Genomic DNA, 144,179 nt, shown 5'->3' on the forward strand with positions numbered 1-144,179 from the left:
GGGGGTTGGGGGTGTCCCACCCCCCAGGAAAATAACTTAAAACCATCACAGGACCAGTAGGTATAATCCCTGAAGAGTAGAGCCCAATCGGTTCAGCGGTTACTGAGATCTTAAGCTTCAGACGGACAGACAGACGGACAGACGGACAGACGGACAGACGGACAGACGGTCAGACGGACAGACATCAAGCTACTTTGTATTATAGATGTAAGAAAAGCTTAAGTTTAAAATTTGAAGTCTCTAAGTCAAAAATTGAGGCCACAGGAGCCTTTTAAAGATTTCTGGAGACCTGGAGGATCAGGACCTGCAGGATCATACCTGGAACCTGAAATTGACTTGAACACCTGTATTTCATATAAGGATCTACTACTTGAGGATATTTTAGTATTTTGGCAAGATAAAATACTTTGTTTAAGTCAAAAAAATATTTTTGCTCTTTACCTGGATGACCCTGCCAGGTTTGCTGGCATCCTGTGCCCGCCAGGATGGAGATATTCAAAAAATTCCAACTCTCAGTTATGTGTCATACCCAAACTTAAAAAGTCACGCAGTTTGGGCTCTTTATCTTTCACACACAGAAAATGAGATAGAAAAAACCGGATGGGGGGGGGCGTTCAACGCCCCCCCCCCCCCGACCGTTAAGGGTTAATTTGGTCTTGGTGTAAATATCAGGTAGATTTTATGATCACTTTGATAAATGCCACAAAGGCAAAATTAAAATTTCGCAATCCTTTACAAAATGCTAGCTGCTACGCCTCAAGCATCTAGGGGTTATGTATTTCAAGGGGCAGAGAGGGGCTAAACGATAGCTTAAAACCATCCCAGACTTAAAATAGACTAAAACCATCAATGAACCTATGTGAAACTTACCTAAGATGGAGAACATAATCAGTTCAGTAGATATTGAGATCCCTTAAAACTTTATACTATAGGATAATTGTTCTAAGATACAAATAGGAAAATTTAATAATTATGTTACCTATTTTGTTGTTTAATCACATAATCACCTTTATTTTCTGAATTCATAAGGTTATGGCTGATAAATGAGCTAGCTTTTTAGAAATACACGTTGTTAATATTATATTACAGATAGTTTCATGTTATTAGCGTTGATACTCTATGTTTTATTTCTGTCTGTATTTCCATATGGCAAAAAAATAAGTATTGATGATAGACAAAAAAGGTTGTCAAGGGGTTTAATATTTTACTGTCAAAGCTAAATATTTGTCTCTTTTTATCTATCTATCTATGACAACAACCATAAAAGCGAAGCTCTTAAATGGAAGGACAAACGAACATTAACACTTTTGAGTGTCAGAACTGAATAAACTTAATATTAATGGATAAGTTTATATGTCTAAAATTGTAAGTAAATTTGTTGCAAAACTGATGAAATACATGATACTGTTTTAGGACATACTGACGTTTTTAGGGCTTAATTATAGAGATGCTTCGCTTATCACATTGTACCTTGTTGTAATAGGAATTAGTATTTAAAGAATCAGATGAATAGGATAATTTTAACATACAAAAAATTTTTGTCAAAAAAGAAAAAAAATCAGCTTGTTTTAAATGGACGGATTTTCTGGTAGCAATTATAGAGTTGCTGCGCTTTCTAAGTCGTACCTTACTGTTACATGAATCAATAGGACAATTCCAACCTGTTTAAATGAACGAAAATAGCTAACTGTAACGGACGAACGGACCGACCCTAATGATAGAAAAGCTTCGCTTTTAAAAAGCATATATGTATTTGGTCTCTATTTGTCAAACGCCATTCTAATTCTCAGCAGGGGGTTATGTGAAATATTGGGGTGGGGGGTGAGTAACTTATTTTGGTCATTTTTTTAGAAGCGCATCTTATCCAAAAATGATAGAGTTTAACTTAAAGTCGAGAAGATAAAACATTATGATAACCAGTTCTACCCCATCCATTATTCTCTTCCCCACTTTCAGATTGTAAGGGTGACGCAAATTTCAGACCCAAGATTTGGCGATTTGAGAAAAATTTATCTTCCTTTTATAGCGATTTAGATATTCTAGCAGGCATCGCTTTTATCTTATAGAGAAAAATAGTAAATCAAACGGCGAAAACTGAGATCTGAAATTTGCCAATATGACGCAAGACGCATGACCGCTACGACCGTGGCATTATTTTAAACCCAATCCCAAAAATAGGGTAAATATTGAATAATGTCCGTACTTCTGTCCATCTAGTTACACTTTAAATTTTCCTGAATAAAATACATAAATTACTTTTTTAAATGAATGTATTTAACTTTACTGTTCTTTTCATATATAATTATTTACGGGACTACTTTTGATACTAGTTATCCTTATACAGAATAATTCATGAAAAATTGGTGGGGTAGGAAAAGTTACTAATATCTGATCATTTTTTAGAATTAAGTAAAACAGCTACTATATTTATATCAGCAATTTCGAGTATTGTATGTGATATCTCTTAAGCTAGGGGGTACCTGAAAGCACCAAATAAACATTATTATTATTATTATTACTATACATATACATACAGGTACGTACGTCCGACTGTTCAGTAACGTCTCTCCTAAGGGTATTCTACGCTAAACTTGCTTTTGCTTTCTCAAAACTAGTGGTTTAGTTTTCCTCCATCATCTAGAGTATTTTAAGATAGCTTAAGATTTTCCAAACCCATTTCAGTTGAATCTTTTCTCTCCCCTTTTCTTTGGGATGTCAAATGGTCGTTTAAATAGTCAATTTTTCATTCAATACTTCAGTGACGAAGCTACTCTAAACTTTTGGATTAGTTGGTTTGTCAGTAAGGATTACAATGAATATAATGGATGCACGGCAATTCACCAGAAGGGCGTTAAACCATTTTGGGGTAAAAAAAGGGTAAGGCGGGCCTCCCAAATTCCAAGTTTAAGGAGGGTGTTGACACCCACCTTACTACCAAGATTGTGCAGACGTCCAAACAGATGATTATAGAGAAGCACTTCTACTTTTAAAAAAATTTCGAGCTAAAGGGATACATTTTCTTTATAAAAATGATAAACCAATCAAACATCCATATATTGATCAAGTAAATGAAGGTCCTCTATAAATATAGCAATTTAGGAGCGCCTGCCTCAAATTTTAGGCATTAGTTCCCAGTATTTATATATCACGCTTGGTTTTTTATTAAATGAATAAGTTAGGGTACAATGTTTGGCACTTTCGATATAAGTAAATGATAATAAAAAACCCATAGAATGCGATAATAACTTCAGAAAAATCGAAGAAAATAGTTTTAATACTTAATTAACGTTTTTAAGTTTTTCTTCAAAAAGTTTAGATAAGATGCCTTTAAAAGTCGTCTATGATTTTGTCAGGGATAAAAATGTAACTTTAAAATAAGAATTACAACATATTTTTTCAATTAGTACAAAGTAAAATTTTGAACATTTTATTGATCAGTATATTTTTTAAAATGTGAAGTAGAAACCTGAATATTTTATAATGAAAATTGTGTTATGATTTGATTGTCTGCTAGATTACAAGAAAAAAGATACTGACAGTACTTGTTGGTTCTTTAAAAATAATTAGGTAGATTACTTTCAGAACCCCTCTTTTTGCAACGTTATTTCAATAGAACAGAGCCGTAGTCTTAGTGTACTCAATATCTATACAGCCAACCATTGTTTTAGAATTGTTCAATTTTTTTAACTTCTGATAAAAACAGAATTAATGGTATTTTTGTAAATATTATACCTCCAAGAAATGGCTATACTTCCCAATCATATGTTGTGTGATATTTAAGAGGAATTATTTTGATATAATGTCATTAAAATATTCGTTAAAAAAAGTGCTATTCTAGCTTATACTTTACATTTTAATGTGTATGATAATTCAAATAAAAGATAATGAAGATTTATATTATATTTAATTGTTATAATTATAAAGAAAAACCTGGAAACAGTAAAAAACTGACTTTATTTTATTGACGTAGGGAAAATTTTGTCAAATATTTGAATAAAAAAACAATATGAAACAAAATAAATTATTTTTAATATAGTCACAAAAAGGCTTAATGAGTTTAGGAAATATTTCATTCACTAATCATGTCATTTAAACTCTATTAAACAGAATACAGTGTAAAAAGATGTTCTCGTTTTAATTTTAAGTAATTTGAAATGCATTTTAATACCTTTTAATGATTTATTTTTTAAAACATCTTTTTATAAAATGTTATTGATTTTTGAAGTTATATGTTAAAATGTTTTTAAATTTTGTTAACATTTTGTTTTAAATGTAGAAAATTGGTAATTCTAAACATTCAAAAAATGATTTTATTAAATTTTCATCACTTAAATTGCATGTTTGATGAAATTTTCAACTGATAATTCAAGAAAAATCGTTTAAGTTTTATTATATTTTACTTTGAAATGTTAAAAAAATATAATTATTGTCAAAAATGTGGAAGTTATACTTTCCTCAAAAAAAGACCTAAAACATGCAAATTAACACGTGTAATGAGATTTTTTTTCTTTCAGGTTTAATTTTAAGTAATTATTGATATTTTTTGTAAAAAGGATTTTATATAAAAAGTTTTAAAACTCGAGTTATGTAGTGGTTCTAAAAAAGGTTGTGAATTTATGCAATTTTCTTGCAAAAAAAATTTTCTAGGATTTTAAAAATAGCAAAGGGTGTTATTAGACGTACTTACAGATACAATTGCAAAGTCATTTTGGCCAAACACTAAAATAAAGTTTTGACATCTGAGGGTCCAACCGTGATATGCCTAGAGATACATTGCAGTCCTAAGGATAAAATAAAATTTAGAGGATTTTTCAAGATTAAGATGGACCATTTTTCGCCCCACCAGGAGAAATAGTATTGAAAAGTCTTTTCTAAAAATAAGAGTATGTCCCTTTTCTGTAAGAGTTATTGTTCATTTGTACTTTCTTCTGATTGTAATGCTTCGCTTTTATGAATGTTGTCATCCTTGTTTACTTATATTCATTCCCCTTTCTTCTGGGAGTCTTTAGAATTAAGATTAGCCTGACTTAAATATCAAATAAGAACCACTGAAGATAAAAAATGCTTAAATACATCTTAGAAGCAACATAGATTTATCCTAAAATGAAACCCTTCATTAGAGAAATCATATCTCATCCAGCAATTTAAGATAGACTAACGTACATACAATATTAGTTATAGAGTAGCTTTGTTATAAAAAAACAATTCAGAAAGTCAGAAAAAAAACATTTGCAGACAAAAAACTCTATAGGTACATTTTCAGGGTCAATTTAAAACAAGCGGAAACTGCCTTGAGTCAAGTTTGCATAAATGATTGCCCTTCAACACAGAAACAAAGAATTAAACAAGGATTAAAATGTACAAGGTAAGGTAAACCATCACAATAAAGTTCAATTATTTTGAGTTAATTACTCCAAATAGTCTTATTTTGATGCAATTTAAGTTAATTATTTCCATTGCAATGAACGCTTCACGATCAAATAATAACAATCAGTCGTACGATTCTTATTTAAGTCTGACTGATAATAAATATGCTGGTTTATTGGCCAAGGCATGCCCCGTACACTTTCTACAATAGCAGTGCACCTGACATAGCAACAGTTGAAACATTTTTTATTTAAAAATGAATTTGAAAATAAATTAAAGAGTAGCTTTAAAACATGAAATTACTATATCAACTCGTATGGTTTTAAAAATGATCATTATTCTAAGATTACTTTGATGGATTAAATTGCTAGCAGGCGAAAACTATTTAAAATTTTAAAACAAGGATGCGTTTTTATAGGACTTGGACTAGGTATCTTTGATTTTTAAAAGTGTATTTTTGTTATATTTTTTTAAATTGAAAATAAGGATATTTGTAAGAAATGCGCCAAGTTTGCAGACAAATTTTATTATCACTTTATCTCTCTCTCTTTCTCTCTTTTTCTCTCTTTCTCTCTTTCTCTCTCTCTCTCTCTCTCTCTCTCTCTCTCTCTCTCTCTCTCTCTAGCAATCCCTCTCTTTCTTCCTCTCATTCTCTTTCTTTATCTCTCTCTTAGCTGAGAATTTCAATTAACTTTGAAGTTCGCAAACGTCGGACGAAATCATCCTAGGTAATTCTTAATCTTCTTTAATATTCATTTTGTTTATTTAAAATGAGTAAATCCTTTCTTTGAATAATCATAAGTCTGTTAAATAAATAAGTGAGTACTTAACCAGGAATAGAGGGATAGGTCGAAGGATTAAAAATATTTTGGTAGAGAATAGTGCAAAAGTAAAGGGGTTAAAACTTAAAGAGGAGAATAAAGAAAATTGAAATAATATTCTCCCACATCCCCCCCTTTATCTCCCCACATCGCAAAGGTTTCATATTGGTTCTAAACAGGCTGTAGGCCATTTTGTCGTACCTTGTGAGATAAAAATTATCCATATATTGCTTCCAAATTAAAAATACACAGGTTCTCAACCTCTGGATAGAAACCATATGGAATTTTTAAAATCCTTCTGATAATAATCTATTTTGCCTCCAATTTTTGTGCTTTTCAAAACGTTCACTTTGACATACATTTCACAATCATATTTTGTAATCATCTCTGGAAATATTTTACTTTTTTCGACATAAAAGTAAGAGGCAAAATAGTTTCCAAAATATGCTTAATCCCGAACACAGTAAAAGTGTCGGACTGATTATGACGTAAAAAAAATTAGCCAATGAGAGGCCATTATTGACAAATGGTAAAATTTATAGTGGCCTCTCATTGGCTAATTTTTTTTACGTCATAATCAGTCCGACACTTTTACTGTGTTCTTAATCCCTGATATAAAACCACAGTGCTCTAATACTATATGTAAACAATTTCTTGTTTAACCCCTCTCCTTGTCATAACCTATTGATTTTATTCAGGGATCGGAAGCCTCACGTAAGCCGCGCATAAGCCTCAGTTTTAAACCTGCTTGTGAGCAGAAATAAAAATTTAAGAAAGAAGGATTGTCTGCTAAAGAGCCGTTTTATACATCCAGCTGAATTTTATAGTGATAAAATCACGATTTCACTGAGGCTTACACGCGGCTTACGTGAGGCTTCCGATCCCTGATTTTATTTTTTAAACATCATTCAGAGGTATGGTCGTTCTTAAGTGTAAAGGGCTATGAATGCTCTAAGGTTTTGGGCTTTTTTCACATTACTAAAGAATAAATTTTCCTTTCTTGCCTTCTTATTTGATATAGGCAATTAAGAATTAGTATTTTTAAGTTACCACGTTGAAAGACTAGATTTAATATTTTATTGTTAAAATTAATAAAATCATTTATGGAAATACTTATCTCAAAACATTGTGAAAAAGGATTAAGCAATAAAAAGATTATTTTCTATTATTGTGCGGGGACGATTGAATAAAAACATTAACATATTTTTATTGATTTTTTAATGTAATAACAATTTGTGGATCAAAATATACAAAGTTGTTCGAATGGAAGAAATAGGGACGATAAATAAACAAATCATTTAAAGAATTAATTCATGCATGTAATTCCATTATAACTGGATCAATTATGTCTAATAGAAGCGTAGAAATATAATAATACTAGCGGTTACGCCCCTAGAGGCCTCCAGGGGGCCCTTGAGGAGTGAGGAAGTCGACCTCCCCCCCCCCATTCTTAAATGTATTATAAAAAGAAAAAGTTAATAAAAACTGTGAGGGGTCTTTTTTGTCTAGGGTCGATTTCTCTTGGGAGGGTGATGGTACCCTCCCCAAAAATAGTTTTAAATCTACCCTGTAAAGAAGAGCCATATCGATCCAGTGGTTAACGAGATCCTTTGGTAAAAACAGAAAGACAGACAGAGATCCTGTTACTTTTATATATGGTTAATGGGAATGTACCCCAAATATTTTGATTTTAAAAAAGCTAGTTTGTGGAATCTAAGCATTATAGACAAAAAACACACATTGATTAAAAAATTAATCCTTTAAGCAATGATTTAAGTTTCCTTCTTAACCATAACGGAAGTGGATCAAAATAATAAAAAATTAACCCTTCTATAAGCTTATTATTAGGTTAATATTTAGTATTCATACAAATTAACAGGAAAGTTCTTAGTGATTTTTTTTATAAAAACCTATAAATTTCATGATCACATTATTAACTCTTTTTTTGCATAAGAGTTATTTTTCATATTTCTTTTATAGAGTAAACCAAGATACCCTTCTTCTTTACAAATTATTTCCTCTTAAATTCACTTTAGGACTTATGATATACACGAATTTTCGCATGTTTTAAAGATCTTAAAACACAAACAAACACACAAGCCATCTTCTTTAAAATTGAAAATAAATTTGCAATTTACAGATTTCAAACAAAAATGATTACTCCAGTAGTATAGTCCTTTTGAAATGATAAACTAATTGTTAGGGTATACATTAGGCTCGCTACTTAAATTCTATATGCTAAGTATAGGAAATTTCTTGTTTTGTATTCAAACCAAGCAATCAGCCTCTTTGTCGCAATATAAGGATGTACTGACACGCGAACACAAAGTAACCACAGTCTATATTTAATAGATTTTCATTACATTAGATTGCAGCTAACAACTAGTGATTCTGATAAATTATTTCGATTATATAAAGAATTTATAAAAACTATTCAATATAATTATTTTTCGGACAAACCCTAATTATGTAAGAGTTACTATAAATATCTGAAATGTTAGGTGTCATTTTAACAATTTGAAGTATTAATGTAAAGATAATCCGATGAAAAATGTATTTAAAATTTTGCCGTTTCACCTCAAAGTGCCTTGTTGAACACAGAAACCCTCATAATTTTTAAAAATTGAAGATAAGGGGGGGGGGGTAGATTTTGGCTTGTTTGTTTATAACTTTAGGTTAGGTTAGGGTAAGTTATATTGGCTACTGGTTGCCTTACAAGGTTAGGGCACCACAGATGTAGTCCCAGCAGGTTTAGGGCCCCCTGCCTTTGGAAATCACCACATTTTTTTATGCGTTTGAATTTTGTCTGTTCGATTATTGTTTTCTATTATAATGTAAATATATATAATAATTCTTCTAATCTATTTAGCTCTTTAAAACATTAAAGACTATAAAGAAATCAATGAAAAAACAAGAAACAGTCTGTTCAAAAGAAGGAGTGTATTATTAATCTATTTAGCAAATCTAGAAAGGAAGGGGATATTGAAATGTAATAAGACATTTTCTCATTCACCGGCTCAAAAAGTTTGGGTACTTTTATTGAAACTTTGTTGGTTGATTCAAACTAGCTTTGTCCAAACTTTTCAACCAATAACTTTAATCTGAAGATACAGTAATTTGACAATTTAACTGTGCGTAAATGAATGTACACCAATTTTGATTAGTAATAGACTAAGAAGGAATAATAGATTTATTATTATATGGATGTTACACGAGATTTTCATGTTCTATAATAAAGTGAAACAAACAGCGAGCTAAAATAACGACTCCCCCATCATCCTCCTTGACCCATATCCCCTCCTCTCCCACTGGATAAATGAACTGATCAATAAATTAGTTTTATTTTAGCAACTTAAATTGACGACAATTTTTCTTCTGTCATAATATCCATGCATATTTTTTATCCATTGAAGGAATTAAATAATTTCTTTTGTCCAATTGTCTTAATTCATTTGTTTTTCTAAAGATAACATTTGTTTACAAATAATGATTTTAAATTGTTTTTTATTTGTCACTCTATAACTCACATTGTCCGTCTGATTAGGCATATATTACATGATATGAGTTCACCTAATTAATTAAATTAGCATCTACTCAATTTGTTCTTCTGATTGTTTGGCTGTTATTGACATTTAAATCTCATATATTTGTTTTCTGTGCATTGCTACATTAGGATGTTATCATTCTTGTTTTAATAATAATAATTTTTCTATTAATTATTTTGTTGTTAAGATAATTCATTGTCTAAGGTTAAGTATTACATTGATTTTTAATAAAATAGGAAAGATTTGAAAAGAAAAATATTACAATAGAACAAAAAAAATTAAACAGAACATGGTAGACACAAATAATGTTTTGGATTTATCTAATGTTTAAAAATAGGCCTTATAGCAAATACCTTAATATCTAAAAAAAAATGCTAACTAAAATGAAACAAAAGTTGGCTTAAAAAATTTTTGAGTTCCCTTATTAAATTTTGATTGGTCATCATTGAGGAAGTAAATCTATTTGTCGTCCATTGTCTTACACCTTAAGATCTCTGTACAAAATATACATTATGGTGAAAACTAAGTTTGATGTAGCCTTAAATACCATTCAGGATAGAAAAAAAATGAATGTTGGAAAAAGGATATGCTGTTATTTTGAAAGAAAAATTGCGTTTTACTATTAATTGGCTAATTAGTAGATTATTAGCTGATTTATTACTTGTATTTCCTCAAATTATATATAATTTTATATTTTTTACTCTCCTTTTTTTTCATTCTCTAGATAACATAAATCCTTATTTTTATTTTTGAAAAAAACGTGTTTTTTGCGGTTGAACCCTGCCCTAACCACTTTCCTTTGTGGAATACTTAATCCATACCTAACGTAACGTAAGTTATATGATTGAGGCTGCGCCTCCAGCCGCTTAGGTGTGGCTGTGGCGAAGGCTGTCAAAGTTGCTCATAGTGTGCAGTGGCTGGTCGAATCATAGTTTTTTTCAGATTGTTTTTTTCTTCCTCTAAGCAGCAGGACTGTGGTGGTTTATGAAATCTATGGTCGAGCGGCGGAAAACTGTTGCGGTGAGGGCTGTTGAGCCTTGAACCTTTCTAAAGATAATCTAAACATATTTTTTTCTCTCAAAAAAGTTAATTGTTATACATTTTTGGTGTTAAAGTGTAATTGAAAGAAAACATTCTTTTCGATATTTCTTTTTTTTATTTTAATCTAAATTTGTCTACTTTCTATCTCTTTTTTCTTTTTTCTTTGTTTTGCTCTCTCCTTTTTACTCTTTTGGTAAAAACAGAGGACAATTTTATATTTAAGGAAAATTTATTAATTTAGGAATCCTTGAAAGTCAATAGTGTGAGTTACTCTGAAATGACTAATTTAAGTTAAGAAAAGTAATTAATTAGATGTAATTAAACACTAATGAAAATAAAAGGAAGTGATTATAGTAAAGCAAGGACGAAAACATGCGAATTGCAAAATGCGAAAACACAAATTGATAAGATATAAAGATGAATTTAAAATTATGAAATTTGATTGATTATTAAATGTGATAGATAAAATAAAACTAGGAAAAATATGAGAATTATTAAAATATCAAGGGAAATGAAATCTTATAGAGTTGTTATTGAAAAAATTTAAGAGGGGAGAAGAACACTTAAAGAGAGGTGATTATTCTGAGAGATTAAAATTAGAGCTAAACAATTAACAGTAATTGCTGTTAAAATAATTAATAAATTTTTTTCGTAGATTTTTTTGGGAATAGAGTATTTGAAAAAAATAAGAGAGCGAAAATGAAACATTAAAAACATTATGATTTAAAAAAATTTTATTACCATAATTTAAAGTAAAGTACAATTATCTATACTTAACTTTCAAGAAAAATACAAAACTTTAAAGGGGAAAACGATATTTTTATTGTATATTTAGAGCTTAATATGTTTTTTTTTGTAGAATGTCTTATGCTCATGTACAAGAGTACGACAGAAGCTAAAACTGCAGTATAAATTATATCTTTCTTTAACATATTATTATAAATATTTTTTGAATTCAAGATAAACTATTAAGTGACTTTGATTTTACACATTTATCTAATGAGATTTTCACTTATACCCATTATTTGCAGTAGCACACAGACAACGGAGGCGAGCAGACGTCTTCATGTGTTTCCTGTGAAGATTGATTTTTTTTCAATCTTACCCTTACAGTCAGCTTAGTGCAAACATGGGTTGAAAATGTATGGGTACCCAAACCAATTCGTGTGTTGTGAACATTTACCATCAAACAAAAAAAAATCTGCAATATACAACAAAAACAGTGAAGCCACCTTTTTTTGTCCTGCAAAAAAAATTCCTTCAAATAAAGCTTGTTTGTAAGATGATATTATTATCATCCCCCTGCCTCCTTTCATCCCCAAGATACAAGGTGACCCAAGCTAACCGCTGCGCTGTACAACACCCCAAACATTCACAATGGGAATTTCTAGGAACTAAACAAATTATGCTGAGGATACAGATTTGTTGGATGCTACTCATTATTTATCCTCTGGCTACTACTCAGGCTATTGGTGTCTGCCATTAATTAAAATGAGTAAAAGGCATCCTTTATTGGATGTATTGCGTCGGGCTGCAGACGACATGTTATCGTTTCTGGCATCTTCAATTTAAATTTTCCGCCAAAATAGTATGACAGATGAAAACAGCATTGTACAAACTGTAAATAGAAACAATAGCAAAGCAATGGTTTATACATCTTCAATCAATGTTTCAATTTAGTGACAATTTATCTAAGATATCGAGTAGAAACTGTAACAAACTGCAAAGTATAGAGATATCTGTGTATCTAATTATTATCAATCTATGTAACACTCCTAACTGAATATTATTGATGTTTTATCATTATTGTTGTGTTTATATTATTCACCTGTTTCTAACTATTTGCATTATATGTGCTATCATGTTTTTAACTATATTATAACATTGTGTCCACAGTTTTGTCCACTGTGAGTATCTATATATAGACAATGAGAACGTTATTAATTGACATATATCATTAACTTTTAACACGTATGTATAACTTCTCGGCGTTACTAACCCCTTAGCTATTTAATATTTGGTGTTGTATTAAATAGCTATTAATTATTGCACAGTAATTTTATGTTTATGTAGAATGTTCATGATTTTTATTTTAATATGTATGATATTTTTTCCAAAAGTTGAAATATATCATTTTAAAACAAAACAACCCATTATTTGCTTACAACATTTTTCGAGTATAGTTCCTTTCGTGACATCGCTTCTTATGGGGCGATTTGTCGTATTTTTCACAGTAGCTTTTCTCCTATTTCTAGCCCCTGCAGGGGGGCTCTAACCCTGCGGGGCCAATTACCTAACCCTGTGGGGCAATCACCTAACCCAATATAACCTAACCTAACCTAAAATAACCTCTAAAAAGCCATTTAAAAATACGTCGAATCTCCCCATATGGGGCGATGTTACGAAAGGGACTATTCTCCATTTTTCTTATCAGTCATAGAACATTTTCAAACTATTAATTGTCAGTTATCTTTGATACAAGAATGAGAGTGTTTGCATTCGTTTTTCTCCTTACCATGGCATTTCACTTGGCTTTATCAGGAATAAAAGAAATTTTGTTCTAGCTGAAATGGCACTGAGCATAATATTTTAGATATTAAAAGATGCTAACTTTGACTCGTCATAATTTTTAGAAGTTAAAAGATTATGTAAGGTATTAACTTATTATGATTATAATATCTGAAGCAAAAGTTCTTCCAAACTGTTGGCCGTGATGGTCCGAAGGCCCGGGCCAACTAAACTGTTATTGAATTTTATAATAAAATACATGATTTTTCAATATGGTTAAGATCCGGTTCTAATCCAGCAGATATTAATCCGTTTTGATAAAGCCATACTGGAAAGTTAAGTTAATTTCACATCTTAAAAATAATCTTTCCAGTATGGTTTCAAAACCAATTAATATCCGCTGGATCAGAACCGGTTCTCAGCCATATTAAAAATTATGTGTAGCATTGTATTACTGACAATTTTCCACGAATTTTAAACTAAAAATCCTAAAATTAATACCAGTTTTGCTAGACCCAAGAGGCCGAATCTTATGTTATTTTCTTTTAATAACCGCGGAAAGATGTCCAAAATACAATGCGATAAATAACTATTCCAAATTCTTTAAACAAAATTTCTTCTATCCTTATTACGTACAGTCAAACTTGGGCCCTCTGATGCTGATTGTCCTATTCTGTGTCCAGGTGGGTGTTGTCCAGAGGAAGGCTGGTTCTGTTGTCCTGATGCCCCATTTGCTTCCTGTGCTCCAACTGAGGGGCAATGTCCATAAAAAAATTTAAGTTTGAAAGAACACTTAGTAGATATGTAAAATATGGATTCAATTATGTTAATGAGTTATATGTATTGATAAATATAATATTTTTTGTAAAGTTTTTGTTAAATGTTCATAGAAGTAAAACTAATTTATGATGCAATTTGTCAGTAGATCGGTGAGAACTTATGATTACTATAAGTAATTAAACCAATAATTTTAGGTACATATTCTCCTTGTTAAATAAAGCTAAAAAAAAGCAGCAGGGTGTCTGTCTGTTTGTACCGTAAGATCTAGCCATCCCATTCACAAATTTGTCTTGCCTTGAAGGTAAAGTTTTAAATGAACATTTAAATCCATTTTAGGAGTACTTTGCCCCCCCCCCCCCCTGAACAACTTTTTTTCTTTAAAAAACACAAATTAATTTGAGTTGGTGGAGTTGGTTCGGACCACCAACCTTCTTGAGAAAATTTTGCTTAAAAAAAAGACAATTTTAAAGATATTCTGTTGTAAGCAATTAAAATATCTTCTTTGTTTTATATCCCTTCAATTTAATGGTTACCTAGAGAGCCCCTTCAATCTAGGAACATGGACAATTTTTCAGTAATTTGTTTCATTTAGGTGTATTATTAGTTCTACTGCAGTTAGAATTGATATAAATATTGCTGGGAAAGAACCTTACCCAAAATTAATATATGTTCCGGCCTCTAGCTGCCAAACGGTTGAACATGCTATGTTTGCAGAGCGTTACAACCTTTCCTTGAGTGCCTGACTAGAGAAATGTATAGTCATTTAAGATGTCATAATAAAAAAAGAACAGCAGTAACTTTGATATTAGTTTCAGAACGACCATAATGCTCAAAAGTTCCACAGGAGTATCCAGTTATAGAGAAGTTTGGCTAAATAAAAACAATTTCAAAAAGTGTAAAAATAACCATTTTTTGTCTTACTATTGTCTGTTTCTTTATCTCATAAAAATACATAAGTCTTATATTACTAAAACATATCTCTATATCCCTGTAAAGTAATGAATATAAGTTTTATCTTACAACTCTAAAAACTTTTTTAATCTTTGGTATTCTATCCCAAGTAGGCTTGGAGCAGTTTTTTTTGTTTCAAAGGGGTTTTTTATCTGTTTGCTTTTCTCTAAATTATTTACTTTTCGTAAAAAAATTTAAGCTCCTAGCTAGATGATAAGGGCGGAGCAGCTGCTTGACTCCAAAGGTAGGAATAATATTTAAAAAAGCAAAAAAACTGAGGTATATTTCATCTTAATAAAAAAAGTTTTAACATTCATTATAAGTTTATATTCTTTGCCTAGAAGACAGTCAAATACAAGCATGTAGGGTGTATTCAAAATTTGCATTCTTTAAATAAAAAAAAATCCTATTACAAATTTCGAATATCCGCAACAGGTCATACATAAGAAAAAATAGAAAAAAGATAGAAAACATCAAGTTTTCTTTTATCTGATGACTGTTGAGTCCTCAGAGTTCATACAAAGTAGTAGGACAATAAGCAGGCAAGCGAAGCTATTATATAACTTACTTTGTTTGGTCGTTATTCCGACAGTCAGTCAGTCCATTATACTATGGTGAAAAAGTGGGATCTTAAGGAAAGCGATAATGGACGATAAATTGATATACATCCCCAATGGTGTTACACAAATGATCCTTTCTATATATAAAAAATATGGTTAAAGTTTGCATACTACTAGTTAAAATCTATCCAATTAAATTGAAGAAGGTGCTTTCCGTTCTCAAGAAAACGAATATTGTGGTTCTAAAACTTAATTTGGGTACTAGTGTAACTTACAGTCCAATGTGCCCTCCATCCTTAATGAAAAGAATTAAACACTTACTTGTAGTATTTCTTGTGTAATTTAATGGTCATAACTCACATCAATATGTAACGACCACATATTTATTTTGTATGATTCTGATTTTAAAATACAAAAAATATTCTATTTGTAATTTATTTCACTGTTTGTTTGTGTGAACATTTGATTGTCTAAACTGTCTGCAAAACTTTGCATTATCCTGTGCAGATTCAAAAAGAGCCACCTTTAGCTCTATAAGAACTTCAGTCCGTCTGTTCGTCCGTTTGTCCGACCGTCTGTTCGGATGAAGCTAGTAAAGTCTTTTTTGTCTGAAGCTAAAGGTTTTATAAAATGCTGGTCCCAATTGGATGTATTTTCTAGTAAAGATGTATAGATGTCTTGGGATGGCTTTGAACTATTTTGTTTACCTCTCACACCTTCTCCTAGAGACTGAGATCAAAAAACTATTCGCAATAAAAACTTTAATACAGATTAACTTTTCTGGTCACAGGAAGGTTTTAATCTATTTTCATGTAGAAATCCTTCTGGAATTTTTTATAAACATACATAGACAGAGGCTTTAAAAAATGTAGACTTATACTAAATCTTATCTTTGTCACCAATAGTCTTATTCTAAAATTGGGATAATTTTGTTTATCGCAATTAGGATGCGCATCAATTCCTTGTTTCACCCCTTGAAATCACTGGACTTACTGGTCCAATCTCTAAATTGGTTGTTTTATTTACAATTTTAGGTGGGCCGGGGAGGGGTTGAGGGACATCTTACCCCGTCTGGATTGTTGGCAAAACTTTTGTGATTACATTCACTTACAAAAGATTCAACAAACTAATGTAAATAAAGAACAGAGATAAATATGAAAGAGGATAAAAGTAATAGACAAGCGAAATTGGTAATGTTACGTTAAGAAGGGCAAATAGTAAATATTATAGAACATTCTTAATTATTATTATTAAAACCAAAACGGTCATTACACGAAAAGGTGCAATGGAATGTAAATAGAGGCAGCAAAAAACAAGTAGAAAGTAATTATACATAATACATATACATACATACTTTTTTTTATCAAACTTATCTATCATACACATAAATTTTGATTTCATATATAAAGATAGAAAGGGTTAGTTTCAAACAAGGATAACATCCAAAGCCCTATAAAATACTTCAAAACATTTTAACTCATAGGAGGAATTAGTAATAAATCACTAGTTGTAAAAAAATCATTAGTAATTTAATTTAGATAACATCTCTATTAAATAGTAGTTGCGATAAGTTTATGTTTGGATATCTTTCAATTGTTATTTGCGATTTATTTATGGGTCATTAACACCATTTAGATATATAGATATATGCAATATACAGATGGATAGTTAGATATATAGTGTCATATATTTAAGTTGTGATGTCATATATTTAAGTTTGCAGACATGTTTTAGTTGTTACTCTCAATTACTCTTCAATTGCTCTCAGAAAGAATAAAGAGAAAATGTATTAAAAACAGTTGATATTGAGAGTCCTAACACAGAACATTATCTGGTTTGGGTTCGAGTCTTATTAAGACCAATTCAGCTATTTACAGACATCCTATTACTTTAGCTAGTTTGCACAGGCAGATATTCTACCCCTTCAAAGTGCATAGTTAATTAATACATTGTATTAATTAAACAGACAGTCATCCTGTTGCTTGGTGTCCTGATATACAGACAGACATCCTGCTACTTCAGAACTTTCCAGCTTGAATAATCAGTAGTTTTGAATTATTAATATATTTAACCATTTCTAAATAAAGTATATATATTTAATCTTATTTACTCAAAAACTGCATTTAATCCAATATAATAAATACTTGAAAAACTGTTTGTATTTTGAATTAAATATTAAGTCTACTCTATCATTAACTTATGAAAGTCTGTCTATATCTCATTATATCTCAATAGATAAATAGATGGATAGATAGATATATATATAGAACGATAGATATATTAGTTTATGGACCATTACCTCTGTAAAAGACTTTAGTTCACTTGATCTATTCTCTCTCTCCTCTCATTCATTACGGTTTAAGCATTTTAAGGGAACTTCCAATATTTTAGCTTATATTTTTTAATATTGCCTTAACTTAATAGTTTCATATAAAGTTATCGATTTTCTCGCTATTTAATAAGAAAATAATAAGTAAATTGTTAAAAGTGTTGATAAGAATGAAAAATGAATAGTAGAGAAAAGAATTGGGAAACAAGCATACTATTTGAAGTAGTTAGATTTTTTGTCTGAAACTTATGATTTTATTAACTACCGAATTGTTCTTCTTAATAGGTCCCGTGATGGTTTTAAGCAATTTTAATATTAAATTAAGCCTTTCGAGTTACAGGCTATTTCTCCACCCTTTTCTCACCCCTTTAAATACAGAATCTCTATATGCGCAGCAACTAGTATTATAAAAAGAATTGAAAAATCAAAAAATATAATTATAAAAATAAATAAATCAAATATGAGAATATCCCTTTATTCTATTGATAAAAACAAAGGTTATTTATACCATAAGCATAATAAGAACACAATGCTATTCAGAGTAAATAATATTGCAAAAAATATATGAAGATTACAATGTGTATTTATTTATAACTTAATATTTTAACATGTTGTGTTTCTTTTTTAAAAGAAAATCATTTACTTTAAAGTCTAAAATATACAAGTTTTGTTTAGGTTTAATTAAAAAAAATACCCCCCCCCCCCCAAGTTCTAACAGTTTTATGCCTTAATTTAAAGAAAAAAACAGGTTATTTTTATATTATACACCTAAATTTGTGTTTTTAACCCCCTAAAAGAATTTAAGGGTAGGGATAATTACATTCAAACTTTAAAATAATTTGTTTTTTATTCTTTAGAATACTTAAACCTCTTCTATCTTGGTAGAAGAAAACGTTAGTACAATATTTTTGCAACGCCAAATGGAAACTAGAACGAATCATGCTTAAACAAGCGAAACAGCAAAAACCTGATGTACTTTTACTCTATGTTGATTGATTGGTACAAAGTACAACAATTTATTTCCTTGCATCGTATCCCTACAGCTTAGATTTTTACACAAAGTCCTCATAAGTCCACACCAAGGTGCCATTCGTATATTTAATACATTTTGTTTCTCAACCTTTGTCTGTATGTCTCAGTAAAGTATTGCTTTTTTTGGACAAAACATTCTTCCTATATTTTCAAATAATGATGCTCATGAATCAGTTTACTTCAATTACTTGGTAAATTTTAGGTAGACAGAAAGACATCCTGTAACATTTATATATTTGGATAATGCGAATTTAACGAAGAGCTTTGCTCTATAAAAGGTTCTAAAAGTCATTTGTTCAACACCTCTCTTTCTCTCTTATCTTAACACAAGAATACAATTACATAGAATGCTTATAGAGGTAACAATGGTCAAAAGTTAATACACTCCTTTCTTTCTAATCTGAATACAAGAGTTCAATTACATAGATTCATTGAAAATTAATCAGGTTATAAAATATCAATGTAATAGCATATTTTCAGGGATCTTAAGGGATAAGAAAATAGGGGATAAATTGATGTAATTAATACTTGAAAAAGAAAGATATCCCTTACTCTAATGCATTATTATCTTGTGTTATCTTAAACTTTTTGGCACTTTACTTTCCAAGAACTTTAACCGTTTCACAGATTTTTTAAAGTTGCGTGGCTTCTCTATAATTAGCTGTAACTATAAGTTATATGTAACTATATGTATGTATGTTGAAAATATTATTCTTGCTACTTTAAAATATGTAAGCATTTCTAAAATAAATTAAAAAAAGGACGGGGGGAGGGAGCTTTTTCTTATACCTAACCCCTGAGGGTGGCCCTAACCCTGTGGGGTCCGTCCCGGCCATCAATCCTGTGTGGGGCTACTAAGCACCAAATTTAATCCAAACGTAAATCTAACCTACCCCCCCCCCCTCTTAGTTTTAAATTTATTCCAAGATAAATGTGAGGTGTCACTAGTGCCCACTAGGGTTTTCGTGAAAACGCCGAATGCGTAACTCTTAATATTTTTTAAAAAAATCATAATAATCTTTTTTGTTATTTTTCATCCTTGTTATTTTATAATATTTTTGCAGCGAAAAAACTGGCGAAACATATTTATTAAGAAAACTGGCAAATGGCCGCGCCTTTATCATGTAAAAGGTTCAGTTTTAAAACAAAATTATTAGATTTCTACTCTTGTATTGTGAGCATATTCATGAAGATCTCGAAAACCATGTAACTAATCGGACCACAGTTTTAATGGAAGTATAGTATTTGTTCTTCGCCGCAGAAAGCTTCCGTTTTCTTTATAACTATCCCCTGCCAGCGCCTTAATACAGCAAGGCCTAAACCTGCGGTGACACAACCTAACCCAGGATAAATGAGTACTTTTTTCGAAAAACTAACCCACATTCCTATTTTAAATTCATTTAAAATATAAGGGGAGGGGGGTTTTGTGATCGCTGTGCACTTTTGAGGGATAAATATTAATTGTACTCCCGCCAAAAGAGTAAAAAAGGTAAAGATAACCTTTAAGACTGTTCTCCTAGGGTATACAATGTTTTAAAGTCACGCCTGTATTAAAATATAAAAATAAAACAGTTTTCTCCAATTTTAGGACCTACTAAGAAAATTTACTATTATTACTTAAAATTTTTATTTCATTTCATTTTATGTCTAAAATATTCAGTAAATTATTTGACTTGAGAACCCGTTTTTAGATAGTTAAATGGTTCGGATCTCAGTCCAAACTGCAACATATCAAAACAAGTACAAAAAAGTTACTTATAGTTAGTTTGTCGAATACACAATTTTGGCAGCAAGAGTAGGGTGTATGCCTTAACCCATTACTTAATAACATTTATTTTAGTTTAACTAATGCAGTTTTCAAAATTCCATTAAAATTATCAAAATTAAACAAATCAAAAATTTTCTTTCATGTATCTCTTCCTGCTAAATTACACTTGTTTTAATAATGGTCGTTAAATAAAGTGTTTCATAAATATCTATCTTTAATACTCAAAGTTCAGGGGACGAACTCGTTGATGAAAAATTTCTTTTAATCTAGGATTTTTATAATCATTTGTAGCGCACATGTTTTAGAGAGATTAGCTTCCTTTTTTGTCTAAAATTTTATGGATCCTAAAACATAGTATTTGATAGTTTTTGAATAAAATATTAGTAAAAAATTTCTTAATTACTTGAGAATAGGGATTTAAGATAGTAGACGACCTTGCCAGTCAAACAGACAGAATATAACAAATGTGGACATTCATTAGGTGTCAGCTTCGTTAATGAAGAATCCTATGATTATTTCAATCAAAAAGTTCCATATACAGGTGGTTATAGGTGTATAAACCAGGGAAGGAGGGAACATTGGGCAGTTTATCACACTAGTCCCCAAAGTTTAATAATAACGATTTTCTATTTGTTTGCTTAGCAACTTTGGGGACTTTTATAAAATTTAGATAGATTGATTCACTAAGTTGAGTGTTTAAACGTTGCAACCACTAATTGTAACATACAAAAGGGTAATTTTGTGTATCGTCATTGAGGATGTACATCAATTTCTTAGCCATTGTCTTGTCCCTTTAGTTCCTTGGTTTTAAACTATAACTGCCTTTTTTTATAAGATAGGCGAAACTAAGCTACTCTTTCACAAATTTTTCTTTAAATACTCAACCACCCTACATGTTAATAAAACTACTCAGATATATAGACAGATAAACAAACGATTTGATTTTAATTTGATTTGACTTACAAACAAACAGCAAGACAGTCAGACATTAGTTAAATATCTTCCATGGAAAGATATACTTTCACTGGATATTTTTGTTCAAGTTTGATAAAATAGTGTAAAACAGTTTTGCTCAAAAGGTGCCAATTTATAATGTTTAAAAAATCTATTTTTTTCGCAGCACAGCTTCTCTGTAACCAGAGTATGTCCGTTTTTACACTTTCTTATCACTTGACTAGATGTATACAAAGCTGCCCCCCCCCCCTCCTCCCCCCCAAAAAACTCCAGTCATTTCAGGCCCCACTTTTGCTCCACATAAACGTTTGTTTTAGACGGCTGCGCTCCTGATGCAAAATAAGAGTCTACCTATATCATACAATGGATATAATCGTCCTTGTTTTGTGAATTAGTTTATAGTAATTTTTATCTATTACTGAAGGCTTTTTTAGTTTAATATATTCAATTTCAACAATTACTCTCTTTTAATTGACTTTTATTGAATTTAAGCTCTTTTTTTAACTTTTCGCCCTGATTTTAAATATCTTTATTATTTTTCTTTTGACCAAATCATTTTTATATTTTTTTTTATCTTTTTTCGCCATTTAACTGGAATTCTTCTCCTTTTATTTCTCAGCCTTTTAACCAATGATGTCTGTTTTTACACCCCATCGCAAAATCTATTTAATATTCAATTTTTAACCATTTCGTAACAAAAAAGAATATTGTAGAAAAGAATAAAGCTGAAATTTGGTTCTGTTAATTTTTCTACCATATTCCCTTTTATAACTTGATTTTAACACGCGACTTTATATAATCATATCAAGTAATGAGTTTGAGACTCGGCGTCTTAACATATGATATTTAAATGATACATTAAGCTGCTAGGCCAAACGCATGATAAAGTAGTCATTAATATGATTGTGAGCTACTTTTTCTTGTTTAATAACTTATCCCTAACACCATGGAAATGACCTTTTGAACGGTATGCATAAGCTAATGGGTTAAAAAGATTTATTGGGTAAAACACTTAACCTTTTCTATTATACACCAATTCACATACAGATAGAAATCAATAAGTACCAATATACCATGTCTAACTTTGTTGCTGTTATTATATCAACATAAGACGTTATTTATAATATGCTAATTAGTGAAGTATTGAAGATACGTGTTTTTAGCAGTAATCAAAGAAAGAGTTTGAGGAGTATTTGTAGATTTAGTGTAAAATCTCTTATATTAAAAAAAAGAGTCATATTCATTTTAAACTTGGAGTTACTTTCATACAGGAAGTAATTTGGGATGAGGGAATGGTGATCTTAATCTTTATAGAACAATCTTTGCGTTTTTTAATAAAAAAAACTTTGAATCTAGTAAAAAATTAATATATTAGTAATCATATAGCTGGTATAATCACGAATTTTAACAAAAATGAGGTATTGTATCGCAGCTGCGAAGACATTTTCGGCAAAATAATGAAAAAAATTATTAAATAAAATTTTAAAAATCTACCAAAGAAGGGCTTTATTATGCCTATAAAAAATTACGACATACAATACAAATTACCAATGATAGGCCAATACGTAGTCCAGTATACATTTTAGTTGACCAATGGTAGGCCAGTATGACGTCATTTTTTCAGGTACCATAATAGCTTCTCTACCAAAGCCAAAAAAGAAAGAAAAATTGATTAATTTCTCTTACTGGCTAATATTATTTCTATTATTTCGAGCAAGAATGATCTATTCTATAGTTTACTTTTCTTTCAGGAGAATTCTTTATACAAAATTTGACTTTATGACCTAATTTTTGGCTTAGTTTATTTTATGTAGAAAATATGTTTAAAAGTGTTTGCAAATTCGATACTTTTACACATCTTGTAAAACATTCACCAATATCCTATAAAGATAATTAGGATTCTTTTTAACCACCCCCTTGTCTACAGGTCCATTTTTGTCTTTACATAAAAATGGTAGGGTATCTGTCTGTACTAAAAATATCGCTAACCAATTTTCCATTTTAAAAATCGATTGGGGAAAAGGGGGGGCCGGGGGGGTGGTGGAATGACTCAAATATATGTAGATTTAAATTAACATAAGATTAGGGTATAAAAATTGTCAAAAAATAGAGAAATAGTATTTTTTAAAGATATAAGATCAGAAAGGAATTCAAATGTGAAGTATAAGAAAAAAAGTTCCTTTTAATGTGAAAAAGAATAGTTTAACTTTTTTCCAGTGTAGCTTCGAAACAGATCCAAAATCCACTGGATTAGAAGCAGTTCTCAGCAATACTAAAAAATCATGTATAGCATCATATTACAGACAATTTTCCACAAATATCAAAATGAAAATAATGAAATTGATACCAGTTTTGTTTTGGGCCGAAGGTATTAATCTTACAATTTTTCATTTTAATAACCGCGGAAAGCTCTCTATATATAATACGATGTGGTAAATAACTATTCCGTGGTGTACAAAACTTGACTTTAACTTTGAGTACAAAATATTCTGTTTAAAAAGATTTTGGTTATTTAGAATGTATATCCGCCCAAAAAAATAAAATTAGCAAAATTACTTGACGGTTAAAGTTGAAACATAAAATCTATCTAGTTTGTTTACACATTTGAGACAAACAATAAACAATATAATAGAAAGGTTCGTTACAAATTTTGTTAAAAAAAAAAAATTTGGTGTTCATGATATTGATATATGTTCATGCTGCCTAACAGACTTACACAGACAAGTTACATACAGACATATAGGGAAGCTACTGACAGATAGACAGACATATAGGCAAGCTACAGACAGATAGCCAGACATATAGGGAAGCTACAGACAGATAGACAGACATAGAGGGAAGCTATAGACAGATAGACAGACATATAGGCAAGCTTCAGACAGATAGACAGACATATAGGCAAGCTACAGACAGATAGACAGAAATCCAGAAAAATCACTTTAAAAAACAAAAAAGCTATGTCTGTGTGTTTGTCTGTAAACACTTTTTACTGAAGAAAGGAAAACTAAGGAAATCATACTTACAGGTGGATTTTTTAATCATCTGCTCAATATATATAGAGTTTTATTTTTTTCAGTAATTCTCTTTGTCACTCGTTGTGTGATTAAAAATAGAATTTATGATTGGTGAATTGAATCTTTATTTGTATTGCTGTCTCTAGTGACTACTTTAATCAGGCGAAATGTGATAATAAAGGCACCAAATCATTTAAATTGTCTAAAATTTATTTTATTCTCTTTAAATTGACCTATTTCTTTTAAAAATCTTTTCAGGTAATGTCTTTAAACCTGTGTATTATTCAACTTTTTGTTAAAACTGCTTGATTAAAACAAAGTGTACAATCAAGTAGATAGAGTTTGCTAAAAACTATCAAATTTCAATTCTTTTCTGCTTTTTACTTGATTTGTATCAGGGAGTCAGAGATAGGTCATGGACACGGACAATAAACTTTCTCCATCCTGGCCCCCTTAAAATACTGGGAGTGGTAATTTTTTCTAGGTGTGATTTATCTTGGAAGTGTGGTGGTACCCTTTCCTAAAATAGATATAAACCTTTCCAGAAGCTAAATTGGACAAACCCAAACTGTCCAGTTTTATGCAAGACAATTCCTGTGACGTCATATAAAAAGAGAAGGGGGGGAGAAAATCTCTTCCCTTTTTTCCCATCTCTTTTCAAGAGATTTTCTTCTCCCCTTCCCTTTTTCTTTCCCGAAACGTATATGACGTAACTGGAATCGTCTTGCTCAAAACTGGACAGTTTGGGGTTTGTCCTAAATTGTAATCGAGAAACATATCTATTAGCGAGATCCTTAGTTACAAACACACACACACACACAGATAGACATCTTGTTACTTTTACATAAGGATATGAAGTGAAGAAAATAAAAATGGTAAAGGGTCGCGTCTAAAGGTGAAAGCGTTTAGAATTAAAAGTTGATACTTTTTTGATTGTTTTAGGATTATAGGATTAGAACCCTTATGGAAATATCCTCTATAAATATTCTTTTCCTCATATTTTCATTCCAATGTTGAATATATATGTAGTCAGTTCTTAAAACTGTCAAGCCTACAATATACTAGTAATCTTTGCTTCGTTAATTGTCAGGATTTGATTAAATTTATAAATAAAAAGTCAACTTTTATAAATAAAAAAATAAAATAAAGTAAACTCATATGACTCCTAAAACTTTTTACTTTAAGAGTGAATTTTTGAATTATCAAAGTTTGAATAAACTACATAATCACTATACCGGATATTTACCCAAGACAAAAGATTTTTTTTTTGAGCGGGACAATAATCCATGAAAAAATATTTGATATATTTGATGGTATGTTTAGAAAACAAACGAATCTAGACCTCGCAAACAAAGGTTAGACGATCAAAGGGAGTCAAATGGGGTAAATCATAAACGAAAGCGCATAAATTTTTTAAAGGAAAAGGTTCTTAAAAGTTAAAAAAAGTTAAACATCCAATTTAGCTAAAAGTGCATTGTACCAAATGGAGCCCTTAGACCTGCATGAATATCTCTAAAAAATCACAACTCAATCAGCTTGGCCATTTGAAAACTCTTTTGTTACAGACAGCATACAATTAGATATTCTGCTCAATATGAATATGCTTAAAATTATCATTGAAAAAGCTTTCACTTTTGAAAATTACTTTGAAAATCTTATTTGAGTGAAACTACTTTTTGACTCTTTCATGAGGCTAAAACTTATTTTAAGTTTAGTTGTTAAATGGTTGTGTCTACTAAGATCTAACCAACGGCAAAGCTTTCAAGCCTGGTAGCGTAATACCAACATTATTTTTTAAAGATTAAGTCCATAAAATAACCTTCCATATAATTATTTGTTTTCTTTCTAAATTATTTGAACTTTTTGAAATCTAGTTGTTTTTTTAAACCGACACAAATTATCAAAACTTGTCACATCCCCTTCTGGCATGCTTCCTTCAAAAACTATTTGTATTAATAAATAAAACAATTATAAGATAATCTCAACTTCTCAAGTCGATGTCAAAAAGTTGCATTGTATATGCTAATATTAATATTAAAGTATAAGAATAGAGGGAACAAGAGTTATATAATTGTGGCGACTTTAAATTGGGTTGTTGAATATCAGCCAATAGCGTCGGTAATATTAACACAGCCATGTCACTTCAAAAGAGAAGAAAGCAATTTGCTAGCAGACGAAAAAATCCACTCATATGAAACCAGGTAGTTGTCTGGGTTATACAGCTCTACTATACATTTGTTGTAACAATTATAAAGACCATTCATCATTCTGAAAAATTGCTGAATTAAATGAACTCATGGTTGAATACTATTGTATAAAATGGCACGGCTAATTATGACTTCTTTATGCTAGTCTAGCTCAAAAATATCATTAGAGTGTCCCAAATATCCAAAGTCTTTCTATGAAATTGGAGTTTGTCTTAAATATCTTTTAAATACTAAATTGCATTAACATTTATATCTTTTATATATTTTATTACTATAAAAATCTTGAAATCTATTTTCTTAATGTTAGGCTACTCAAAAAATTGTAGATAGAATTAATAAAAAGTTTTTTAAACAATTATATTACTCAATATTTTTATAAGATTAGAAATATAAAAAACATACCATTAAAATGGTATTTAAAACAGTATATTTGAAGAAAGATTTATTTTGCAATGCATATAAAATTTTGTCTGCAATTTAACAAGGAAAATAAAACAAAATATGTCTGGGTAGATTCTTAAGAAATGAGACCTCAAATACTTGAGAAATTCCATATCATTGAGTACACACATACTGATATACATCATCCTGCTATATACCAAAATTTCAAAATATATAATAGCTATGTATTGTATCGTATTAGAGAGAGCCTTCAGCGGATATTAAAATGAAAAAATATAAGATTAAAACCAGTTTTGTTTTGATTTTATTATTTGTGGAAAATTATCTAAAATATGATGTTATATATGATTTTTCAGTATGGCTGAGAACTGGTTCTAATCCGGGAGATATTAATCAGTTTCAAAACCATATCTTAAGATAAGAATTTTAGGACAGTTTTGTGGAAACATGATATCTCATATCTTTTTTTAATATTTGCATTGAAATCTGACCATTTTTTTTCTTATCAGCATACACTAGGTAAAATCAGTTTTGGACATTCCGTTTATTTTGAAAACAGAACTAAGTTTTTTATACCTTTTGTTATTTGATGAATTTCCTTATTTCAATGGATATAGAAAATATGTGGATATCATGACAGAGAAAATAATGTCGTCAATTTAAGTTAAAAATATGGATATCACTTATTGGCAACCAGCAGGAGTGGAGGGGGTGTGGTAAATGAAATGGATGGAGAATCTTTATTTTAGCCAGCTACAAGTTTCACTTTATACAATACACATGATAATCTGATGTAAGATACAATAAATAATAAATCCATTCTTTTTTCATACATTATATTGGGATTTTTATGGGAAAATTGTTGATGCAAAATTTGACAAAAATAATATTCGACCCACCCTAATGTGACCTTTAAAAATAGGCATGTATAATACACATTGTAGAATGTACATTGCTAACTTAAGTACATTGTACATAGTCATACCCATGCAGGGATATTTCATCTCAAGAAAAATTATTTGCCTCCAATATCACAGTCAAAATGATAAAAAAATTCCAATATTGGTTGGAAACCGATCAACATCCCCTAGATTAGGTCAGGATCTTGGTCACACTGAAAAATCATGTATCGTATTGTAGAATATCATACAAAACTGACATTAATCTTATATTTTTTTCATTTTAATATCCGTGGAAAGCTGTCTAATATACGATGCATTCAACAACTATTCTTCCTTTAAACATACACCTTCTGTGAACATGAACAAACCATTCTTTCTACATATTTAAACAGAAATAACCAGCGAATTTCTAAAGAATTCTCATACAATGCACGGATCTAAAGGGATTAAGACAAAGGCCGATAAAATTATGTACATTCCCAATGACAATGCACAAATTCACCCTAAAAATCGATTAAAATTAACTGTTGAAACGTTTGAACACTAAACTTAATGAACGAACCAATCAAAACTATCTGAAGTTCCCAAAGTAGTTAAGCCGACGAATAAGAAAACTTTATTATCAAATTTTAAGGACTAGTGTAATAAACAGAACATTATCCCCTCTCTCTCTCTCTCTGATACCATGGCTCTTCAGATATAAAGATGATTAATAGAGCATTAATATCCACAGACAATGAACCTTTCAATTCCATGTCTTTTAAAAGTTTATAACTGTTTATGGGCCAAGGCATTTCCTTTATCTCAAGTCAGGATATCACATAGTAGGGGATCTTGGACAAAGTAGCTTCGGACAAAGTAGCTTCCGGACAAAGTAGCTTCAGGACAAAGTAGCTTCAGGACAAAGTAGCTTCCGGACAAAGTAGCTTCCTAAGAAAAGTAGCCTCCACTGTTAATAAAGGTCTTGGCCGCAGCGCTCGGCCCCCTGGCCTGCCTAGCCGCGGGCGCTCGGCTCCCAAAAAATTGTAAAAACATTATCAAAACTTATAAAAAAAAAAATTTAAAATTGTAAAAATCTATCAACCACTTTTTGCAAAATCCACGAAATTCTAAACCACCTATGTATTATCAGTTAATGATATTTTTCTTAAATAAATGTTCTGAGGCTAACATAGGTTAGGTTAGGTTATAGGCTAGGGAGCCGAGCGCTCGCGGCTAGGCAGGCCAGGGGGCCGAGCGCTGCGGCCATAACCTTTATTAATATTAGAAGCTACTTTTCTTAAGTAAATGTCCTGAAGCTACTTTGTCCGGAAGCTACTTTGTCCTGAAGCTACTTTGTCCGAAGCTACTTTGTCCAAGATCCATAGTAGGTATTATGTCTTAATTATTACTATTATTATTATTATTATTCAACCTTTATTGAATGACTTTTGTTTTTTACCTTTATTGTGTAGTAATACGTTATACCTTTTAATTTAATTGGGCCAAGGCATTTCCCCTATTTCATACGACTTATATAGCAACAGCATATTTAATTTTCGGGTTAGTTTTAAATCAGCTACACAGCTACAATGGGCTGTTTATTTACTTATACCCGAAGTTTTATAATATCGTTGACTTTACAACAATTTTGATTGGTCCGTTCATTAAGTTGAGCGTTCAAACATTGCAACAACTAATCTTCAGTAGGGGTAATTTTGTGTATCATCATTAAGGTTGAACATCAATTTATCGGTCATTGTCTTATCCCTTTAGATCCCAGGTTTTGAATGGCTAAATTGTGTATCATGGGTTAGTTTATAGCTGCAAGTGTAAAAGTTTACAAGGCTTATTGTAAAATAAATGTTTTACATTCAAACATAAAACTCATTAAAGACCTATTCATATGTATTATTATGCCTAGCTAGGTAGGTATTAGAGTTAATATTCTAGATTGATTATTATTCAAAATATTGTTTCTAAATTTCCTCATATAGCATATAGCTTTTTAAAGGTTAGGTTAGGCTAGGTTAAAGAATACTCCCGCAGAGGTAAGATTTTTTTTTACTTCTATTTGAAATAAAGAAATAGGATCTGGGTTCCAAAATAGTTTTAAGTGAAAGCACTAAAAGAAAGGATAAAAAGGGTGAATCTGTTTCTTTTATTATATTTCTATTAGGCCACCTACAAGGCTTATAAAGTTCATTTGTAAATAGGCCTTTTCATTAATACTTACATATACATAGTCAATTGTAGCAAAGCATCTCAATAATTAAGCTTTATGTGTAGGTATTTTTAGGCATGTCTCTATACTGTGCACTCCTCTGATCTAATGTTGTAATGTGCTTCTCCGCTAGAGGCTAGGAGCGAAGATTTGTAGAAATCTATAGAGATCTTAAAGGATAGGACAATTGACAAAAAAATTAAGTACATCAATTATGAAATCAAAAAGTTAATCCCTCTATAGATTAAAAATAATGGTTGGAAAGTTTTAACCCTGCTTGTTTGTACCAATCAATAAGCAATTTATAAAAGGCTTTCCTGAATTGTCTAACAGACAGTAATCCTATTATGTATTATGATATCAGAACATATATATGTAGACAATCATTTTGGTAGTACAATTTCAAAACCATTATATTTCTAAAAAGGATAAGAACATCAAATTGTTCATATGATATGCCCACTTTAGACAGGTTCTAAAGATTGTTTTCTCCTTGATATTACAGTATTTTTTTTTACTATTGGGTTTTGTAGCTCGAAGCAACTAAATAACTAAAAAACAAGGATGACAACATCCATAAAAGCGAAGCTCTGAAACGGTAGGACAAACGGACATAAACACTTGTATAATGTCAGAACTGAATAATCAGAATGCGATTGTATAAGAGTCAAAGCAAAATTGTAAGTAAATTTGTTGAAAAACTGCTTGATACAGGATAATGATTATGGACATACTTACATTTTTTAAACTTGATTATAGAGTTGCTTCGCTTATAATATTGTACTTTGTTGCCCCAGGAATCAGTATACCAAAAATCAGACCAATCGAATAATTAGGTCACATACAAATTTGTTGTTAAAAATGTAAAAAAAAATCAACATGTTTAAAATGGACGTACGGACATTCTGGTAATGATTATAGAGTTGCTACGCTTTCTAACTCGTACCTAACTATTACAGGAATCACCATGCAAAATTTGAAATCGATAGGACAATTCTAACATGGCTAAATTAACGAAAAAAGCTATTTAAAAAAGTAAAAAAACAACATGTTAAAAATGGACGTACGGACATTTTGGTAATGATTATAGAGTTGCTCCGCTTTCTAAATCGTACCTAACTACTAAAGGAATCACCATACAAAATTTGAAATCGATAGGACAATTCTAACATGTCTAAATTAACGAAAAAAGCTATCCGTGACGGATGGACGGACGTACGGACGGACGGACCGACCCTAATTATAGAAAAGCTTCGCTTTTAAAAATAAAACTCAGAGAGGAAGTGGCCATTTGATGGTAAATTTTACTAAATATCTTGTCCACAAAAAAAACACATTCTCTCATTCAGAGGCTTAAAAACTATGGATACTTTTCTAAAATCATCATTATATACGAACTTTTCCACCATTCCTTTTAATCTACAGAAAGGGAAATTGTGTTTATCATCCATTGCGTTATCCCTTAAAATAAAATACAAATATTGAAGTTCAATAACAAAGTCTTGAAGCTCTATTTTTAAACATTCCTTGTTTATTTGGGTAATTTAGTTTTTTTTTCTCCTCCGATTTTTTTCTTCACACCTAGAGGCCTCTAGGTGTCACTTTTTTCTAGAGGTTATTTATCTTATGATAGTAGTGATACCTTCCCCCAAAATAGTTATAAACCTTCCCAGAACCAAAGAGAAGCCTTCCTGTATAGGATAACCACATCAGTTCAGGGGTTAGCGACATCCTTCGGTACAAACAAACAAACAGACAGACACACAAATCCTGTTACTTTATTATAGGGATGAGTAAAAGCTATGATTTTGAGTTTAAATATAGAAAATTTCCTTAGAACCAACTCTTGGTAACAGTGAGAAGGGGAGACAGACCAGTAAGCCGGAAAAAATTCTTGACAAGGATGATTTGAGTTCATTGGATGCAGCCAAAATAATTAAATAGCTATCAGTTAACAAGAACGGTTAGGTATATCAAAGGAATGGTATAATTAGTACATTCAAGATAAGAAAAGAAAAAAAACTTATACAGTATTTAGTTATTGTAATAATTTTGCATGTGTAAATCTAAAATGGTAGGCATTTTATTAATTATAGAAATTAAACATTAAAAGGTCGGACAGTTATATATATGACCTTGCAGACAAACAAAAATGGTTAGAATGTATTTGCTTTCTTTTAAACAACTTTTTTAGCTGTATTTTTATAGCACTTAGCAAGAAGCATAAAAAATCTACATAGAGAGATGATCCTATCTTAAAACAGGTTTTAAAAAATCATCAGGCTTAGGTTAGGTTACTAAAACAATACTTTTATAACTTCTAGAATATAGGGATAGCTAGGATACAGGGAGAGTTGATTTCAAAATTAATTATAATAGAGATAAATATGATTCTATCTTCTAAAATATGTTTAGGTTTGGATTACTAAAACTGTGAATCAACACTTTTTTATAAATGGGATTTGGACAAAGCCCAAATTGTGTTAAAATTGTGTCAAAAATGATCCATATGACGTAATAAAAATGAGGGATAATCCATCTCTTTTTTAGGGGTTTTATTTCCCACTTCGCCTCTCAACTCCCTCATTTTATTACGTCATATGGATCATTTTTGATACAATTTTAACAAAATTTGTGCATTGTCTGGGATTTGGGGTTAAGCTAGAATCAGTTAATTTCTACTACTTTTTTTTCCTGGAAAAATAACATATCCCTTTTCCCTTAACTCAACAAGTATTGTATTTAGATAAAAAAAGATTGTTTTTAAGGAAAAGGTTAGGTAATGGTAAATTTGGAAGTTTTAAAAAAATTTAATTTTTCTTTCTTTGTCAGAATATATTTCTTCTTCATCTCATTTTCTATTCTTAACCAAAAAAGCATAGGACAATAGTAGTAATATATCATTTCTTCATATACTATACCCCTGTCATTGAAAAGTAGAAAAAATTGTGTAAAAGTTAAAGAATAGGTAATTGTTAAATAAAACCACTGTTTAAAGATGCCATTATCCTATCTTTACGGTGAAATCATTGCATTTTTAACATTTTTACTTAGCTTCTAAAATCAATGTATGTTTCTTAAATGTTGTTCAGATTTTTGTTGGTCTATACAGCTTGGTATCCAGGGATTTAAAGGGATAAAACAATGACCGATTAATTGATGTATATGCCCAATGATGATGTACAAAATTACACCTTCTGTAGATTAAAATTAGGGGTTGAAACGTTAGAACACTCAAATTAATGAACGAAACAATCAAAATTCACTAAAGTACCTAAAGTTGTTTAGCCAATGAATAAAAAAACGTTATTATAAAACTTTGGGGTCTAGTGTAATAAACAGCCATTACGGCTTATTGTTTGGTTAAATTTGAAAGTCAGCAAAAAGTATATCCTGAATTTTTGATCAATCCGTTATCTCTTTGTAAAATAACTTTTTGACTTTCCCAATCTGTACATAGATACTTACATGAGTTATAGAGTAGCTACACTATACGTGATGTTAGTACATTATTCATGTACTTTAAATTGCATGTTAAAACCTATCAACTATTCATGAAAAATATACAATGTTTAAAGTACATAAAAAAGTAGTTTTTTAAAGATAAAAATCAATACTTTTGAGTTTTTATTATATTCATTAAAGATTAGGATACAAATTCCTAGAAATTGAGTAATAATGAGCTTTAAGGAAAGCTTTGTAGCTCCAATAATATTTTGAAATTTTGAAAGTTTTCCAGGATACCAGGATGTATTATTTTTATACAAAGACTTGGAATGATTTTAGGCTATATTTCTACCATCTTCTTCCCTCTTCATATAAAGAGTTATTTGATGCTAGGAGTGCAGCCGCTGGTATAGAATAAAATATAAGCCTTAGTTCAGTGCACTGTCTTATCTATTGGAAGGACCTAATCCTTCTTAAAAAGCCACTGACTTTGTCCCCTATAACAGTAGATTTAATTTCATAGATGCCTGATAAAGGAAAGAAGGGTTGACATGTCCATGAAATAAACTTTCGTTTTGGTATTTCTTAAAACTGGAATTTAGTGATTTAGGTTAAAAAACGCCATAAGACAATACAATCTTTGATTGCACGACCTTTGTCAGTATGTATAAACCTTCCCTCTCAATTCATTCACGAAACTTTTTTTTGTACAGAGACAGATATTCTGTTACATTGATAAAGATTGTCATTGTTTGTTTAGTTCTCATAGGTCTAGAGTTATTATTTTCTGGTAAAAAAGGTAACATCAACCTTTCCACTTTATCAGGTCATCTCATCTGTCAATTTTTACCGGTTAAGACATTTTTTACTGCCATTCATAGATTTGGATAAATAGTTTGAAATTTGAAACATAAGCGTGAAATGTCATATTTAAGTTTACTCTGATAGTTACGGGTTCGAATCTTGTCATACAACGCATTCTATTATATAAGATTAAGTATTCAATAACTACTAGACTGGGTTTTCTACTTTTCTGCTGACTTATTTGAGTACAGAGCCTTTTAATTCTGGGAGCGAAGCCGCTAGTATTAGAAATGCTATATCAAACGCGTGATATTGATATTAAGATTTGGCTGATATTATCTTTGCTATAACCTAATAAATTATTAGGACGTAAAGAACATCGAACAAAAATACGAAAATAAAAAAAATGTAGAAATAGGATGAATGCCTTTTTAATTAAAAGGTTTATTTCAATGGTCAAATAAGAAAAAAAATATACCATAAGAGTATCAACCATCAATTTAGAAATTGGTCAGATATAAAAAGTTTTGTATTTATTAATGTTAATTCTTTAAAATGTTCTAAAATGCTTATTATTTTGAAGATTCCTTATTCCTATTCCAGAAAGACATAGGTAGGAGATAGATAGAAAGTCAAAGGAGAAATATGAGTAGGTATACATAATAGAGTAATTGTAGAGTAGTTTTTCTCATGCTTTGTTCATTTTGGAAAATGCATATTAGGGTTGGGCCGGATATCCGGTGTGGCCGGATATCCGGCCATTTTCAATATCCGGCCGGATACCGGATATTGAAACTATCCGGCCGGATACCGGATATTGAAACTATCCGGCCGGATATCCGGCTCTAAAATTTTTTATACTTTACACCAAAAATCTCTGCTTTTTAAAATCTTAAATGGCTATAATTTTCTTATTATTGAAGCTAGAAGAACATTTTTTCTGAATAAGTTTAACTTTATGTAAATTTATATAAGATTTATGAAGAAATTTTTTTTTTACTACTTTAATATCTGGTAATTTGGCTGGTTATCCGGCCGGATATCCGGTAATTTGGCCGGATAACCGGATATTTGCCGGATATCCGGCGTTGGCCGGATATCCGGCCGGTTACCGGATATCCGGCATTTGAAATCAGTCGGATATCCGGTATCCGGTATCCGGCCAAAAAAGTATCCGGCCCAACCCTAATGCATATAAGGGATTATCTCTCTTTAAATTAAATTACACAGCATTAAATAAAGAGATTCTATATAAACAATCCCATTTGATCAATAGTAATACAGTGTAAGAACAATCCAACTACATTATGAATCAGAAAATATACACATTTTGGTCAAAAAGGGCAGTTTTTTTAAATTTAATATTTAGATTGAATCCTATATGGATGTTTACATCAAAAATTAACTAAATGTACACAGAAATCTTTTTAAACAGCCTTTTCCCAAAAAGTAATGCCTAAATCTGTCTAAAATTAGTCTACACAATATTACTCTATTATTGTAAGGCTATAAATGGGGTTATCTATCAACTGTACTGGTTTTCAAAACTTTATAGATGCTTTTTAGACAAAATCTGATCGGTTTTAAAACTGCCAGTTTTAGCTAGGAGATATCTATTTTGCCGAAATAAAAAGGGATAGATAAAAAATGATAGAACTTATCTCGAGCGATAGCATATTTTTTGTAATTTCTCGTCCTATGATAAAACTTTTTTTGACGTTTAGGGGTAAAGCCAAATTGATCATTTGAAATTATTTTGCTCAAATATGGAATCACCTTTTTGTTTAAAGATTTAGATTGTATTTTATATAGTGTTTCCATAGACGAAATAGGTCGTTTATTTTGTCCTAGTGAGGGATCAGTTCCTTTTTTATCTATGAAAACAATATTCCTATCCTTAATCCATGCAAAAGGAGAATTATCAATGTTTTTAACTAGATGAAGTTGATTTAGAGCTCGTGTCATGAAATTAGGCAATAAATCAAACAAGTATTGAAATAAAATTTTTGGTTCAGAGGACAACCCAGGAGAACTATTATTACTCATAGATTTGATAACATCCTTATATTCATTGACAGTACAAATAGGGGAAGTTAGATTATAGATCTGAGGATAAATTTGATCAATTGACAGGTGAAATTTCTGTAAGAAACTATCTAAATCATAGTTAAGTATAGAATTGGGTGAAACTGTTTTTGATTACATTCAATCCCATAATTTAGACAGCCAACTTATCAGCTTTGACATTCAGCGTGCATTTGATCGTATTATACCCGAAGTGTTACATAAAATAATTAAACATATATTTCCTAATGGAAATTTTGCTCAGACATGGATAAACCTTACTTCTAAAGGCCGTTTTAGAGCTAAAGTAGAAAATTGCTATTCTGAATTTATTAACATTATCCTTGGAACACCACAAGGAGGCCCAAGCGCCGCTACTCTATTTAATATTTTACATCATATATTTCCTTCTGTACTTGATTCTATAGTTTTTCATCATATCTCTTTGAAAATAAGTAAAAAAAATTTAAAATCTTTAGCATTCGCTGACGATACTTGGAGGTTTTATTGTATTCGATTCTCGAGGGATATTGAAAAACTATATTGCATGCTAAATGAATTAGAAAATAGTACTGGTTTAAAAATAAACTTCTCTAAAACTAAAATTCTCGTCCATGGTACAATCCCACCAAATCTTAGCAAAATAGGAACTATTCAATCTAGCCTTAAACATTTGGGTATCCATTTATCATTTGATATGAAAAATGCTGCCCAAATCACTTATGATGAATTATTGAATAATTTGAACAAAAAAGCAAAGTTTCTTCCCCTTAGAAATAGTTACAATATCTTCAAACGACGTAATCTTTGCATGTCTTTACTTAATTCAATGTGTTTCCATATTTTTCGTGTTTACTGTCCTAATATTGAACAAATAAAAAAACTATGGAATATCATTTCTAAATTCTTGTGGTCTAATAAATCTATGGATGGTATATCACATCGTTTCAAAGTCTCAGAAAAAAGAATTGAACTTGATGTTGTCAATGGAGGATTAAAATTTTTAAAACCAGAAAATCAAAGTTTATCTATTTTTATTCCCAGTTTACTTAACACTCTACATCATGCTTTTATTTATCCAAATTCAATTCTAGGAATTATTTTTCGTCACAAACATGTAGATTTAAATAACCTTTTAAGTAACTTTGGTTACTCTACTTTTCTTCAAAATAAGAACTCCATTAAATCGATATACCCTAACTGTAATGATAGATATTTTAATCAAATTATATCATTTTTAAAAGATTTGGAAACTAATAAAAACACTTGTTTAAAAATTTCATTAACCTCTACTTCTATGCTTAAACACAAATTATCATCAAATGAAATTTCCCTTCTTAAACAAAATAATATCATTACAGTTGCAAATATTTTTGACCACAGAATAATTGGAGATAGAATTATCATACTTCCTACTCTACATACTAAAATAACAAATAACCCTGCATGTACTACTCTAGTTAATAAATTAAATGTTTTGAAATCTATTGCATCCCACTTTCCAGTAGTCACCAAAAAAGAGTTTATGAATTTAGGAAAACCCCTCATTAACCTAAACAATTTTAATCCACAAATATTTTCTCTACACTTCAAAATCATGTTAAGAAATAAATTCAAAAAACAACATCCTGCAATAAAAACTCGTTTGAGAGATGGTCTATTTTTCCCTGACACTGAGTCTTTTGAATTGAGTTTCAATAAATTATTCTCTCTTCCTCTACCCCTATATTTTAAAAGTTTCTTTTTTGAACAAATATGCCGCACTCTTGTATCAAAACGAAAACTAGGTCTTTTTGGTCATAGTGACTCTACCAAATGTAATCTATGTAATGTAGAAAGTAGTATAGAACATTCATTATTTTTTTGCCTTTACCCAAAATTCTTTATAAATGCACTTGCTTTATATTTAGACTATTATTTTAATAATGATACCCCTGAATTCATTTATCTCAAAGAAAATTTTTATCTTTTTAATGTTTGGTACCCTATATTTGCTAAAAATGAAATATTTTTTCAACTATCATTGCTAATTCTAATTGCCAAAGATCGCTCATTAAAAATTAGTAAAGATGAATGTTTATCAAGATGGACCATTCTAAACTGTTTCTCTCAATCATTGTTTGTTGTAAAATCTGCTTTATCAATTTTAAATAATATGGGTCTAAATTCTGATTTTCTTAATGATTTTCTTGAGTTTCTATTAAAACAAAAAAATAATATCTCATACTTCAAATGTACATGATTTATATTCCGTAATTCGTAATTTATCTATTATAAACATTTAAAAATACATAAATTCATAGTTTGTTTCATGTTTAACTCGAAATAAATTATATAAAAACAACAATGATAAAACTTTTAAAGAATTCCAAGGCATGCACAATTTAGGTATGATTTCAATACATATATTCAATGATTGCTTATATCCTTGTCTCAAATAGCTCATGTATCCGTCAACTACTTAAAGTGCTCAAAAAATAAAAATCCTCTAAAATACATACATAGGAAATTTTATGTTTTTAAATATTTTTTTGTGGGTTGGTTTTATAATTTGCCCCATTCCCTTTGATAAAATCTAATATAGTATATACAACTTTATCTTAATTCAAAGGTAATATATACTTGTATCTTCTGTATTTGTATTTCAATACATGCCAAGGGTGGACATATATGACCATAATTAAATTTGTTTAACAAGAATATGAAATCATCCATAATAATCGAAGAAGGACTTTTTGATTTATGAAATTGGCTGAATGAGGAAAAATCTTATTATTTGAAGTTTTTTTCCTTTCTTTTTCCTCGTCTAGTGTAAATTTAACGCAAAGTCCTTTGTCTGAAAGTCCTATATCTGAAATTCACTCCATATCAAGCAGTAGGTCTTTAGTTATGACACTGTTGAGGACAATTAACGGTGAAGTCACTCGACTCATTAGAATTGAAATAAACAGGATGTTCGTACAGACGTTTTAAACTATAATGTAGCGTCTCTACAAACTAATAATAACCACGACTTGAAATAATTTTTAAAGAAGTTTTTTCATTTATTTTCTTTTGAATCGTCCCCCCCCCCCCTTTCACCCGACAACATTCAGATTGGAAGAAATAAAAGATATATTGTAATGATTCCTTGCGGGGGATTAGTTAAGTATGGTGTGGAAGAGCCCCGCAGGGCTAGTCCTCCCCAAGATTATAACTCCATGTAGACATAGAAAAAGTGGTTGTTAGGGGGAGGGGGGGGGGGGTGAACAACCTACTGACGAAATATGAGATATTTGAAAGGAATGTATAACTTCCAAATTTGTGTGTGTGAGATAAGCCAAATAATGATGGATTGGGCGTGTAGCAACTTTTAAAAGGCAGGGAGGGGACAATGGAAGTTGAATCTTACGACATAATGAAGGTAAAATTACGTAATTATCCTAGGAGAGGGGGGGGGGGGGATAGAATGTTTTTATTCTTTCTTAAACCCCATAATAAATTTTAAATGGGATAATATTCAACGAATTAATTTGGACAATTTTTTTTTTAAATGTTAATCAATTTTAAAATCATTAAAATAAACTTAACACACTTTTTTGTGGAAAGAAAGGTATTTTTATATTCTACTTTTATTGGCTTTAGATATCATTGGCTTGGATCTAAACAAACAAACAAGATTTGCCAAATGATGCCCAAAAAGATTCTAAACATTGACCAAATCTTAAATAAAATGTTTTTACAAAGTAACAAAGTAAGTTTATACAAATTTTATAACCGCTAAAAATTATAAGGTGCACCTTTACAGTGTAGCTTCTCATAGGTCCTGGAAAGGTATTAAGCTCTCTAGGCCTCTCATCAATAATATTACATTGTTATTGGTAAAAAGTATTTTATAAATAGAATGAAATCAACATCTTTGTGTGTAAATAACAAAAAATTTCAAGGATTAGATTTTCCAAAAAGGTTTAGATAAAATAGTTTTTCTACTGGAGAAATTTTTTGTCATTGATGGTAAAGATTTCTTTAATTTTATGAAGGCCACTGAGAATTATTTGCTTTTTTGTGAGGATTACAGTATAGAGACTACATAAACTGCATAGCTTTGAAAATTCCTAAAATGGTATTTGTCCTGGCATTTTAAATTCCTTAGTCAACCATACACACAGACATTATATTACTTTATACTTGTGTATTTGGTTTTGGACCACCATAAACACAATTCTAAATTAAGTTTATGTTAAAATTTCATACAAATGGAAGAAAGAAAATAAACCAGGATGACAACATCCAATAAAGCAAATAAAATCTACTAAAAAGCAAAGCAACATCATCTATAAAACATGCATTTCTATTATAGGATGGTTTTAAATAAATAGAAAGAGCCTACTGTTAATTAATTGTCTATGAAAACTATAATATACGGACGTACAGACAGATTTAAACACCCAAAATGTATGAACTTCCAGGTATAAGACAATGGCCGATAAAATGACGTACATCTCCAATAATGATACACAAAATTACTCCTTCAGTAGATTCAAATTAGCGGTTTAAATGTTTGGACACCAAACTAAATAAACTAACCAATCAAACCAAAGTTGTTAACCCAACGATTAAGAAATCGCTATAATAAAACTTTGGGGACTAGCGTAATAAACAGCCCAATGTCCCCTCCCTCCCTTATGAACTTCACCTCCTAAATTGGATTAAATATTGCATGACTTAATATTTATCTTGAAATTAGTGACTATTGTATTCGGAGACTGGTCAAACATCATTTTTAATTAATTAACCATATCAGAACAACAATAACAATATCCATATAACAAGCTAACTTAATTTTGTTAGGAAAAAAGAACAGTAAACTGTGTTATTGAATAAGTTTTGAAATATTGAGTAAAATATGTAACAAAATATGAAAATGCGAATCCTTATGAGTCCGTCTAAATGATTTTAATAAAGAAAAAATATATTGTCATAAATAATATGATAACTTTTTGAACAGACGGTAACTTCTAGGGTAAAATAGGTTTCTTGAGTAGAAATTATCTAAAGAATAGCTTTGCATCCAAGACAGAACTTCTAAAAAAAAACTACTTTTTCGCCTTGTGACAAAATTGAGAATTATATAATTGAATTGTGGTACTCAAATATAAATTTTAGGTGTTTCCACAAATCAAATAATTTTTGTGACATCACTGTGAGTGGCTTGGACGTAAGTAGATAGACAACCGTTCGAATCTCAGTCAAATCCTCGGCTTATCTAATTCTAAAGTAGAGAATTAAAAAATTGCCAATAAACTAATTTGAGTAAGATTAAGCGGAATGCCTAGGCTAAACACAGTAAGAATAAAAAATAAGAACAGCCCGACAAAGACCATTCAATCAATCGAAATTCTTACTGGAAATTCTTTTTATTTTTCACCAATTTTATATCTAAATTTTAGCTACTTTGTATGAATGCAAGTATTGAGACAGAAAGGGCCTCTAAAACGGCCTACTCTTAAACAAGATCTTTGAAAAATTGATCAACTTTTGTATGGAGGAGATAATCTTCTCTGTAGATCACTTTGTATGTCTGTACAATGACATTGTCAATATAAAGTATTCTCTGAAATTGTATTTGTTAAAATATTTTAACAAGAGTTAGGATAAGGAACGTACTCAATTATGCCTAATTGTAAAATGTTTATGCAAAACCTCAAATTTGATTGGTGTACTGTAACTATTAAAGCTTTTTGTTTTCTCCATTTCTCCACCGTCAAATTAAAACCAAATGTTTATTTTTTCAGGAATTTACGATTTACATAGATTTTCTTAATCTTAATTTTTTTGAAGATAACAGTTTTTTTAGGTATAACTCAAAGAGAATGAAATAATTCCGCCATTAAGAAACTCAAGCTAGTAAAACAAATTACAAATCTTTATAAATCTTTAAAAGAAAATTATCCTTGTATATTCTATGGTCAAATAAAGTCTAACTAACATACTTTTATACAATTTATTGCTGTTAAGATTGAAAGAATTAAATTAGGTTTGATAAAAATCAGCGAATTATTTGGATTTGAATTGATTTTTATAGCTCAAGTCTTTTTTAAAAATTATTAACAGACTTCAAATTTATACCTCTACCATTTCTTTTTAAGGAAATTAATGAATAGTTAAGTGTTTTTTTTCCTTTCTCTTATCATCATTTTTTCACCATCTTTTCTAGTCTTTTAATCACCTTTTAGACATCCTTTTTTTGCTCTGGGCTTTTTAATACTTTTTTTCTTATTTATTCATTTTTTAACTCATTGTTTTTTTTTAATTTATTGAACTGTAGGTATTGGACAATGAATAATTTAATGATCTTCTTTCGAAGCCCAAGTCCTTTAGTTGCTAGTTAATATTGGGGACAAGAAAAGAGCGTAGATTAATTTAGTTACCAATGTCTTCTCCCTCCCAGATAGTATTGAGGACACCTAAATTGAAGGCTCATATGTATCTATTGAATCAAATTTACATATCTAAAGTAAAATCATATCTCAAAAGGCAAATGGAGAGAAAGATTCACTAAAATGAATTACTTGGGAAGCTCCTTAAAATTCGTATAAAAAATACAATACAAATGACCAATGATAGGTTAATATGCAGATTAAATGGTAGGCCAGTATGACATTTTTTATAGGCACTATAAGAACTTCTTGGTTTGACATAATCTTATTTAGAATTGAAAAAAAAACTTTGACCTAATCATCCCTGTAATCTGTTTCGAATATGGACAATAATTAAATAATTTTGTCTGCTTATTTCACGACTTTCTCATCTCATTACCATACACAGTTATGTCTTCTCAGACAAAGAAGACGAAGAAAGTCGCTCAAAAAATCAGCATGTGACGTCATAAAATGAGGGATTATCCATCTCTTTTTGGGGATTTTTTACCACTCCTCCTCTCCTCATCTCTCATTTTTATGATGTCAGAATTTTCTTTGATCGACTTTTTTCGTCTTCCAGACAAAGAGTTGGTTGTCTGTTTGATGTTATCCTGGGTTGTTGGACCTGTAGTTTGAGTATCAAGGACAGCATCCCAACCAACCCGTATTAGGTAATTAATGAGGTAATTTACGACTTTCTTTGTTTGAGAATAGTTATCCCTGTCTGTTGGAGAAAACCAAAAGTCACACAATAATTTCGCCTTTGGTGGAACAATTTTATTTTCAAGAAATAGATAACATTAGAATAAACAACTTTTTTATGAATCGTTAAATAAACCAGTCAATTAATGTCCCTGGATAGTATTTTATACAATTACTTCCTTGAAATATGGAAGGGCAAATTCATATGTAAAAGTAACAAAATGTCTGTGAGTTTGTCTGTCCGTGTGTCTGTCTGTTGGTACCTAGGGATCTCGCTAACAACTTATATGGTCCTCCTTTAGCTTCTCTTAGGTTCTGGGAAGTTTAATAACTATTTTCGGAGAGGGTACTAAAAAATTTGTGTAAGATAGCTTTGTGAGTAAGTTTATTAGAACAATTTGTTTAAAACTAAATACAAGTTTTATTTAATATTTTTTATGTTTTTATAGATAATATATTTTGATTATTCAATATTCCTAAAATAACAACAGCAAAGACAAATAAGTACTCTATTTCAAAAACTCCTTTATTCAGACCAAGATTTCGCTTTGTTTTAAAGTATTTTTTATTCATAATCAATTCATAAACAACGAGCTGTCTGTTTGTAAGTCCAGTGGAATAGATGAACATATCATATAAAAACTTTGTTTAACTTGTTCACATCAATAGGAGGGAAGAGGGGGGGGGGTGGGCATGTTCCTCTGGCAAAAAAAAGGAATTTAATCTTTATTTCAATTAAATGTCTCATTCCTTATATGGAACTAGATTCACCCCTTGCCTCTTCGGGAGTTCGACGGAGGTCAGGCATATAGTCTAAGCCACTCCATGACATAAAGTTTCCTTGAACATTACACCATTTTCAGACCAGTTTTTTCTAAGATCTTTAGCTTAAAACAAAAACCCTACCACTTTAATGGTAGAATAGACAGAATGTGTGGTTAACTGCCTCTTAAGGCCTCTTGGAGCATATCTGATAAATGTGTAGAAAAGTGAGGGTAGTGAAACTTTTATTGATTGACAAATACTTGTACTATTTTCCCTGAATCAGAGTAGCAAAATGAATTCAATTTGCGGTAAAGATTTAATGATATCTACAGATTAGTTTTATTCAAAGATAAAAAATACTTTTTAAAATGAAAAATTAAATTAATCTTGAGAAAGAGGTTGCCTGTTTGTCTGTGTGTACTGATTGACGTCATTTTCCCTTTTAATTACGTCAATCGGAACAGACAGTTCGTCCAAACAGAGTAACTTTGGTTTGTTTTTTAAGAGGCACTATTTCCAAACGATAGAGAGATAGATTAAGGGAGAGAGAAAGTGAGAAAATGAAAGAAGGAAGGAAGAATGATGACGAGAAAAACATTTAAAGGAGAAAATAATACTCAGTTTAAGAAGTTTACTTTAAATGATTCAAGGAAAAATGACTCTTACTAACTTAGCATTGTTTACAATGAAACCCAGGGAGGAAAGGACATTAGCTTACATTAATTTACACAACTTTCTCCCCCCCCCCCTCCTACTTTGATAATTTTAAGATATCAAAGGCTAAAAATTCGGACGTAAAAACTGAGAGGAAAATATATTCATTGATGTCCTATTCCTTATGCCTTGACAGTGGATATAGAATATACGTGGATATTATGACAAGGGGAAAATTGTCGTTAATTTGGGCTTCTAACATGGATATCACTTATTAATCTATTTCATTCAGTAGGGGGGGGGGGGGGGACATGGTGTATAGAGGTTGGATGGAGGGAGGGATCGTATTTTAACTAGCTACAAGTTTACCTTAATTAGAGTACATGATAATCTGGTTTAAGATCCAAGTAACTATAAATCCATTGCCTTATGAAACCTAAACAGGAAAGTGACTTTATAAAGTTAAAAGAATAGAAAAGAACATAAATAGATTTAAAGTGTACAATGTACATTCATTTAGTTATGAAGGTTAAAGATTAAACAAGGATGATCATTGAACACATGCATAATCTCAGAAAAAAAACATTTGTAAAGTTTTAGTCTTTTGTGGCTTAATTTATGTGTTGCTACAGTAAATAACTCGTAATCCTATTATATAAAGTATTTAGGTTTTTTTGTCTGACAACAAACATTTAAATAATAACCTAACCGATTGAGTTCTCCATTTCAGGGAAGCTACACATATATCCCGTGATGGCATTACGCTATTTTATTATTAAGATTTAAGTCTTTAAGTTATTTGCTAGTCACTTACTACTCCTTAAAATATAGAGCAATAGAGGCTGGGGTGCAGTCGTTAGTTCTTTTTAAAAATGTCAGACTTGAAGATATGCCTATAGTGTTACTAAGGCTTGAATAAGAATTTTATTTTTTTTCAAAATTTTCTTTTGAATCAAAAGGACAACTTTAACATACTAAATTTTATTTCGAATTCTAACAATAACCATCTATTCTTCATTTATTTTTGAAATTCATGATGCTTTAAAAAAATATGTTCTTGTTATTTTGCATAAAAAATGCATTGGTGAGTTCCTGGAAAAAAATCTAACGTATATGCACAATTAGACAAAATGGTTTTTCTAACAAACCAATAGATTTTATAGTTCTGAATGCAGCATTTTCTATCATTCTCGTTTTTTTTATTGATTTTAAAAATTTATGTAGGGTGTGGGATTTGAACTACCCCCTCCAGTCCCTTAAAGCTTGGACGTCTTTTTCTGAAGGCTTCATATAGGTCTGTTGTTTGGAAAACTAAATTAAATATCATATCTTTAAAAAGTTTAAGAATTATGAAAAAACAAGTAATAATAATAATAATAATAATAAGAACTTTTATTCAATAACTCTTTCAACCCTGTTATGAGACAATCACATAGACATTTTAATTATTACATTATAACATGGCGATTATATTAATATATCAATATATTCATATTTATCTAATAATTATACAGTTTTAATTATTACGGGTGAACATTGCTGATTAATTTGGATTAACTAGGTGATTTCTCTTTGGCGGCCCAGGTAATGCAGTTTTTAACAGGGAAACGTTAATCGTGAATAATTGAATCATCCCTCCATATATAAAATTAGTAATTGTTGGTTATTTTATTTTCCTGTATGCCCCCTCTCTTCCTGAGTTTTTATGTTGCATATAAAACAAAATTGAATTAGAAATACTTGTCATTGTCAAATTAAGAAATCTTGATATTAGCATAGCTCCTCTTTAATTCACTTTGTCTGTCCGTCCTTAACGCTATGGGGGAAACAATATTTTTGAATTTTATCTTATTAGATGGATATATAGGAAGCTAGTAAATTAATTAATAGATAAACAGGCGGTAAAAATAGATAGAAACAAGATAGATAGATTGAAAATTTTCTAAAATTCTATTATCAACGAAGTTACTGTTATATGGTTATCTAGATAGAAAGAGAGGAATAATGAAGATAGATATTAAACAGATAGATAGATAGAAAGGTAGCTAGTGAACTAATAGTCTAATAGTGAGGGAGTTACTTGTTCTGATGGGTTATTAAGATCTCATAAAGATTAGGTAAGACAATTTTCTGATTTACTTCATGATACCTACTCACACAGACTAGGAGATAAAGAAAGAGAAAGGGATAGAGAGAGAAAGAGAGTGAGAGAGAGAAAGAAAGGAAGGGAGAGAAAATAAGATAAGAGAGAGAGTCAACCATTATTACTAGGTGAAGATTGTTTGGGACAAAGCAAAATTATCATTTAAAGTTTCTAGGGGTTATTTCTTTTAGAATGGTTGACTAAACCACCCATAAAAAATATATAAATCAGATCAGAATACCTACCAAGCTTCCCCATAAAGGTCTTTAGGTAGAGATAGACAGGCACAAATTCTATCTCTTTTATATTAGGGTACTTGCCTCTATCTTTCATGTTATATCAAATGGCGTGCATGTGGTTTTGCCAGGGGGGTGTATTACTTGAATGGAGGAGGGAAGGCATTCCCTATTTAAGTTTTAAAAGAGGTGTTGACACTCCCCTTTTGCGCACTTATGAACTAGTTATTACAATTTGCTGAACAACTTTGAACATGCTAATTTGCTGAAAAATCCAAAAATTTTGGCTTTTTATATCTACAAAGTCAATTATAAGTTTATGTAGCCTATATATTTTTTACAAGTATAGAACCCAATATATCTGTCCCATACGCTCATTTTATATTTGGGTGCTTTATTCACGTAATTTTACTTTCCATCTCTTAATAGTTGGACTAGTAGACAATCTTAGAAATTCTATCCCTACATTAGCGGTCAGAAATTCTGGCTCACTTGAAGGAGGTTATAACCGATGCTGTACGTATTGGTGCAAAAAATGGGGACAAATTTCAAATTGTTTTGGCGTGTGACGTCATACCCCCATCTTTTTTCTAGGGGGTTTCTTTCCTCCTTCCCTTTTCTTTCCCCTCACTTGTGACGTAATTAAACAGCCCCGTCAAATCAATTTAAAAATTGTCCCCATTTTTTGCACCAATACGTACAGCATCGTTATAACCTCGAGGGAACCCCCTTTTAACCTACACCATTTGAGGTTGGAGTATATCATCCTTCAAAAATTTAATATGTAAACGAATATTCGTTATTATATTTATTCGAATTAGACAGAAATTCCTATTTGGGGGTAACTTTCTTCAAATCAAGACATTTAACGATGGCTTTCTTCATAGTGGATTTAAAAGTTAGCCTTCTTCGTGTAAGCTCAAGGATGATTCCATGTTAATTTAAAAGTCGTCCGATTTGATTATAGGAATATAGATTCCTAGTACCAGTATGCATAATGTTTTAAACAAAGCATCTCTATATTAAAGTCTTCAAAATGTATGCAAGTATGTCGGTATTAAACATACTGTGTTTCAGTAATTTTGGGATAGATTTTCTTAACATTGCATTGCATTGGCTGGTAGAAAAATTGAAATAGAAATATTTTTCTCGTATTCATTCGAATCCGGTGGATAGGAACCGGTTCTCATCTATACGAAAAAACTATGTCTAGCATCGTATTATATCCAGCTTTCTACGAATATATAAATGTATAATCATAAGCCCTTCGGCACCTCGGGGCTAAAAAAACCTAGTTTTAATCTTATAATTGTACATTCTATATCCGCGGAAAGCGGTTTATAATACAATGAAAGAAATAACTATTCTTGGGTTAATAAAATTAAAATACATAGCCAAGAAGAAAACATAAAACCTATTACTTTGAATCTTTAAATATCCTAATAACAAATATCTTTAATTTAACAAGGATGACAACATCCATAAGTAGCGAAGCACAAAAAATATTTATAAGAATTTAAAGATTAGTTAAGTCAAAAACATGTATATTAGGAAAAAATCACAAAACCTTTTCAACATTTGCTTTTAATTTCTTAATATTTATATTTCAGTACTATGACTAACAGACTGATGGTCAAAGTAAATTAAATATAGGATGCTCAAAACAATGGGAAATTTAATTTGATATCTTTAACTACAAAAATTTTAAAAATCGGACCATAAACACCAAAGTTATGGAGAAAAATGTGAAAAATACAAAAATAGCCTAAAACCTGATTAAAGGCAGTCTGACCGTCATAGTTGTTTTCTTGAAACGACAAGAAATTTAATTTTGATACTATAACTGAAAAAATTTTGGAAATCGGACCATTAACACCAAAGATATTGAGAAAAATGTGAAAAATACAAAAAATAGCCTAAAACCTGCTAAAAAGGGGTCCTATCGCCATTGATGTATTACAGTTAATTGTGCTCCTTTACAATGGGAATGTTGTCAAAAAATTTCAAAAAATATCTTTTATAGGAGCCGAGAAAATCACGTTTCCCTCAAACTAAGACATACGGACATACGGACATTTCAAATTATAGAGTAGCTTCGCTACTAAAAAAAATAATTTAAATTGTATTCGAAAATACTTAAACCATTGAAGTATACGTGCAGTAAAAATTTGTATCAAAGTACATTTGTAGTATATTATTAACTAGCGGCTACGCCCCTAGAGGCCTCTAGTGGCACTTTAATGTTTTTGTTTGTTAAAGTTAATTTTTTATGTACGATACCACCTTATTTGACGTTGAAATCTCCCAGATTTTAAGAAAATTTTCAATTTTTTTGTCATTTCTTTTGGGAGGGTGGTAGTACCCTCCCCCAAAATAGTTAAAAACCTTCCCAGGAAATATGAGAATCTACCCTGTTAAGGAGAACCCGATCGGTTTATCGGTTAGCGAGATCCTTCGGTACACACAGACAGACACACAGACAGACAAACATCCTGTTACTTTAGTATAAGGATTTCAAAACAAGAAAAAAGGGCTTAGCCAAGTCGTAGCCACGTCATGTCTTTTTTGCACAATAACAAAATTCCGTCCGTTTGCTTAGCTTGCCTTGTTTCGCAAAAGTTAGCAACAACATAAAATTAAATACCCTTCCCCGTTTTGTAATGTGGAGGAGAAAGATTGAAATTAACGGGAATTCAGAGCACAAAATGCCGGCCTCATGCGCTGAAAGCGCAACGCACTTGTGTGTGTGTGAGTGCGAATATATGTATTCTACACATAGAGAGAAATCCGTGAAAACACGACACCCGTATGTGATGTGTGGGTGTGCTTCCGTACTTCTCTCTCTCTTTCTTCCGTGTGCATGTGTGTGTGTGTGTGGGGACGACGGGTGGAACGCACCGCGTAAACCGGTTGAAAACAGTTACATAACAAACCGGTGTTGGTTCTACGCGGGCGCTAGAATCTTTCTCTCAGAATGGGGAAGGTTTCTCTCAGAATATAGAAGGCAGCTTTCGTAGAGGTTCTACGCAAATGAGATCTTTACCTGCCCCCCTCTTTGAATCCCCAAAAATAACAAGTAGGCCTTTTCTTCTTTCTTTCTTTCTCTCTCTCTCTCTCTCGGTCTATTTTTCTTTCTTTCTCTCTCTCTCTCTCTCTCTCTCTCTCTCTCTCTCTCTCTCTCTCTTATGGTACACACGAGGAAAAGGAGAAAAGAGAGAGAAACGGACGGATTTTATGATCGTGCGGACATTTCAGTCGATTTAAGTACACCTTGGGCCCTGTACGGTAGAGAGTGTACATTATTGTTCAAGTACATGTGTGATTAATTAATAAACATTGTATTTGTGAGAAATTAAAATAAATATTAGTGAATAAAGAAACGATAAATAAGAAGAAATTGTAAAAAATAAGTGACTTTTAAAATAGTGAAAAATCAACATCAGAAAAAAGGTTAATAATATGCATTGATGGAAAAAATACACTTTTAACAAGTGTTTTTTTATGAAGTAGAAAAGAGAGTCGGTATTTTTCTTTTAATCCTTTTTATATTAAAATTGATTTTATCATATCAGCTTTTATGCTTTTATAATGAAAACAATTGTCATATATTTCGATAAAATATTATATTAGGTATTTTTTTTATAAAAAAGAGGTAAACCTATAATTTAAAAAATATTCGAAAATGAAAGTTCCAAGTATTAAATTAAAAATTACAGTTTTTAAATGGAATAAGCTTATTACGCTTGTTATATGACGTTGGAAATAATACTAAAAAATCTGTTAAATTATCGTAAATTGGATATTATTCACGCAACCTATCACCGAAATTTTTTAAAAAAGTTTTTACTAAACGATTAATAGTTGTTTATTTCATAATAACTACTATTCTAGGATTTAGGATGTTATTTTTTTACGTAATTGATTTTATTAATATTAAAAAAGTATTCCAGCCTTCTTAAATAACTTATATTCAGACGATTCACCCAATGGAGTAGTTCCAACGAAAACGTTATGATTTTATTTCATTGGAAATTATTAAAAAAATGCTTTGATTACCTATCAACTTCATTGAAGTAACAATTTACCTTTATTAGATTAAAGTTGTACACATTTGATCTTTTAACAAATTATATTCGTGGAACTACCCCCTTACTGATCTAAAAGGTTGATTTTCATCTCCATAATAATTAAACCTACCCGGCCTCTACATTTTGCAAATAAATTGTCACTTTCTATTAAACCATTTTCATGTAATTATTGCTTTTAGATTTAGAGTTATTTCAAGGCTCTTAAAATAAGGTAAATGACAAATTTGAAATTCAATTCATTGAACTACCCCCCATGTAAGTTAAAGGCGTACAAAATTGCTTATAAGCTTCCTCGCAGCTTTAGGGGGTTTATCTTGATTTAAAATAAATTAAATGTGTCATTAATTTTGACTATGTACGTAAATTAAAATTATATGGGATAAATATTAGGAAAAATTAGTTTTATGGGAGATAAAGGTTTCCAGTAGTAGTGGTTGGTGGAAAAATTACCACGTAGATTTCAGGCAGTTTATCTTTTAAAACAACTTGTTAATGATACAAAGTTTGGTTTTATTTATATTACATGCTGAAATAAAGATTCCTGGTACAACCAAGCATATATTATTTTAACTTCAAAGTTCTAAACTTTATTCATAAATGAGAATCTAAATTTCATTTTAAATAGCAATTTATGTCTTTATGTTAAACTTTACAACAAATCCTTATAATGGGGATGAAACTTAGGAAGCAGGGATAAGACAATAGATGACAATTTTTTAATTATTTTTATTTTAAAATTCTGATTTTAGTAGCTCATAGTTTGTGGGGGGAGAGGGGGGGGGGAAAGGGGATGTAGAGTAATTTAAGCCCAACTTACCTTTTTCTCACCTTTAAAAAATTCAGTGAGGTAGGTGGCATTAAGCTGTTTATTACAATAGTCCCAAAGTTTTATGATAACGTTTTCTTAATTGTTGGCTTAACAACTTTGGGAACTTATTGAATTCACTGAGTTTGGGGACCAAACGTTTCAACCACAAATTATGATCTTCATCAGGGGTTGTTTTGTATAACGTCAATGGGGATGTACATCAATTAATCGACCATTGTCTTATCCCTCTAGATCCCTGTCAAAAATGTCTCGTAGACAAATCCTTATAATGTTTAAAACTAAAAGGAAAGAGTTATTAAAGTATTTAGAAGGCTAGGTATGTTTTGGAAAACTTAAAATAAAGGGGTATTTCATTAATTTAAAGTCATAGAATTGTATTTTCATGCAAAGAATTACCAATTTTTATCATGTAGTCTAAAAAAATTAGACTTTTATTCGAAATTTACCTATTTATAATTTTGATTAACAAACGAGTGTAAAGATACATCTTTTATTAGTTCTACTTATTCGATTTTATTATTAGCCGTACCCTTAAAATCACCTTTTTGGAAGATATTCCCTTTAAACAAAAATACCTTAAATATTAAAAATTATTTAGTCAACGTACCTTACGAATTATTTTATTCGAATATGAAAGAAATGAAATATCCACAAGCTACCTATCATCACACGAACATTATAAAAATATAAATTATAATAAATCCAGGAAGGTTCTTAGAGTAAATCTTTTTAATGTGGGTACACATTTATTAACTACTTAACACTAATCCTGCTCACACACCAACTTTTTGGCCAGCAGATAGGAGATTATTTATAATGGATAAAATATTTTGTTAAGTATTTCAACTCTTACATATTTTGATTAAATACTTAATAAACATAAATATCTCGATTTTATGGTTTTTAGGTTTTGAAACCTCATTGGTAGAAAGTTATGATTCTATCGAGTTTAAGAAAAAAATATTGCAATCAATCATTTTTATGGAACTATCCTTAGTTTTATTTATATTAAATGTTTCATCCATATTTTTACATCTGTTGTCAACCCTTTACATCGAGGATTACTGCTTCCCTTACATTGAGGATTACAGTTTCACACATTTTTAACTCTCACTTATGCCATCAGGGATAAAGGGTCATGAGATTATATTTTTAATATTTTTTTTACAAGAAAGGTATATTTCATATAAATAGGTCTAATGTTTACCTGAATGTATTAACGATCTATCCGTTTAAAAGGCAGACAGACGGACGTTTAACAACCTTTAAATAGTAGCTGCGCTGTTAAAAACGAGCATTACATTGATAATATTTAAGGAATTTTTCATAGATAATTTTTTTTCTCACAAAAATTGTAAGAATAACATCCTCACAGTTAGGGGGATTCTGTACTTACATAACTGTTACTGATGCTAATATTTTCGGAATTTTAAATACCAAAATCATTAATTTCCGACTATAAAATGTGATTTTTTTTAAATTTCAAAGTTTCTTGTAAAACACAAGGAGATGGAGATAACATTCAAAATTATTTTTGTTATACATTTAAGAATAATATATACCTAGATTGCTATTTTAAAAATATGAAAAGTCTTAATTAATCTATATTTTATTTATAAATGCAATTTAAGTTATATAACTTAAATTTGTATAATATGATATTTACAACTTTCCCTAAAGTGGGGGTTGAGTCAAATTTTGCGCGCCATTATTTTCAGTGTTTTTGCGGAGTCACGCGTTTGCAAAAATCAAGATTAGCAAATTTTTTAGATTTAATTTCTAAAAAACTATTTAGAATTTCTAAAGGGCAATCACATATATATAAACTTGATAGTTCATAACATAAAATTAACCAATCGCGCGTTTTGCGTGAACACCGTATTTAAAATATTGATAAAAATAAACAGTTTTATTTAATTTTGTCCTTGTGATTTTATATCAAGTTACAATTCTACTTAATATTAAAATAACAGAGTTTCTTAGAGTTGTGAAATTCAAATTTTTTAGTCCCTGATTCACTTTCATTTTATCTCTTTTAATAAAACAAAATGTATTGCTTTTTGGGGGCAAAATATTTTCTTCAGAGTAAATAACCTTCCCTGGATGTCTTTACATGGATATTTTTAACCCATGTTTAGCACTCTTATTGTCGTAAAATCTATTGTATTCCAGCTTAATATCTGATTTCAATTGATATCAAGTATATTTTATTTATTTAACTTTAAATCAAAATATATTTATTTATATAGAAAATTTAATATTTAAAAATTAATTTCGTTTTTTTTGTTAGGTATTTAAATTATATATTAGGGTTTTATTTTAATATATGGTATCTTAAAAATACTAGGGACCACTACGAGCTTTTCATAAGAAGAGGTAGATAGGGGTCATTTAAAATGTTTAAAGACTTCTACAAAACTTTCCCCAAAATTGCATTACCTACCCTTTTGGACAAGAATTTTTCGGATTTTTTTTACAACGGTATTTTATAGGATACATTTAAGATCAATCAAAATGTTTTTGAAGTTACACCTTTTAAGTTATGTAAAAATTAAAATTCCAACGGAAGTATAATTCACTTTTGAAATGAAATTGGGGCCAAACTATCAATTATTGTTTAATTTATGAAGATTTAAAGTGAATTGTGTAATAGTCTGGGATCTTAAGGGATAAGACAATGGACGATTGATTGCTGACCAAATAAACCAATCTGTGGAAAAGTTTGAACATTTCTGGATTGTATTTCGATTTTCCTTAAAGTCTCCAAAGTTTTTGAGCCAAAAAATAAGAGATCATGATTTAAAAACTTGGGTACAAGTATAATTTTCAGTGAAGTGTCCCCTCGGTCCCTGACAATTGGAGATAATAAATAATCCATAATTGAAGCCAAAATGTCTCGTCTTACCCTAATTGCTTGCGATTTAAACAAAAGGGGTCAGTTTTAAATTTATTTTCATCCACATTTGAAATTCAATATTGAGTTTTCTGAATTATATGATATTATCGTTATTTAACCAAGAAAATGTTATATCTAAAAGAGACTTCATTTTCATTGGTGGAATAGTAAGAATTATATGCTCCTTTACCTTTTATTATGTACTTTAAAAACCGAACACAATATAATATATCAAGTTTAGAATTTCAAATTGCAATAAAATGTGTTATATTGCTTTTTTTTAGCAAAGGTGCAAATTTTAATATTTAAAGGAATGGAACTGCTTTTCCATTAAAATATCTTCTAACATTAAAGAAATCCTCAATTTTTTTCTCTCACTATTTTTACATAAAACCAACCTATTAATTTTGGTGCAGACAATCTATTGCATTTTCAAAAAGCATTGATATTTCTTGACTAATAACAATTCAAAATTAACATTTATGGAATATCTTACAAGATTTTATACATTATTACCAAATAACAGTTTACTGTTATTCATTGTGTTTTTAAGATTGTCGCCTTTGAGCTGTTATGGACATAACTATCCCTTTTTTACTTATAAATCTTTTATGGCACTCGACCTGTGCTTTTTTACCATAAAACATTTCCTTGTGAAATATTGATGAAATATCATATTTCTTACTTCTTTTATTTCAACCTTTTAATGATAGTTTTATTGACTGTTATAGAACATTAATAGAGAAGTATAAATTACGTTTCAACTTTTAATTAAAATAACTATTATTTCCAAAAGTACTACTGACATATTAGACAATTGGAAACGTTATATTGAAAAAGTTTCTTCGATTTACATATCATTTGTTTTAAAAAGCATTACGGACAAACTAACCGAAAGTGTAGTTGCAATGAGTAGAGTAAATATGCTACCAAAAACTTTTTTATTTAATTTGAACACATTTTAAACTAGAAATGCCCAAAGATTATTTGGTGAGCCATCACTGCCGCGCTACAAATTGTCAGCTTTAAAGCACAGCAAATATCGAATTGTAGGAATTTGACACAATCGCAGAAACTCTTTAAACAACGTCTTTTTGCGTAGGCGATGAAACACCCAGAAGATTACTCAACAAAGAAAACATTATTTTTTTTTGCAAAAATCTAAAAATCTGTTTCTTGTAAAATGATTTATCTTTTACAACTTATGATATCAAAAACGACGTACGTCGTCTGGATTCAATTATAATTCTCTGGGAGCGCAGCTGCTCTATAATACACTATGAAATAGGGAACAGTTAGACCTGTGTTTATAGATATGTGCATTTTTTTTGATGGATTTAAATGTTTTTACCCAATGTATGTTGCTGTTTTCAGTATTTGGAATTTTGTAACATATTTTGTTCAAATTGTTTCTGTTATTTTTATTTTTTATGTATGGAAATTAAAGATTATAGAATCATTAAACAGTATGAAGTTTTATATCAATAGAATATTTAAAGCAAACCGTTAGTTTTTTAAGCTATAAAATCATTTAACCCATCAACAAATTATCCAAATAAATACTTTAACACTTGCTCTTTTAGATAAATAAATATTTGATAAAAAAACAATAAGTTTTTAATTCTTCTGTTTTTGTTTAAAATCTAGCTTTATAGCAGATGTATGAATTAATATTGTATAAGATTTTGTCTTTTAGGAATATTTGCATTAGTTTTATGTCTACTTAACAGAATAAAGTATATAAATTGTTAATATATTTTAAACAGAAACCTTTCCCCTGATAGTCATTGGCTACCAAAGTCACAATTTGACACATTTGAATTAGGATAGGAGTATTTATATGTTGGCCATTGCCCTGCCCCTGTTTCTCTTACTGATAGTGTTGAATAAAATATTGAGTTAATTGGGTGTTTGGCCCACATTTTAAATGTCCTTCCAAATTGCCAAATATATCAGTTTTCAATATTAAGTGGCGCTTTTTTTAGTTTCGATAACATAACAAGGATGACGGAATTTGCTTGTGGGGCAACAATTGTATTTGGAATCCGTATTTCAATCCAAACTCAAAACGAAATAGCATTTAAAGAGTATTTAACGTAAACTAAACTTAGGTATATCCCTTTAAAAGGGTTAACTTTTTTGATGTACTGAAAGCTGCATAGATATTTTATAAGAATGTTATATTTTGAAAAATAAGTGGTATAAATTAAAAACCTTTTAAATCACAATTTAGGAAGGTACTTATTGAGGCATAGATAGAGTAGCTGCGCTACTAGCAAAACTGATAAAAATCTGAAATCAGACTTCTAATTTTTTCCCCAGTCGAGTCGAGGATGCTTCAATCTTTGACCCCCAACGAACTAACAAAAAGTGTTCATGCAAACTATGTTGGGGTATTAAAAAACAGCATTTTTTTAAAGTAGCTAAATTTATAGTTTCATTCAAAGTATTGATTATGTATATGACTTATCTTGAATCAACTAGCATTAGTAGGAGCAGGATTTTACGTTGCTATACAGTTGATAATACCCTTTAAAGCTATCCTTTTTTGGGGAACACTGTCAGATAGTAGTGTTTTCAATCAATAATAGATTTATAAAAAAAATATCTAATTTATTATTGGCTCAGACAAATGATGGATATTTTATCATAAGAACTGTTTGGCCTCCAACTTTTTCACAGGTCCAGTTTAATATCTGTTTTTAAATCAAACATACTAGAGGGACCATGAAACTAAGTTAGTATCCTAATAGTAAAATTGATACTCTAATGTTAGATTGCTCTATTACCAAATGATCAATTTTGCTTTGCCCCCGAAACATTTGAATTACAACTGAATTATATCAATATATATAGATAGGTCCAATACAAAATTTAAATTTCTCATTATTTTTTTATTGCGCCTATTATTCTTTTTTCTTTCATTTCCTTATTGATCAGAAAGGCATTTTTTGGGTCGTTGTGCTATTCTGTAAGTAGATTAGTCGGTACGTTCGTCTGCTAAAGTTATGTAAGTCATCACTAAATTGGGTCCCTCAATTGCTCATAGTTGTTTTGATAATCTAATTGGTGTATTACAGTTTGTTGTCTTCTTTTTATATGTTTTAGATAAGTATTTCTGACATATATGGACTTCATTGTATTTTACTTATTAACTTTATAATATTGCTAAATTTTAGCTAATAATTTATGATTCTAAAATCTAATTTAAATTTCAGAAGCTTATAATACTACGTGTACATATTAGGCATTATTTTTAATCTTAAATCTATTTAAATCAATACAAGTAATTATCTAGGAAAGGATAAAATATTCTTAAGATATAAGACACCATAAAGCTTTGATGGGAAGTTAAAGGTTTCCAAAATTTTTTTTTAATGTTGAACATTTATAAAATAAGGGGGGGGGGGTTTAATGCGACCATCTCGTAATCAGTGAGCAAATGGCACTTAGAATTCGAATTTCCATCTGAAATTGTGCATGAGTAATCCTTGGTAGGTCTTTTTTCCTTAAATCGAACAAAAAGTTGGAAAAGTAACGGCTAACGGCTGGCGGCTCAGCAGTTTTGCCATTTTTTGGATATCTATAGTACAAATTATTCACGAAACCTATCTCCACCTTTTCTCGTTGCCACTCCAAAACGCTATCAAACGGTTCTAGACGGTAGTTGTTGGTACTAGAAGTTTCAAAAATGGTTATTGCTATCATTTAACATGAATTAAACCAAAAATATGTTTTAAATAGTTGATTCCTTAAAATAGGCAAAAAACGGCTGAACGGCTGAGCCGCCAGCCGTTACTTTTCCAACTTTTTGTTCGATTTAGGGTAAAAAGACCTACCAAGGATTACTCATGCAAAGGTTTAGATCGAAATTCGAATTCTAAGTGCCATTTGCTTACTGATTACGAGATGGTTGCATTAAACCCCCCCCCCCCCCCCTTACACAATCTTAATTATAAGTCAGCACTGACTAAACTATCCATTAGCTTAAAGTCTTAACATTTTGATGTTTTTAAGAATATTTTCTCTTATCCATGAAAACCTGCAAGGTGAACCAATTTTTCTGACAATTAAGCTTCCCCCCTAATTTGACAAGTAGCGGTTTCTTTCACTATTTGTTTGTTAGTGTAACATTGCAAATTTACACTTTGCAAACTGTAACTTTACTGTGATTTAGAGAATATCTAAATGGGCTAAAATGTTGCCTTTATGAACTTTGAAAGGGATATAGCTACTGAAGAAATATATATGCAACTCATAGATTATTTTTGCAGGGAGGATTTTTTTATGCCTTTGTAATCAATGAAGTTTCTTTTTGCTAGTTGGATAAAAAATATTTTTTTTTTTACAGGTGTAACTGTTTTGATTTTACAGTGTATTTTTTTACGTGAAAATAAAAGTATAAATATACCTAATTTAAAAGACTACCTATATGGAGTAATATAATTAAAATTAAAGCATACCAACACTTATTTTTTCTTCCTAGACTAATTTTAGATTAATTTTGTGTTTGTTGGTTTGTATGTGTGTGTGCTGGCGGGTGTGTATGTGTGTGTGAGTGACGTGTGTGTGTGTGAAAAGAGGGCTTTGGGCAATCAGTCAAAGATAATCTAGAAATCATCTGTAGCAGTTCTCAAAGTCCCAACATACATTATTAATACAGCATTATTTCTGCCTTTAATAACCTGACACTGTGATGTAATACTACTGCAAACCAATGACTACAAGAGTCATATGTATCTCATCTAATTTTAGATATATGACCAAACCAGGCCTATCTTCAGAAATAAGATGATATGTGAATAATCTAAACTTGTTGGCCGGACCATCAGTCGGACGTACGGACATAACATAACCAATGACCATATAAAAGTTGTGCTTAAAAAAGAAATTATTTTTGATTTTCATAAATTTTTCTTTACCTATTAGTTAGGTACCTATTACTTATTTTAAAATGTTTCTAAGCCAGAAAAAAAAGGAATTAGGTGTCAGGCCTTAGATGTTGCTTTAAAACAACCAAAATGCTTTTTTCATAAATTATTATTTAAATTTTAGATAGGTACCTGATTAGATTTAAAAAAACATTTTGATAAGTAAAGTATCTTACCTAAACATTTTATGAATAATATATCTAGTTCGATAAATTCACAGTATTTTTAGGACATTTTATGGACAGAAGGTGGTCTGAAAGAGGTCTAGAAAAAAAGGCCCAAAAACGTGTTGTGCCATAGATCGATTATTTCATTTATCGGTTATTTTTTTCCTTGTTTTTTTGTTGGCCTGCCTGCCCATGTTATTTAATTATGGGATTTACTAAGTTGTAGTAAGCGTTACATTTTCTAGATATTCCATAAGACTTTCTTCATATTATACTACTACATAACAGTTTACTGTTATTTTACACAGATACAAAATGATATAAGTGTACTTATTATGTGAATGATTTGCACATTAAAGACTAGAGTTGGCTCGATATAATTATCTCCCTATTGGCTAGTTTTCTATATGCATATCTATTTCTCAATAAATCTATTTTCCTCACCCGGCATTACTATCTAAAAGAAAGTAAATATTTAATAATTTAAATGATTTTAAAAAGATTTTTTAAATTATATTTTTTTCTTTACATTACCATCACTAAAGGGTTAATGATGCTTATTACAATTTTAGTTTAATATTTGACCACACAAAATGTCGCCACAATCGAATTCTTTTAAAACAGAGTTTTCTTAAATTTATTATATTATAAATTTAAATTTTCTCTTTTATGATTAGAAATTAAATACATCAATATAAGGTAAATAGCTACATGAAATAAAAAAAAGGAATTTATTTTTAATAAAGTAAAATAATGAGTCTTATCGTTCTGGGCAATGAGAGTTTATTATGGATTATTGGAGCACTATGAGTTTTAGTCATATATTCCTTGGAAAACTTGAGCTCGTTTATAGACATTTATTTCCTATATAGATCTGACATGGATCTTGAAGCAAGTAAGCAGGCCGTTTTGTACATGTTAAAAATTGGAAGATTTCATTAAATAAAAGTTATCGCAAATATACTTAGTAAATAATTTCTCTCTCTGTGGTGAAAAAATCTATTAACTTTTAGATCAAAGATTAATTTTCTACCCGCCATGAAATTAATTTTTTTTCGTCCATATGATGTTATATAAAGAATTAATACTTTTATTTTCCTTAAAAACTTAGGTAATGAATTCTTTTTTAAACTAGTGGAAATTATCCATTTTTAGCTATGATATAGCAAAGGTTTTAGAGATCTAAAGTATCGTAAAGACACACGTTCAACTGCTTTGATTTATGGATGTTATATGTATAGGTCCGAAACTTTGAAATATCAATTTAATTTAATCTGAGCAAACCAGCTCAAGTATGTAGATATGCCTAAATCAAAAAAAGGACTGAAACCCTGTTTTTTTTGCTATTCAGTAGTGGATCTATTCCAAAACTAAGGTACCACGTTTGAGTAAGTTGAAATATAATGCTTAATTTTTTCTTCATTAAAGGACTTTGAAAATGTCATATTCTCTGATTTACTGACAAAATTTGACTTTACTTTTCTTATTAAATGAAAAAAATGTTCTAATATGAATATGATTAATAAGACAAAAATAGCATCTCAATTCTATTAGACAATCATAGATGGAAAAAATCTGGATTAAAATTATGGACACAGAAAAAGAATCTTAGAAATTACGTTGGAAAATTGCAAAGAATGACTTAGGCACTTAAAAAAAAGCATATTTACGTCTTTAGGGATTTTCTATATAAAACCATACAAGACAAGGTTTTTTTTCATCAGAGTTTAGAACCGGTTTGTATCCAATGGAAATAAATTAATTGCACTATTGATCCATGTCACTGGGCAGACAAAGATTGCGTGATGTTAGTTGATAACATCTCTTATTGAGCCATAAATAAACCCTCTAATGGAATTTTTATTCTCCGCCTTATTACAATGCTTCATACTAGAGTCGGATTAAGGGGCGCATCTACTCCATAATCTAAGACTGACGCCAATTCGTGATCAAAGACAATAAAAGGAATTGTTAATACTCCTTCCCTGGTCCTATAAGAAGCTTCACTGTAAATGAGAACAACATCTGTTCAGCTGTTAGCAAGAGCTTGACAATACATACATCATGTTTCTTTAAAATAGGGATATCAACTTGTGTTAGAATATATTATTTCCTGAGTTGGATCTTTAAATCATTTTAGTGGTGAGCCAAATTGGGGTGAGCCAACTTTCCACCAATGAGAGCACAGTATTTTATGAAATGCCGCGCTGTGATTGGCTGAAATGCAGCTCACCCTGATCTGGCTCACCACTAAAATGATTTAAAGATCCAGCTCTGTATTTTTAATATTATTTCACAGCTGCGCTATTTCCCGACTTAATTGTCCTTGTACTTTTCTGAGTTAAGGCCCAAAGCCTGCCTGATTATTAATGCCTAGTCGCATGATTTGCCTGTTTTTTTTCATGCCTATTCACATTTAAAACCCTGCTTTACATGATAAAATGACATTTAGAATGTTGTTTTTTTGTTGATTCATTTTTAGAACTAATATTATTATTAGTCGGACAATTTTACAATCATTGTTCACTTATCACATGCTTGATATAGTAGCATTAGGTACTTTTTCGCATTTCTTTTGTTGGATAATATCATTCTTGTTCAGTTTTTGTGAAAGTAAAATATTATTTGAGCCACATAATAAACCAAATCAATCATAACTAATGTATTACATTTTCAATGGCACAAAAAGACACCTACTTTTATGCTTATTTGCTTTGAATTTTCTTTTTAAATTTATTTGTAACCCAATAGAGGACCCCTTTAGCAGGGCAAAAAGGACAACCAAGTTCATTCAGCCCTAAAAAGACCTCTCATAAACGAAAGAGAAGTTTAATATGCTACATTTTTGATCACATGTTGACCCTTATATAAGATAACTTTAGAGGTCCAAAAATCATCAATTTTGGAAGGAAGATATATAAACAAAATAATAGTTTTCTGACAAAAAAATAAATTTAAATAATAGCAAATATTAATTTACAACTTAGGAACTATTTAGATATCCCATAAAACGAAATGTTGAAAACATTAAGTAACATACTAGAAAGCTCAAAATTCAGATATAGCTTGAGCTTTCAATAAACATTAAACATGCCTTATTTTTAGTTAGGACATTTTTTTCGTGCCGCTTTGTTAAAACGCACACTAGCAGACAAGTGTTTTACCTCATTCGTTGAATAAATACAAGAAATTGCTAAATCACCTCTTGTTATTATCCAAATATGTCTTTCTACACAGCTTTTTATTGAAAATATAACAAGGACATTCATGACCATAAATGGAGCTTGTTTAGAAATTTTAAAACAAGGATGACAACATCCATAAAAGCGAAGCACTGAAACAGTAGGACAAACGGACATTAAAGTTTGTATAGTGACAGAACTGAATAATCAGAATATAAATGTATAAGAGTTGAACCAAAATAGTAAGTAAATTTGTTGAAAAACTGCTTGATCCAGGATAATGTTTATGGACATACTTACATTTTTAGGACTTGATTATAGAGTTGCTTCGCTTATAACATTATACTTTATTGTCCCAGGAATTAATGTACCAAAAATCAGATTAATCGGATGATTGGATCACATGAATATTTGTTGTTGAAAAAGTAAAAAAATCGACATGTTTAAAATGGACGTACGGACTTACTGGTAATGATTATAGAGTTGCTACGCTTTCTAAATCGTACCTAACTACTACAGGAATCACCATGCAAAGTTTGAAATCGATAGGACAATTCTAACATGCCTAAATTAACGAATAAAAGCTATCTATCTCGGACGTACGTACGGACGGACGTTCGGACGGACGGACGGACGGACGGACGGACGGACGGACGTACGTACGTACGGACGGACCGACCCTAATTATAGAAAAGCTTCGCTTTTAAAAATGGATACTCCAATAAGTTAATTCAGTGAATTCTGAGATCTTTAGTTTTCGACAAAAAAACTTAATTGTATAATAAAAGTATAAAAGCATAATCATAAGATTATAGGTATTATAGAATGATAGATGCCCTTTTCATGAAACTATCTCTTAGTTCAAATCTTAGTTCTTAGGTAAAATGAATTATTCCCTATTTTAAAGAAAGCTTTTTTAATGTAAGCGATTAATTACTATAGCTTTTAAATTAAGTATACTATTATTAGAGTAATTTGAACCTAATAAGTAGTCTAATTGTATATTAAGGAAATACAAAGATCAAGGTATAGGTAAATTTGTGAAAAAAAAGTTTAGAATAAAGATACAAAAAGTGGAAATGTCAGCAAAATGTTATGTACTTTCAACTTAAAGGGGGGGGGGCGAAAGTGACACTTTTTGAAACCAAAACTAAGAGTCAACAAAGGAACTCGACTAAAAAAAGGGTTACAGGTCTGAGATTTTGCATGGCAGTTGCTTTATAGGGGTACAATATGGAACTGTGAAGAAACGGCGGCGCAACCGCCAAAACCGCCGTTTCCCGCCGTAATTTTTGTTGCCTTTTCTCGGCGGTTTTCGGCGGTTGCGCCGCCATTTCTTCACAGTTCCATATTGTACCCCTATAAAGCAACTGCCATGGAAAATGTCAGACCTGTAACTCTTTTTTTAGTTGAGTTCCTTTGACTTTTAGTTTTGGTTTCAAAAAGTGTCACTTTCGCCCCCCCCCCTTTATAATTTTTGTTGTCAATAAGAAAAAGAATAAAACATTGTTCTTAAAATAATGGATTTAACCCTGAATTTAAAGCTTTCATATTTTTTCATATTCTACCTCCCTGTAAAGTAGAGGAAATAAAAAATTTGAAAACATCCAATTAGACTCTTAAGACAGAACAATTTTAATTGAACTAGAAAAATATTTAACACACGGTAACGGTGGACATTCACATCCCTAGATTTATCACAGTAACAAATAGTTTGAACTCAGAGAGGGAGAGGGGACAATAGGCTGTTTAATATACTAGTCCCCAAAGTTTTATATTAACTTTTTCTTATTGAATTGAGTGTTTTATCGTTTTAACCACTAATTTTAATCTAAATAAGGTGTAGTTTTGTGCATTTTCATTGGATATGTACATTAATTTATTGGACATTGTCTTATCCCGTTAGATCCCTGATTTAAATTGCATATCATTACAACAGCATAAACTGTCCTTATCCCTTTTTCTACCGCTTCATAAGACATCTCTCTTATTTATTGGTTATTACGTATGATCTGTTTACGAATATGAAATACTTTACGCAGTCGTCAAGTGGAAGTGATGTGACACCCACGGTAACAAAAGGAAATTAAGTTAAATTAGAATCGTAAATATTGAGCAATAGAGCTAATAATTTAAGTATTAAATATTAAAACAATTTTAGTACAAGACTATTCATCTTTATTTTTCTATTTCTTTCTTTTTATCCTTAATAACATTCTGTTATGGTTATTACCACAAAGAATTATTTAATAAAGATAAAAGACAAGCAAATATACTTATATCTAAACTCCTGAATTATTGAGGAAGAAAATTGTAATTTTAGATTAAAATACTTTTGATTCTTAACACTAGGAAAAAATAAATTGCTTTTCTTATATTCAAAAGCGAGGCTGTAATACAATTTGTGTATTATGCATTCTTATTTATAAACAAGTTTATAAAACACGTAATGCAAGTTAAAAATAGGTACTATAAGGAGCTTTTTTTCTAGGCGTGAGATCAAAAAGTTTTTTTTTTCATGCATATTTTATAATTAAAAATCTAATCAATAATAATTATAAGCTTTCGTCATTATAATGAAATATTTCCTTTTCAAAATTTATATCACGCCTTAATTCCCCCCCCCCCCCCCATCTACCTTGTTAACAAAAGGTTTTTTGTTATATCAACATGAAACTTTAGTTATACTTTCATTATTAGAATAGCATTACATACTAAATACTAATTTCTGGTTGTTCCTTAGGCCTTTGTCAATTATAATTACAACTTTCTTTGTATGATTATTTGTCCTTAAAATCATACAATATGGGTTTTTAAAAAATCTGCATGAAACTTAAACTCAAAATTGATCTTTTAACCTCCAATTTGGCACAATATTTTTTTTGGGAAAATTTTTGATTGACCAAAATTGTTAAATTACAGTTATTGTATGATTTGAAAACTATTGAGATGCTTAGGGCCTGCCAAAATTGTATTAAATTGTGTGTATTAGGGCCAGCCAAAACTGCAATTTTAATGCCAAGAAAACGCCCTTTTCACTTTTGGTTTGTCTGTGAGTGTGTTTTTGCATTCTGTCTGAAAATAAAGTAACAATATTTAAAAAGTCCAAGAAAGGTTTTTAACTGGCGAAAAACTTGATTGCAAATAATTTTTGTTCAACAAGAATTATTTGTATCTTTTGCAAAGAAAAACAGAATTTTTGTAACATTATATGAATGTTTTTTTAGGACTTTAAAAACCAAAAGGGAAGTGTGTGTTATTTTTGGCGGATGAGATTGTATTAATTTTCAGGGTTTTTTTTTGGGTGTGAACATTGGAAAAGGGGGATTTTATTTGTAACCACTGGGGGGGGGAGGGGAGGGGATTTTGTTGTAGGCCTTTTAAATCACCGCGTGACAGCATTATGGGGTTTTAATCAAGGACTTGTTACTTCATAGTCAGAAATGTGGTTTCGTGATGGGGGGGGGGGGGGGGTTGATTAGTAGTCGACCAATTTGACAAAAAATAAATGTTTGATTTAGTAGGTATTACTTTTACCTATTAAATATAACCAGCTTGTATTATAACCAATTTTAATAGGTATTTACAATTGAAGTAAAAATTACTTAATAAAGAAAAACATCCTCCTTTAAAGATTAAAGAAATGTCCTATTTTACCAACCTTTAAAACAATATCCGTTGGTTTTAAACCACTTTTTAGAACAGAATTTTAAGCACTTTATAATTGATGAAAATTGCATTTTTAAGCTAGGCATTGTTTTTATAAACATTCTTTCACATTTTAAATGCTTAGAATTGTTTTAAGGCTGGTATTTTAATGAAATTAACTATTAATGATCCTTGCTATTTAAATAAAACTTTTAATACAATCTTTTCCACTTTTGCTAATAAAATGTTGACAACAATTTTTGATTGGCGGAATAGTTGGAGGTAAGATAGTTTAAATCTTGATTAAATATCCCTACTGTCTTAAAGGGAACAGGAAAATGTAATAGTATCTACCATTCTTCAAGTGATGTTTTATTTCTATTTTAGCAATGTGTTTTATTGTTTGTAAAAATGTTGCAAATAATGATGACCCTTGCAAAAATCTGCTTCTTATTCCATTTCTTACATTACTTAGTTAGTGTACCTACTCGATTCGTTTATGTATAAAATAGTTCGATTCTTAAAGAATTTAAACTTTTATAGCTGAAAAAGGGTTAAAGCATGTATCGTTGCATGTAAAGCAATTTTAGTCCAAAGAAAATGTAGCTCCAATCTTCAAGTTGTGATTATAAGAGTATTTTTTTCCTGTTTTAGTTTAAAAACTTAATTTTTGTATTCAAATTCTCTTCATAAAAATCTTTAAGTAAAACATTTTAAGGATTGGGTTGTCTGCGGGCGTGGCGCATACTGGTACTAGAGATTCCGCAATGAAAAACGCCCACCATAATTTTTAAGGAGTGGGAACATAATTTTTTCTTTTCCTACATTTTTAAAATAAAGGATTATACCTTGAAAAAAGAATGGTAAAATAAATTTCTTTTTGTAGAAAACTAAAAATTACTGAATTCCTAATTCTATATTTGCAGTTTAAGTAGATTTGTGTATAAAAATCAATTTTGCTTGTACCTTTTTCTTGAATCTTTTTGCTCTTTAATTAAAGTAATAAATTCATAAAAAATGCTATGTTGAAAAGTAAATAAATTATGTTGGAAAAATTTAAATAATTCAATTAAAAGAAATTTCGTACCATTTGTGCTATAAAAGTAACATATTTTGTTTTGTCTCTCAAATTTCTTATCATGGCTAACTAATCGTCATATCTTAAGTGTCTTTTTTTTCTCCAACATTAGACATGGTTTAGATTGTTCATGATTTTTTAAAACAAGCCCACATGCTAATAGATTTATTCTAGATCAGTATTACTAGAATGATTCGTAGAGAGCCGACAATTCTACAGCTAATTGGTTAAATTCACATAGAAGATAGCTCTATACTGTAACTCTATTTATCTATCTATTACTGCCACTTTAAGTCACGTAGCAGATGATAGAAACCATTAATTTTAATTCTAATTTAGTCGCAAGGACGATACAAGAATCAATATTTCCAAAGGTCCACAGGAAATAAGATTAAAATTTTGAATTTAAAGTGTAACTTATCTGTCTAGGGCTATGAAAATGTGTATTTTTTTTTGTAGAAATAAAGATAGATGTATTAATGATTATACGAGTAAAGCAAAAAAAGAGCGGGGAGGGGGGTTTATTGGTTAACATAAATATTGTTGTATAGTGAGAGAAAGATACACATATAGAGACGCAACTTATTTTTTAAATAAATGTATTGTAAAAAGAGATTCATGAATGTGTATAATAGTGGCTGCTGATATAGTGATATGCAAAATATAAAAGATTAATTAAAATTTATGCTAGGCCATGCTAAAGTAAGATAAAAAAAGAAGAATAGTTAATTAAATTGAGATATATTATAGATTAGGGACACAGAAATTGGTTCCCTAAATTAAACTAAGAGATAAAGGACTCTTTTTTTGAAATTTACCCCCTTCCCTATCATTTTTGGGTTTTATTACCTAACCTAAACAACAACAATTTATTATTATTTTCTTAACTCTGGGATTTGTGGTCCATTCGCTTTGGAGGGATATTGCCAGCTTGTAATATGTAAATGTATCCTGTCCTTCTGTTGTACAAGCCAAGTTGTCAAATTTGAGGCAAATTAATTCAATAATCTCACACACACACACCACTCCACTTTAATCTTATTTAATACGTGAATAATAGCTGAGTCAAAACAGCTAAAAGTGTTTAAATACTTTTGACCTGGGGGCTTTATCGCAAAGTGTAACTCATCCACTAAATTGGTACTGGGAGGATGAAGTTACAATAATATTTAAAAAGTAAAAAAGTACCCTATGCTACTTATTAGGCGTTGGAAACCAATGATAAGGGTATAATTGTTACTTTTTAAGATACAGGTAAAAGTCATCTAATCAATGAGGTAGTTGAAATGATGAACATGTAATTTAGCGTTATTGTTGGAATACCCAAATTAACACCTGGCAGGCTCGCTGGCAGCCAGCAAGGCAGCCACAACCTTGGCACAGGTTTTAAATTAAAAGCCTTTTATCCCAAATGATATTCAAATTTAAGTGGGCTGAAGTGGAAATTTGTGATTAAAGGGTTTTCAGACTCGATTATCTAATAAACCTTAAACATATCATATTGAATAAGTATCTATCAGATATTAATATTAGATACATATTCATTATACAGAATATTTTGACATATTTTTATTAGAAGATTTATGATAAATAAAATGATTGATATGGATAGTATTTTATTAATATGTAAACAAGAATGAAACGTTTGAAGTTGCATAGTTATAAATCACAAGCTTTTTTAATATGAGTTTAGAAGTACACATTTTTTTCCATTTAGTTGAGAAAATTTTGTATCTTCTATTTATCAACATTTCAGAATGATGTACCTTATTGTAAGAAAGCATTATCATGTTTAGAAATGGTATATTGAATAGATACTTCGCATATAAATAAATGATTAATAAGATGAAATTACTCACATACAGAAAATAATTCAGATTTTGATTAAGATTTGAGATAAAGATACCTAACATTGCTTATGTTGGGTGTTTCATTAATAAAGCTAAAATATTTGAAAATTAAGTAAAAAAGTTTCTTTTACAAAATAGCAAATTAACTCTTTCTCTTATTTGTATTTAAACAAATACAGATTATTTTAATACTATAAATTTTACAATTTTGTCGTTTTGTATGGACGCATTTAACTGAATATATGTAAAATATACATACCAAAACCAAGATAATGAAATATATTCTGAAAACTATAGAACATTACAGAGAAAGCTATTAAATCTAATAAATATTAAAGAATTACACTCGGTATTTTATATACACCTATGCTGTTTTAAAATTTAATATAATTTTATCTTTGCTTGTTCTATGAGTATAAATATATGCGTTCTTGTTTTTATAATACTTCTTACTGTCCTTGTCCACTTGGTAAATGCCTTACATACAAACATACATAGGTATCCATTTCAAAATCAATTCATAACCGTGAAGCAATACGATAATGGATGCAAGTCTGTAACCGTTAATCATTATTTTATTTTAATCTATTTTCCAGATTAGTCTACATCTATATCTTTCATATAAAATTAAGTTCAAATAAGATTACTACGATAAAAAATCTTATAATTAAATAGGTTTTTTTTCCAAGATGATGAAACTTAAATGTATAGATTATGTATCTATCCATCAAAGGCATAGCCAATCTAAATGGTCAAAGAAAATTGTATCAATATTTCTAGGCACATTTAACCCCCCTCCCCTTAATTTAGGGCAATTTATAGGCCCCAATTGCCCCCACTCCAATCATGATTTGAAGAGGGTGGGGGTATAGGCCTTGATCTAAGGTTAACCCCTTCATAAAATCGTGAGATGGGCGAAATCTTAACTATCATCTTTCTTCATAGTTTGAATTAAACATTATTGATATTTACTTAATTTGTCTATCTTTCAGCTTTACTTAAAATTGTTCTGAATTGTGTTATTTTCTATTTATTTTCTAACAGTCATAAAAAAACCGCCCATCCTTGTTTGCCTACCCAAGACGAAATTTTCATGATTTACCCATTTGATTCGGTACATACTAAAATGATACATAAATTTTAAAATTTTGAATTACATTAATATTTTAATGATGAATATTTATTTTATTTAATGCCTAGGCAATTCTCAAAATAATCAGCATCTTATACCAGGCTTTCAAAATATATTGACTCTAAAGAATCCTTTAGGTAGGGTAATTTGATAATCTTTAATTCATGGACAAAATTGTGCTTGTTAATTCAAGAATTATTGTCTGATAAAATAATATTACTGTAGACCAAAAATATTAAAATAATAGTTAGTTTAATATAATAAATCAGGGTACCTACTAATAATCTTATCATGCCTAATAATTTTAGATATTACTTTAAAATTACTTCACCCCACCCTACTAAATATAGATAGGGATATATTTTCTGAAAAATTCATTTTAAACTGAAAATGTTCTAATTTCTATCATAAAAATCCACGAAAAACTTCAGCTTTATTGTTTGAGGATTTTTTGTTGGAAAAAAATATTTAAAAAATTATCGTTATTTTTTCGAATACCTACACCTGTTAAAGCTTAGAAATATGATGAAAAATGCGTTGATCTAGTTAAAAGATAGATGTGGGTATAAATGGTAAAAATGAGGGCTAAGGCGGGCTTTTTAAGGTTAAAAAGATTAATATGAAAATTTTTACCCTTCTAATTTACCCACGGATAAAGGAGTGATCAAAAATGTTGCAAATTATTAATTTTTTCACAATAATGTTTTTTTTTATTTAAGTTCTTTTAAAGAGGAAACAAATTAATGTAAAAAACTATCAAAGTTCAATTTTAAATGCATATTTACAATTATTCTTTTCCATGAAATTTTTTAAGAACATCATCCATTTAAAACAAAGACAGGCAGAGGTAAAGTAGAAGGCTTGCTTTTTATCAGGGATAAAGGACAAAGTAAAATTATCCTTGTACAGAAATACAGTTAAGGGAAGCTAAAATTTATACAACTTCATTTTATTTGCTTCAATGATAATTAAAATTTTACTGCATTTATAAATGCTTAATTGAGACAAAATTAAATATTTTTCTCCATAATAGTATACTATACTTTTTAGGCTTAAAAATGAAACTGCAATTTTTATAGTTAAACTGACAGAAATATATAAGGCCAAATTTAAACCTCTAAAAAATTAAAATGATATTCATGACTTCTAAACAGTTTTTTTTTAAATCTTTTTTATCTATTTTCATTATTTTGCCTATTCTTTTATTTCTCTTTACCTCAATACTCGAGAGTTGTATATAAAATGAGGTTTTACTAGCTAACCGTTGAAATTATAAAATACCAAATTTGATTTAAAACGTCAAGAAATGTAGAGTAGGGAAATGAAGAAGAATGTTTAGCTGTCGGCGGGTCAACAAAACATCTTTTTAAGAAGCGTAGCTCCTCTGCAACTTAATTTGTGAGTCTGTATGTCTGTTCATGTCATTATTTTGAATATTATTACTTATTATGTCTTGCTCTTGACAACTAACATAAGTAAAAAAATATAATGCTTTATTTCATACTTTAGTATATATCCATCCTTGTATTTTTATCTTTTTAAAAGTCTTCTCAAGCCTCTTTTCTTCCTATCTTTTCAAGATTTTAATGAGCTTAAAACCTTCATGGATATGTTTTATAAAAAAATAATTAGTCGATTAAATATCAAAAGAATCCTTAGTAAGCCAAAGGCCCGGGCTAACAAAACTGGTTTTAATTTTAAGATTTCTGTTTTGGTTTTCGTGAAAATCGATTTTTTAGGTATTATAGCTGAGAATTGGTTCTAATCCACCGGTTATCAATCATTTTCGAAGCCATACTGGAAATCAAATTATCTATATGTAAAAAAGACAGAATTTTGGATGAACTTTGTGAAAGATTAGTTCATCATACATTGACTTATCTCTGTTTCAAAAGATCATATACTACTTTTCTTTATTCTGAATATCTGTTCAACCTAAAAACAATCTAAGTCATATCTCTGGGGCAAAAAATATGTAACAAAATATGAATTTGAATTTCATTAGCATGGGTAATTTTATCTAAAAACACTAGGAATTGTTTCTTCACAAGTAGCGAAGCTACAGCTATACACAATATTCGCAATTTTAAGAGGACAGTAAACTGTAATATAGAAAAACTTATTTAAGAGAAAGGTAATTTGGCTTCTGAACTGTAGGTATTGTTAATTGCAATGTCTAAACTGCTTAGTTAATGTAGTGTCTAGGCTGTCTAGGTATTTTAGTATCTAGACTGAAAGCTCTTTTTACCTTTTATTGGTGGTCTGGTGGACTTTCCAATGAACCCAAGTTTAAGAACAGCTGCGCTTCTTAAAATCCAAGTAGACATATTTCTTTGGGTTGTGCAGTAATGTCGAGTAAAACGTATTATTACATGTCTGTAATTCACGGGTGTTGGGGATAAAGATTTTGTTTTAGGAATTTGGGTTTCAGCTCTTAAAATAGATCACCTATTTACCTATCATGATGCTTTTTCCTAACTTCGTGTATATTCATAGTGAAAATTTGTCCTTTGATTAAATCCAAGTATTTTATTTCTAATTACTTTGTGTACATTATCTGTTTACACATCACATTCCCCCCAAACGATGACTTAAAAATGATATCATTTACCCTTTTTTACAACTGCCATATGTTAGTAAAATGACATAAATATGACACTAAAACAAACTTTTTAAATTGAAAAACATCCTTTTTATATATAATTCATGTATTTTCTGCCTTTTTGGATGTTTTAAAAAGCCTCAAAGCCTCGGGGCAAAGAAAAAGCCAAAATTGTAAAGCAGATACATTATACAGGCTGACAGACATATGTACATAACTACAAATACAGGGTGCCCGTTTAAATATATTTTTTTTGTTGGCCATTCAAAAATCTGTGTTTCTCAACCCTTTGTTTTTATCTTAAAGACAATTCATTGAGAAGGAATATTAAACCAAAAGCAAAATAATTTTACTCTTATTTTAAATAACAGTTCTTCTCACATTCTCAATTTACTTACAGTATAAAAATTTTAATTTCCAATTAGAAAATTTTTTATATTATTTTGTCCACCCTGTAATAAGAAACATAGAACCATCCCTACATACCAAAACACGTCAAAATATAATATTATTTTTGAGACTTGTTCCTTTTTTTTCTTTTGTAAGATACCGCAGCGTACCACAGTCCAGCCTTACATGGTGAAAATGGTTAGGGGGCGCACTATGGTCTAAAATTGTACAGAATTTAAATTTCTAAAAAGATCCTTTTCAGTATTTTAGTTAGAGGTGTTTTTTCATTTAAAAAAAAGTGTAGGTAGGTATTGTTTTCTTCTTTGTATAAAAAAATGACAAAATGATAAAATATTCTTGGCCAATTTATTTTTGGCCCTTTGTATGATGGGGTTGGATTCTAATTTGATATTCTATTCACGCAAATTTTCACATCTCTCTCTCTCTCTCTCTTCTCTTCTTCTTGTTTGTCTTATTTTCTTTGCTCTTTATCTATCTATTTATTTAGTTTGTTTATGTATTTCCAACCTGACTTACATTTGCATCTATCTATTTGTATAATTTCCATCTTATATATCTAGAACTAATCTTCTATTCACTATATCTATCTATCTCACCATTTTAATTTATCTACCTATCCAACCATCCACCTATTCATACATCTAGCTATCCATCGTTATACCCATTTATCTACCTATCCGTTCATTTACCCTATCAATCTATATACATAACAACAAACAACGTCTTCTTATCTATCAATCTATCTACTATCCATTTATCCATCTCCCCATCCTAATTTTCTGTTATATTGAAGAAGTATCTGATTGCCAACTTCTTGTTAATACAATACAATCAGACATAGGGATAGGTCAACACAAGAATCATGTTTAGAATCATTGTATAGACAGCTTTCCGCGGATATTAAAATGAAAAATAGTAATATTAAAACCAGAGGTGAATTCTTAAAAAAACTTTCGCCCACTAAAATCAGTTTGCCCCAAAAAAATTTTAGTGATGCAAAATTATCCCCTCTAATTTTTAGTGAGCCGCACTGATTTTAGTGGGGCAAACTGATTTTAGTGAGGCAATTTTTTTTAAGAATTCACCTCTGATTTGTTAGCCAAGAAGGGCCGATTTTTTCTTATCTTCATTATTTTTTATACTAATCCTTCAATTAAGCTGGCCTTTTTAGCATAATATTATTCTTGTAATCGTTTCTACCAATAAGTGCCAAAGGGTGATTTCTTTTAGTTGTAGCCCTTTCTGCTCTTTTTTTGCTCTTCCCATCTGTTACTAAAACAGCAACAGTTTTACTAATGGTTGAAAATATAGAATTTTATGATAGTTAGTACTTTTATTTTGGAGATTTTAAAAGAAAAATAATATACTTTTTCATCTTTTATATTGGTTCTGTTACCATTTTTTATTCCAGTCAAAATTAAATACTTGAATTAACAAAATTGCATTAGGAGTAGGTGGCCAAGCCATGGTCAACAACTCTACACGTAACCGGTTCATTTAGTCATGTGATAGTGTAAACTGCAATCAAATGTTTTCCAACCTTTAGAAATATTCACCATGGTTTTAAATATTCCAAGTACAATGTCGTTCGAAATTGTTGCGGCTATTAAAATTAACAACTTTGCCATATTCAATATTAGTGCGCTATTACTACAACAGTTCAGCATATTACAAAATATAAATCTATCTTAATTAGCAGCCTCACATTTAGCTCATAGCGCTAGCTACATATTGTCAGACTGATAGACGAACGAACTGAAGGACGGATTGACAGACAGACAAAGTGAATTATAGAGAAGACTTTGATGTATTACATTTAATTTTGGGGAAGTGATAGCAAACCTAAATATTATGTTTCAAAAATATTAGATTAACAAGGAATATCAAAAGAAATTTCTTTTCCTCCAACTGCTGTCATAAAATTAGATTTTCAATATTCAAAAGTGATTTTTTTTCGTGAATTATAGAGTAGCTTTACACTAAAACCCACAAAAATATTAAAATCTTTTGTCTTAAAAACTAAAACTAATGACCTTTGGTTTTGTCATGTTTAAATATTAAGATTATAAAACGAACAGTTATAAAGATTCTAAAATAACAAAGTTAGATATAAAAGTTCTAGTATTGAAATTACCGTGTCTGTCTGTCGGTCAGTCTTTTAGTTCGCCACCTCTTACTCTCGTTCTGAATGTATGCCTTATTAACTTGAACACGAATATTTAATGATCTTTACATTAAACTTTTCTCTCTTCATTATCTCTATCCCTGCCATTAAAACTGAACTAATTACCCTGAAAATGTTTATAAAAAATGTCATAATATAAAATATAAAATTCTCATTTTAAAAACTCATTTCCTGCATGGTTTCTATACAGCTTCTTCTATAGAAAAGGACTGTCTTTCTTTAATTTTTGATAATGCAGCTGCTATTTAACTAGTGCAGTGTATTATGTCTGCCATACAAAACCCACTTCATCTAAAAATGACTGAAGCTTTTTTTATTTCCTATGCTGTTCTTGTTGCAAATGCCAAGGTATTTATTTTAATTTACAAGATTTTTTTGGACAGTCCTTTGATAAGAAGTGGGAAAATGTATGGTTTGAGTACAGGGAGGGATTTTAAGTAAAGTCTGAAGAAAAAAAATTGCTTTTGATTTTTTGTCAGTTATAAGTAATAATTTCTTATATACCTACCTATATTCTTTGTTGATTAGGTTTGTAGCATAATTTGTAGAAAGCAATATATATATTTTTGCTTAATAATGACTTTAAAAAGACATATTAAAGGCCAAAAAAATTTTCTCCTGATGAATTATCCCTTTCTTATTATCTTTATGTTGTGATTATATATTTTTAGTCAAAATAACTTTGGTTTTAATGTCATAAAGATCAAAAAAGGTCTTTAAGTGATTTAAATCATTTTTTAATTACTTCTTTTTAAAAAAAAAACACTTTTTTGTATTAAAAAGATAATAATAAAACAGGACATGTAAATGATAAAATTATCAATTCTTAACTTATGAATTTTTATAATGAAAAAAAGTTGTTAAGTAACTTTTTTCATTATTTAAACAGAGGAAATTTATTATGTCCCAACTTCCCAGGGTAAAATTGATTTCGTATTGCCTACTTTTCAGTAAGTGAGTATAGACCACTGTTTTATTATGGAAAAGATTTTTTTCATGCCTTCAAAAGTAGCAGTTTTAAAAAAAATTGCGCTATCAAGTGCGTAAAACATTAAAGTAAAGGAATAGAGGGGGCATGAGCTATATGTAACTACCCACGGGGTGGGGACAGTGTACCGATTTTCAATTGGGCCTTTGAATATCAGCCAATAGCGTCGGAAATATGAAAATAGGCAATGTGGCTACTGAACAGCTTTAAGAAAAAGGTCCCAACCACTTGAGCCAGGTAGATGTGTGGTTTATACATAAAACCACTATATTTTGTTTTAATGATATTTTTTGCAACATGTCTTATTTTAACTCTTTTGTCTGATATCAATATAAAACTATTTTACCTACATTCGACCAATTTTCACAACAGGATATTTACCACGAAAATGTTATATGGTATCGTTTAAGCTAGTCAGTGATTATTATCATGAAGTTTTTATAACCCAATTTCTATTTCATACTTACATATAATTTTTTTTAGGCAAACTACTTATATTTTGGAGTAAATAAACCTTTAAAACCTTAAGAGTTTATTTATACTATTCTAAAAGACGTATATTTCCTTTAACTTAAAATTGTTTTCTTTTGATAGTAATACTCTTTTGATTTGAGTGGTTTCTTATTCATTACGATTCTTATTAACTTGTAAGTTTTAATTTAGTTTTATTGAAAGAGTTTTTTTATGTCTTAAGTTTATTTATTAGGATTAGTTTTTCAACTATAATAATTTGTTTTTAGCAGAACTACTGTATAATCATAGAATGTTCAGTGGTTTTGACAGTCTTTGAGATAATCAATTCGATTTTCCTTATTGATAGACGGATTTAAAAAAAACTCTCAATTAGCATTAAAATATTAAATTCAAGTATCATATTAGACGGTTTTGAGCAGAACATTGGTCAACTATTTCTAGTGTTTTAGCTTATTGTTTTTGTTGTACTTATATAAAGAATACAGAAAAGGTTTTAATATCATCATATTTACCTATGTTTATACCTCTGAGTATTGTCTTATTAACCAGTGTTCCGGAGCCGGAGCCGGGAGCAGCAACATTTTTGGTGGAGCCGGAGCCGGATCCGGAGCCGTATTTTTCGGTAAAAACGGCTCCGGCTTCGGATTAGCTAAAAATGATTTTTAAAAGTAATATTATAATTTGGCAACGGTCTATTTCCATATAATAAACTGAAAAACTATTGTTACTTAACAAATAGACACACATCCTTCTACTTTTATATCTTATAGCTTTAATCAAATAAAAGCAAAATATTTTATATTTTTGTTTTATTTTATCAAATTCAATAATGAAAAAAAATGTATATATTATTTTAAGGTAGGAGCCGGAGCCGGAGCCGCATCAAAATTAAACGGCTCCGACACCCTGTATTAACATTTCATGTGGAAATCATCAACATACTTAAGTTCACAGATATAGGATAGGAAAACTAAGGAAATAATTTTAGAAAATGGTTAGAACTAACAGAAAATGTACATCAATTAAAGTAATATACTAATACAATTTTTCCTTAAAATTAAAACAGTTTGAGCAAAATCAATTGAACTAATATAAAGTCCAAAAAAAGGAGGCAGGTAGTTTTTTCTTAAGTTGAATTATCCCTATCCAATTCTACCTTGTTACTCTTTTCCTAGTGGCTTGCCAAAATTTTTGCCTATTACAAAAACTAGAGTTTAAATTTCACAGCTCATTGTTTGCATAGGGATATGGACAATTATTCTAAAAATAAAATAAATCTATGAGAAAATATGGGATGATATCTTAACCTGACGAGTGTTACGCCCCCCTCCCCCCCCCCCCCTACACATTATTTTTAAATTCTTCAAATGAACAAAAAAACACATAATTCTTATTATTTGCCATTCTATTATTTTTTTCAATATGTTTTTTTCAATATGTTTTTTTCAATATGTTTTTCTCTTTTCTTATTGTTTGTTCTTAATAAAAAACTTGGAACAACTTCAAAAGGCAAAAAAATCATGGTAAAATCATTTTATTATTTTAAACCCTCTTTGCTTTCGAAATTTCTTATGACAGTTCAAATAAAATCTTCAGGAAACTATTTACTTACAGTTTTTACTTAAGTATTCGCTTTAACAAGATGTTTTTTTGTAAATACAAATAAGATAGTCTGCCTCTAGTAAGTAAAAAGGTATAATTAAAAAATATACTGATATAACATTTTTAGTTAAAAAATAATACAAAACAATATTTAGATTCTTCATTACCTAATCGTTTTAAAAACAGTTTTGATTTATTTAAAATGTTTTATAGTTATTTCTCGCATCGTATTATAAACGGCTTTCCGCGGATATAGAAAGTACAAATATAAGATTAAAACTAGTTTTTTTAGCCCCGAGGTGCCAAAGGCACCGGCTAAAAAAACTGGTTTTAATCTTATGATTGTACATTTTTATATTCGTAGAAAGCTGTATATAATACGATGCTAGACATAGTTTTTTTTCGTATGGATGAGAACCGGTTTCTATCCACCGGATTCGAATAAATACGAGAAATATAATTTAAATTTTTAAAGATACTTTTAGTTTAATTACAAAAGTATGACTTGTAGTTTTTAAAAGATCAAATATTAAGAAGGATTATTTTTTATCTTAAAACATACCATCAATGCATATTAAATGATTCTAGAGTTTATAAAAGAAGACAATAAATCAAGAACAATTAGAAGCAAAGGAAGAACAAGCTAAATGAAGCGGTAACGCTTCAACAGAAAAATCCGCGAAGACAAAAAATAGTTACAAATTTTATTAGACACTAGCACAAATAAATACAATATGTTGAGGCTTATAGGCCTGATACTAGGCCTGACTATTAGTCAAGCTCATGGTGCTTGTCAGCCAGTATTCAAGGCGGACGCCGCCAAATTGGTGACAGCCGATTTTGCCTCAGTCATCCGGCGTGGCGTCAAAACATATGATTACAAACAAATTGAGGTTTTATACTCTCCCTTTTCCATGGTCGAAGATGCTTCTTGTATCGACGAAAAACAGCTTAACATTGAGGTTAAGAGTGGCAACGGCGAATGGGTGGCGGTTGATACCAGGTACGACGCTCTTGGCGGTGGCAGGTACAGGTGGACAGTGGATGCCGTGCCCTGTAAGGATCACATGGTCAGGATCTGGGTTCACGGTCCCGGTGGCAGCGCCTCTTTGGAATACCCCGAAACCATCCTGGCGGCTTCAGAAGAAAATATAATCAAGTCCAGATTTGAGCCTGCCACCCCCGCCGAGTTGACCGCCAAGAACAGTGGTGATAACAAGCTGGAGGTCTCCTGGCTGCCTAGTGAGTGTGCTACCTCCTATGAGATCAGCTACGGCAAGGATATTGACAGCATACAGTCCAAGATCTTGCCGGCTAGCCAGGGAAGCAATATCTATCTGGATGGCCTAACTTCATGTGCCAGGTATTAATATTTTTTTTTTTTTTGTAGAGGAGCTACTCATTAACATAGAATTGACTGTCTGCAAATTAAAGTTAGTAATACAATGTCTACACAGTTTCTTTATAATCTTCTCTTATTTCCTGAAGTGTTATAAATCAGATATTTTACTTATCGAACATTTTTTAAGATAAATATTTACTGATATTTTTAATCGACAATCCTTTAAGAATTTGTCATTTTATATCTTTATTTCTAAAAGTCAACATATGGATATTGGATAATCATCTATTTTAAAACATTATAGATAATATCGATATTTATTTTAGGTACGACATCTACGTGACCGCCTACATCGGCGACACTGTATACAGCGAGTCAGCCAGTGTCACCTTCACTACACAACCAGAGGTTTCATCCGCCTTGACCTTGGAGCCCACCATTGACCGTGATACAAGTGCAGTAACAGCCACCTGGCAAGCATTTGAGAAGCTTTCCTGTGTGGACAGCTATGCTGTTTCAGTGTGCAAGGAGAAGGCTGATAGTTGTGTCGACACACAAACTGTTAAAACCGATGACGCTCTGGCTTATCTCCAATATTCCGCCGACTCTCTAGACCAATGTAGCGACTACACACTTCAAATCAAGCCTCTGTACCCCGGCATGGAACTAGATCCCAGAATTGTTGCCTTCCGCACCAAATCTCCCGCAGCCGAGGGCGCCGAGCAAGGACTTGAACCCGTTATCGCCACCGCCACAGGTCAAGGTCAAATGATTGAGGTGACCTGGACGCCTGTCCACTGCGCAGAATTTTACGAGGTTTTCCAGCAGGTCAACACTGGCGGCGACTGGGAATTCGTGCACAAGACATCTGATCCCCGCGCTAGCCTGGCCGGCGTACCCTGCACTGAATACAGATACGGCGTGAGCGTCACCATTGACGGAGTTCGCAGCCCAATTATGGAGGCGGGAAGCTCTGTTATGACCAAGCTAAGCAACAGTGAAGCTTTCCAGGCTCCCAACTTGGAGATTATTCCTACAGAAAGTGGCGCTGAATTATCCTGGGATCACGGAGCCTGTATTCCTAGCTATGTAGTACGTGTCTGCTCTACATCTAGCACCCCTATGTGTGAAGAATCAACCGTCATCAGAGATTCCCTCGCGCACAACATCACCCATGAAATTGACAATCTTCACCCTTGCTCTGAATACTCCCTGGAGATTTTGCCCCAAATTGATGGCGAGAGCTTCGAGCCCGACAGGGATATCTTCAGGACAGCTTTCCCCGCCCCTAGCCCACCTGAGGGTGTCACAGCGGAGCGTAAGGGTAATACAGTTGAGTTCCGATGGGAGCAGGTTGAATGCAGCAGCGGTTATCAAATTATTCAGGTACTTAATCCATTTCTTAAACTCAGGGAGTAGGGATATTTCAAGTAAAAGAATAAATATTTTGCCTTTTTTAAAATATTATAATGCCACTGCTATCAAAAACGATAATAAAATATTTTTTGGCTTTCGGAAAAGATGAGAAAAATTGTTTTTCACTAAAAAATCCTTCTGAAGTAACTATAATGATTTTTTTAAACTTTGAGATTACTGGTTCTAAATCTAGCAAAATGTAATTTAATTCCCATGTTAAGGTGCAGGATGGTGGAAATAGTGAGGTTGTCTGGGAGACAGAAGACCCCACAGAGCTGCGCGTTGTTCTCAACGGTCTAGAACCATGCAAGACATACAAGTAAGAATTTTATAGTTAATGAATAGCTTCACTGAAATAGAGTCATGTTTTCATTTATTGGAATCTTGTAAGGAAATAGGGAAAGTTCTAAACATTATATGATCTTTTTGAATTAAATTTTAGTAGTGAAGCCACTTTATTAGTGATCTGCCTGTCTTTACACTTCTGTCTGTAAAGCTGCCATCTAATCGGTTCTCTCTATTTCTCTCTCTCTCCTTCCCCTTCACTCTCTCTCTCTTTCCCTCTCTTTTCCTCTTTCCCTCTCTCTCTCTCGCTACACCTCATATTCTTTAAAAAATTAAGATTATTTAATAACTGAAAATAATGATAACTATTACTAATATTATTTCCTATAATAAGTAAACATGTCGTGAGCAAAAATCTTTTCTTCTGGATAAATAATCAATATTTTATATTTAACATGTACACAAAAATACTTCTTTCATAAGAATACAATAAAAAGTAAAATATATGAGAAATATAAAAAAATAGAAAAAGAATGAAATTGGAAAAAGATTTTTTTCTGAATTCAAATATTCGATATTTAAAAAAGTTAAAATATTTAAATTTAAAATCAAATTAAATAGGTACTAATTCATTCAGTTATGATTTAATTTAAAAAGCATTTTATATTTAAAATACATTAGGAATAAGGACAATTGTGTTCATTAGTAGTGCATCACATTAATAAGCTAATAAGTTTTTAAAGAAAAAGAACAGTGTACTGTGTGTTACAGAATTATGTGTATGTTAGGAATACCAACTTTATTTTTACAAAGGACAGGCATATAGTAGACCAAAGTTATAAAGCAGTTGGGCTACTCAAAAGAATAAAGAAGGCCAAAAATATCAAATCTTTTGTATAGGTATGGCGTGTCCGCAGTTGTGGGTGGAGAGGCTAGCCCAAGTACCGACATTGATCCAATCTCTGTGCCACCAAAGTTCGGGATGATGGACAGACCAACAATTGAGGTAATTATCAAGGAGGGAGGAGACACTTGGATGTGTATTACACTAGTTCCTAAAGTTTTATAAAAAACGTTTTCCTATTCGTTGGCCTAACAACTTTGGGGACTTTTATTGAATTTTGATTAGTTGATTCATCAAGTTGACTGTCAAAACGTTACAACCACTAATTTTAATCTACAGAAAGGGTAATTTTGTGTATCAACATTGTACATCAATTTATCGGCAATTGTCTTATTCCTTTAGATCCCTGATAAATACTGGTAAGAATGATTATTTTATTTATAACTGTAATTTTTACTTTAAAAAAACTATGTTCTATTTCTTGTGGGGGGGGGGTACACATTAATCCCTCGGAAGTACCTGTCTATCAATTTATCTATTCTAGGTTTTGGAGAATGTTAATGACACCGTAAGCTTTGTGTTCAACAAGGCCACTACCAACGCTCATTGCCAGGTAAAAATGCATTACAGACTTACTGACAGACAGACAAAAGTAATTTCTAGAGTAGCTTTGCTACCAAAAAAATCATTTTTTTTTAAACACAACTATTTAATTTATTTTATCTCATTTTTACTATTAAATTACATCTTTTTGTATTAGGTTATGTTAAGCATGTCTTTTTAAATTTCAGAGTTTTAGAAATAGTCTGACACAAAAAAATACTCAATATTGAAGCTTAACAGCAAGGATAATATTAAAGCAAATATTTTATTAAATAGAATAATTGGAGTTAAAGGAAATCATTTAAAAAATACTTTTCAATTTTCAATTGAGAAAGAAACTATTATGCCTCATTTTTAAACTGTTTCGATATCCCTTTTATTTTTGAAAAAAATAAGAGGTTTAATGTTATAATTGTCACTAGAGTCAAACTTTTTGTAGGATTTCAGTAATCTGAGACATTTTACAATGAATTTTATATATATTTACACGATTTTTAGTATTATTTCGTTAAATATTTTACTTTGGAATAAAAAGATTTTATTTTATATCAAAAATCTTCTAAAATAAGAATGAAAACATACAAATTCAATGAAAAACTAATTAACATTTACAGAGAATAAGTGCTGTACATATTTTTTTCAACATTCTTAAAGTTATATGAAGTACATCTCTTATGATGATAAATAAAACTGTCCATTCTGTAGATTAATATCTCTCTGTCTTTTTGCCACCTAATGAAAGGTTTTAAATTCAAAGAACAACTCGAGTATTCCCAATTTTACTATCAGTTTTCTGTTTAGCCGTACTGACAGACAGACGAACACACTATTATAAAATGAAGAAAATCTTTTCTTTTAAAAATATAAAAGTCAATATTAAAACTATTCCGTTAGTAAATAAACACATAAAGACAAATATTTAAATATTTGCTAATTGGGGGGGTGGGGGATGGGGGGGAAGATTGAAAAGAGTAATTTATGTTTTCTCTATTTAGCAGATTTTTAAAACTTATTGATTTTTAGAAAAAGTATAATTTATAAGATTAAAACCAGTTTTGATAGCACATAGGCCTGGGTTAACAATGCTGGTATTAGTTTTAATAATCGTGGAAAATTGGCTTTTATACGATTCTATACATGATTTTTCAGTATGGATGAAAATTCGTTGTTATCCAGCGGATATTAATCGGTTTCGAAGCCATTCTGAAAAATATTTTCTTAAGCAATGAAATTAAAATTTTAGCTAAAAAATATGAACAATTTAAAGGAGTTAAAAATCTATAAAAACGTTAAATAAGAAAGTCCTAAAAGTTGCAACGTCATATTTTCAAAACAAATTTTACATGTTTTGTTTTGGTGAAGTTTGAAAATAAAATAAATCTTTTTATTGCCAATTTAGATTACTTTGCATTTGAATTTTGTTGGGGTTAAACTAGAGGGATACAGATATAGGACAATTACAGTTGAAAAACATTTTTTTTGTGAGTATGAATAATAATTTATCGCATCGTATTATGGATAGCTTTCCAAAGGATAATAAAATGAAAAAAAAGATTAAAACCAGTTTTGTTAGGCGGAAGGCCCGGGCTAAAAAACGGGTATTAATTTTTTGATTTAAATTTTGATATTTGTGGAAAATTGTCTGTAATACGATGCTGTACATGATTTTTCAGTATGGCCTTGACCGTTTTTTATCCAGGGAATATTAGTCAGTTTCAAAGCCATACAGGAATAGTTATTTCTCGCATCGTATTATAAACAGCTTTCCGCGGATATAGAATGTACAATTATAAGATAAAAAACAGTTTTTTTAGCCCCGAGGTGCCGAAGGCACGAGCTAAAAAAACTGGTTTTTATCTTATGATTGAACATTTTTATATTTGTAGAAAGCTGGATATAATACGATGCTAGACATAGTTTTTTCGTATGGATGAGAACCGGTTCCTATCCACCGGATTCGAATGAATACGAGAAAGACTGTTATGTTCTTAAAGGACATTCAAATGTAATTCACAACTTAACTTGCTAAACCTGAATATAAACCTTTGTACTTTTAAGACTTTAATATTCTAACTACTTCATTTTTATTTCTTTCTCAGTGATAATAAGTTTGAGTTTTATATTAAACTGCACATTTATTATTTAGTATACAATCACTTCTGCAAATGTATTACATAACATTATCAGAATAGCATTTTATAATCATAACAAACTGCTCTTCCACTATTGCATTACTCTTAATTTTTGCTATTGTGTCTTTTTGCAATTATGAGACAATATGCGAATGTAATAATATGCAGAATAGAGGGCACATACATTTGTTATTGTGCTAATTGTTACTAATTAAATTTTTTATCAACTTGAACAAAGCATTTATTAATCATATGTTATCAATTTGCAAATACTTTTTTATGCATAAATAAAAATATTCATAAAATATTGCACAATCACAAATGATTTTTATAAAACTAAAACTGCTTAAATATTATTAAAAATGAAAATTTAGTACATGTAATTAATATAAATCAAATAAGTTAGTATAAAACACGAAAAAAAGGTAGAAAATAATAGTCTTGTAGTCATTATAAAGAAGAAAATACATTAAACGTGAGATAAAAGTAATAAAACGAAATGAATTTTTACTTCGGACAAGTGCGTTACCTTAAAACAATAAATGAATTCCATGTTAGGAAGCTAAATTGACGAGAATTTTCCTCCTGCCATAATATCCACGTATATACTACATCCATTGTCAGCTTGTAATAGTTATGAAAGTTTATTGTCCTAGTTTTCCTACATTTCACCAAGTCCATTTTAAGCATTCTTAATTCTTACTTTGTAAGGATTAGGCTCATTAAGCTAGTCATTTTTAATATATTTGGTTTAATACTCAAGAATTGCATTGAATTGGCGATTCTTACCAGTTATGTGGGTGTATTTGTTACAATTAGCGTATTTTTAGGGGTTATAAATGCATTTTAACTTACTTTTATTCCCTAGTCTAAAAAGAACTTTCATTCTTCAGTGATTAGTTTTCTATAAAGCATGAGAGTTCCAAAATTAAAAGATATTCCATTATAATATCTACTCTACATGTCTACCTTTCATCAAATGTTGTAATGTTTTTTTTGTCTTACGTAAAAAGTGAAATAATCTTAATACGTGTAAGAAATAATTGAAAACTAAATAAAGGTAATCAGGCAGAAATTTAAGACCCCCAAAATTCTTTTTATTTCATTTTTCTCAAACAATGCCTTGGGATTAGTGAGATTTGAATAAAGAAAATTCGTTTATTTAAAGTTGAAAATAATATGTTTTCCCCCTTTAACAAATGATTTACATGTAACTTATCTATTTTTGTTGTAATGCTTTTTGTGTTCAAATATGAAACAAACAGAAAAGGCGCAAAAAGTATAATTTTTCATATTCTAATAAAGTACTTCCTTTTTAAGTAGCGTAGCTGCTTTATTTTTAGGTTTTGTCCATACGTCCATTGTATAAATTATCCGCTTGTTTTTGACATCTACTTAGGGACTTGATTGCCATAATTGCAACTGAAATATTGTATATTTTCAAAGTTAAGTTTACCCATGTATAACTTATTTGGCAATTTAATTTGGAAGTATTCATATTAATAAGTTGTTTCATGTTTGGACTTCTTATATCTTAGTTTCTATTCTATTTAAAATTCAAGTACAAAGTTATTTTTTTTTATTTTTTGCGCTTCTTCATGTTTTTTTTGTCCCTGTAAATTTTGTCCATAATTGTGTAAATTTTCATCATGTCTAACACCACTATTAATCATAATACAAAATATGTAAGGGCAAAAAGAATCTCCGTTCAGTTTTAAAACAGAAATAAAGATATCCAATACATTAGAAAATTTGGTAAAACTAAATCAAAGCACACATTTTTTTTTTACCTACCTACTCATAATAACAGTCAGTTTTTTTCTAGTTTTCAAGGAATGTTTACTAAGGGTTGACAATTTAATGGAAAGGTCAAACAGGAAAGAGGTTATCCTTGTAGTAAGGGAAAATGACAGGAAAAGAAAGACTTTTTGGAATTACGAATAGATATTTCTATAAGTCTTAGAAATTAATATTATGTAGCAGATATATTTATATACCTTCAAAATTTTGTTTATTTTCTTGCTTGCAGGTAAAAAAAATCCCCAAAGTTTTTAAGAGTAGATTAGGTTGAGGGCAAAATTTATTACGGCCATTCTGTGTCGACGTTTTATGAGTATTGTTTGCCCTAGACCCTAACCTTACCACTTTTGTTCACTCTTTTTCATCTCCCCACTATTACATTTTATTACTCTTTCTCTCATTCTAGGCCCTTCTCTTTTATATCACAACCCATTTTTGACATCACCCATTTTTAACTATGCCTTGCCTTCCCACAGTGAAATATTTTTCAAAATGAATTTATAAAATCATTTTGGATTTAGAAATAACCTATGGCCCATTTTATTTCATACAGCTTAAAATTATGAAGCTTGATGGTCCAACCGTTATTGATACTTTACTCGACACATGAAAATCCATATTTAAAAAAATACTGTATTTTTTTCCACTGTTTTCGCTATTTTTTTTCTCGCAAACCTTGAGCATCTAAGCTATAAGGCCTACAGGGACGTAATGGATAAAGAATTTTGGATTGCTGCTTTGTCAGATATGTGACATTTAAGAAAAAAAATAGTATTATTATAACACTATCGGATACGCGCGCCCCTAAAGGCCTCTGGTGTCACTTGAAGGTAGGGGGGGGGGGGAGGGTAAGTCGCTTACAATTTAGTTTTAAGAAGAAAAAGTAAAGTGAGAAGCTACCCTGTAAAGAAAAACCACATCGGCTCAGCGGTTAGCGAGATCCTTCGGTTCAAACAGACAGACAGACATCCTGTTATTTTATTATAATGATGAGAAAATAATTACCATGTACTGCCAGCTAAAGATCGAGCAATCAAATGGTTTCGTAATCCCTTTAATTCTTGTTTTGTTGATCTTATGCAAGATATATTCAGGATGTTACGAAAATAAGTCTGCTTGTCTGTCCGTCCGTCTGTATATCTGTCTGTGGGTAGATGAGAGGTGGATTAGACGAATAGAGTCTTCTGTTTTAACTTTTATAGCTAGAAAGGATTAAATAAAGATTTACATATTTCAAGAATTAGTTTTTATTACATTTGACAATTTTAAAAGATTTTGCTTAATCTAAAACAGAGCTTTTAAATTCATGAATTTTAAATGTTTAAATGTTTCTTTCATGTAAACTAGATGATTTTTCAAAACTTGATTTAGGACATTGTAAATACAAAGACTGTTGTGCTAATTTTTGCGGATTTTCTGGCCTAAATTCTGCACATTTTTTTCGCAACAAATATTTTTACACACCCACTTTTTGCTAGCAAATAAAAACAGACGGACAAACGTCTGTTCTACACGCTTAGTTATGTAACTTCAACAAAACACAGTCGCTCAATTTATTTTTGGGTAGCGTAGCAAAGCTGCTCTAAAACATCTATAAGTACATTCCTTCGTTAAAATATAGATTTGCCTTAATTTGTGTGTACACTATTATGCTATAAATTTTATCAATAAAGAAAATCGTACGTTTCTATTTTGCTATTTATTGTGTGAATATGTAATCAATTGAATATTTTCAGACTATTCAATAGCATTTTTTTAGCACTAGTATTTTTATTGCATTTTTTGCTGCGATACTTGGTCCTCATATTTTCTTGTTTATTTTTGAAATCAAGCACGCGTATCAAAGCAAAGTCAGAACTCCTATAAATCTCAAGCTAAATCAGGGATTATACAGGGATACATCTATGAAAGATAATCTTTCCCTCCTTTCTAAATAATGATACTATAATTTCCTTTAGTATTACCCAATAATTAAAACCTATTTTGGGTATTACAAGATTAAGATTTTATTGAGAGGAAAAATAATTATCCTGGGATGTGTAGTCCCTGCATCTCTGGTTAAATAGTGTAAAGGCTCATTATTATTGAAATCTAATAAATATTCTTTTCAACACTCAGTGTTTAAGTCTTCTAAAAAAAATTTTACATAAGCAAAAATTTTTTAAAAGTATTTTGGTTTGGTAAAAATACCATAAAGTTTCTTAAGATTATGATATTTTTGATTTTTTGTTGTGGTGTCTTTTTTCGATAACGAAATACTATGTTTGGGATTAGCAGTAAATATGGAGGCTCAGGCAAATTAGTTATTTTCGCGTAAAATATAAACTCTAATTTTATATGTACTTGAAAAGAGTGACATAGATTCCTCATACATTTTCATAACTGCAAGTTTTTTGTTTCATATTCGCAAAAAGGGGGAAGTAGCAGTTTCCGCTGTAGTAATAATTTACCTACATAACTAAGTGTATTTGACAATCTAAAGACTTTTATGCGTTAGTGATGATTCATCACTTGAATTTAGAGTTATATAATTGTAATAAATGTGGCAGTAGCCAAACTAGTTTTATTTTAATTGGTTACAATCTTTAAACAATGAGGCATTCCAAAAATGCTACATTAAAATTTTTTGTAGCGAAGCTAAGTAAATGCTTGCATATCCGTCCGTCTTTCAATTGTGTTCATAATTAGATAATAGATCAATGCATTATTTAGCACATTCGCAATTTTTTCTGCACTTCTTTCGGAATCTTAGATCCTTGTTTATAGTTTTTAAATTGCAATTCATAATGGACTTTAGGCATTAATTTTTTTACATTTTTATCTGTTGGATGCACATTCTAATATTTTTCATTGTTTTAAAAATTAAAATGATTGCCTAAATACTCTTTTTTGCTTTCGATGTCAATTTTAGAATCAAGTTTTTAAAAATAGTTTTATAAAACAAAATACGATTTAATGAATTTGATATTTGATTTCAGTACGAACAAGGATATGTTTATTCTTTGCTTTGCAATAAGCAAAGCAGATTTTAAAGTAAATAAGTAAAAAATCCAATAAAGTATTGTTTTACATGTTTTAAAATGCATCAGTATCAAAAAAGATGTAAAATTTCTAAACTTAATTGTCGTATTTTTCTCATCTTTTACTAACCTATGGACAGATAGTCTGACGTATGGACGTATTCCTGAATATTTGTTTGTTCTGTTCCACATTTTTTCGAAATGCCCTCCCCCCCCCCAAAAAAAAAAACTTTTATATCCTTTTAGAATGTTTTACAAACATGCAAACTCGCATTACATAAAAGCTTTTTGGTGTACATATAAAATAGTTCAATGCAGTACAAATAAGATAGCATACGGATAAAAGTATTTAGCTACTCTATAACTAGAGGGTTTCCAGCTGTTATTGCAACCAGGGAGGGAGGGAACAGTGAATTGTAAATTATTATGGTACCCACGTTTCTCATTCGCTGGCTTAAAGTTTTGGGTAAATAACTAAAGTGATTGATTGGCTCAAACAACTATTATCAAAACTTTTCAACCATTAATTTTAGTGTACAGAAGAGATAATTTGTTCATCATCATTGAGGATGTACATCAAGATCAAGATCCGTTTTCATAACTAAAAGATTTAATGTAATCGCTGCAATGCTAGAACACCTAGAAGCATGTTTCCTTTTGTGCTAAAGAGAGGAAAATTTGCCTAATTCTCATGATATCAACTTATGTTTTTTTGAGACAACAAAAATACAAAATGTTCGTGTATATCTACTTTATGATGTGAATTGTGTCACACATAAACTTTTGTGGCAGTGTATATTTATAGTTCGCAAAAGCATATTGAAAGTTTGGTACATAGGCTTTGGAATTCAGTGGTTAATCATGCGATTTACTTGGGTTTTCAACAAAAATTCTATATTTTTACTGAATTACAGTTTACTGTTCTTCATAAATATATGATATTCTATTTAGGGATATTGTTGTTTTTGTTTCGCTTTAATTTGCTAATAAACAAAAATATAAGTTCGTTGTTTTTCGAGAATCCTGAAATATTCTACGAAAGTTATGAAAGGACCTAATGAAGCGCATGATTTTTGTGAATAGGCCGGGCTAGGCTGTATCACATAAAAACTAATCTTCCTTGTTAGTAAACCTTATTTACATAGCCAGGGAAATGGATGGGAATGACTAAAAAATGATTTTTATGAACAGAGCAAAAAAGCAAAGGCTGATAAGAAAGTAATCCAAGATGTAAATAATAATGTATTGTACCTGTTTACTAGTTAAGGCGTTTTTCTCATATCTTACAATTCAACTCTATTGACATGGCAGTAGTAGGAACCTTTTAAATATGATTTTTTTTTATTATTTATCTATGTCATTTTTGGTAATGTAAATACTCGTTTTTAGGCCTTATAAATACAAGCTTAAAGCTTATTAACATAATATGGACAAAAAAAGCTTTAAGAAATTAGAAAGGAAAATCAAAACAGAGCAGGACCTCAAATATAAAATTAAAATTTTAGAAGTATTTTTAAAAAGTTCATTAGGCCCTTTACAAATCTGCAGGTCCTATACAAAGCCATTAGAAAACTTAAAATAAAGACATCTATTTAGCAATTAAACAAAAAGTTCTGGTATTAAAACCACGAAAAAAAACTTTAATAAATCAAAATATAAATACTTGTTTTTGCCATACAATTTTCAGTATCATTTATTAATGCTATTTTGTGTAATTTATAGTGTATATTAACTATATTTAGTATGTACTTCTTTTTACAAAATTTAATCAGGCGAAAACTCTGCTGATTTTATACAAAAGAAATGTGCTTTTTGCTGTTGCAAAAAGATAGAAATAGCTACATGAATGTTATTAAATAAGTTTAGAAAATTAACATTGGGATTTATGAATTTATAAGTAATAATAATGGAGATTACTTCAGATATCTCGTAATAATGGATATAGAATATACGTGGATATTTTGACAGAGGAAATTTTTTTGTCAACTTAGGTTGCTTTATGGACATCATTAATTGGTCAGTTCGTTCATACAGTGGGGGGGGGGGGGGTATGGGGTAAAGGGTGTGGATGAGGGATCGTTATTTCAGTCAGTTACGAGTTTAACTTTATTAGAGTAAATGATATTAAGAACAATAATAATAATTCTAAACTAATATTTAAAATTCTTCTTCGTGAAACCATCCCTTTACCAGCTAAAAGAATATAAATATGACTTTCTAAATTTTTCTATAAATATATTCTTTATATGACCATAATTAATATGTAGAGTAAGTGTGCTTCTACTAAGTAATTATGTACTAAATAATCTAATTGCAATTAATGTTTGATAATAAAAGAAGCTAAAATATAAAAACAGAAACTTAGTATCTGGAAAATTTGTCTTTTGCCATTCCTTCAAATAATGATTTTTTTTCTTTTTTTGATATCAATTACAATATGTTATTGAACATCTGACTGGCAAAAAAGTTTGAGGAAAAATATATTTCTACAATTTTTTGAATATTTTCATAATTTTAAGTACCTACAGTAAGAATTCAGTTATTATAGAATTTGAGATTAAGAATACAACATAATTTGTTGGAATAATAATTATGAGAATAAAATTCCTAATCCTAGATAAATCCGCCTGCATGTTTGTTTTTAATCAATACTTTTTTATACCTTTATTAGTCATTATATTAGAATATTAAATAATACAATCGTAAATAGGAACACAAATTCAATTAAAATAATAAAAAAATGTTTGGCGCTTTTAATATTATCACATTGCCATGGTAACATTATTAGAAAAGTGTTAAATAGCTAGTTTAGGTTTTTATTTAAGTACTGCTTTTGTATTTTGGTAAATTGACGCGCATAGCGCGCATATTTCTGAAACATACCGCTTAACTTTAAGGGTGATAAGACTTTTCAAACCTTGAGACCCCCCTTGGCTGTTTTAGGGGGTGTATCAGAGCGTTATAGATTCTTGTCAAGGAGAGTTTAGAGGGGAGGGTGGCATCTACACGCCTCTGAACCATACCTAAACCTTTTCTCTGCAGTTCTATTTGTTTTATAGAATATCTAACCTTAATTATGGTAAATACAAAATATAAAATAATAAAACTACATAGAAAGGAAGGTAACACATGTATAGACCTCTGTTTTTGAAGGTTTTTATATTAGACATTATATGCTGTAGAGTAATCATTGGCAGTTTTTATTGATCTCCTAGTAATTTAAATACTACTAAATCTGATAAAAAGAAATTTATCAAGCAACATTTCAAATCATATCAAATTGGTTTCAAACGTTATTTTTTAGATAAAAATTTTCCTCTATATAAAAGACTAATCTTTAATATAATAATTAAATGAAATAAAAACTAGCTATGATAGTTCTAGAAATACTCTAAGGCCTTGAGGAAGGTTTATTTTATATTCTTTTAATGGCATTAAGCGTGGCAGTTAAAAAGCATAGTATAATTGAATATTAATAAAAAAATTATTTTGATAAATATGGTAGCAACTTAGAACTAACAATACATAAGATTGAAAAAGAACAGTATACTGTAATATGGTATTAGCGAAAAAAAAATCTTCAAAAATGTAATAGTTTATAAAATAAGACACATTATTGAATGTAAAATTTTGATTTACCTATAGATTAGTAAGATGGTTTGGTCAAGGTGTGTGTTAACAAACAGTCAGACTAATATACCATACTTTTTGAGAATCGGCGTTTTTATAAAGATATTGAACAATATTAAATTAAACACTAATTTTAACAAAAATTCTGAAAAATTTAACTGAATACTATTTTATGTCCACGCCCTCTTATACATTTGCAGATATGAATGATATAAATCAAGTAACTAGGTTTAATGACTGACAAAAACAAAAATTTATGGCCTAACTGCCTTCCATAGTGGATATGTGTGTATTATGTGAAGGGTGTACCGAAAAAAGTCAGAATAATAATTGAATACTTATACTTATAAGCTAGCAAGGAGGATTAATGCATCTGAAGAAAAACTGTTATGCCTCAACTAAAACATCACAACAGATAAAATGAGACTGTTTTCTTTGATAAGCTGAAGTATTTGTCATATTTTCATCATTTTTTATCGTAACCTTTTATTAGACACCCTTTGTTTAAAAAAATATATACGAGTGTTTCGGTCTCGGTGTAAATTAGGCAAAAATTGGCTTATTTTAAGCCAACAAAATTGTCTTAATTGGGCTACGTTAGAAAAAAAGTACACGGTTTGGTTACTTAAACAGTCTTTTGTTAGGCGTATTATGTTTATATTTTACTACCTTGTAATGTTTTTAAAACTTTTCTTCTTAAAGTCTTCTTAAAGTATGAGTTATAATGTCAATGAAATTAAAAATTAAAATTAATTTTAAAAATAATTTGAAATACCTAAATTTCTGATCGTTTACGAACCGTTTTATTGTATAACCCTTTTCTGCGAGTCCTAATTCAGTGTAAGTGTTAATAACTGTTTAGGGCATAAAAGTTGTAGTTTTTAATACACCTCCCTATCTTTTTTCAAAGTACTCAGTTACTGAACAATTCGCCTTATCAAAAATCAATTTTATGCTTGGAATTAAATTGCATTCGAGTCAAATGAAATGCTTTTTAAATTGCCTTTATTATTGCAAAAACAAATCATTTATCAATAAATTAAATTTTTATATTAATTAACATAATCAAAACTTGAAAAGGAATTTTAATATAAAGTATATAAAGTATTACAGCATATTTACAAAATATCTAAATCTTACAAACTTGTCCAGTATAGTGAAATTTTCAGTGAAGATTCCTATGGCATATGAGCATCTACCCCATACATTGTTTTTTCGTCTGTCTGTCGTTCATGCTAAAGACAGATAAGACAAACCTTACTTCATATTTTTTTTATATCTTGCATATACTTTCTTGCAGACAACTGAACATCTGCTCTATAACTCACTTTGGCCGTTTGTCAATTCAATGAATTTTTTTGCGCCACCCTCTTGTTGTTTCTAACTTACTGATGAAGGTTATTTATTTCAGGTTGAATATTACCAGGTGCGCTACTCCAGCCTTGTCAGTGAAGAGAATATTGAGAAGACTATCTACCCTGAGGTTAGTCTTTTCATATCAAATATTATTACAAATATAATTATAATCTTGAAACGAAATACAGATAATTTAATTAAGTTTTAGACCCAAAAATTGATTATATTTCAGGAAATGAAATTTTATAAAACGATTTTTCAATATTTTTTCTTAAGGTTGAAGATCTATTTCTGCCCGTCCGTCTTACTAATTAAACAAAAAAATCTATCTCTGGCTATTGTAGGTCTAGAATTGGTTCTTTTTTGGTTAGTTTTTTATAAATATTGAGGTGATTTTAGAGGGAAATATAATTTTATATGTTTAGGGATTGTTTTACATGAAAGGACAATATTTTTTTTTATTTAAAAAGGCATCAGTTTTCATGAAAACTAATCTTGTTGATTCTTAAGGTTGAAGATCAAAGAATTACAATTGAATTGCCTGGAGCTTCTGGACCTGGTCTAAACCTGGAGGGCAGAGTCAAGTACCTGGGACATGAGACTGAGACACAGTGGATAAGATCTCAGGAACCACAGGTATACAGACATGATAAAATCTTTTCCAGTATCGCTTCGAAACTGATTAATATCCGCTGGATTAGAACCGGTTATTTTCCCTTTCTATATCCGCGGCAAGCTGTTTATAATATCTCGCTAACCGCTGAACAAATATGGTTCTCCTTTACAGGGTAGCTTATCATAGGTCCTAGGAAGGTTTATAATTTTGGGGGAGGGTACCACCACTCATTCAAGAGAAATCGCTCATAGAAAAAAATTACCCCCCCCCCCAAAAAAAAAAATCCCCCCCCCTTAAGAGGCCTCTGTGATAATATATCTTCTTAATATATATTCTTTTTTCTAAAACTATGAAAACAAAAAAAAATAATTTGACAGGTTATGAATGGAAGTGTATAAAATCCGTATGAAATTGCCCAGCCCTGCGGAAACTAATCTTTTGTTCCTAACTCAAATAATATCAAAGCTAATGAAACTTTTCACATAAAAGAAAAGAAGTTTGTTTAAAAAAATAATATTACAATTCCCTTTTCAATTCTGAATGTTCCGTCCCTCTCTCCCTAATTATATACTAAAATAGTGCTAATACGGATTAAAATTAGGTTCTTATTTCAAAAGGAGGCTTATCAAATAATGACTATAGCTGAAAATGTCTCCTAGTTGAAAGAAAATTTTTAAAATCGTTCATGATAAACTTTATAAATAAAGATACCAAAAAATAGATGTATTTTTTTTCTAAAAACCTAATCTTTAAAGAACATATTACGTTTTAAGATTTAACATTGAACTACCTTTCCCAAGAGACATTTTTAGAAGACAATATTTTTTTATGTGAATATTTGATGTTTAGTTTGACTAACAATCTCTTGACAGGAGCTATTGCAGGAATTTCATTAATCTTTAATTAAGTAACAGATAAACATGGATATATATTATGGAAGATAAAATAATAACATACGAGAGGATACATTTATTAGGTATGAAAAAACGGAAAATAGATTAAAAGCAAAATAAACTTTCCTTGAAAAGTTATTTTTCTATCATCATGTCTGCTGGGATGCCCTTACAACCCCATAAAATAACATTAAACCTGACTAGGATCAATACAAAGCTTTACACAAAATTATAAACCTAATGGCCCAGAAATTTCTGATACCTTAATGTATTATGAACATACAAAAAATGTATATTATGCAATATTTTCATGTTTTTGGGAATAATTGTCAATGTTCTTGTAGATTTGAAGATAATAACTCTCTAGGGAGTATGGGGATGCCCGCAGGGATAAAGGTTATGTAAATTAGCCTAAAGGTTTGTTAAAATCAATTACAACAAATTACAGTAATGAAAAAACACAGTTACTTCCCTTTGAGTGTTAAAACCATTAGTTGGGTTAAAATTGATATTATACTCCGATTACATATCCTTTAAACCCCACGGGAAGCCTCAAATCTGTTTCAATTCCAAATAACAATGTATATACAGTTGTCTGAAGGTTGGATAAAATAATATTGCACCTTGAATCTGATGATTAAAGTACCAAACGCACGTTGCATAACCAAAAAATTACGTATGTAGCCTTGGTTCAATGATTTATAGAGGACTAATGAAAAAAGTAACAATTTGTGTTTTTTCTTTTACTGATATAAAGTTGAAATAAATAAAAAATTAATATATGTAAAAGGAAAAGTTTACTTCAGATTTTAAAAAAAATAGAAAAGCTTTAATTAAAAAAAATGTTATTCTTACAATAGTTCTTTTTTAACCTTATTTCTAAGAGAAAGGAGCTTGAGGTGATGGGGGACCCGACCTTATACAGTATTGAGGAAATAAAAAAATAAGGCCTAAAACTATGTTTCTTTTGTCTAAAACATAGTACTATTAATACCCTGAAAAGAAGAGCTCTTTCGGTCTAGCAAGATCATAAGTTATAAAGTAATTTATTCAAAGAAGTCTTAATTATGAAACAATGATATCAACAAAAAATGAAACTATCCCCTTTAAAAGGAAACCGTTTTTTTTTTGTATTTTATTGTCTAAACATTTTGTTAAAGATTCATCCTAAATTCATTAATCTTAACACTAGATTAATTTTCAATTCTGGAATAGGGAAAAAGACTTAGGGTTAAAGGGATAGGAGAATAGGAAAAATTGGGAAAGATATTGTTTTAAGAAAACTTAGGAATACAAGGATAGCTCAATTGAAACCATAGAGGCAAGACCAATTTTTATAGTTATGGTAAAAAAAAGATTTTCATTATGTAATATTAATGATTTTTACAAAATCTTATTTGATTGTGAATTGATATCATACAAACATTAAAAGGTTTATTTTTACTAATGAAACCAATGCAGATTTTTAAGCTAATGATGTATTCGTATCTTGAAATTTTAAGCCAATTTACTTTTAACTTAACCCTGTGAAAAGGTGGAAAAAAAGGGAGGGGCGATAAAAAGTATATTCACGTTCTTAATTTTGTTCATTTATCTTTTGTTTCCTTTTTTAAAAAAAAAACAAAGATGTAATACTACAAAAGACCTAATCTTAGGTCTTTTATAGAATTAGGTATTTTGTAATTTAGGTCTTTTGAAGCAACCACCAATCAAAAAAACTTAGGGTGCATTTAATAGGATACACAAATTTTAAATGAATTAGATTGAATAAAATAGGTGTATTTCTGTCCTAATAAAAGCAAAAAGTGTGTTTTCCTTAGTTCTAAATAAAAAAAACTAACCTTACCTAGCCTAAAGAAATAAACAAACGAAAAACTGACACCCTCTTCCTTTTTTAACTTCAAAATAAGAGGGGTTGGGAGTCCTGTGCTCGACTATTCACTTTAAGGGAAACTGCCATCCAAAAGCTATAGTCATATATAAAAACAAAACTGACTCACTAACCATGACTCATCAAAATGATACACCTATAGGCAATGTGTATTAGAAAATGAGGGAAAGAAAAAGACTCATCTTTATATGAGAGAAACATAATAGATGACTAACTTAAGAAATATATTTTTTTGCTATAATTTTTGCTCATTTTAATGTACAATAAAAGGCTGACATTGTATGCAACAAAGAAAATGTTGGAGAAATGATAGTTCTAATAGAATTGAGGGCCAATAGGCATAAATCTCTAATGCAACTAATCTATGTACTATTATGTGAAGAAAATCTTATATATTGTAAATTCACTGAGTGAAAAAGTCTTTGATACTTCCCAGCTATTTATTGAAATATATTTCGGTGGACATTGCACCCTCTTCAGTCTTGAGTTTAGTTGGATGTTAAAAGTATATTGTCTTTAAAATGTTATGCTTTTAAAAGAATCATTTATATTGAGTAATATGAGTGGGAGAGTTTTGTTTAATCATCTCACTTTTTGTGATATCATCTAATTTTACTGTTAAAACATTTGTTTAATATTTACAGAAAAACTAAACAAGATCACTTCCATAACTAGCGCAGCAAGATTCATAATTAGTTTTGTCCATGCCATGTTGAATTTAGCCAAACAAGTTAAAAAATAATTGGGGTTGGGCATTTTTACGGGGGGCGATTTCTCTCGGAAGGTTGATGGTACTCTCCCCCATAAAAAGTTAAAAACCTTCTCAGGACCTATGAGAAGCTGCACTGTATAGGAGAACCATATCGGTTCAACGGTTAGCGAGATCCTAATAATGGAATAAATATCCCTTTAACTTTTTAATGAAACAACTTCCATGCTTTTAAAATCCTTGTTATTCTATGATTTTTATCTTATATAAAAAATATAAATATACATTTGTTTTGTGTTAATAAAAAGCATAAGAATTATCGTACATTTGTTTTCGATATATTTTTATTTAAAAATGTCAAGGCTAAAGATATAAATATTCCTTCTATTATATTGCATAACTATTTCATTTTTTTTCTCCATTTTTATTTATCCTATTTGGGTAATGATACACATGACGTCATGACCTATTTAAATATTTATGTGCTGAAATTGGCAGCCAATAAGCCTTAACAACATTGTTAAGAAACCAAAACAGCCTAAATCCTTCAAAAGGATAATATAAAGCAATCACTCAAGGTGTGGGAGGGGGAGTTGATTCCCCATTTTCAATCTTAGTTATGAAAAGTGGATTTTCTTGGGAAGGTAGTGGTACCCTCCCCAAAATAGTTATAAACCTTCTGTAAAGAATAATCATATCGGGAGAGAAGTTAGCAAGATCCTTCAGTACATACAGATAACACACTTCTTTTACAAGGTATAACTAAAAATTTTTTATTTCAGATCCAATCAAACGGCATCGGCAGCGAGAGCAGCATTCTAGTCCCAATCATCATTGGCATCCTCGTCGGCATCGTGGTGTTAGTCATCATCGTGTTCTTCCTTGTGAAGAAGAAGAGAGAACAGAACAAGTATGATGCAGAGAAGGCGAGCTCTGACAAGGATGAAACACAGAAGTTGAACGGAGACATGCCCGAGTCATAATTAATTCGTCGGACATTAAAAAAAACTTTTTTCAGCTTTCAAATATGAAACAGAATTGCATTGTTTCATAATAATAGAAGCAGTTTTTTTCTACAAACAATGCCATTTTTTTAGTACTTAAATGTGCAATGTATAACTAACAATTTCTTGTGCACAAAAATGTGTACAAAAAGTGTATACCTACAGAGTGCATAGGCAAAAAGAAGATCCCCGTTTTTTTTTATTTGTACACACATTTGTAAATACCCACACCACACAGATCTGTGTTAAAATAATATTTTTGTTGTGAACTTGTATTCATTCAGAACATGTATAAGAAAAAGCTAAGCAAAGAATATAAATGCTTGACTTTTCTGGAGAGAAAAAAAACTTAACGAGACATGGTGTTTGTGTTTTAAGTTAATGAAAATCTTGGCGACTTTTTGGCATAAATATATGTAAAATATGTTTTTTTTCCCGTGTATAATTAAATAAAGTGAAATTATGTGGGTAAAAACATGCATACATATATACAAAAAGTTCCCCTCTATCTTGCATATTAAAACATGAAAATTACATGGTATAAAATACCAGAACACAAACATACAATAAAACTGATTAAAATGGCCAGTGAAACAAAACTAAACAAGTGCCCAGTGATATAAAAAAACAGTGTTCTAAATCTAGTTATTATTATTATTATTTAAACAATTGATGTATCATAGTATAACTGTATATGTAAAGAAAATCCGCAAACACATGTGCCCGCCATATTACTTGATTGATTGAGAGCTGTGAATTTAATAATGTAGCGCGGCATTTTTCAACATTGTTGCGCAGATAATTAATAGTTAGCAAGAAGCAGTAATTGTAATCATAAACACACGCGTTCACACACAATTGGCAAGTGCATTAGGTGAGGAAAAGAGGATAAATGGGTTGGTTTTATGGCAATTTGAAGATGAAACAAGCCTACTAAAGTTTAAAGGTTCCAGGGAAAAAATCTATACATTAACTTTTTAAAAAAATAATAAGCATAAAAGTTAGTTGGAAAGCTGAGAAAATTTATAGACGCTTCGCACCCACAAAAAAAGTTTCATCATATGATCTCATATCACTAATAATGGTACTCAGTGCACGGGTTATGTTGTGCTACCCCCGCCCCTCCTCCGGAAACAAAAAGATGTAATCTTGGTGGTTTTGTCGCAGGAAGTCACGTCAGTGATGATCTGAACTGAATTGCAAAATTGTCATCCTTTTTTCTTCATGTGTGTGTGTGCGTGCGCAGGGTTGGGGATATTAATTCGGCAAAGAAAATAGTAAAACAGAGCACACTAATCTCTAATGCAAAAAGAAGTGATTTTTTTTGTTTAGGTAACTTTAAAGAAAAGTTATTGGTTTTCTCTTTTAAGATTTTTACATAGATTATTACTCTATTCATCTATTTACTTCAAATAGTCCTTACCCCCTTCCCTGTGAGTGAGTGTGTGTGTCCTTACTGTGTCAATGCACAAATAAAGCAGGTGTATGAGGGATAGGTGATATAAATGTTTTTGGGCCTGACAGATTTCTTAAAAGTACCATACATTTACTATAATTTTTATTGCGGACCAAAAAGCCGGTACCTTTTTATTGACCAAGGCCTAAATATTTTAATTGCCAACCTCTTAAACCCCTGCAACATGAGTTTTTGAGAGATTGTAACCCTTAATTATGACACTGACTGTCCTATCTGGTCTTAATGATGCCTCCTCCATCTTGTAACAACTACAGTACCAAGTCATTAACAGTTGTAAACCATCAGGGCGGCCATCTTGATTTCAAGATGGCGGCGTAGCAACTTTGTTTTCCCGCCATTAATGTTTAGTAGACTTTAATTGCAATTTCATAACAATAATAATGGGTATATTTTATGGAGAAAAATTTAAATTACAGGATTGTGATAATTATCTAACGAAACTTTAGGATTTATTGTGCTATTGTTTTTTAGTTTTTGCAAGCCGCCGTAGGAGACATGGTGTCATTTTAATTTTCTGATAAAAAACATGGACATTTTTCACGTAAAAAGAATTGTAGAACAGGGCAGACATAGAAAAGATATAAATTACCAAAAAGGATGAATTCAATTGTAAACAATGTTAATTTAAATTTTATTATAATTCGTAATTTATTATATATCAGTCCTTTTCTATTATTTTTGAGAATTATTGTCCATGTTTTGGAAAAATAGTAGAGTATTAAACCTATCTGTTTGTAATTTTGTTGTAATTTTTCTTGAAAAACAATCGGACCATAAATTATCTATTTGTAAAATCAACAGTTAGCTCTATTAATGGCCAATTTAAACACAATTTAGCAAATAGTCCACTTATACTAAATTATAGATCATTATTTTTCATTTTTTCACTTCAGTTGTAAAAGTATAACTTTCATTTTTTCGGTAGAATTTTTCATTTGTAAGTAGACTACTATGACCCCCCCCCCCCTCAATTTTCAGGATTTCTAACTCTCCTTTACTTGATCTAACTTAACCTAAAAGATGTATTATTTAATAAAATCTAAATATGTTAAAAGTGGGGGGATATTTTTGACAATTCCACTTTCAAAATAAAGAATTATTCTACTTTTATTATTAATATATTAAACAGCAACTAAGGCGCATATGTATGGGCCAAAAGTATTACAGTAAATGTTAAAAATGACAACATTTTGTTAAAATTTTGCTTAGATGAGTTTAACTATATTGTAAACAAAATATATGTAATTTTAATTTACTGAAAAATAACTGTTAATCTTTTTTTTGCTCTTGCTCGAAATAATAAAAATTTTGTTAATTTAGAAAGAGAAATCAGAAATTTCAATATTTAAAATGTTTGTTTCAAATGCTTCCCAAACCCTTTTCTCAAAATGCAAAAAGTAAAAGAATTTTATTTTCAATTTGCCTAAGAATTTTTAAGGTAAAAGTATATAATTTTGAGCCTGATAAAAAGTACCTACCAAACTACCTACTACCATTTGTCCAATTTTATAACTTTTATTTTGTAAAATGTATGTTTTCTCGTGTTTTTTTCTCGATTATAAAAAATCCATAAATTGCTGAGCAGTCATGATACATAAATAACAGCTTTTAAACCAGGGGCAAGAGGTGTACATCCTTAAATATTATATAGATAGTTTTAAATGAATAAAAATCAGAGATTTTTTTTGATAAAACCGTTTACCTCTTGGTTTATTTGTCTTTTTATAGCAAGCAATTTCAACGCCATTTCTCAATTTTCAACGTTTTTTTTAACCTTTTTTAAGGAAATTTTCAAAATGACTGTTGCACGTTTTTAGGATACATACATTTGTTTATTTTCACACTTGATTAAAAAGGGTCAAAATTAATTATTTTTTTAGCAAAATTTTGTTGTAGCGAGTTTTAGTTCCAGCGAAAGTGTAGTTTTTGTAGTCGAATCATGAAAAAAAAAGCTTATTATTTTAAAAGGAAAGTATTTATTTTGCTCGTTTGCCTTATTTTTTGATACATTTTATTAAATTTATCTTCAAATAATAATAAACAAGTAAAAAAACAAAGTATGATCCTTTTTTCTAAGTCCATAACGTACAATTATTTTAATGTAGACTGTACGATTTTGTACGTACAGTACGTTTGTAACAGGATTTTCTATACTCTTAATAATTATTAATATTATATTATTATTAAAACCAGGTGGAAAATTTGTACTTTGACTAAATATTCAATAAACATTGTTTGGAATAAATTGATATTGATATTTTTAAAGCGAAGCTACTATATAGCCAATGTATGTACGTCTGCTAGTTATTAAAGTTTTAGCATACAGATGCTACTACTATTTTAAAAAATACTATCTTGAAGATTAGCTGCTCTTTTTAAAAGCGAAGCTTTTCTATAATTAGGGTCGGTCCGTCCGTAACGGATAGCTTTTTTCGTTAATTTAGGCATGTTAGAATTGTCCTATCGATTTCAAATTTTGCATGGTGATTCCTTTAGTAGTTAGGTACGATTTAGAAAGCATAGCAACTCTATAATCATCACCAAAATGTCCGTACGCCCATTTTAAACATGTTGATTTTTTACTTTTTTTAACAACAAATTTTTATGTGATCTAATCATCCGATTGATCTGAATTTTGATTCCTGGGACAACAAAGTGTAATGTTATAAGCAAGCAACTCTATAATCAAGTCCTAAAAATGTAAGTATGTCCATAAACATTATCCTGAATCAAGCAGTTTTTCAACAAATTTACTTACAATTTTGCTTTGACTCTTATACATTTATATTATGATTATTCAGTTCTGACACTATACAAGTGTTAATGTCCGTTTGACCTACCGTTTCAGTGCTTCGCTTTTATGGATGTTGTCATCCTTGTTTAGTATAAGACAGTGTAAGGGTTATCGGTGGTTCCATCTAAGTGCATATCGATAACCCTCTTCCTTTTTTTAAATAAAATGATAATTATGAAGGACAAATGAATATATTATATATTGGACCCTACACCAGATTTTAATGTTCCTTAATGAAGTGAAACTTGCAGTAGACTAAAATTATTGCTGTTTTTGATACCTTGACCTTTAAGAAAAGGTCGCACCATCCAGTCTAATTTTATTATGGTTTTGAAAAACACAAACCCTGCATGGGTTGGGTCTAGAATGCCATATTTCTTCTATGAAAAGCAGTACAAAAACAGCTGTTTCTGATACCTTAAGATGCAGATTCAAATTTTTATTTGGATGAAAAAGCATTCTCAATAAATTGTTTATTATGAGTCATGTTATGATGTCTTTTTGAAAGAAAAAAAGGTTTGGGTCTATGAAGTTGAGCAAATGAAAGTACTTTTCATTTCTTAAATAGATATTACAGTAATTATATATCAACTAAATGAATAAAACCAGGGATCTAAAGGAACAATGGCCGAAGAAATTTATGTACATTGTATATCTCTAATGATGATATACAAAATTACCCATCATGTATATTACAATTAGTGGTTGAAACGTTTAGCCACCCGACTTAATTAAGTAACCAATAAAAATTCAATGATAATCCCCACAGTTATCGAGCCAACGAATAAGAAAACGTTATGATAAAACTTTAGGGACTAGTTTAATGAAAACAGCCCAATGTCCCTTTGACCTTCCTGGAATAAAACACTAAATGACGAAAAAATGTATAATTATGTGGCTTTTTGTCCTACAGACAACTAAACATTTGATTGTACCAACTTTGTATGAATGGTTGCTTTCAATTGAGGACACGAACCTGACATGGCAGCATTTTATAACGATATCCTTAAACCATATACCATAATCAAATAGTTTTTGCTGAGGAACAAGCTGCTCACATACACAACTATTTTTAAGAAAAAGTATTTTTAGGAGAAGAAAAAAATGCTGTACTGCAGAACTTTAGAAAGCTTATGATTTAATGCATCATTAGTATGATATTACTTGGTTTTGCAGGCTTGCAGGTTATATAAATGCTTTTTCATAAGCAAATAAAGATTTAATTTTACCAGAAGTGAAAGTTATAAACTCAAAAAGAAAATTGTAACTTTTAAAACAATTGTTTTAGAGGTAAGTTAGAAATTAAATGTACATTTACTTAAAATATTATCAATTTGAAGGTAAATATTCGCCGTTATTTCTAGATTCTATTTGTACTTGTTAGGCAAATGAAAAAATTTTTTGTTTAATAAAAACTTTATAAAATTATCCTTTTTATCATATTGGTGCTAAAATGAAAACTTTGTAAATATAATCATAAATCACATAAAACAGAAGTTGAAAATAATGGACATAAAATATACATGGATATTATAAGAGGGGAAAAATTGTCGTCAATTTAGCTTGCTAACACAAAACTCATTTATGTGTGAGTTCTTTCATGCAATGCCAGTAGGAGGGGAGGAGATGGGTCAAGGGGTGGAAGGGGGGAATCGCAATTTTAGCCCGATGCATGTTTGACTTTTTTTGAAAACATGAAAAGCTGGTTTAATTCCAGGTATTAACCCTTATTTCATAACTGAGAGTTGGAGTTTTTTAATATCTCCATCCAGCAAACCTGGCAGGGTCATCCAGGTAAAGAGCAAAAATATTTTTTTGACTTAAACAAAGCATTTCATTGTACCAAAAAACTAAAATATCCTCTAGTAGTACATTCTCATATGAAATACAGGTGAAATACATATGAAAAGTCAACTTTAGGTTCCAGGTATGATCCTGCAGGTCCTGATCCTCCAGGTCTGCAAAAATCTTTAAAAGGCTCCTGTGGCCGCAATTTTTGACTTAGAGACGTCAAATTTTAAACTTAAGCTTTTTTTCATATGTCTATATAAAGTATTAAAATTTCATAAAGATCTGCTGCCGTTTTCCCGCCGACTGCGGCGGCTAGAAGCTGCCAAGTATAGCTGCGGCCGCTGGAATTTATATTTTGATATTTCTAATATAAAATTTATATAAAGATAAACATTTTCTACAAAAAAATTGTTCTTCTAGCTTCAAAAATAAGAAAATTACAGCCGTTTTTTAAAGTAAAAAAGGACCTAAAAACAATTTTATGCCCTCTAGCTCTAATAGCAATGCCCCCCCCCCCCCCTCCTGACCGATTAAGGTGCGGCAAAGGGCCCGATTGTTAAGGGTTAATTTAATATATCCATTTTGAATTTTTTTAGTTGGCTTAGTTGTAAAGCAACTACATAATTCTAACTGCTGTATGGCTAAATGATCTATCCATTACCTCCTATCAAAGTTAATCCATAGACTACCAAAATTATCATGATCTTGAACTAAACTATGAAACAGCAAATATTTTGAGGAATTTCCTTACTATTTAAATAAATTATAACCCCTTCAGGCCCTTCATTTCAATTGCTATCGATGTCCCATCCCTGTAGGGCTACCCAGTACACAATAACACCGTACCTAACCTAACCTAACGTAATACAAACAAACAAACAAAAAAACCACTACCCCCCCCCCCCTTCCTTTATATCAAAAAAAGTGATGGGTTTAGTGCTCAATAAGAAACTTATAGGGCAAAACGCCTGTGCCCCATGAGAATGTTAAAAACCTAGATAATTTTTCAAACTTAAAGTTACAGTTTGATTGCTATGGAAAAATTCATTTTTCTTCACATTATAGTAGCACTTATAGTCGTAATTCTTTCATGCTTTACTTTCACAAAGGTAAGAAAATAGACCATAAACTCATTAAATCAAGGAAAACTTATCAATATAATGCATGACTTCTTCAAAATATTCCTTATTATAAATATTCTTTGATGTTTTATTGCATATTTAATTTCCTTGTTTTATGCTTATTTAACTACCTTTCCAAAATAATTCTTGACACTTTTGATGGGAGGTCCATGTTTATTTTTAGGTTTATATTTCTTGTGGTTGGCTCCTTTACTTAGCTCACGTTTATGTCATTTAGCAAATATTTTTAAAGAAACTGAAAACCTATGAATAGCATAATGCATTAATCTGCCAGCATATCTTATATTTCATTCCCTACTGTTGACATTTTTAGATATGCCATTACAATGGTTTCATGCATATATGGCTTATTAAAGTGATCGTTGATGATATGACATCGACACGTTGTTGTTTTCAAATGGATTATTGTTGACAAAATTACAAGGACGTACAGAGGGGGTTAAGGGATTTACACCCACCCGAACGTTGTTTGTGCTAAAGACTATGTTTACAAAAGATAGAATATATTTTTTGTGTAATTTTGAATAAACATCAAATTATTTATATTAACCTTCATCATTAAAGATTAAATACAAATATACCAAAGGTGTTGGCTAACTTTACAACAATAAAATTCTTCGCCCCCTAGCCTCTAGGGGAAGGTGAGTGGGGGTTGTGTCAGGATAATTAAAAACCAGCTCAAGACATTTATACTCTGGGAACTACAATCTATTCAGATCAGTAATTTCCGAGATCTTAAAAATTGCTCTAATGCTGTGTTGTTTCCTTTTATCATGAAAATTTTCCGACCATTTCACATCCAATTACAATGCTACCCCCCCCCCCCCCTCCCACCGCCCCAAAAAAAGCTTTGACATCCTTTGTTAAGTTGCATATTTATCATAATTATTAATCATTGTCCATTTCTTAATTTTGTTGCAAATTTAACAGTGTTTAGTAAAATAAAATCTTCAGTTGTAACTTTGTCAGACACTTTACCTACACAACAACAAGCTTATGATTAATTGTATGTCAATTATTATCAATATTGAATTCTGTTGCAAATTTGACAGTGATTAGGAAAATGAAAATCTTCAGTTATTACTTTGTCAGCCACTTTCTCTACACAACAACAAGCTTATGTTTATTATATTCCAGTTGTTATTTTGTTGCAAATTTGCCTGTGCTGAGAAAAATAAAAATCTTCAGTTGTAACATTGTCCGTCACTTTTCATACACAACAACTAGCTTATGATTAATTATATGTCAGTAAATATATATTTTTTAATTCTGTTGCAAACTTGACATTGTTCAAAAGTACAAAAACTTCAGTTGTAACTTTGCCAGCCACTTTACCTACACAACAATAAGCTTATGATTAATTGTATGTCAATTATTATCAATATTGAATTCTGTTGCCAATTTGCCAGTTTTCAGAAAAATGGAAATCTTCAGTTGTAACTTTGTCAGCCGCTTTCCCAACAACAACAAGAATATGATTAATTACATGTTAGTTATTATCCTTTTAAAAAAAAATTCTGGTCAGAAAATGAAAATCTTCAGTTGTAACATTGTGAGCCACTTTACCTACACAACAACAAGGTAATGATTAATTATGGGTGCGTCCACCAACATCAAATCTTTAGTAATTTCATATCCATCATATCTTGCATGGTGTACTTTACCTCCAGGGATAAGGCATACATACGTTTAAGGTAGTAAAATTAATCTTCCCTTAAAAGTATGTTTTGGCTCTTTATAGATGAAGCTATTTGTTCAATCGTATATTCTTATTAAATAAACAAACAGTTTTGCCCTTGGTCTGAAAAGTATCAAATTAAAAAGCACCTCCAATATTGTAACGCTTTCTATGTTGTGATTTTTTGCTTTATACAAGAACAATTACAAATCTTCCTCAAACTCTGATAAGAAAGGCCTTTATTCTGATTATTAAATCATAAAATTTAATTCAAAGATTTTAGCATTGACATGATAAAAGGCTTTGTTTTAGTGAAATTCTTTAATTTAAAAAATATTTAAATATTCAGAGAATATGGTCCCAAATCCGTTTTATTTGCGCTGGATGCACACCAGTTCTAAGCGGTTCTGAAAGAAAATGTTTTGAAACGTATTATATAAAGTATTCCAGATTGTACGGGCTTCTATGGATCAACATAATTTGAATGTACTCACTCCAAAAAATAAAAATCTACAATGTGATGTAAGAAATTGCAAGCGAACGAAAAAATTGAGTCTAAGAGTAACTATTCTACTATCACTAATAAGCTATGCAAAAATATGAGCTCGCAAATACATCAGTGTCACTCTGTGCAAAATTTATAAATACAAGTTTTATCATTTTTGTGATAGATACTCTATAAGTAACCTCTTGTCATTTCGCTATTATATTTAATTTCTCTACTGCTGTTAACATGTAAGCATTTAAGAAAAATTTTATTAGTTGGAAATGATTATTCTAAGTAACACAGATAACCAGCCATTTAATTTCACAAACTTTGTCCACATAAACTTACTATTCATTGATTAGAGTGAAAGATTCCATTTCATTGTCTATAGTATAACAAGGTGCAGTTCAGACTTAAACCCGACAACAAGCAAGTGTGTTACCATATGCGCAAATGCCGCGGGACACAGTGTTAGAAGGGTAGGGCTTGTATGTATTAATTATGGTAACAACCTACCACCAAGTGACAAATTAGTTGTATTAATCATAATGAAATAGGAGAGGCAAAAAAAACTACTAGGAGGTTGGAAAACAATACTATGAAGTAGACAAAATGCTGTGAAAGAGGACTTTTATCATACTGGTACTCAAAGTTTTTCAACTCTCATTCGTTGGCTATAAAACTTTGGGTATTTTTATTAAATTTTCACTGGTTAGTTCAAACTAACAATGTCTTAGCTTTTCAACCAAATTGCCAATCATGAGGGATTTTGCTAGGCGGGAGATATTGGCATACAGATCCAATCATCTTGGCAATCCATACGTATTGGCAGTATTGCTAAATTTATAAAGTATAATTTATAGATTAAAGAATAAAAACATAGTTTTTAAAAAGTAATTTTGTTAATTTTTACTTATCTCCTACATTATATTCAATTTTTCAACAATTTCTACAAGAGTTAATATTTTTCATCTTTTTCTTACTATTTCTCAATTGAGTTTAATTATCCTGTGTTAAGACAAAGGTCGAAAAGTCAAAGTTTTTGTAATGGACCTTAGATCACCGAACTATATAATCTTATCTTTAAAAGTTGAAATTGATAGATTTCAAATCATCAGTGAGTCTCGCTAAAAATTTCGAGAGGATAATTTTGCCTCACTAAAATTTTAGTGGGGCAAACTGATTTTAGTGAGGCAAAAGTTTTTAAAGAATTCACCTCTGTTTCGTTCTTCTTAATAAAATCTATTCTTGCGTTAGCATGGCAAAATATTTAATGCGAATTTTGTATTATCATTATTTCATTGTATCCCGCTATTGGATACGTAAATTATGGACAAATTTTTAATATTGAATCTGACAAAATGGCTCTAATTTTATTACAGGACTTATTTAAGAGATCGTATTGTTTTGTATTACCAAAGGATATTTTATTATTCTGGATATATAAAATGTTTTGTTTAAGTAAAAAAAAAGTAATTTATCGCATTGTATTATAGACAGCTTTCCCCGGATATTAAAATGGACTATATAAGATTATAAGATTTTTATTTCAATATTCATGGAATATTTTCGGTAATACTATGCTATACATGATTTTCAGTATGGCTTAGAACGGGTTCTAATACAGCGGATATTAATCAGTTTTTAAGACATACTGAAAATTTATTTTTTCTTTACCTGGATAACCCTGGAATGTATACACTAGATATAAAACTCAGTTAGTTAAAGCCCTCAATCTTTCACACAAAGAAAAGGAGGTAGACAAGACCTCTCACCCCTAATATTGAGGATTAACTTTATACGTCTTTAAACCACTTGTAATTTTATGTCACTATTAAGTTGATACAAGGTCTTATTGCCCAATAATCAGAGAAGTTTCTTTTCCTGATAACAACGACTTCATATTATATAAGATACGTCTATATAATCTTTCTCGTATTCATTCGAATCCGGTGGATAGGAACCGGTTCTCATCCATACGAAAAAACTATGTCTAGCACCGTATTATATCCAGCTTTCAACGAATATAAAAATGTACAATCACAAGGGTAAAACCAGTTTTTTTAACTGGTGCCTTCGGCACTGCGGGGCTAAAAAAATGGTTTTAATCTTATAATTGTACATTCTATATCCGCGGAAAGCTGTTTATAATACGATGCGAGAAATAAATATTTATGCTTTCTATATATCACATCCCTAGATTATTAGAATATAATACCAAAGAACTTTTTTTCATCCTGTGCTACACAAAATATCTTGGCAATATCCCTTCAAAAATCAATGGGCCTCCATCACCCCGACTTAATATTTAAAATTTTAGGGGGTCTTTTCAATCGTTAAATAATTATACTAAATATTTAGTAAAAGTTAGGTTGATGAGTAGCCCCCATGGGTTTAAGGCTTTATAATTAGTTGTTTGGCATAATAAACAGAACAAAAAAGCCTGACACAAGCTTTAAATCTTAGGTTTGCGTGGGAGGGGGAATTGTGGTCCAAAAAAGGCTTGAGAGAGAGTCCCAATATCTTTTGTTATTTTTGCACAAAGGATATCTCTACAACACAGTGATGCACAAGATAAAAAGACATGTTTACAAATCTGCAAAAAGTTTTTCAAAAACCTCTACATTTACCTAAAATCTAGGGACGGAAGGGACATTGGGCTGTTTATTACACTAGTCCCTTAATTTTTTTATAATAACATTTTCTTTTTCGTTGGCTTAACAACTTTGGGGACTTTTATCAAATTTTGATTGTATTGTTCTTTAAGTTGAGTTTACAAACGAGGGGGTAATTTTGTGTATCATCATTAGGGATGTATATAAATTTATGTCTTATCCCTTTACATATCAGCCTAAAATCTCATAAACTTTAATTCACTCTGTATTTGCCTTTTAAATCCTCTACTACAAATTTGACGTAGCAGCAAAAGGAACATTAATAAGTATGATTGCTATGGTATCAAAATGCAGAAAAGTATAAACACCTTATCAAAAAGGATATAAAATAAGTATGTTTTATATGCACAAAAGTATTTAGGTTATATTCAAGATAATAGGGAAAAAGGATAAAAATACTATGTACGAACAAAGGGTGAAATAACAAGGATGACAATATCATAGTGTTGATGGTAATGTAGTGCCTTATTGTCTCAGAAATCAACATGGCCAATTTAATGGTATAATAAGGTTACAATTTGATGTTAAATTAGTAAAATAAATATTTTCATCATGATTTTAGATTTTCTGTAATTTCAAGATTATACCATATTGTTACAGGAATTACAGGGTTTGAATTAATCAAAATTATGCCATTGTGTCTATTTTTACAATCAGATCTACTTACTCTCAAAATAGAAAAGCTTGGCTTAAAAATAGACTAATAAGTATATGCATTGAATGCTAAACAATGAGGAATAGGAAATATCTGTCAAATAAGAACAAATACTTACTTAAACCTGGATAACCTTTACAGGACGGTTTACATCATTAGTTTATATTTTGTTGTAACATTAGACAAAACATTGTTAATAAAGTGCATGATTATGCGGCCAAATGTCATACATACTACCAACTCTTTAAATGCACAACCTTTGTCTTGTAGTTCTAACTGTGTATGATAATAAGTTGCCGCTGTATAATTTTGCCAAGGTATTCTGCGTACTCTAATTATTAATGTTGCTCATCCAACATAGCAGAATGTCTTTATTTATGAAGTGGTGTTGAGCTAAGATTTGAACCAATCACCTAAACGATAACGAGTTTTTTTTTTTTTTTTTTTTTTTTTTTTTTTTTTTTTTTTTTTTTCTCATTGAAAAATTTATTAATTTTGTTTTGAAATATAAAGACAACACAAAATATTTTAGTATTTGATTTTTAAACTGTCTCCAAATATAACTAGATAATTTTTTTACAATATATTATAATATCGCTTGTTATCAATTTATGTGCTATTTTATAAACTGTACATATTAATAATCCAAGACTATGTGATTTAATTATGTATAGTTTGTTCTTTTTTTTTATAAATTAATTTATTTCAATATAATTACAAAGAACATGAAATAAACTATAATATTTTTGGATTTTTTTATAATAAAATACAGTAAAATATTTCGCATTAATGAAACAATATGTTTAATATTTTGTTTGTATTAACAGTTAAAATTTTACTTCATTGGAAAAAAAACATTTTTAGGTTTGAAAGTAAGTAATATTATCTTTATATTGTAAAAGAAAATTCAAAAATTCAGATGCAATGTTAATATATGAAGAAGTTTTTTCTAAAATTTTTATGGCAAATTGGGCAACAAAAAGAGTTTGAGAGTAGCAATTATTAACAGTCCATTTTTTTATAGCTTCGTCCTTGCTAGATTTCAATGCTCTGTCTTTGGCTACTAAAATGATTGTTGAAATTTGAAGAAAATCTTTATCATTGAATTGAGGATAAATGATGTTAAAAAGGAAAAAGTTTTCTTTTAAAAAAATGAATTCTGGATTCCCATCATTATATTTTTGGTCTAGAAATAGTGCCAATGCATGAATAAAGTACTTAGCAAAATAGCAATAAAAAATCCCATGTTCGGTTGTTGATTCTGCATTGCATTTTGGACAAATAGCATTGTCAAGTAAGCCAAAATGCATTAACTTTTTTCTGCTTACAAGGGTTCTATTAAGCTGTTCTACTAAGAAAGATTTATAATGCAAAATTATAGGTAATGACATTACTTTTTTAAAACTGTTTTCAAAACTTTCAATATCTGGAAAATAAAGACCATCTCTTTTCCTTGTTTTAATACTTGGGGCATGTTGATCGTATTTTTCTCTCTGCAACCATTTAAAATGCAATGATAAAATGGAAGGCTTAAAATCATTAACATTTATAAGAGGTAATCTTATCTTACTTAATTTCTTTTGGTCAATTGTATCTAGGCATAATATATTTTGTTTACTACTTATTACTTCTACATAAGATTGAAGTTTTTTAACTAGTCTACTATCTTGTATTAAAGTATGAATGTCAGAACGAATAGTCGGTAAAAGCATAATTCTATCTCCTATTATTCTGTGTTCAAGTAAATCGAACAAAGTTACAAGTGAGTTATCTGCTAAAATTTGTATCTGATTTTTTGTAAACCTCTTTGCCCAAAAAGAAGAAGCAATTAATGTTTTAAGCATTGTGTTTTTGTTTAATTCTAGATTTTTCAAAAATTGTACTGTTTTGTCAAAGTATATTTTGGTTGATCCTGGGTAGAGGAGTTTTAAAAATTTGCGATTTTTTTGTAGTGTCTTTACACCAAAATTGTTAAGTAAAAAATTGATGTCAACTTTGTAAAATTTTAGTAGTATACCCAGGGAAGAAGAGGGATATAGACGGGCATGGTTTAGGAGATGTAGCAGGCTTGGCATAAAAATTGAGATGCTTTGACTTTCGGGTTTTAAGATCTTTAAACCCCCCTGCCAAAGATTAAGCTCAATTTGTTTAGATGCAACCTTGTATCTGTAGCTTATACCTTCATTCGATTTAGATGACCACAAGAATTTAGACATAACTTTCCATAGTTTTTTAGTTTGAGTACTATTAGGTGAATATACACGAAAAATATGAAAACACATGGAATTTAAAAGTGACATGCAAAGGTTTCTACGTTTTATTATACTATAGTTACTAAATAGTGGATACTGTTTTGCCTTCCTATCTAGTTTTTGGATTAGTTCATCATAAGTTAGTTTTGCTCCTTGTGCCATATCAAAGGAAATAATTATACCAAGGTGTTTAAAATAAGGTTGAACTTTTCCAATTATATCTAGGTTAGCAGGTTCAATACCATTAGTTAATATCTTAGTTTTGGTGAAGTTTACTTTTAATCCAGTTGTTTCTTCTAATTTTGAAAGCAAGGTAAAAACTTTTTCAACATCTGTGTTATTTTTGAAGCAATAAAATTTCCAAGAATCATCTGCAAAAGCCGCTGCAGGTATAATTTTTGAATTTACATGCAAAGAAATGGCTTTAAATAATTTACTGTCAAGACATGACAAAAAAATATGATGAACAATATCATACAAAGTTGCAGCTGAAGGACCACCTTGAGGCGTCCCTAAAATGATATCAATAAACTCAGACACACATTTGTTAGCAATTGCTCTAAATCTACCCTTAGAAATCAAATTAATCCATGAATCAGCAAAGTTTCCACTAGGAAAGATATGCTTAAGTATTCTATGAAGCACTTCCGGTAAAACACGGTCAAAAGCACGTTGAATGTCAAATGAAACTAATTGTGCATTTATTTCGTGTTTTTTGATGTAGTTCATAGTAGCAGTCATTGAAACGCTTGCTGTGTGCATATGTCTTCCTGGTATAAAACCATGTTGATCAGGATGTACTATTTGGTCTAAATAAGGTTTAACTTTACAATTTAATGATTTAGAAGAAATCTTATACATAGTTTCCATCATGCAAATACCTCTCAGATTTTTTGCCAGTTTTGGATCAGATCCTTTTTTGTTGATAAAAACTATGTTGCGATCTTTTATACTTGAGAAAGGTGATTTATCAATGTCAATACAATGAATGTGGTTAAAGGCTCTAGTTGAGAAGTTAGGGACGAAATTAAAAAGAAATTCATAAAGAATTTTCGGTTCAGTGGAGATTCCTGGACAGCTATTGTTTGACATTGATTTTATCACATCTCTATACTCTTTAGTTGTACATAGAGGAGAAGAAAGTGTTGTTATTTTTGGGTACATTTCATCTAAGCTAATGTCAAATTCTGTTAATAATGTATCTAAAGAAGAGATAGGAACATTAGAAGGTGCAACTATGTCTGCATGCATTTTACTTAAATGTTTTACAATGGTTAATGGATCATTTGTTAGTACATTATCAATAATTAAGTTATGCTCATTTTTAGTTTTTCTACGACAATGACTGAAGGTGTAAGAGTTATTATTGCCATCTAATATCAAACCTCTTAAAAAAGCAGTTTCTGCTCTTATAAAGGATAAGTTTCTAAAAAATTCTTGCTGTTGGCTAATCAAAATTTTGATTTCATCAATTTTTTTAAGGTTTTTATATTTATCTAGATCTGCATAGAGCTTTGAAATTTCTTTGTCAAAATCTTGTGTTTTGTTAAAAGAATTAAACTTCAGTTTTGAGAAAAATTTATCATGATGAATTTTTAGGTGTTTAAGTAAAGCAAAAAGTACTGATAAATCTTTATATTCTGGTTTGTTAAATGAGAAATCTATGTCTACATTTTCCTTATTTTCAGAGTAAAATTCGAATTCTTTTCTTGTACTTTCGTCTGCATTGTCAAATAGAAAAGTAGCTGTTTCTTTTTTCATAAGCTCTATGAAATCAGGGATTTTAAAAAGATGTTTTTGCCAGCTGGGGGGGTTATAGACATACTTTTTTTGTACACCAACAGTAAGGGTTTTATGATCAGAGAAGGAGTTATATTTAAAGCTTAAATGATTGAGGTTAGTATTGTTAGAAAAGCAGTAATCAATAACAGACATGCTTGTAGATCTTTCCCCCCTCCCCCTCCACGTGCAATCAGTTTGCATGTTCAGTTTTTTAGCAACATCAAATAAATTGTATTTATCTACAAAGTTTAGTAAGGCACGTGCTTTAGTTCTATGCTCTGGTCTACTAAAACTAATATTCATATCACCTATAAGTGTAAAATTGGTAATATTTCTTTTTAAAAGAAAATTGTCTATTTTTCTTAGGATTTGAATTGTAGATTCTGTATCACAAGGCAAATAAACAGTAATAATTTCAAATTCAGATCCTTTAGAAATAACTTTAGCATACATAGCATGAGCAGAGGAGATGACATGAATATTTGTTTTATCAAAAGATATACTTTTGTCACAAAACATGAAAATCCCTGCCTTTGGTTTAGGTGAACATGTTTCACCCACATAATCCATATTTGGAGGAAGTTTTAATTGTTTGTGATCAGCATCTAATTTAGTCTCTAAACATATGTATAAAGATGGAATATATTTAGCACTAGATACTAGTTCTCTAATTTTGGTGGGAACGCCTTTCATTTTATTTTTGCTCCTTGAATGAATGCCTAACCCCATAACATTAGCACAAACAATGTTAAATTTTGCCATAATTTCTTATTGAGAGATATGGCGCCCTCAAAATCTATCGTATATAGACCCTTAGTTCAATTTACTATAAAGAATAGAGAAGCCTTGAACTGTGGCAAGTAGTGTGAATATGATAATACCAAAGCCCAAATATCGGACTATAATACACAAGTTTAGTATAATGTAAATAAAGGAAACAATATTGTGTTCATACAAAACAGGAACAGTGCAATATTAAACATTACAATATTAATTTGAGATTTTTATGTTAATATTTACTTCTTAGTAGATAATACATTATTTACCTTTTGTGTTTTGTATGAACACTTTCATGACGCATTTATAGGATTAAATAATCAAATGAAACAAGGATGACAACATCCATAAAAGCGAAGCTCTGAAATGAAAGAACAAACAAACATTAACGCTTGTAGAAAGTCAGAACTGAAGAAATATTAAGTCTATACAAAATTGTAAGTACATTTGTTGCATAGCTGATTAAATACCAATTACTGTTTAAGGACATACTGACGTTTTTAGAACTTTATTATTGAGATGCTTCGCTTATAAAATTGTACCTTGTTGTAATAGGAATCAGTATTAAAAAATAGATGAATGGGTTAATTTTAGCATACAAAAATTTGTTGTCAAAATGTAAAAAAAGAAAAAGAAAAAAAAACAGCATGTTTTAAATGAATGTATGGACTTTCTTGTAACGATTATAGAGTTGCTACGATTTCTAAGTTGTACCTAACTGTTAAAGGAGTTAGCATGCAATGTTTGGAATAGATATGACAATTCTAACCTGTTTAAATTTTTGAAAGAGCTAACTGTTATGAACGTACGGACGGACGGACAGACCCTAATTATAGAAAAGCTTTGTCTTTAGAAACTAATGGCAGGAAATTAATATGGTGCATAGCAAAGCTTTATCGAGAAATACGTTTAATAGATTTATCTAACATTTTCATAAGAAATTAAAGGTTTTGTTGTGAGAAAAAAGAGAGAAAAACAGGACAGATTAATTTCCATAAGTTGTAATGTTTAATATTATTTTAATTGAACTAATTAAGTAAATTTTAGAGTAGCTTTACTTTTTAAGAGTATATTCTTGTTGGAGGCAATAATTCTGTAAGCTGGGCTGGAGCAGGGGGTGTGCCGATCTGGGATGGAGATACTGCAAAGGGTATGACAGGACATAGCATAGGTGGCACAATAAGGGTTATTTGGTTGTGCATAATTGAGGTCAGATTTGTGGTTGGTGTTACAGGGAGGTTGTCTAGTGCATGATTTGGTGGTATTGAGGTTGGATAATCATGCATATCTGTACCCTCCGACCTGTAACTCTGTTCTGGTGTGCAGGAACCTGAAAAGGAAGGCCTAGTGCCCTTAGCTAAGGGTGTATTAGGCCTAGCATCTTGAAGTGTGTGTGTTGGCGGTGAGGGTTGTCTGTCTGTGTCCGGCTGTTCAGTCTCGTTCTTATCTCTATCATTGGGCGGAGGTGGCAATTTGTCATACTTGTGATATGACAGATTTTGTTTTCTTCTATGCCTCCGTCTACGCCGCTTAGATTTGTTAGGAGTACTTAATGTATATTCTGTACTTTCATTAGATGTTGAATGTGCAAGTTCCAACACATGATTTCTAACAATGTTTTCCAGCTGCAAAAAATATTCAGATTTGAATTCTGTGTCATTTAGAGGAATTACAAAGCCTCTCTTGTATAATTCTACGCATTTTGCGTCAGTGAAGCTAGAATAACTGCTATTTGACGCAAGTTGAAGGGAATATAGGGGCCCTAACTTTTCATCAAATGTAGTACAAAGAAAATTGTTTAGACTATATGAGTAGATTTGACCTTCCTGTTTGAGCCTATTCAAAATGACAGAGAGACATTTCACTTGATGTCTCAGAATTGGGTAACTGTTTAGGCAGTATAGTATAGGAGGTGCATTACTGCCTAAGTTGTGCTTTGCTATAGCAACTCCTGCTTTTCGGCATTCAGGATTGTAAAAATAGATGTTAGCAGCATTAGTTTTAGTTTTTATCACTGTTTTCACTAATCTAGGTCCACCAAAGGCGTAGCCAATAGAGGTGATGCTAGTGTTTTTAAAAGATTTTAGGCTAGGTATGTGTGCCGAGCTGCCTACATCATATAAGAATGGAGTTAGAGTGTCACTATCAAGTGTTACAGGCTCTGAGGGAAGATCATATCTTATGTTAAAATATCTGGTTGTCATTGTAAACTCGGCTTCTTGTTCTATAATGATATGTCTTAAGTGTGTGTTATCGAGCTTCAACTGTTCCAGCTCTGCAGACAAACCGCTCGCCATTTTTATGTAGATTTGTTAGGGATCTCTTTTGCAAATAACTGTTAATGTATGGGGGAAGGATATGCGTTGAATGTAGAAAGGGTTGGGTGTGAATGTTGGATGAGGGAATGCGGGAATATTAAGTTGACCGGGTTAGAAAGTATTAAATTACAAGCTAAATGTAACATATAGATGTATTTGAGTTTTTAAATTAACTGTTTTTTGTTGTAAAACAAGCACTTTTTACTTATGTTTTTGAAAAATTATTGTTCACTAATTAGCTTTTGTATATTAATTTTCACGTTTGGTCATTTTCTTGTTATTTTAAGTGTAGTATAGTCCTAAAGTGGGCTCTAGGAGCTAAGATATGTCACAAGAATATTATCATGTCTTTACAGGGGGAAAGACAAATTCACACTGATGAACGATAACGAGTAGATGCACAACATGCCAAGACAATCGCTGTTTTACTTAAATAGATAGATTAAATATTAGTTTAGAATATTACTATTATGTCAATTATCACAAAACAAAATTTTTAGTTTATCAAAGTCGCTTATTATCTGTTCTAATCCTTAGTTGCATAAATTTTTTTCGCATTCATAAATGTCAAGGCCGTAAAATTAATTAAAGGGAAAAAAAAAAGGGGCGTCCAAGCTTTTTATTTTGGGAGAGGTAAAAATTTTTTAGGGGGGGGGTAAAATGAAAAAATTTTTGGGGGTGCCAAAATCGTTTGGGGTGGGGGTAATCGCCCCATTACCCCCCCCCCCCCTTGGACGCCTATGTCAGCAATGACAAATGTGCCCAATATCAGCAAAGCTTTTTCAATAAATTTGCAAGTATGTAGTTTCATAGTTTATTTGAAAACTTTATTTTTATTTGTCAAGTTATTTGATGTTTTATGAATTCTACCCCTCAGGATAGAATTATGATAATTAGTGCAGAAATAAGGGAGAAAAAATGTCATATAATGTGCTTCAAAAATGCATTTAACTTCCTCTCTAAGTATATTGACCGAAAATAAACCCCCTTAAAAAGGAAAAATAACAATAATTTTTATCCAGCATGGCTCCAAATTCAATTTTCTCCAATAGATTAGAACCTTTTCTGATCAACACCTAAAAATGCAGGGATGGGGGACTTTTTACTCCATTAAGGATAATGCATAAAAAAGTAAGGACAAAAAATGCATTTACCGTTTACTTTCCCATCGTTGCTTTTAATTAATTTAATTATGTAAAATAACAACATGCAAGTAATTCTTTGTCATTAATATTCAAGATTCCATGTTTATTAGCAAGGACAAAGGAATAGGACTCTCCATCTATACGTATACTTCCTTAAATTCTTACATTTATACCAGCGACAATGGATATAGAATACGTGGATAATGTGTGAGTATCTCGCATACTCCAATAAAATGATTCTCACAGCTGGCTATATAACGATAAACCCCATTCTCCTTTTAAGACTTTACCCCTTCTCTTCCCCTAAACATGGAGGATCTTATTGCCCAATATCTGAGGACTATATTGGCAACCTAAATAACGCCAAAAATTCACCTGTCATAATATCCACGGTATTCTATATCCGTTGTTGGATATAAAATCTTTTTAAATATTCCATTCTTGAAGTGCATTTTCCCTTCCATGATTCTGTAACTAACAAAGATATCTTGATGTACCAATGACCGTATATTTTTATAGTATCCATCATAAAATACTTTTTTGTTCAGTTTATGTATATCATAAAAGTGTTTCCACAGACATACAAAAAATCTGGTATTCATCGACAGATTTCTTTCGACATGCTATTATATCGGGTTCTCCTTAACAGGGTAGCTTCTCATAGGTCCCGGGAAGGTTTATAACTATTTTCTGGGGAAGTGGGACACCCCCCCCCCAAAAAAAAATGAAAAATCCCCCCCCAAATTTTTTTTTAACTAAAATTAAAAATTAAAAAAAAAAAAATAAGAAATTGGGTTATCAAATTCTACTCTCCTCTCCTCAAGTGCCCCTAGAGGCCTCTAGGGGCGTAGCCGCTAGTATTGACTAAAACTAGGGTTCTTAAGGGATAAGACAATGGACTTTAGTTTGATATACAACCCCAGTTCTGAAAAACCAAATTAACTTTTCAGTTGATTAAAATTATTGGTTAAAAAGTTTGACACTTCTAGTTTTGGAACAAAAAGTATCAAAAGTTTTTGAGCCGACGAATAAGTCAACGTGATTATAAAACTTTGAGTACCAGTGTAATTTACAGTCCAATGTAACCTCCCTCACTGTATCGTATGGCCACAAGTATGATATCTATGCAAGAGAAAGGGGAAAACTGTCAAGATTTGACTTTTTAGGAATTGATGTTATCAATCTCCCACGTGTAAGACTTTAGACCCCTCTTTAGTTAGTAAGGTAAACTTAAAGTATTATTGTAAGTTTGTAAGATTCAGGAATATGTTATAGCCAACAAGCAAAATAAATCTAAAATAATATTTTGTCAGATAATAAGGTCGTCAATTCTACTAAGTGTTGCCTCCCAGCGACAGCTGAAAATCACGGATAGGTTTCAGGATTCTTTTTTCAATTAATTTTGTTGATGGTATAAGCTGGGAAGGATTATTTTTTTGTTGTTGTAAATTTGTGCGTTATACTCTAGCCATTTACCTCTTTTGCACATAGTCATAGTAAATTTGGATGTTTTAATTTGCACATAGTCATAGTAAATTTTGATGTTTTAATTATTTTTCTTCTCTAACTAACACCTTGCAGTAAATAAAAGTTTTCTATTCCTCCAAAAGGATTTTTACCTTTGGAAAGGGGGTCAAAGACACTAAAAGGAAAATGCAAAAATGATCAAAAAGATGTAAATCAAAACTAGTGGTTGAGGGATTTTAAAGGTTTTTTATTCTTCTTGAAGTGAGAAAGGAAATTTGACCCCGGGGCGACATACTGACAACACTAATATTAGAGCAGGGCGATCTTTTACTTTTTAAAAACTTTAAAATATAATAGTGAATACGGCCTTTGAGGGATACATGATTTTAATTTGGAAAATAGGTTCGGTTTCTTGAAGGTCCCCGCCCCCCTCCCCATCAAAAAATAGTTATTAAAAACAAGCCTTTAACCATAATAATCTTCACTTTAAAGCCTTCCCCTTTCGTTAACCCCCTAAAGGTACAACTCCACCCATAAAAAAACCTTAGCACTCCTCTGGCTTTGGGCAAAAAAATCTATTCTGGGAATGACTTTCATGCGTTTAGCATCGACTCAAACTAATGTATGTAAATTCCCTAAAATCAGTACACGCTATTAATTGGCTAATGCAAGGATAACCCATTCAAATGTTGATATATTGTACAAATTTAAAACACGAATTGTAATAATTTTAAAAGTTAAGAAGGTAGCAATTGCAACCCTATTATATCTCTAAAATATAGCCTACGATTTCGAAACCTACTGATTTGAACCGATTAATTTCTTCTTTTTATTAAACTTCACATGGGTCCCGGAATGGTTTCAGGATATTGCTTTGTAGATAAAAGTCGTAGCTCGTAGATGCTAGGGTTGAAGCTGCTAGTAACATAAAATGTACCAACCCATTTTAGGATCACGTGGCGCATTTTAATGAGGCTCAAAATTTTTTTTACAGAAAGGAAAACTTGTGTCCTAAAAAAGTAGCTTCGATTATCAAAACTAATTGAAAGACTTGTAAAATAGTTCGTTACATCAAAACATAAATCGTTTGTTTTACTACCTTATATACATAACCATGGGGTGGTAAATATTCCACCCATTTTTAACCAAGACATCCTTGGAACATTAAAATCTCATCATCTCTTAGGGCTGCTTAGGGATAAAAGGAATGGTCAATTGTTTGCTTTATGATTTCCAGACTCATTTTCTAAAATTTACACTTTGATTGCAAGTCCTGTGCATTAAAATCCTATATGTTAGTATTTGAATTTGCTAGATAACACACTGTAAATGTGTATCATTTTTGTAATATTATTTTAGGTTCAGGGCCCTCCTAACAAAATCCAAATTAGCTTATTCCTTGATTTCTGAGTATGTTCTTAAAGAAAAGGAAGGTTGGTAATAGTTAAAAGAAAAAAATCCACGCTGCTTAAGGGTAGATTTTTCTAAAAAACAAGGAAAGAAATTTTTGATGTTTTCGAAAATCAATTCATTTAACTTTAACATACATATGTACATACACTTATAACTAAAACAAAATTTTTTAGCTGGACAAAGTGTTTCAAAAATCAGCCATGTGACGTCATAAAAATGAGAGAGAAGAGGAGTAGTGGGAAGAAAACCCCTAAAAAAGAGATAGATAATTCCCCATTTTTATGACGCCACAAGACTGATTTTTTGAGACACTTTGTACAGCTACCAAAATTTTAGCACTCTCCCTTATGTTACTGAATCCTCGCCTCTAGCCTCTATGTTGGGTGAAAGAGCCCCTTAAATTTTTGTTTTATTTCCAAAAAAAGTTAACCTCTTATTTTGGCCATTACTATCCCCCTACCCCAACAACCTAACTTCAACCAATACGAAGCTTCACCATGAAAAACGGTCAAGCAGTTAAAAAGTATGAAACAACAATTTTTTGATTTTTATTTTATAATAATGTTCCTGTCCTCGAGTATAAAATAAAAGAAAAGCATCAAGGGGTTCACTTTTTGCGAAAACTTTTGACGTTAAATGAAATTTAAGTATTATTAAAGATTTTTTGTTACATAGGATTATACAATTAAGGGTTGAAAAAAGTTTATTATGACAATACCTGTCATTAAGAATACCCTAAAACATTGTTAAAATTTTAGGTTTTTAAAAGTAATGAATTAAAGAAGGTGTATTAACTTTTTTTGCTTTTTATTTAAGATAGCTAGCCGGTTCTTTTAGTAAGTAGTAGATGTAAAATTTTTCATAGAATTCAGATATGCAATCGGTTTTTTTGTAGACCTCTTATTTTTGAAGTAATTTAAGTTTTTAAAAAATAATTATGTCGGTTTTAAGGTACTAAAACGCAACAAAATAAAAGAAGAAAATTGCCAGTATGAACAAAAATAGTAAGATCTTTAATTTGACACCTTACTTTTAAAATTTTGTTGAGTAATTATTGAAAAAATCTATTTTTTTAACTTCGGTTTAATAAAAACTTTAAACCTAAATATTTTCTCAAACAGACATAAAAAATATGGGTTCATATATACCTTTAGAAGCAGAAAAATATTACAAATCCATTATAAGCAAAATTGAAAAAGTTTTATAAAACTATAATAAAAAATATAAGTTTATTTTAAGAATCATAATTTTCGGCTTTAAAGGGTTGACTTGAACAAAACCTGTACAAAGATCAGCTGAAATAAATTTCCTATTCGAGCCCTAGTTTCCTAAAGTGTACAGCAGATAACCCAATTATTGCAGACCCTATTTTCAGCGACTCCGGTAAAATGGAAAAGCGATTTAATGTATAAACGATTTATACATTAACAATTCAAAAATTTTAATTTTCCAAATTTTGATTTTTTTTGAAGTTTGAAGCTTTTTTAGCTAGTAGCAAATATTGAGATAGGACGTGGAAGCTACGCACACTTTCGGAAACTAAATTCAGTTCATCTGTACAAAACCTAAACAAATGTACATACACTGTAACAGATATTTTTTAAACACAAGAAACAATAATGCATTTTTAACTGCATTGTTTTGAAGTTTATAAACAGACTGAAGCAAATTTGTTCATACTTTTTCATTCTTTACATGTTATGTAAGTATCACTATTTTTATTGTAGTATCTATTGTATATATTGTATGAACATTATCCTTTTTTTTGTCAATTCTATTGGTTAAGTTTTGAGGTGAAGCTTCATGATTCGTCAATTTGTGAGATTTTTGATTGGCTAGTTTAATAGTTAAAATTAAGTGTGGCCTGTAAAAATATAATATTTTAGGCCATTTTTATTTTTTTAAGTTTTTACTTTTTTTCAATTTTGCTTAGAATGGATTCGTAATATTTTTCTGATTATAAAGGTATATATGAACCCATATTGTTTTTGTCTGTTTGAGAAAATATTAAGGTTTAAAGTTTTTATTAAACCGAGGTTAAAAAAATAGATTTTTTCAATAATTACTCAACAGAATTTTAAAAGTAAGGTGTCAAATTAAAGATCTTACTATTTTTGTTCATACTGGCAATTTTCTTCTACTACTTACTAAAAGAACCGGCTAGCTATCTTAAATAAAAAGCAAAAAAGTTAATACACCTTCTTTATGGTAAGGTCTGCCTGACAGTTAAGCAAAGAATCGTACAAAATTTAATTTGATAAAATAAAACATTTATCGTTTTTTTTCTATGTAAATCATGTATTGAGACTGTAGCGTAAAACGTAGCCCATCTGCTATTCGTGGGAAGGTGACCTATTCTAAGCACAGCCCAAACTGCGTCATAACCAAAGACATTAAATATGTGACTTACAGCTGTTCTATGGAGGAATGTATTGGCCTAAAACTGATGCAATAAGGATCAGCAGACAATGATCATGTAATCAAATGGTCAGTTATCTGCAAATGAGGTCTATTTTTTTTTTAACAATTATTAAGATCTAAGATATTAATAAGATAATTATTATGAAAGGAAGAACGGAATACTTATAGAGCTGCTGATCATCGTAGAAAAGTACATTACAAAGGAGGGAATTCCTTGCTTTCAAGTTAAGACTAATAATGAAAATCTAATTGGAAAAGTTTAACTTTATCGCAATATCCCACCAGAAATGATTACTGATCCAATTTTTAATCCCTTTTTATGTTTTATTATTTCTCTTGAGGGCAACAATGAAATAAAAATAAATTATAAATCAAATTACCCTAGTAATAACAAAATTGTAAAACAAAATTATATTAAGTTATTAAGCCAGCGATTGAAAAAACGTGTTTTTATTTTATTTTAGGTTTCAGTATAATTCACAGCAAAATATTCTAACCATCCCTAGAAAAAAACCAACGGCTACCAAAACCATGTACGAAAAAAACTTTAAAAGCTAGTGTTTCAGCCACTAGAAATTCAAATTGTACCAAAAGGATAGAGGATCAAAATAATATCATGGAAAAATGCTTTAACTTTATCTTTGATTTGTTTTACACCCTAACTTTTATTTGGGAATGGTGTAAAAGGGGGGGGGGGGTTAAGAAAGTATCTGTAATATATGGTAGAAAGCAAACCTTTTCTATAATCAAGATATGTTTTTATCTACCGCGTCCATATAGATTATACATAATTGTTTGCGTTATATGATTGTCCCATACATTGAAAACTTTCCTTACTTCTTTAGGATAATCTATCTCTTGCAAATTCCATTTGATAGACCATTGTTATTTATGTCAGTCTTGTTATTTCTTACTTTTACTTTCGAATAAAAAATTTAAAAACACGTTTAACTAATTTTAAAAATATTCTAAGATTAAAAAATATTGATCACTTTAACATGTTCATTAGCGAAGCTACTTTAAAAGTCATCGTATATGTATGTCTGTCCTTATGTCTGACTGTCGGTAATGACAGAGTGGGCCGATGTTTATTATCTATTCCTCTACTATCCAATACCATCACTTTACCAATGGCTGTAGAATATACGTGGATATTATGTCAGAGGAAAAATTGTCGTCAGTTTAGGTTGCTGATATGGAACTTATTAGTCAGTTCGTTCATCCAGTAGGAGAGGTATAGATAGGGTAAATGGGGTGGAAGGGAGGAACCGTTATTTCAGCCCGCTGTGAGTTTCACTTTATCTTGGGAAATTTTTTTTTATTAAAAGTGAAATCGCAAAAATTCAATTAATAAAATGAATGAATATCCGTTTCTGTTACCAAAATTAAAACAAAGAAAAAGAATTTTAATATTTAAAATGTAAGTTGCTACATTTTTAATTAAACAAATTACTTTTCCTATTTAATCTAACTTAAACACAAGTATAACAAACAAATAACAAGGATGATAACATCCATATGAAAGCGAAGCTCAACACATCAGACTGTCAGACAAATAAAAATTGACATCCATTTCTGAAAAAGTTTGATTTGAATGTGTCATTAAATATTTATAGAACTACGTTCTAACGTTTAAGGGATGATTTTAGGGATGCTTTGCATATTATTTGGTGAATAACCGCCCTTGGAATCACATTAAATCATGTAAAATATTTATGTACAAAATATCTAAAAACATTTAATGGACATACGGACTGTTGGGAAAAGAATAGAAAGTTGCTACGCTTTCTAAATAATATCTATATGTTCAGGAATCATCATGCAATGTTTGAAATCGGAAAGACAATTCTAACATGCCTAAATTTTCGATAAGAGCTATCAGTTACAGACGGACCGACCTCAAATGTAAAAATTTAAAAAACCTTCGCGTTTGAAATATAGGATAAAAAAACGATTTTAATGATTATTAAAATTTACCAGATTTTATTATGTAACTAGAGAAAATTTAATTATTACAGATAAAATTGTTAAATCAACTTCTGAATCATTTTTCATGGGTTTAGAGTACGTATTTAAGATCTAACAAATGGAGTTTCATAAAGATATACTAAATATATATTTAGAGCACAGCTACTCTACAATTTCATTTTTATCACCATTAGTTTATAATCATTTAATTTAGAGAAGTATAACATAATCTTGAACCAAATTGGTTATATCAAGACATTTACAAGCAAGAGTTTGAATTGATGGATGTTGTCATAATTTTTTTTTGCATGATTTTACTTTCTCCCTGATAATTTCTTTGTTTGCAGATTCAGTGTAAAATTTAGATCAGCAAAACATGCACTAAAAACAGCAAATTTTAGCAAAAGACTTATTAGTGTAAAAATTGTTTAGAATATTGTATTTTGAACTATTTTCCAGTGCGGCTTCGAAACAGATTAATATCCGCTGGATTAATACCGAATGTAAGCAATACTAAACAAATATTGTAGCTTATCATATATATAAAAGACAATTTTCTACGAATATTAAAAAATAATATTATTAATTTCAATATTTTTAGCCCGGGCCTTCGGCTAACAAAACTGGGGAATAGTCCCTTTCGTGACATCGCGCCTTGAGGGGCGATTTGTTGTATTTTTAAAATGGCTATAGGTTATTTTAGGTTAGGTTAGGTTATATTGGGTTAGGTGACTGCCCCACAGGGTTAGGTAATTGGCCACGCAGGGTTAGAGCCCCCCGCAGGGGCTAGAAATTGGAGAAAACATACTGTGAAAAATACGAAGAATCGCCCCTTAAGGCGCGATGTCACGAAAGGGACTATACCCCAAAACTGGTGACGTGTAGTAATAGCAAGAACAAACAACTAAATATTCTAATAAAGTGTATTAATTCAAGACAAGTTAAACATACAATAATAATATTAAATATAATAGCAAGTATTCACTTTTGGGTTCGTGCCGAGTTGCAGAGCAAAGGTCTTGCTCCGAAACGGTTGACACAAGAACTAAAAGCTAATATACAAAATACATACATTGCTCTCAAGTCAGGAAGAAAGGGACTATACATCACATTTCTCCCTGGCTTTAACATGAACATGGATTTCAAAACTGTAATATTTCAGATTGAATATAACAATATGTTTATTACATGTTAATTGACATATATATATTATAAGTAGCATTGAATGCTTATTAAATAGATAATAATTGATCTGGTATGACACCTGCCATATTTTTTTTTTTTTTTTTTTTATTTTATTTCCAGATCTTTAAACACTTCATATACATTTTTTTTATTATTTTAGAACTCTTTTGTGTTTTTTTTTTTTTTTATATATTCCTTTTTTCTTTATGTGTTTTCTTTTTTTTTTTGTTTCTTTTTAATATTTTTTTTTTTAAAAAAAAAACATTGATTAATATATAATCACTGAAAATGCATTGATTAACATATAATGCATTGATTAACATACAAAACATTGATTAACATAGTTATTATAAATGCATGATATAAAAAAAAACACTGATTAACATATAACCATCAGATTTAAAACATGGCATTATAGAGCATTAATATAAAACATTAATTTTGAACCTTTTCGAGACTACTACTGCCTCAACAAATATTTAATACATAAAATAAAATAAAATATGAATTAACACACATAAAACTATAATTATTCATAATCATTGATCATAATATTCATTTTCTTTTGCCAAATTTTTCTTGATAATAGTAGTATCATTCATATCCATCAATCCATCATTATCCATCAATCCATCAATCATCTCACAAATGACATAACCATACCAATGCTACAACACCACAAACGATATAACCATACCAGTTGACCTTAGCTTAGTTATAAACTTAGTTATAAACTGGTTTCCACTTAGCAACTGTGATTTTCTCAAACAACACAACAGCCATTCACCTCCACCACAAGAAGCCTCCAATCTCTTCAAAAAATTGGAATCGAATCCTTTCTAGCATCGACTCTAGCTACTTCCCAAAATTCACCCTTTCCTGATTCAAAATACGTTGCTGATCCTGCAGGTTAGCCAACCGAGCATCTAACTCAACCATTCTAGTAGCCAAACCTGCCAAATGTTTGAGGTCTCAGGTCAAAAATCAGAACTGCTGTTCACATTTATCATCCAGGAGATTATATCTATTGCATAGTCAGGCATGACTTAAGCCTAATAATGACAACCACAATAACTGCTATTAACATCTCTGTTAGAATCCAAAAATCGACATGTCATTCAAAATACAGAAACTGCCAATGATTTTCGTTATAACAATGATGCTACTGTCGACACTCCAACCAATGATAACGTTGAAAACAATGAACAGAAACAACAAACACAGAGAAAACTGCAGCCGAACAAAAGCAACCAAAACCTTCGCCATAGATTGATTCGAAATCTGATCCATTTCGTTTTTCAATACTAACTATCGACAAAAACACCAGCTATTGACAAGTAAGATATCCAACCTGGCAGTCAAATCTACAACAGCCACATCATCTTTAAGCCCCGCCTTCTTTAGAACAGCTAAAATTTCACTAACCAGCATTATACTTTGACTGCCCACTGTATTAACAACTTACAAATATCCGTTTTATCAGTCATAAATATATTTAAGATACAATGCATGCTATTTTAAAATTCTGCACAACTTCACAATAGCTTCTAGCCCATGGTGTATATCTCTGTTTATTATTATCTATCAACTAAATACTTCTCATTTTGACAACTGTAAATACATCTCTTTGTAGCTACCTGACTCACTGTGCATTTATTTGCATCATCCTGACACACTGTGCACATCTGTTCAAAATAAATATCAACATAATTCGTTTAGCTCTTTGTATCTACCTGACTCACTGTGCATTTATTTACGTTATTCTGGCACACTGTGCACATCTATTCAAAATGTTACAATATCAACATATTTCATTTAACTCAATGTTATTTCATTATCCTTGACATACGAATCCTCAATTTTCAAATTAAGCTTCAAAACTACTCTCCGACGTCTTATTATCCACAACTGTTGCTTAAATGCTTAAATTTAACACCTCCAAGTCTTCAAAACTTTTCAACAGTTATTATAAATCTAGCAATCTATAAATCTAAATTACTTTTCTTCTCCTTGGCAGCAGTTGGACTGTTGATTGGAGTACTTATAACAGGTTGAGAAAGGGTTGCAACAACAGTATCAACAGATTGACTTGCTTCAGTAGGATTATGATTATCACTATCACCAGTACCAACAGATTGACTTGCTTCAGTAGGATTATGATCATCACTATCACCAGTACTATCATTAGTTGCATATGATTTGCCACTACTGGTTGATTTAAGACTCTTCTTGCCAAGATCAGTAATAGTCTTCCCATATATAGAGATATCATATTCAAGCTCAAAGATAGCTTCATCAATCATTGTTTGCAAGATATCATATTCAAGCTCAAAGATAGCTTCATCAATCATTGTTTGCAAGTATTTAATCTGTAACATCATCAGCTCTAGTACATCATGAGGAAACATATTCTGTTGCACAATAGACAGAATATTAGTAAATCCATAAACTCCAGCAGCTCCATACATTCCAAATATGTTGTCAATCCAGCACAGGCTTCCTTTGGAGTTTTGTGCAAGCACTCAGTTGTTAGCTTCAGGTACTTTTCATGATCACTAAATCTCCTTATAGTTGCCAGAGAATACAGGAACCTTGAACTTAATATCTACCTTCCTGGTGATACTCCAAGCTTCTTGACCGCATTATTGTTTAGCTTCCTGTTTAGCATTCTGAACTTCAACAGACTTCACATCTAATCTATAAACAGATTCTACAGCAGCAATAGCATGTTTCACAATATTACTGACCCAATTACTAAACAATCATAAATAATGCTCCTTTAATATCGACAAAATTCAACATATAATCGGTCATGTACCATAGTGTATCCTGTACCAGCCTCCACTCTCTCTCCACCAACAATTCAACATATAATCGGTCAGAGCAAAGTGTATCATATACCAGCCTCCACTCTCTCTCACACCTTTTAACTATATCATAAAACAAAACAAATCACTCACCTACAAATAATACCAATGTCAACACAAAACAATGGCCAAATTCAAAACTATATTTCAGTCACCACCAACTACTTCTCTTGCGGCCGATCTAAAACAAAATACAATCATTTTAGATGCCAAAACTTATTTAATACATATTTTATTTTCACTCAACAAAATAAAATAATTTCTTTAACATGTATTAGTATATATAACACTAGCGGCTTCGCCCCTAGCCTCTAGGGGCTTTGCCACAAGAGATGACAACAACAAAAAATTCAAAAAAAAAATAAGAAGAATTAAAGAAATCTTCTACAAAAGAAATTTTCTACAAAAGAAATCTTCTACAAAAGAATTTTTCTTCAAAAGAATATTTCTACAAAAGAATTCTTCACCAAAAAAAAAAAAAAAAAAAAAAAAAAAAAAAAATGGGGGGGATTTTTTTGTTTTTGGGGGGGTTGGGGGTGTCCCACCCCCCAAGAAAATAGCTTAAAACCACCGCAGGACCAATAGGTATATACCCTGAAGAGTAGAATCCATTCGGTTCAGTGGTTACCGAGATCTTAAGCTTCAGACGGACAGACGGACAGACGGACAGACAGACGGACAGACATCGTTCTACTTTGTATTATAGATTAATCAAATGTATATCAATATTGAACATCATTAAAATCTTAACAAACTAAAACTCACCAACAGGTAATACTGTATCTCAACCACCACAACTACTCCTCTTTTCGACCAATCTAAAACATAATACAATTATTTTAGATGCCATACTTAAATGTTATCACTTAACAAATAAAATTTCAACATGTCTTCTTAAAAATGTATTAAGAAATATAATATTAATCAAATGTTTGTCAATAATCGAGCAACATAAAAATAATTCTTAATACAATATATTAGTCTAATACAGTAAAAAATTTACCTAATTATTCAATGAAATATCTGAATAATAACTTATATCATCCACAACTATTTTTATGTATTAGAATCTTGAAAGTTGAAGCACAACTAACTATTTTTCTCTATACCTGAGAGCACTTTCTTGCGCAGCTCAACTTTTGCGCATACAACGCCCAACTCCTGCTCATCATTGCTGCTACCTCTCTGCACCACCCCATCTTGCGCATACCAACTCCGAGAGACAGTGCAAACTTTCCTTGCCAAATTATTGCCCACCCCCCTTCTCCATGAAGAGAGACAGCTCCACTCAAATATCTAATGCATTATAACAATTTTGCTTCATGAAATTCTAAGCTTCATAAATAATTTTGCTGAATCAACATCACTAAATCGCAATATATACTATTCTATATCGAGTGTCCTTAATAAAATTTAAGCTTAAACAAAAACTTAACACATCCATTATAATTCCAAGTTTTAGTAGATTTCAATCCGCCCCTCAATATTCTTCCATTTTATTCTGATCCACCAAAACTTTCGCAATACGTTCATTATATTCCAAGTTTTTAAATAGATTGAAATCCGCCCACATCTATTCACTTTAATTTGATTCATCCAAAATTGAGCAACACATAATGTTTCAATTTCAAGTTTGAGTGCAATTTGATTCACCACCCTGTGTTATTATATAATTGCTTCTCCTATAATTAGGTTTGGTCCGCCCATCCATACGACCATTTTGATTCACCACCCTGTGTTATTGATATATTTGTTTTTTTTCTATAATTAGATTCGGTCCGCCCATCCATACTTTACATCTATCTACTTTTTGTATTTCGAACTTTACATGGTGATTTCTGCAGCAGATAGATACAATTAGAAAACGTAGCAACACTATAATCATTTCTATGACGTTCGTACTTCCATTTGTAAACATGTTGATTTGACCACAAATTTCTATATGATCTAATTATCCGATTGTATACTAATTCCGGGAACAACAAAATTCAACATTATAATCGAAACAGTTAAAATATCTAATTATCCAATAATTTTATATGATCTAATTATCCGATTGATTCGGTGTATATTGATTCCTGGAACAACAAAGCACAATACTTTATGATTGCGGTGTCAATAATTTCATATGATCTATTTATCTGATTGTTTTGATGTATATTGATTTCTGGGACAACAAAGTACAATATTTTATGATTACAGTGTCAAGCATCCAATCACCCTTCAGACAACCAACACTCTGAGATGCACAACCTTTTTCGAGAAATTTTAACTGTGCATGGTATTGAATTGCGCCTGTTTTAGCCCAAGGCATTCCCTCACTCTAACTATTTACTTCTAACTATTTACTTCATTTACTTCAAGTATCTGATATAGTAGCAGTGAGAACCATTTTTAACTTTGTTAGTTATGACTCAGTGTCAGACCGAGATTTAAACCTATCACCTACCCAACGACAAGTAGATGTGCTACGTGTTAAGCGGTTTACAAGCGAAGCCACTCTAAAAGCAAGTTCATAAAATGTAAGTAAAACATCAATCTGTATCAATCAGTTCTTTTTTAACAAATTTACTTACAATTTTACATCGACTCTTATACACTTATTTTCTCAGTTTTGACACTATACAAGTGTTGATGTTCGTTTGTCCTACCATTCAATGCTTCGCTTTTGTTAATGTTGTCTTCCTTGTTTTTTACAAAAATTATTCAGTTCTGACACTATGCAAGTGTTGATGTTCGTTTGTCCTACCATTCAATACTTCGCTTTTATTAATGTTGTCTTCCTTGTTTATTACAAACAAATTTGCTTACAATTTTGCATTGAATCTTATACGCGTATATTCTGATTATTTAATTTTGACACTACACAAGTGTTGATGTCCATTTGTCCTGCCATTCCATTGCTTCGTTTTTACGGATGCTGTCATCTTTGTTTTTATACATCATATCCGAAAACGTTTCAATTACAATAGAAGTCATATATAAGTCAAACTAAACTTGCACATTTAACCACCAAGTCTAAACAACACATTTAGTATTAATCTATATTGCATCACCCATCATTGGATATAGATATACACAATAGACATCTCTTCCCTACACAATCCTATATATAATAGATCTATTGTCAAAACTTGCACAAAGTTTTATTTTCAACAAACATCCATAAATAATATATCCATTGTACACACATCAACAAGTTTTCTCTAAATCCATAAATAATATATCCATTGTACACACATCAACAAGTTTTCTCTTCTCTCCATACAAATATTTCCAATAACATTCATTTCCTACTATACAAATATTTCCGATAATTTATTCATATATATATAATATGTCCATTTCAATTCTGCACACATATCATAATTAATCCACATATAATATGTCCATTGTACAATCCAATTCTACACACATATCTCTCACTCACTCTCTCTCTCTCTCTCTTTCTCACATCATAATCAAATACTGAATAACAATTTTTGCTTCATTAAAAATTTTTGCTGAGTTATGCATTCCAATCTTAAATCGCCATTTAATTGTTTAAAATAAATCTAGTTAAATCCACAAAAATTCCGCCCACCAATCAAATATCACATTCTACTGATCATGATGACAAGTATGTATCAATCCAAATCAACGTAAATTCAAAAACAAAACAAACAAAATTTCTGTTCTATCTATAATAGAAATTTCGTACTATGAATAATATATCACAGATCAAAGATCACATATCTATCTTCACGCAAGTACAATCGTTATTATTCATAGCACATTTTAACCATATTCAAAATATTTTGTTTCCATACATATAAACTTAAGAGTAGCTTTACTCTTATTTATACATAAACCGCAATATAATTGTTTTAAAATTAAATACTTAGAACCATAATAACTGACTCAACTTTTAAAACAATTTACAGCCTTTCATCAAAATTCTAATACCTTTTAAAGTATCTAATTTCAAATTTTTATCCAATTTTCATAAAATCACGATTTTAACATTTAATAAAATCAATTTTCTTCCATTAACAATTTTACAAAATTGTATTCCTATTTTCGTTGAAATTAATCCATCTTCAATTTTTTTTTATTATTCTTATCTCTGTTAGACACCACAATAGTCTGAAACAAAAATAAATATATCCAAATATCCAATTCCAGTGTAACAAAACAAAAAAAAATAAATGCATATATTTTGATTTTCATAATAACATAATCTCATAAACTCGTATTCAATAGTTAACAAAATGTTATATTTCCAGAATTCAAATAATTACCATAAATCAAATTATTTTCCATCACAAACTTTATAGAGTTGCTTCGTTTCTCTCCTTATTATTTAAACAATGTCAGCGCTTTCCAAATTATATGTTATAAATTCTAACCTTGTGCATGGACACCACAATGGCAGATAAATTAACATTTATCCCACTAATTCGAATAATATCAGAGATCTACATTGATTAGCAATGGATACAACAATGGAAAATAAATTGACGTTCATTCCCAAAAAATCGAGTAAGATCAGTAATATACAGGGATATAACAATAGCAGATAAATTTTCGTTCATTCTAGAAAAAGTTGCTCCACAAATAATCTATATGATTTGTAACATAACATCTCCAAGTTAGATCAGTAATATACATGGATATAACAATAGCAGATAAATTTTCGTTCATTATAGAAAAAGTTGCTCCACAAATAATGAGTTTTATTTCCTCAATAAAAATACTTCCAGAAGCACAACTTCTATACATTTTTATAAGCCGTCAAATCTATCAGATACAAAACTTATTCAATTATAGATATCTTAATTGCAAAACTACAAAAATCGATCGCCGCCACACCGCCGTCAAATCGCCGTAGTACATGTATATCCTGCTGATACAATCCAAAACTGTAGAGAAAATCCTTCTTCCCTGCAAATTGTAGAAAGAAATACTCGTTTAATCAATACACGTCTGTCCTGAATGAGCTATAGAAAGAAATACATGTCTAACAATATACGTCTGTCCTTGTTTACAATACATGTAATCCTTGCTTCCCTGCAAATTGTAGAAGGGAATAAACTGTAGAGAGACATTTTTAACAATTTTTAACAATACTCAACTGTCCTTGTCTCCCTGTAAAAACAAACTATAAAAGGATGACATGGAATAAACTGTAGAGAGACATTTTTAACAATTTTTAACAATACTCAACTGTCCTCGTCTCCCTGTAAAAACAAACTATAAAAGGATGTATTTTTTAACAACACATGTCTATCCTTCTCTCCCTGCTGATACATGTCCAGGGCGGCACCTTTTCCCCTTTCATGGTGTCCTCCACCAACATAGTACATGTCCAGGGCGGCACATATCTTTCCCAGGACATTATGTTGGTGTCCTCCACCCACATGTTGTCCTGCAATGTCCAGGGCGGCACCTTTTCCCCTTTCATGGTGTCCTCCACCAACATAGTACATGTCCAGGGCGGCACATATCTTTCCCTGGACATTATGTTGGTGTCCTCCACCCACATGTTGTCCTTCACTAGACAGGATGGTGTCGTGGTGTCCTTCAATGGACAGAATGGTGACATGGTGTTCTTAACCATCACATATCTCTCCTTCACCAGGGGTTCGACCTGGTTCACCCTCTCTCCATTCTTCAAGCATAACTGGTCCAGGAATTCGACCTGGTCCAGCATCACATGTCTCTCCTCCTCCAGAGGTTCGACCTGGTTCACCATCTCCTTGACTGTTACCTGGTCCTCTCCACCTATACACTCTCCCCCCCCTAACCTGTTTGGCAACACCACCAAACTTTCTTGTTCAAGGAAACAAAATTTTTCATTAGCAATTGGAGCTTTGAAATTGTCCATAGAAAGTGTTGGCAACACCACCAAACTTTCTTGTTCAAGGAAACAAAATTTTTCATTAGCAGTTCGAGCTTCGATCTTATCTTCATGATCTTGCATTCCACCAAAAATAGTTCGAGAACCACTAGCAAACAATTTAGGCTTCTCCTCTGGTACAGATCCTCCAGCCGTCCTCTGCCAAGGCATAGAGTTATTCAAACTATTCTGCTGGGTATTCAAACTATTCTGCTGGGCAATTCTATCCAAAATTCGCTGCTGGCCAGTCATAAACTCATCAACAACCGTCACATTCTCGGTTTTGATATCATTATCAACACTAGGCACCACCACCTTATTAAGGCGATCTTCTAAATCGTCCATACGAGTAGCCAGTCCAGTAACCGCAGCACTAGTAGTAACATTATCCGTCAACTCTTGAATGCTAGTCTCCAGGGGCGCTATACGCCCACCCAACTCCACCGCCACATTATCAATTTTAGTCCTAAGAGCATTAATCGCATGAACCATATACACATCCTTATACACAACCATATACACATCCTTCTCCTCCTGAGACATCTTCCTCCACTCAGCAATGTCCATCCTGGTCACTGCAAACATCCTGAACAAAAACCAAAAGCAAAGAAATAATACAATTAAAAGAAAATCTGAGCTATAGATTCGTACTACACTACTGCGCCAAAATGACGTGTAGTAATAGCAAGAACAAACAACTAAATATTCTAATAAAGTGTATTAATTCAAGACAAGTTAAACATACAATAATAATATTAAATATAATAGCAAGTATTCACTTTTGGGTTCGTGCCGAGTTGCAGAGCAAAGGTCTTGCTCCGAAACGGTTGACACAAGAACTAAAAGCTAATATACAAAATACATACATTGCTCTCAAGTCAGGAAGAAAGGGACTATACATCACACTGGATTCAACCTTATATTTTAAAATTTCAATTTTCCATCCTCGGAAAGGTGTCTTTTTATTTTGTTTGCTGAAACACCAAGCAGTATCGAAAACATGTTTCTGCGTATATTTTGCTCGCTGCTTATATAATTTTTCAAATTTTATCGTTATTTTAGCAAAATAGTTTGCAATAGCAACTGAAGCGGAAACTTAAAGTGTATAATTAACTTCGTGTACAGTAAAAATATAAATTCATATCAGCAAAAATATTCTATATTTATATCCTACTCGTGGACACACCCCTAGAAGTCTCTAGAGGCACTGAAGATGGGAGTGGGGGAAAACTGAATTTCCCCCTTTTTCAATTTGAGTTTAAAAAAGAAAAATTTAAAAAAAGCGGGGAGGGTCCTCTTTAATTTGGTGGGTGAATTCCACAAAATAGGTAAAAACCTTCCCTAGACCTATAAAAAGCTATGTTTTTAGTTTAGCTAGCAGCTTCGCCCCTTGTATTCAAGTAAAATAGCATAAAACTATCTCAATCAAATCTAAAATAAAATGGCCTAAATCCATCCCCGGGAGCAACCCACAAAGTGGAAAACTTAATTGGTTAAATGGTAAGTTAAATCTTAACAGTCCTAAAAACCGTTTACTTTACATTTACATATAGGGGCCCTTTTGAGGAGTTAAGAGGGAAGGGGGAAGTCAAAACCCCCTCTTTAGATTGTAGTTTTAAAAAAGAAAAGTTTCGGCGCCGTTTTAAAATTCTTTTCTAGGGGCGATTGTATCCTTCCCCAAAATAGTTTTAAACCTTCCCAGGAGAATCCTATCGGTTTAGCGGTACCTTCGGAACAGACAAATAGGCAGACACGAAAGATTCCGTTACTTTAATATTAGGATTTCACACTAAAAAGCAAAAAACTATGAAATTTTGTTAAAGCCTTTGATATCTTCAATTATGGTAAGCTGTTTAACTTATCTAAATTATGAACTGAACTTTTAAGGATACAATTACCCTTGTTTATAATTAGCTTGATGTTCAAAAGAGATATGATATACCTTTTTGTTAATCTATTTTTGTTCTTATTTTATTTATAATATTTTAGTTCATTATTTTGCAATTTTAACTGAAATAGAATAATAACAAGAACAATCAAATGAATATTTAATATAGCTAAAATACCTAAATTATAAAAAAACAGTAAATTATTATTAAGGCCTAACTAACTACAGTATGACCCTCGAAAAAGTATTTTTAGCATCTGAATTATTAAAAAATGTATATGTCCTTGTTCTCTATAGATTTCCACATAAGTAGATATAAAAATATTTTTTTTACCTCCATTAACACCGGAGATTTTTAGAGCTAAAGTTTTGAAAAAGTGACTGAGGAAAAGTAACTTTTAACATGAAACGACTTTTTTTTAGCAAAATTAAGGTAGAAGACCTTTTATTTTTGTTACTAGCAGAAACTTTATACAAAAATGAAATAAAAAAAATAAGGCTTTGAGTAAAAAGCATTTTTTACACATATTTTTTGAGTCTTTTTAGTTTAATGATATTTTGAAAAACTTACTTATTAGGCAAATTTGTTTTAGATTAAAAAACCAAATAAATCTTTATGATTATAGAAGGAAAATTGTTTTTGTTTCATAATCCTAACTTTATTAACAAAAAAGTTATAAAGAAAATAAAATTAGAACATAATGATTTTTTAGTCTAAAAAACTTAATTAACCCTCTATTAAATGATTGAGATGTCAGAAAAAGGGGCGAAACAACTGTCATAATTAATCCTTTTTATAAATAAGGGTAAATAAATAACCTAAAATTTGCAAATAATCAATTCATTCAGTAGTATTTTTTGCCACATAAAATTGATATTTTTTGGTGGAATAAAAAAGAAATAATTAGTTAACTTGTTTTTCTTTGTGTATTATTATTTAGTTGCCAGAAACATAAAATAACCATTCAAAAATTATGAGAAACAAAAAAAATTTTTTTTTTTCAGTCACTTTTAAAAAACTTTAGCTCTAAAAAGTTGGTTGGGTAGCACCAAAATTTAAAAAAAATTCTAAATAATTCTTAATTTCTACATTATGACTTTGTATATAAGATAGAAACCTAAAATTTTTTTGTTGAATACTGAGATATCAATGACCTTATGAGAAAAGTGGTGTTATGACCATTTGACCGCACCCTGACCGACTTTATGACCGATTTTTGTCCGGCTTTTACTACAGACATATATCATGAATATCGTGGCTTCTATTACAGCTAGAGACCTATAAATTTTTTTGGTAAATCCTTGAGCAATAATAAACAGATAAAAATATTAATTGGCGCCGCCAACCGCCGTTTTACCGCCGTAACCGCCGAAAATGGCGGTTTCCGTTATTTGCCGTTTTTTGGCAATGATCAGAAAAAGTAATTTTTTTGTTATGAAAAATAAAAGTTCGTCCTAAAATTGGGTCATCCTAGCTGCAAAATTGGCCGCTCTACAGCTGTTTTAAAATTTAGCGGCTGGCCGCTAAAAAGCGGCTAAGGAGCGGCCTGACTGCTATGACTAGAAAAAGTAATTTTCTCTAAAAATACACATGAACAATCAGAAAAAAATTTTACGTCTTTATCTGTAACAGAAGCCGAGATAGAGGGGGGGGGGGCAATATGACCCCCCCCCCGATCTATTAAGGTGGGAATAGGTGCCCGATCTGTAAGGGTTAATGGAGGTAAAATTAAAATTTTTATATCTACTTATGTGGAAATCTATATAGAATAAGGACATATACATTTTTTAATAATTCATTGAGAAATAAGGGCTGCAGATGCTAAAAAATACTTTTTCGAGGGTCATACTGTATATGTATCAAAATTTAAATTTCAACTAAAATGACAGAAAGGAACGGTAAGACTTAAAGAGTAGATTCGCTACATTGCATTATTTTAAAAAAGTAAACAAGAAAAGTACAATAGTATTGTACCTATCTATTTATCTACCCTTTATATTTAGACATTAATTATAGTACAGCGGAAACAAGTCTAAATACAGAGATAGATAACATACAGAGTAACTGATAGATAAGAATGAAAAATAAAATAATACATAAAATATAAAGAGTAAGGGTAAGAGAAAGATAAGAAAAAGATATTAAAAGAAGAAAGAGAAAGATAGATACAAGATTAGAATAACAAAATATGGTCAGCCAAACATTGATGATTGAAGATATAAATAGATAGATGGTTGAACACGTCGTCGGGAGGTCATAACTAAATACGTCAAAAATGCTACTATGCCATGTGCGTGATATTAATAGTTAAGGTACGATGAATGCCTTGGCCAAAAACAAGCGCAACTCTTTACAATGCACAGTTAGAACTTCTCAGACAAAGATCTTGCAATCAAAGAGTTGGTTGTCCGATTGGTGTTACTTAATCTAATACCCCGGGTGTTTGGACAAAAAAGGAGACATTTGGCTCACATTAGTTATCCTGGGTTGTTGGACCTAGCGTTTGAGTGCCATTGACAGTATCCCAGAACGTATAAGGTAATTGATAAGCTTACATATATATATAGATAGATAGATAGATAGATAGATGGACAAACAGATATATAGATAAATAGATTAATAAATAGCTCAATAGATAGATATATTGTAGATATTAAAGTTAATAAGGAGATATATAGATATTAAAGCTAATAAGGAAAAAAAAGAAAGTTAGATAGATACCATAAAGTTAGATAGATAGAAGAAAGGAGATATGCAAAAAGAGAGAGATGCTTTCAAATGATAGTGTGCAAAAATTGTACCAACTATACCAACCGACAAAAGTGCAAATATGAAACAACAAAAAATATACATTTTTGGATAAATATTATAAAATTCTTTTTATAAAACTCTCCATAGATTGATTAAGACCTCT

The 144,179-nt window shown here is 30.5% G+C and overlaps 2 protein-coding genes across 2 annotated transcripts; one reads left to right on the forward strand and one right to left on the reverse strand.

Annotated features, from left to right (window-relative positions):
- The first annotated feature begins 50,458 nt into the window (after positions 1-50,458).
- LOC145314408 (tenascin-N-like) lies at positions 50,459-104,926 on the forward strand. Its single transcript, XM_080154303.1, has 9 exons — positions 50,459-51,050; positions 80,252-81,026; positions 81,332-82,391; positions 82,643-82,740; positions 83,607-83,712; positions 84,095-84,163; positions 96,147-96,218; positions 96,602-96,727; positions 100,983-104,926. Exons 2-9 carry the CDS (start codon positions 80,398-80,400, stop codon positions 101,181-101,183), a joined length of 2,361 nt encoding a protein of 786 aa, XP_080010429.1. The 5' UTR covers positions 50,459-51,050; positions 80,252-80,397; the 3' UTR covers positions 101,184-104,926.
- A 25,916-nt stretch (positions 104,927-130,842) lies between these two features.
- On the reverse strand, positions 130,843-135,297 carry LOC145314415 (uncharacterized). Its single transcript, XM_080154315.1, has 3 exons — positions 134,608-135,297; positions 134,264-134,316; positions 130,843-133,679 (listed from the first exon to the last, which is right to left on the reverse strand). The coding sequence occupies exon 3, from the start codon at positions 133,097-133,099 to the stop codon at positions 132,614-132,616; it is 486 nt and encodes a 161-aa protein (XP_080010441.1). The 5' UTR covers positions 133,100-133,679; positions 134,264-134,316; positions 134,608-135,297; the 3' UTR covers positions 130,843-132,613.
- Positions 135,298-144,179: the final 8,882 nt, after the last annotated feature.

Source organism: Acartia tonsa, chromosome 1 (genome assembly GCF_053477335.1).
Source record: "Acartia tonsa isolate MP-2025a chromosome 1, ASM5347733v1, whole genome shotgun sequence".
Taxonomy (NCBI): Eukaryota; Metazoa; Arthropoda; class Copepoda; order Calanoida; family Acartiidae; genus Acartia; species Acartia tonsa.

Coding starts and splice junctions, on each gene's coding strand:
- LOC145314415 (XM_080154315.1), bottom strand. CDS start 133,099: ATGTATGGAGCTGCTGGAGTTTATGGATTTACTAATATTCTGTCTATT.
- LOC145314408 (XM_080154303.1), top strand. CDS start 80,398: ATGTTGAGGCTTATAGGCCTGATACTAGGCCTGACTATTAGTCAAGCT. Junction 83,713..84,094: donor TGGACAGACCAACAATTGAG/GTAATTATCAAG, acceptor TATCTATTCTAG/GTTTTGGAGAATGTTAATGA. Junction 96,219..96,601: donor AGAAGACTATCTACCCTGAG/GTTAGTCTTTTC, acceptor TTGATTCTTAAG/GTTGAAGATCAAAGAATTAC.